Source organism: Mytilus californianus, unplaced genomic scaffold, assembly GCF_021869535.1.
Source record: "Mytilus californianus isolate M0D057914Y unplaced genomic scaffold, xbMytCali1.0.p SCAF_5, whole genome shotgun sequence".
NCBI lineage: Eukaryota > Metazoa > Mollusca > Bivalvia > Mytilida > Mytilidae > Mytilus > Mytilus californianus.
This window is the reverse complement of record NW_026262701.1, coordinates 39,775,767-39,919,945: the sequence shown is the minus strand read 5'-3', so window position 1 is coordinate 39,919,945 and position 144,179 is coordinate 39,775,767. Positions and strand designations below refer to the sequence as shown.

The following is a 144,179-nucleotide window of genomic DNA, read 5'->3' as shown; positions in this document are numbered from 1 at the left end:
AACATCCTGAGTAAGATAGTTATATTGCTATGCATGTAGATCTCAATGTATTAAAATATTGAATTTCCCTTAAAATACCTGTCACCACATTTACATGCATTATTATGACTGAGCAAAATACTCTTTCATTTTGCTCCTAAAAGCTGCAATGCATTTAAAACCCTTTAGCTTGAATATAAGTGCTTGAAACAATTACACATCCCTAATTATTATGAGCATGCCAATCACAATACCACCACCTTGGTCTCGAACGTTGGAACTCTTAAATTTCCCCTTACAAAAGAGTTCTGCTTGCATGCCAATAGACTAACAAGGGAATAACAAATATTGATGTGATTGTGGTCATCTAACGAAAGATTTTTAAGATTGCCTCCTAGAACAGGTCTTCAAAGGTAAAACGAGATGCATTTTGGATAACTGTGTGTTCAATAACTACTTGTCCACGGCAATGTGCTGACACAACTGGCATGTTTGCATCCCGATTTTTGACCTTTTATTTACAAATCGATTTATCTCACGTGCGTTTGAATCGATCGGAGAAATATATGCAATAGAAAAACGTCTGTGTGAAAAAAAATTTCAAGGAGAAACTAATTTTGGAGCGGCATGCGGACCAAAAATTTTCGGAAGCGGTAATTATTTTTTTTTTTATTGAAAATTCAATTTCTCCAAAATAGGAGCGGGAAAATCCAAAGAACTAGGAATCAAATTGGTGTGGCCTAATGCAATGTATTTTGTTTTCTAAACTTTTTAAATTCCTTTCTTTGAATTTTTAAATTACTTTTCCTTTACCTTGCGCTACTTTCGGTCGTGAATGAAAAAGAAAGTCATCGCTTTCCATTCTTTTTTAAGGTGTTCGTAATATTATAAGTTGTTCATTTAAGAAAGTTCACTTATGTGGAACAATGAATGCCAGAATTTTATAGGAAGCCATACTTTCGTCAATTTTCTAAGTTTTCCCACGTATTACATTAATTAACGCTATGAACAAAAAAAGTAGGAAATGTACAAGGCTATTAGTATTACAAATATATAAGTTTATATGATAAGCATAATACGTGGGAAAACTCGGAAAATTGACAAAGGTGTGTCTTACTATAAAATTCTTTCATTTATTGTCCCACATAAGTGACCATAACAACTAAAAACACAGAAAAAAACCCATTCAAAATGCATGAGTTAAAGGTAGACCTGTGTAATAAATCTTGAAAAGGAAAGCAAATTTGAAATCGGCAATTAAAAACGAATGGTCTGTATAAATAACAAGTAGCTATACTTCTTCAATTGATACTTAGAACTATCAACGTTAAACAGTTGATCGAATTTTGTATGGCTCATTACAAAAGAATAAGCAAACAAAAGCATACTAGTTTGTTCTTGGTATTACATATTATTCCAAGTAGCCAACTGTTAGTATTGATTATTTCCTTATTTCATGGTTTTCAAACGGAATGTGTTAAACGCGCCCTTCCTTGTCAATATTCTGTCAAGTGTATTAACGTTAGGGTACCCAAATTGCACCTATTTTGACAGTTTTTTCACTTACGTTTATTTATGATCCAGACGAAAGTTTCCATTTTGTGTTTATTTTAAAGATATATCCTTATTTACTATATGGTTCCACCAATTTGATTTTTAATCCATATTGAATCATAGAAAAATGGGTTTGAACAGACCTCCAAACGATCCATCATTCTGTAATGAGGAGTACCCAAATTGCATCCATGCTTAAATTCACATTGAATTTCTTAAAAATCGAATAACAGATGTGATGTTTTATTTCTTCTAAATATGTAGAACAATTTGACATTAGTCCATGCTTACTATTCATTTTTTAGAAATGGATGCTTTTAACATATGTTTTTGCTCATTTTTAAAAGATGACTTTTTGTACGTTTCTGTAGATTTTACTTTTTCAGTAAATACTTCATCTGTTGATATATAATGTGAACGTTTTGTGTATATTTAAATATATTTACCTATGTTGAAAGACGTGCATAATGTCAAATCATAAAAATACAAATTGTTTAGTCTCTAAATAAAACTTGTAAGATTTCCGCTGCTATTTTTGCTAATTAGGTGCAATTTGGGTACTCGGTGCAATTTGGGTACTGTGGCGTTAGACGTCATCGTGAATGGTCGCCATTGCCTATGTCGTTACGTGGACAATAACCAATCACAGAACGGTAAAGAAATTTGACACCAAAGTCGCAATGCAAGTTATCCATGAGAAGCCACTAACAAGCAAACACGAAGCTGTAGCTAAATGATAAACAATGCATGTGTATTATAGAAAATGCTTTAACAATTATTAACCGCAAGTTCCAAGATCTTTGTTTTCTGTCCGGAATGTTGTAAGCACGTTGTTTGTTGTAGATTTTCAATGAATGGATAAGTTTGAATTGCACGCTTTAAATATGTTTTATAAAGTAATGTATCACATCCACATTCCAATGGATTATCTCTCATGTCCACCAGTATAGGGACGGGTCTTTGTAGAAGTTGACTAACTATTGGAGGAACGTTCACAAAGAGATTGTTCCTTAAATTTACAAACAGTGGTTTGTGTCTTTTGCTTGTAGTTGTACTAGAACTAAAGTCTACATGATCAAGTTCATTGGCGGATAAATCTAAATTTTCCAAATTTGGAAAAGTTACTTCCCAATTTATCATTAAATCTGGAAACGATAAGAGACTGTTATTAGACATATTGAAATGTGTAAGTTTTGGAAACTCTGAATTCTCAAGCGGAAGAATAAAATATGTCATTCCATCAATACTGTTACTGATGTCAATTTTTTCAAGATCTTTATAATAACACTTTTTTGCTGATGGCTCCTTATTTGGTAGCAAAACATCTCCAGCGTCCATTATAACGCCTTTTGATTCCAAACCGGTGACATCTTTAGGTTCCAAAACAAGTTCATAACTGATATTTTGCATTACCAGAGAACCTAAAGTCTGTTGTCCACAATCGAAAGATTCCTTTGAAAAAATGCTAAGCGTATCAAAAACACTACTTTCTATTACACTATTTTCCAATTTCAATTTAACCATTCGATCCGGAATATCGGACATTGATGAATCGAACTCATGAAAACCATGCACGTGACAGCCATCTACCCAGAGTTCATTTATATTCCTTGATTTCATTGGCCATGGTAATCGTAACTGACCAACATCTCCGCATGTTATATTTAAAATAACAACAGCCGTACCAGAAAGACCAGACAGAAGTTTCCGAATGTCTTTGAAATCTAGAAAATTTACTACAGGAATGTTGCATTGAATAGCTTTGTCTCTATGGCTACAGAATCTATCCAAGCCCGGCAAATTTGAAAATACTGAAGCTGATGCTGCTTGCATTAAAATCATCAAATAAATATAGCCAAACATATTTTACACATTGACATCTACTTTTAAAAGTAAAGATCCGTCAGCATTTCTGGATTATATACTCTATATAATACAATATCCGACTGTGGAACTATTTTTACTTTACTTGAACATAAATAGATTGTAAACATTGTCTACACCAAGTAATAACTGTCTCAAGTAAATTAATTATATATTTGGTATTTCATGTGATGTATGTTTTGTGGTTATAATGTGACATTAAAACGTCGTGACTACATGTTTGTGTGGCCAATAAGATCCATTGTATATATGATATAAAAATTCATTTTTATACTTAAAATTGTTGCAATTATTATTGTTTCAATAGTTAAAATTGTTCATGAAATTAAACTTACGAACCCACTTATTCGTCGTATTTTATTTAATATTACATGTAGCTTTGAGAGTTTATATTTAAACGTTTAGACATGTATATTAAAGAAACAAGCAAACAAAAAAGAAAATGAGGTATAACTGCGAATGAGACGCTTATTTTTTTTTTTTTGACCAAATGACAAAGGTTTGAAAAATCGCAAGTCATCCTACGGCCTTCAACAATGAGCAAAACCCATACCGTATAGTTAGATATGAAAAGGCAGCGGGATGGCAAAATGTGACACAATTCAAAAAAGAACCAAGGACCTGATTTATACCACAATTAATGGCTGACAGCGACCAACGACACCCATTGGATTAAAAGCACAAAAAACAACTAACAAGCCCGCTTATGGTTAATATCGCAAAAAATAAAAAATACATGAAATCAATGTACCTTTCCGAAGTTTTAAACCAAGTGATTGTCTTCATTTATCTTAAATTATGGTTTTTATTAATCTATTTTACGAATTTGGTGTTGATATCAAAACTTGTCAACGCTTGCACAACCTTTGGACGCTTTAGATCTAGATATAAAGGAGACATTGTTTATTTTTAACCGGAATATATGTTTTGTTTTGTTTGATTTGGTTGGTTAATTCAAACATAATCAGCATCTCCCTTTTATTCATTTTATTAAGAAAATACAGATTCGTGTAAAAGTTTACAGGTTGGGGCTGTGAACAAGGCATTCCTTATTCGGCAGTGAAAGTGGTTTTTGAGGAATAATTTCACGCCATTTCCCTATTATCTGCATCAATTCCTATATCATTTCGTTATAACTTCCGTTTTAATTTTGTATACACGATGGATGGAGAGGAATTGCGGCCTTAAACAACGGATTGAGCTGTCATTTTTAGTTTCCTATTTGTTTATTAATTCTATCTTCTTTGTGTTAAGTAGTCTCCTCCTTTAACTGTATCCTTTTATGGAACATAAATGCCATTTTAACTGCTATTTCCATTAAAAAACTTCATTATATTTATTTAATAAATAGAACAAGAAGACATGCAAAAATCCTTACGGCTTTGGTATGAAAGAAAGAAATATTTTTTCAAAGAAAAATTAATATGAAATTCTGCAACAAATAAAAAAAGAACAACTGATTTTCGAATTAATAACGTATCATTTGGACATTCTTACTTTATTATGCTAATTTTGTAAATATATCAACCAATTGAAGCAAAACGTTTCCATACTTAAATGAAGTGTGAATTTATTGTTAATAAAGCGTTGTATTTTCTTGTGCAAATCAGGATTGGTCATAAAACCATCAATCAATACATTATTACAAATTATATGATTACTATAATTAGTGAATATATGATAGACTAATGGCGTTTTTATTATTTACTCTGGTTCAAATCGATCTGTACTGGTTCTGTATTCGCAAAGTGTTTTATCAACCATATAACTATTTTTGCAATCAACGTCTTGCACAGTTTTACCAAGACTTTCAGTTGCTATGTAATTTACCGACTTGTTTTCAAATTCTTTTTTATTTAATTTTCTTTGTCAGTTTCTACATGACATGTGACAGTGACATGATGTTAATAGCAGTTTAAGTCATAAACCATAAGTCTTACAAGGTATAAATTGTATTATGTACCAAAATGTCGTACTTACTGTTTTGTACACGATTCTAAAAAAAATATTTGATATATGTTTCTTGCTAGATTTAAGTCTGAACTTTTCAGTAACAGTGGCGGTTATGTTTAATGACAGTCTGTGTACTAATATTGATATTGTGTTTGCGAATGATAAATATTAAGTCATAAAAAAAATAATAGTTCTGTAACTCTTTCAAAAATATTTGGTTACTTTGTTTTGTTTCCTTTTTTTTTGCGTTTCTTATAATTGTTTTATTGCAGAAAGACGTGTTGCCATGTTTGATGGTGGATGCACATCTAATATGCAAAGTGAATAGTAAATGTATCACCCATTAAAGACTGTAATTGACCTCGTTTACTAGGATTGCATAAGTTTTAAACTAATTTTTGAAGGTAACAATATCTTATAGATAAATGTTCAGTGTCAACTTCACAAATATTACAGGATGGTCTTGGGTTATAGATTCTAGCTGCTGGTGTTTTATATCATTTTAGTTTACTGACAGTTCCCCTTTTCTTAAGAATTGATTGCTCCTTTTTGTTATTTTATTGGGGTGTAAAAGTGTTGACCGAAGCACATTTTGTATGAAGCGCGGAAGCGCTTCATTCTAGAAATGTGCGCACGATCAACACTTTTACAACCCTATAAAATTACTAAAAGAAGCATTCAATTCTTATAATTACATTTTTATGCTAGGATCATGAAAAATCGATTTCTATCATTTATTTCTTTAATTAACCTGTGCACTTTATTGTGATGGCACGTGCCATCATGAATGTTATATTACACTTCATTGGAATATGAAGGTTAATTTCAGTATGACGCGCAAGCGTTGTTATCCAATCAAAATAACGGATTCTTCTGAAACATACATGTAATTTAATTATTTGTATTTGCCCTGTTATGTTCATTTTGATCGTATGACTCTTGGGGTGGCTCGATATGTTTGTCAGGCTTACCCATTTTGCGATACTGATACGGGTGGGTACAGATGTGCCATTCGGGTTTTATAGCGTGGTTTTCGTTTTATACACCCTTGTATATATATTTTACTTTATTTGTACTTTATCGGGAATGTATGCATATGCCATTATTTTTTACTTTATACCTTCCTATCAACTACAAATTAATCTTTTTTTAGTCGTCTTTGTTATATTTATTAGTATGCTTGTTTAGATTGTTTATGTCAGATGTTTTGTTTATCTGTTGACTCACAATAATTGTGACGTTCCAATTATGTCTGTTTACGTTGCGCAAGCAACTTTGTCAATATAACGGAACTATTAATGTTTCACCCAGCTATAAAACCAGGTTTAACCCACCATTTTTGTCAAAACATGTCTGTTCCAAGTTAAAAATGTGGCAAGTGTTTTCCAGTCGTTTTGTTGGTTAATATAGAGGAACGTTTGGTTTTGTCAGGTTTTATGGATTCGCAACGTTTTGAATTTACCTTAAGTTCGATATTTGTTTAAAACATTATTTGTGTATATTATATTTACATGTGATAACATGAAATCCATGGCAAAAAGGTTGTTGCCATCACTACATTGAATCATAATTCTGTTATAAGGATCCTAATTTATAATGATCCTTTACATAATCAACGTTGTTTTATGCTATTTGTTTATCATTTATTATTATGTCGAATGGTGACTGTGATCAACAATCATAACTTTCAAAGAGAATCATTCATTAATTCATCTTTTATTGATATCACGTGTGTGATCTATTAAATATATAATAGCAAGTTTCGCTCAAAATGGTGCAGTAGTTTCCGGGGCCATTTCTTTAAGTTTACAGTCGAACAACGTATAGAAGTTAATGATTAATTGATCTTTCCAGCAAGGTCAGATAAAAATGTTCACAATGTCATTGACAATGCATTGAAGTCTTAGCTCTACCTTGGAGTGTATTTCGATTGGAAAGAAAAGATGGCAAAGTACAGGTTAATAAGTCACTCACAACAACAAAAACATCTGAAAAAAAGCTTACAAAAACGAATTCGTCTGATTAATACGAAAACCTATTAGGGTTTTTTCTCTAAGAGTGAAATCGTGACTTGATTAAAACAAATCCTAATGTGATTCTAATTAGAATAAAAGACAAATTCTTAGATTATCTTGTTAGAATATTATTGAATATAATTTACAAACTTGTTCCACAGTGATATATTTGTCAACAATACAATATTTCAAGTAAAAGAAAAATATACGAGGGAATCACATGACGATGTTCAGCACAACAAAAATACATGGTAAGTGTCAGTATTGAGTATCTATAATATTACAATCGATCAAATTCGTATGGAAGCAACTTAGACAAACCAGTACATAAGTTTAATCCATGAACAAGTTCGTTTTAGTTATTTCTCGACCATAAATGTGTTAAATCAGAACGTCTATTTAATGTTAATTTTCTCACGATAAGGTGATAACGTTTATGAAAGGAGACATGGGTATACGTCAAAAAGACAAACGATATACAAAATCAAAAGACATCTAGAGGTCAACAAAGGTCAACAAAGGTCAACGGATATAACACTTTACAAATTTGTTTTGTCCGTAGCGCTTTTCTAAATTTACCTCAAACCAAGCACTCTCGCCGACTCTAAATTTCCCTCATACCAAGCACTCTGTACCCTCCCCCCAATGAAAGAATGCATTAGTATTTGAATACACTAATAGCTATTTGTCTAAATGGGAAAAACAAACAATAGCATAGTCCATCTATGGTAAACTCTACATGACAGAGTTAAATTCTTACTTTCTTAATTTTATTAACGTTGAGTTGAGGTGTTTTATAAACCTGTACCGAAACCCTAGCTGTCTAATGAGATGGTGATAGTATTTACCCTTGGGGACGACTTGCAGTCCGCCAGCAGCGGTATCGACCGCGCCCTAGAGAAGGAAAATAACACTTTATAAATGTGAGAGTCAGAAACTTTAAATAACACTTTATAAATGTGGAAGTCAGAAACTTTATATAACACTTTATAAATGTGGGAGTCAGAAACTTTGAATAACACTTTATAAATGTGGGAGTCAGAATCTTTAAATAACACTATAAATGTGGGAGTCAGAAACTTTAAATAACACTATAAATGTGGGAGTCAGAAACTTTAAATAACACTTTATAAATGTGGGAGTCAGAAACTTTAAATAACACTTTATAAATGTGGGAGTCAGAAACTTTAAATAACACTTTATAAATGTGGGAGTCAGAAACTTTAAATAACACTATAAATGTGGGAGTCAGAAACTTTAAATAACACTATAAATGTTGGAGTCAGAAACTTTAAATAACACTTTATAAATGTGGGAGTCAGAAACTTTAAATAACACTTTATAAATGTGGGAGTCAGAAACTTTAAATAACACTTTATAAATGTGGGAGTCAGAAACTTTAAATAACATTTTATAAATGTGGGAGTCAGAAACTTTATTCTCTATTTACCTTCAACATGAACGATCAAACCCCCAAAAGGTAAAGCCAAGTATGTATAAGAATATGATTTCTCGAAGAGTTTTATGACAAAACGGGACCTAAATAGTCAAAATCATAATCATCTATATATCTAGCTCGAAATTGCTCAAAATATATAAAAAAAATGTGAATAAATTTAACAAAGACTACGGAGTAAAATAGTTCTGAAATCATTGCATTAAATTTATTTAATAACAAAGAATGTAACATGTGTGATTAAAGACAGTATCTCATGAGCGTCCTAACCTAAGAGAGAGTCATGAACATGTTGAGTGGTTAAACTGTTATTTTATTGTCGAGACTTTCGAGACGGTCAGTGGAATATAACAAAGTATAAAAGATACAAAATAGAAATTACAGCAGAAACGAATAACTTTAATAAATAAACTCGTCATAGATACCAGGATTTTAAAATTCATACGCCAGACGCGCGTTTCGACTACAAAAGACTCATCAGCGACGCTCGAAGAAAAATAGTTAAAAAAGGTCAAATAAGACACAAAGTTGAAGAGCATTGACGACCCATAATTCCGAAAGGTTTTGCCAATGTCAGCCAAGGTAATCTATTCCTGGGGTAACAAATCCTAAAGCTTAGTATTTCGAAAAATTCTAAGTTTTGTAAACAGTTCATTTATAATTATGAACATATCAATGATAATTCATGTCAACAAAGAAGTGCTGGCTACTGGGCAGGTGATCCCATCGGAGAGGAAACCTCCATCAGGAGTGGCATCAACCCAGTGGTAAAAAAAAGACAAGAAAATCAATCATACAAATAAAACAGTAATTATAGATTATACTTAACCAAAGAATTCTCGCATTACTGAAAGCAAACTCAAAATACATTTAAACTATCGTTTTTCAATATAACATCGGAGGCGATACTATTATATTTTTATATTTGAAATTTAAGCTCATTGGTGGACCTCTATGTAAATGAGGTCAAGCAGGCCTTGACATACATATAGTCTTAATGAAATGATATTGCGATTTATGATATCTTTCAATCGTTACATTCACAATTTCCGATTTACGAGGAAAAACATGTCATAAACTTTCTTTGGTGATGTTAATTTCAGTTACTGAATGTACGATGTACATAACATTATTAAAAATATACCTTTAATCACACATAGACACTTTTTACAAGTTGTCAGTTGTTATTTGATTAAAAAATAGAACTTATGGTGTCAGAACAGAAAAAAACATTCATCATCGTTATTTATACACAGAATACTTTTCAAACAACAAACGGTCGGGTTGTTGGCCATACATCGACACACTCGTTCTATGAAAGACACCAGTAATCCGTAATCGCTAGAAAATACTGAAATGAAACCTTATTTTCCAGTGACAGTCAAAAGAAATCGTTCACCTGATCATGATCCATCAACTTACCAGACCACGATGTTCTTTATGATTTTGCGCTGGGTATTCATGTAATTTTGCGACTCGGCATTTATCATCCACCAGTTTACTTTAATAAACTGGCCCCACCTACGATAGTAGAGGGGCATTATGTATTTCGGTCTGTGCGTCCGTTCGTTCGTCCGTCTGTCCCGCTTCAGGTTAAAGTTTTTGGTAAAGGTATTTTTTGATGCAGTTGAAGTCTAATCAACTTGAAACTTAGTACACGTGTTCTCTATGATATGATCTTTCTAATTTTAATGCCAAATTAGAGTTTTGACCCCAATTTCACGGTCCACTGAACATAGAAAATGATATTGCGAGTCGGGCATCCGTGTACTATGGACACGTTCTTGTTCTGATGGTATTAATTGCGCAAATAAAACGAATCAAATTGCGCCACATTTATCTGTATATGAGGAGTGAAGTCAATCATTAAGTACACATACATAAGTAAATATGAATAAATTGATAAAGTTGGAGCAATTGTATGATTATCTTATTGGCGCAAATAAAACCTATATAGTTTCCAAAATGAAGTTGCGCAGAAGCAGCATTGGCGCAAATGAATTTCAATTTTGGCGCAAATAGATATCGTATTCTGTGAATTTATCTGAGTACTTTAAACATTATAGCCGGTTTCCGAGGACAAACACTGATACGACAATTCCTATTATAAAATGAGTACACTTAATAACGTAATCATAATCGTAATATGAATTATACAAAGAAATGCACGTGAAATTAACTTACGAAAAAAACCTTGTTTTAATCAATTATACATTGGCACAAATAAATAGATTTGTTTATGTACATAAATTATGTACAAAATTACCGTAACTGTTTACAATCATTATGAACTGGTTCCCGAGGACACACCCTGATACGATAACAGTCTATAATCATAATAAAATATAATTATAATGTTGGCATTCTTAATATAAAAGGAACTATCGACGAATGCGTACATTGATACCAAAAATAACAAATAAAGTACAAAAGGATGTTTTGTTCAACGACGTATAGTCTGTCTAGTCATGATATCAAGAATACTAAAATAAACATTCAATGACCCCTTTTGTTTCACTATTTGTTTTATCATCATAATAATGTCCATGTAATAATGAATGTTAACTACAGTAATTTCTAATTAAAATATCATTCATAGACATATGGTGGTAACATCTTGGTAATTTAATTTCCAGCGGCAACTATGTCATGCACATAAAGGAAGAAATCAAATTAAAAATAAATACAATAGATAGGTTATGCAAGGTAGATAGACCTATATATAAGGCGAGAAATTTGGATTACCATTGGAATATGAGTGCATGTTGGATAGTTCAGAGCATTCCTCTTGCAACAGGCCACCTACAAACCCCTTGCAATGGCACTTTAATGTGCAGAAAGCATGGCGTCCCATTCCAACCGGTCACGGCGACGTATTTTTACGTCCCGCGCAGCCAAATAGATTCCACACAAGGTAGTTTTACTACCGGACGGAAATAGTTCAGGGATTACCATATTTCTCCCACAACATGTTCTGAAAACATGAAAAGTATATACTAATTACTTTTTGTATTTTATTCCATTAACCTCTATTAATAAGTAATTTAAAAAGAAGATGTGGTATGATTGCGAATGAGACAACTTTTCACCACAGACTAAATGACGTAGAATTTAACAGCTATAAGTCGCCGTACGGCCTTCAACAATAAGCAAATCCCATGCCGCATAGCAAGCTATAAAAGGCACCGACATGACACATGTAAAACAATTCAAACAAGAGATTTGTGTAAAAATACAATAAAGCAAATACAAAGATGTAGTACAGCAACATACGACAAACATTGAATTACAGGTTCCTTAGTTCGGACAGGTGCATACATAATGACGTGGGGTTTAACATGTTTGCGGGCGTCCAACTTTCCCTCCTGACCTGGGATAGTGGTGTAACAGCACAATATAACAAAAAAAAACCCCGTAAAAATCAGTTTAAAGGCTTGCCCCATCAGATCGAAAAAAGCACAGACAAAACCACTAATAAAAGGACGTAGGACAGGAGAATGTTACCAGAGGTATCTTTTCCTGTAGTTGCCAGAGCACTTTGTTCATATTTTCAAAATGAAGCACGGTATACCTTTTTATTCTATTTCTTCTGTAATATATTGAACTCAATTATTTTTGTGGTCAACGTTTCGATATTGACCAAGCTATGTTTTCACATTTTAACTAATTCTTTTCTGATACATTTCGTAAATTGTACAAACAACTAAGGTTAGATCTTTCTTATTTTAAATCTTTTGTATGTTACATAAAACTTCTACGGACTTGATCATCTTTTGCGGTACCATATGTTTTGGCTCTGATAGGATATGCAAATCAAACACAATAAACTAGTCTAAGAGTATAATTGCTTACATCCACTTCATTTTGAACTTTGGTGGATAGCTGTCTCATTGGCAATCATACCACATCTCCTTATTTTATAAAGATACGTTTTACATGATATTTTCATGTGGTAACAAAAAGTTCGAGACCGTAGAGATATTTTAAATTGAGAAACTATTTAGATAACATTCTCCATGTTTTGTAAATATCATATAATGGATGTTAATATTATTATGTCACTGGTGCATGGAATATTTATTATAATATAAGCTGTATTACTTTTGTTTATTATGATTAATAGTAACGTTGTCTATATATACCAAATTATACAAAATTTAATGATGAGTGGTATGATTACCAATGCGACATTTTCCCCCAAGGTCAAAGGACTATAGGTCACCATACGCGACCATTAACAATTAGCAAAATCCAAACCGTATAGTCAGCTATAAAAGGCCTCGATTTGACAAAATATGAAACAATTCAAACGAAAATTTCGTCTTGCTCTTTTAAAACATGGACATAGAATTAAAGATGATAGTCTTTAGTGACTCCCTGTACTTTCCTAGGTCTTTCCAAATGTATGCCATTTCCGCTAAATGAAGAGTTTTTACAGTAATATTTTGCTTTTCAGTTTTCCACCAAACACAAATTGTTTTTGTTGTTGTTTTTTTTTTTTTTTTTAGCTTTTTGTAAATCCTAATGCGAATGCTAATGTGTATGAACAGAATATCTACTGGGGCCACAACAATCAACTTTTCAGCAATAAAAAAATCGAGGGCAAATTATTCTTTGTCCAGATTTGTAACCCATTAATTGTTTTCTAGCCGTTTAATGCATAAAATTGAGAATGGAAATGGGGAATGTGTCAAAGAGACAACGACCCGACCATAGAGCAGACAACAGCCGAAGGCCACCAATGGGTCTTCAATGCAGCGAGAAACTCCCGCAACCGGAGGCGTCCTTCAGCTGGCCCCTAAACAAATATGTATACTAGTTCAGTGACAATGGACGTCATACTAAACTCCAAATTATACACAGGAAACTAAAATTAAAAATGATACAAGACTAACAAAGGCCAGAGGCTCCTGACTTGGGACAGGCGCAAAAATGCGGCGGGGTTAAACATGTTTTTTGAGATCTCAACCCTCCCCCTATACCTCTAGCCAATGTAGTAGAAACAAACGCACAACAGTACGCACAGTAAAACTCAGTATAAGAGAAGTCCGAGTCCGATGTCAGAATAGGAAACAAAAGAAAATAAAGAAAATGACAATAATACATAAATAACAACAGACTACTAGCAGTTACTGACATGCCAGCTCCAGACCTCAATTAAACTGATTGAAAGATTATGTCTTCATCATATGAATATCAGGCACAATCCCTCCTGTTAGGGGTTTAGTATTATACCGTCATAAAATATATGAGAAGAACATAACCCGTGTCATACCAACAACTGGTTTTAGAATAAATGTGTTCAATTCCGATGCAAAGACCCTATAAGTGAATCAATATTAAAGCCAAAATATGCAATCTTTAATGACCTGACAACAGTATCGTAACTATATCCCTTCTTAATAAGTCTGTTTAAAGGTTTTGTTAGCTTTTGAGGTGAATACTGACATTTTTGTGCTTTGTAAAGAATATTACCATAAAAGATTGGATTTGAAATACCCGAACGTATAAGATGTCTGCATGTTGAGTTATATTTACGAATGATGTCCTTGTACCGATGATAAAATTTAGTAAATGTTTTGACTAGTTTATGATATCGAAAACCCTGGTGTAATAATTTTTCAGTAATACATAAATTTCTCTCGCTAAAATCTAATACGTTGTTACATACACGAGCGAATCGTACAAGTTGAGATATATAAACACCATAAGATGGTGACAAGGGAACGTCACTATCTAAAAATGGATAATTAACGATAGGAAATGAAAAATCATCTCTTTTATCATACATTTTTGTATTAAGCTTCCCGTTAATGATATAGATATCAAGATCGAGGAAAGGACAGTGGTCATTGTTAGTATTAGCTTTATTTAAAGTAAGTTCAACAGGATAAATTTCTTTAGTATACATACTGAAGTCGTCATTATTGAGAGCCAATATATCATCCAAATATCTAAAAGGATTGTTTAAGTTTTGTATCAGGTGTTGTTTCGATTGGTCTTTGCTGATTTTAGTCATAAATTGTAACTCATAACAATACAAAAAAAGGTTCGCAATAAGTGGTGCACATGTTATCAAGTAAAAATTCAAGGGCAGATATAGTATCAAAGCATGTCCAATTGACATAGTTCTTTTGTTTGTTGCTACTAAAAAATGACCTAAAAGAGTTTGAACATATGTATTCGCATTCCGACTTTTTAAATGCCCATTTAATTAGGTGTGTGAATTTATTCTTAATAAGAATATGAGGCAAAGTGGTATATAGGGTAGAAAAATCAAAACTTTGAACAGATTCAAAATCACCAATATATGCATGTAATTTATCAAGTACTTCCAATGAGTTTTTGACACTCCAAAAGTAATTAATTCCACTATTTTCAAAGGCCTTATATGAACAATTTATTATCAGGTTTTTGATTGTACCAAGTGTACTAGTAAGTAGAATAGACAATTTAGTAGTGGAACAATGACTTGAAGACGAAATAAATCTATATTTGTAAGGTGATTTGTGTAGCTTCGGAAGCCAGTACATAGTTGGGACTTTCATCTTTATTTGACATCGTACATTCGTTACATAGTTACATACAGATTGTATCTTAAGCTATTGAAAACATTCTGGAAATTTATATCAAATATTAATCAGGAAATCCGTTTGAATGTCTTTCAATCATTACATATCTTTAGGTAGAGAGTAAGACAGTCTTAAAAAAAGATGACATATCAACAAAAAAGCAAAAAATGTTGTAAATAGGTAAAATTAGAATTGATTGCACTTATCTACTATTGTCTACCAAATAACCTTTCAAAACTGATTAAGGAAGTGTTTTCATACCTTTTATCATTGTTATGTAAACAAGGAAAACAAAACGTGAAAACCCAATGTTTTATTGATTGGGCTTAACTGTACTGGTTCATTATTATGTTTAAACAAATGTTCTGTATAGATATAATTTTTCGAACATGTATACACAGATCATATTGAAAATATTTGTAAAGACTATTTACGGTTATTTCCTAAAAGGAGAGGAGATATGAGAAAAACAGGCATCACGACATGCGAAAAAAAAAACACAAGGTCAAACAACAGTCCACAACACACAATCGGTCGTATGATGAAATTGTGGATTTTACAATTGAAACAAATGTGTGGTTATCTTTGACATAGATATTTCATAACTGTCAACTAAACCATGATGGCGTCCGTAAAACATCCGAGGAGATAACTTCGGCGTACTAATTAAGTGCCCTTGGTACAATCGCTTTCTTGTAAACAGCAACCCAACCAAGGAAACTCAAATTGAAACCCCCCGAGTCTTTGGACGTAAAGCTTATTCCTCATCCAACATTGTTAATTTGTAGATTTAATCCATCAAGATATGAATCTGACTTTACTGTATCTGTGTTCAAGTGATAGATGAGATCAGCACAATCATCACACATTGAATTATACAGAAAGAACTTCAGCAGTCTAGGTGAACATAAAGTTCAAGGATAATGCTAGCTTTCTTTCATCGTTCACGACAAGCTTTAATACGAAATCTGTGGGATCCGAATAAAAGACAAGTCGACAAAAAGAAGTGCAGCATTGGGGGTACATAATGATACCGACCGTCAACGATAGCAAATGTGTTGTTAATCACAAAATCAAAAATATAATGATGCCGGTTTCAGAGATTTATTTTCAATTATCAAATCAAAGATGGACTAAAATTTTCAATCTTCCTTCACATTTAGAAAGAGGAATAAATTGGAGAAATTTTTTTAGAGCATTTGACAGACCAAGCAATTTAATGGTGTTTCAAAGGACAATGTTAAAACAATGCATAGAAAAACAAATGAAAAGCTGGATATTACTTTTAATTTCATGGTTGTAGCATACAAATGTAATTAGAAGAACCGAATTCTTCTTTTTAATAATTATATAAGGTTATAAAAGCGTTGATCGTGCGCACATGTTTGATATGAAGCGCGTTTTTTTTTTATTCTTTTACAATGTTTTAGGTCCCTTTTGGTTATATAGCTCCTAACGCAACGAATGGAAGAAAATAAATGTCATAATACTGACTTGGTACAGGTATTTTCCAAAGTATATGGTGGGTTAAATCATGTAGTATAACTAGCTAAAATACTTCAGACACACGCACATAATTTCCATTCAAAGGGTTATTTTCGTTTGTATGTTTGGTGAACTTATATTTTTACAAACAAGATGGTATATCCATTGGAGGCAAGTGTCTTCCACGTCTATCTGACTTGTTCCTTTCTTTTCGAATGAGGCAGACTTTAATCCCGGGCTCTAAATTAGAAGTGAAAAAGCAAGCATTTTCGTTATTATTCTACTTCTGGTGTGGCTATAAAGATAAATCTAAATAATTCAAAGAAATAGTGACTACTAGTATCTGGATTGGCATGTGGAATTCAGGTCACACATTGTTTTGTTGTCAGTTTGTCGTTTTCAAAGACTGAGGACTGTAGTATCGTTGGTTCTCGTGTTACTGTGGAGTCTTCTTTCCATTTTTAACTTTTAATTTCTGATTTCTTTTTTTTTTTAATATGCTAACTCAAAACCATTACGAAATGAACGAAAAAGGATTTACAAAATGTATCTATGTAATTTGGTCTCTAATGGATAGTTGTCTCAATGTCTATCATACTAATTCTTTTTTTTTATTTTCATATAGATATATTTTTAATTTGTTATTAAAACTACACTTAGGTTTGTAATAAATCCATGGTTGAACCATGTTGTTGTTGCCAGGCAAATATCTAACGTTGGCCATGTGCGTATTGCTGTGTATTTGTTTATTCTACATTGGCTAGAGGTATAGGGGTAGGGTTGAGATCTCACAAAACATTTTTAACCCCGCCGCATTTTTGCGCCTGTCCCAAGTCATGAGCCTCTGGCCTTTGTAAGTCTTGTATGTTTTTTAATTTTAGGTCATTCATATGTTTTGCAGTTTAGCGTGACGTCCATTGAACAAGTACACATTGTTTAGGGGCCAGCTGAAGCCCACCCCCGGATGCTGGATTTTCTTGCTGTGTTGAAGACCCATTGGTGGCCTTCGGCTGTTTTCTGCTCTTTGGTCGGGTTGTAGTCTCTTTGACACATTCCCAATTTCAATTCTCAATTTTATTTGAAATTTAAACAATCATACAAGACTTATTATGCTAAGCAGTGTAATTTTAAGCGAGTTATTGTTAATTATTTACATTAAATTTTAATGAGGCTTTGAACGGTATTGAACTTGGTATATGAGATAAACACTTGTCTATTGTAGACAACCGTATAGCTTGCATTTCTTTCTGTAAATATTAAAAATACACCTGCTATGTGAATCATTTGATCTAACACTTCGTTATTATTCAAGAAAGGAGTGTTATTTGGTACTGTTTATCTCCATTTGTCTTGCCATTATGAAATAACGAATAAAGAGGAAATATGATCAAACAGTAAGATACTTGAAGTGATGGTGCATGTGCAATAAAAAATAGCCACAGTTGTGAGGCTCTTAAATGGTGGACATCAATAGTATATAGAACAGCCTGTTTTAAATTTGAAACCGTAGTTTTCCGCGATAAAATGTAATAGTGTACACTTCAACACTAACATTCCGACCAGTCACGTGCACAGTTCGCAGAAGATTGTTTTTTTTAATTTTAAGATACTAGACCGTTCCAATATCCAAAGTTTATTTTTCGTTAACATTGTGCGTTTAATTCGAAATTTAGTAATAAATAAAATCAGAATGATCTAGTTTTTTTTTATTGTTTACTATTCGTTTGGCCTCCAAATTATTATTTGTGTTAACCCAATAAGCATATCTTTACTGTATTGATGAGAACATCGATAGCCTTCAAAAAATGAAATCAATTTTTATATTTTATCTTTGAAAAGCATAATTATATTCAAAGTGTGGAAGACGAATCGTTTATGATACCTTCATACTATAAATTTGAACTAATATTTTTCTGACGTTATTGCATTGTATGTGCAGCACACAAAGCAATTGTATAAGGTCATCATACAGCCTGTGATAAACCATATCAGTTTGGCAAACAAATTTTAATAAAAAATTAAAAACAACACTTTATAAATTTCGTGCGTCCGAAGCGCATTTCTGGATTTACCTTCACAGAAACGATCAAAGCCGAATATTTGAATGTAGAATAAAGCTTTTTTCCTTGTAATGTTTTGAATTTTTTACTCCAATTCCACAAGATTTCATCAACTTACCGATATTGACAATGTAAATGAAGAAAATAAAAGAGAAAGTGACCATACATCTAGATCTATACACGTATAGTAGAAAACATCCATAGGTAATTGCTTACAATTATCAATGAACATTCCAAAACAAGCAAAAAAAACAAAAAAAAACTACAAAAAACGATACTATTATTAAATCAAAAGACAACTGTCTGTCCTACACTCTGTAATAAAATCATAATAAAATGTAGTTATAAAAACTATTGGACATAAATAGACATATTTAATAAATGGATGCATTGATCCCATTTTGGTTGAAAATAGATGGTCGACATCTAGTCCAGGAATAAATCTACGAAACGGTCTATGGGGTTTTGTCTATTTTGTGTAATGGAGAGGCCAGAAACACAGGGAAAAATGAAATAGAAGAAACTGAAATAATGAATTTCGGATTTTGGTTTTTGCTTCGCCTTGTCGTCTTATTTTCCCGGGGAAATAATGTCTTTTGGTTATCTCATAAAAAAAAATATTTAGAGAGAAGATACCAAGAAAGCTACCTAAAATCTTAAGTTCAATATAATCAGACGACAACAACATGACAAACAATAAAGCGATGAAGAGACAAACAACAATAATGAAACGTTACATAGAAAACTAAAGATTGAAAGCAACGAAATCCACCAAAAATTGGGGTGTTCTCAGGTGCTCTTAAAGGGTAAGCAGTTAGTGTTTTTCATTTATTTCAGATTTAAGGGTAAATCATTTTTATAGTTAAACATTGCAATCATTTTAACCAAAATCATTAAAATTAACAAAATTTTTAAAGCAGGTTAATGTTATATATTATCATATTGAAGACATACGCAATCTTAACCAATCCTATTTTTGAAAGTATTGTCCAGGCAGTATTTTCTGAAAAAATAACAGATTACAAAACAACAGTTGCTCTGGGAAAAACAAAATACTTGGAACATGGTGTTCTATCGTGTGCTGAACAGGCACTACAAAAGGCTTGAGCAAAACCAACTTCTTGAATAACCAAAAATACATCAGATGCATTTAAATTGCTAGCATATCCTGTTGTCCTAAATTGACAGCCGTCGTATGCAAAATATCATTCTCAATGATTACGGTTATTTTGATTTCAATTTTATTTATTGTGATATTATTCCTAATAGAATCAACAAATTAAACAACACACTATGTATATGTTATAATATCTATAAGGGCAGAATTTTGTTATGTAAATGATTGAAATGATGTTGGATTTATATGCAGAAATTCTAAAAATCTTTTATAGAGAGAAACAAATTATTGCAATACTGAAAATAGCTTTACATATGTGACCTACCTAATTAGACTTATCACCGCTTTTGTGCTTACACGAGCATCACGAAGGGTGCCTTATGTAGAGCAGGATCTACTTTCCCTTCCGGAACATCTTAGATCATATCCCGGTTTTTGGTGGGGTTAAAATTGTTCAGTCTTAAGTTTTCTTTGTTGTCTTTTGTATACTGTTGTTTGTCTTTTGGTCTTTTCCTTTTTTTACCGTGGCGATTATCAGTTTATTTTGGACTTGTGAGTTTGATTATCCCTATGGTATCTTTCATTTCTCTTTTTAAAAGTTTTTTGGCTGTTTACTTCACTCAGAATTATAATACACTGATTAAAAAACTGATTGTGATAGTAACTATTATGTTTGGAGTTTTTCCCTAGATAGTTGTATGGTGCATAGTACAATTCTAAAGGTATAGAAACGAAAAAAAAAAAACATTTAAATAATCAACCATTAAGCTTAAAAGATATTCTAAAATTTTTCAACTAGCATCAGAGCATTTAATAAAAAAATCTATACCGAAATACACTTTCACATATGGATTATGTTTAATAATCCTGTTGAATATTTGCAAATTATAATCATTGTCTAAATTATCAACCCTCGTAAAATTGAATGCTTATAATCAACATTTCCTTGACGAAGGATTGCTGCTGACAAGGAAAAGGTAAAATAACAAAATTACCAAATTCAAAGGAAAATTCAAAACGAAAATTCTTTTATCAAATGGCAAAATCAAAAGCTCAAACACATTAAACGAATGGAAAACAACTTTCATATTCCTGACTTGGTACAGGCATTTCCTTATATAGAAAATGGTGGATTAAACCTGGTTGTATAGCTAGCTAAACCTTTCACTTGTATGACAGTCGCATAGAATTCCATTATATTGACAACAATGTGTGAGCAAAACAAACAGACATAATAGGTAAAAATGTCACAAAATGGGGCTCAGCAGTCAACATTGTGTTATAATCTTAATCACTATAAAAACAGAAAACTTTTGCAAAAAAACAAAAACAAAAATGGCATATAAAATGACATTCTATAGACAAAGTACATGAGCAAAAATGAAAGACAAGGATACAAAAATGAAGGAAGCTTTTGCACCAAGAGTTTTTAATGGTCAAGTTAAGTCATGTCTTTCCAAGCTGAATGATCGCCATCATGATTTGATTGGCCGGTATAGAATATCTCTGCCACACATGTCCGGTGATATGTTCCAATTGTCGTAGCCAAAATCTCGTCCTCTTTCCCTCCGAGTGTGACATCACCGAAGAAAACTAATCTCCAATTTTTTTCACAAATCAACAATTCTTGGCCCCCAAGATCACTTCCGTTTTTTTTATCGAGTTATTGTAACTCAGTCATAGTTTTCTATGTAGGGCTTTATAGACTGTGTTTTCCTTTTTGACGCTTTAAAATTTAGCCATGTTTTGTCGGTTTTTTCTTTGACTTCTGATTTTTTTTATTGTTTCTTAGGTTTTTGCTGCCTCTTTTTTCACATGACAAAAATGGCAACCAAAAATATACACGTTCAATTGACCTTATATCATACTTTAAAACGTTTCCATAGGGTCCGTGACCACAATTAATGCATGTAGTATCTTTTTATTTAAATGCATTGTATAGCCCAAGCAAAAAAGGGGGTTTGGGGATAAGGTATATCCTTTGCCGTCCGTTCGTTTCTCTGCCTGTCTGACCATGTGCCATGTATGCGCAATTACTTTTAACGGGATAGACGGATATTGATAGTATTGCGGGTTGGGAGTAGCTTTTTTGTTAGCTACTTACAGTTCTAGTTATTTTACTATATTTCTCCTTACGTTTTATGAACTGGACATTGACTAGAGAATTGAAATAAGTTTAAAGATGTTATTTTATCATTTAGTAGCATGGAATGCATGACTAGCCAGGTGCAAAAGATTAATATTACCGGAATCTTTTTTGGTTTGTTCATACAGGTGTGTGTATTGATTTATTTGTGAAAATATCAGGTGCATTTTTCCAGAGAAAATAACTACACATTTGTCCTTTTTTTCTCGGCCCTATATTGTGACTCCACAAAATTAAGTTAAGGCAAAAGATACCAGAGGGACATTCAAACGCACAAGTCGAAAATAAACTGACCACGCCATGGCTAAAAAAAAAGACCTATAGACAAAACACAACATAGAAAACTAAAGACTGAGCAACACGAACACCACCAAAAACTGGGGGTGATCTCAGTATATAACTATTTGTAAATATTTATCACAGGCGTACTTCTTAAATATTCTGATTGACACCCATCATTTTATTACAATTTATTTGGTATTTCATGAAATGATGTCTTAAAAACCTTCGTTATATCAAATATAGATTGACGTTACTGATTGATATAAGTTTTTCGTTATAAATTGCAATAAAAAAGATACGGAAAGTGTTAATTTGACTAGAGTACATTGCTCAATCATATCAATAATAGAAAAGGACAATGGGTTGTCAATCCAATAAAATATAAACAGGTGTCGTTTGATCTTGTCTCTAATTGTCTTAATTGACAACAACAACAATTTAGGAAGTTGTTTCATATAAAATATCATATTTGCATGAACACGAAAAGCAAAACATAAAACCACAAGGCTGTTTTGTTCTTTTCTTATAAATTAGAATCTGTAAAAACATTATTACGTCAATCATTTCAAACAAACTGATCATTGTTAAACAACATTAAATGTGCATTGTGTATTTGATTTAGTTATTTCGAGGACATCACTGGTTTGTTGTTTCAAGTACACTTATACGGATATAATTTTTTATCATTTGAATTATATTTATGTTGTTCACTCGATCAGTCGGAGTTTCCTGGAGTGGAAACTGCAAATACGCCAGTGTGTTGTATTTGATGTGATTGAACTGATCTGTTCTAATAAAAAGTTTTAGGTTATGAATTGTTATATTGTACTACAATTCTATAAATTAAGGCAAAGTTATCTTAGACGGTGTTATTTGGTATTCTGTTCAGGGACATTTACCTTTCATGCTTCATAACATATACCCACACTGTTAGTCTTGTATGTTTTTAAATTTTAGTTCATTTATATGTTTTGGAGTTTAGGGTGACGTCCATTTTCACTGAACTAGTACACAATTTTATTTAGGGGCTAGCTGAGGACATTCTCAATTTTACTGTTGTTCTCAAACGTACATAATGAAGTTTATTCTGCAGAACCAAGTGCTCTCTCAATTTTGTCTTCTTTAAAAAAAAACCAACACTTTTTTAAACGTCATGAATCCGCAGCAACTTTATACATTTACCTTCATCAGGAATACTCCAAGCCAAATACTTGAAAGCCAAGAATGTATAAGAACCGAAATAGTTGAAGAGCTATATGACCAACATGGATCTACAAAAAATAGCCAAATCCATCTATGATCAACTTTGCCTGAGGGAGTTGAATTATTGTTGCCACTGTTGTAACACTGACTAGATTAGGAGTACTGTTTGGCCAGTTGGTAGTTACTGCCTAGGTATTATCATTTGATAAAAGCTACATTTTGATACCATTGTTAGGTAATAGAATAAGTAAGTTTTATAATTAACTCAACCAATGTTGGCCTTACTGGCTTCCAGAGCTTTATGTCTCGATTTAGGGTGATCATAAAGTAAGGAATATGAGCAATTGAATCGCTATCATATTATTCATTTATATCTATTATGATTGTTCATATAAATAATAACAAAAACGTAAGATACCTACATGTATTAAATGTGCACGACTCGTGTGTGGGTTTAACTTTATCACTTGTGCTCCATACCAACCGTAAGGAAACTAGTTATTTTTTCTCAAATGAAAACCTTCAAGAAAGCAAAATGTTTTACATGAAGGATTATAGTTTCTCGTGATAGAACGTAAATTACCCAAAGTCATTCATTCGAGGAAATCAAAAGAGATGCTGAAGATACCAACGGAATATTCAAACTCATATCGGATTTTCAAGTCGAAAACAAACTGACAACGACATGGCAGAACACGAAAACCGACGAAATGGCAAAAAAAAAAACAAGTCTCTAAAACACAACATAGAAAACTATAGATTGAGCAACAAGAGCCCCACAAAATACTGGGGTTAGTCTCATGTGCTACGGACGGATACGCAGATCCGGGTCCACATGTGACACCCATCGTTTGACTCCTACGGAATATGTTGATAAGTTATATTAGGTTAAAAAGCGCCTTAGTATTTGACTAACCCTAAGACATCACCAATTTCGTAAACCATCAGTCATGTCAATTTTCATAATCTTAAAATCAAACTTAGTAATTTTGGAATTGAAACAATGTTTTCAGGACAGAGTATCAAAAAAATGTTAGCGGTAGATACAGCGCATACATTAAAAATTTAAAAAAGCAAGAGCAACCTAATCTTTTATGCAATTCTAGGGTTGATCTCAGGCGCTCCGAAAGGGTAAGCAAATTCTGTTCCACAGGTGGTACCCGTCCTATTGCTCATGTAAGTACAAAACTAGTGACATTAGTCTTATTTGGTGATGTCACATAAGAGGAGGGTGTGGAATTGTTACGAAAATTGGAGCAAACATGAATGCGAAATAATGGAACGGAATTGTTTGATATTGTCTAACTTTAATTTGTAGAGAGAACTAATGCAATCTGTTGTTACATGTAAGCTAAAATGTTTCTTATTACATTACACAGAAGTGTCATATGAATCCGTAATTTTGATTGGTCGTGACATTCCCAAAGTTATATTTTATTTCCATATAAAATTTAGTCAAAGCGTTGTACATGCGCACATTTTAGTATGAATCAGTTCATACAAAATGTTCTTCGGTCAATGCCTTTACACCCAAAAAGAATTACAAAAAGGCATTCAATCTAAAAGAAAAATGTTTTTGGGTGTTTTCTTAAGTGAAACTAAATCACAAAATAAATGATTCAAGTTTATAGGGAAGGGTTGAGATCTCACAAAACATGTTTAACCCCGCCGCATTTTTGCGCCTGTCCCAAGTCAGGAGCCTCTGGCCTTTGATAGTCTTGTATGTTTTTTTAATTTTAGTTCATTTATATGCTTTGGAGTTTAGTGTGACGTCTATTTTCACTGAACTGGCACACAATTTTATTTAGGAGCCAGCTGAGGACCACCCCTGGGTGCGGGATTTTCTCGCTGCATTGAAGACCCATTGGTGGCCTTCGGCTGTTGTCTGCTCTTTGGTCGGGTTGTTGTCTCTTTGACATATTCCCCATTTCCATTCTCAATTTTACTTTATACAAGTATTCCATTTAAGAAGAATGTGAAATTAACCTTATTCTGTATACCTTTAATATAAGTCAAAACTTATCGAGAATAAAACACTGTTTTTGCAAAAAAAAAAACAAAAAACAAAAAACAAAAAACTTCACGACGAAGTATTAAAAATTTCTTAATATGGACTTCCTATTTCACAGACTGATTTTCTTTATATGACTTCAAATGGTTGACGTTAATATTATTAGATGATATTTTAGCGATCGGCACAGTTGAAAAGATTTTTGTTTCTTCTTTAAACAAACATCTACCAACAAAGTCGATCCACATACATTACCCCGTAATTAGTCAATTGTTAAAAAATTAAAAGGCAAGGAAATTTCAGTAAAGATACCATGCTTATCCTATAGTCTTTTACGCCAGACGCGCGTTATGTCTACAATTGACGGAACATGATGCTCCTCATCAATATTTACAATCTCTTTAAATTCCCTGTAAGGTAAAAGTACGTTTACTCATTTTTACCGTAATATTTTACAAGTAAATACGTAACGTATTTAAAAAAAAAAACATGCCCGTAAATGTAACAATTACGTATTTTAGTTCAAGAAACATATTAATCATATGAAGATATTTTCTATATTATAAAATACTAGATTAAGTACACATTATTTAACATTAGCAGCTTCATTATGCTCTCTCGACAATGCTATGACAAAAAACAAAATCATCAAAGAAACCAGGCTTATAATTGTTTACACCAGAGTCGCAGTTTGTCTGCAAAAGACTCATCAGTGACGTGCGAATCAAAAATGTTAAAAGGCCAAAATAAAATACGAAGTTGAAAAATCTTAAAAACTCAAACTTCCGGAAGATTTTGAAAAATACAGCTGAAGTATACGCGCATTTCTTCTACAAAAAACTCATCAGTGACGCTCGAATACAAAGGCCAAATAAAGTAAGAAGTTGAAAAGCATTGAGGCCCAAAATTCCGAACTTTTGCCTTATAAAGTTAAAGTAATCTATTTCTGGGGTAGAAAATCCTTAGTATTTCGAAAATTCTCTTTTGTTAACAGTTTAGTTTAAATTATGACTTCTTTATCATGTAATTCATGTCAAGGCAGCAATACTGACTACTGGGCTACCATCGGGAAGGAAACCTCCAATAAAAGTGGTACCGACCCATTGGTTGTAAATAAACGCATCGTATAAAAATGAAGTTAATATGACGTATTTTTTGTGCTTTAAAATTTTTTCAATGTATTTTAATTAAATTTTCTGGCATAAAATTTAATAAATTTTTAGTACACTTACAAAATTATTGTAACTCATTGCTGATATCTTCCGATAAGTACATGTCGAAAACCTTCAAATATATAATGACAAGAGAAATTATGACATATTATTTCTCGTATATAAGGGATAATGATTGAATCATGAAACGGCATGACAGTTATTACATTCCATGTAACGATAAAGCTTGAAGTACAAGTTAAGTTCATCGTTTTTCCAGGTGACTATTTTCCCCATTTGTATCACCGGCCTTGCAGTAAAATCATCGTCACTTGAATGATATTTAGAATATGTCCAGCTGTTAATTTAAGGAAATTGATCAACTTTTTCGTGCATTAGATTACAAACGGTTTATTATTTTCGTCATCAATCTCACTTTGATTTTTATAGTATTTTGAAATATATAGAATGCTTCTTACTTCGAGAATCTGCAAACGTCATATTAACCTAGTTTTCATACAATTATGATATGACCAGATAACATAGAATAGGAAAAGTGATCCATTAAATTCTGTGTAAATGGCGACACCAATGAATGAAAGTTTCGCTGTGTTCTGTATGACATTGCTCCTAATCCATTTTTGACTTAGCTGGTTTCATCATTATCATGACACCAAAATTTCACAAGAGGAACTTCTTATCTAACACGAAATGTAGTAATAAGTTTTCACTGGGTTTAATATGGTTTAATTCGCATAAATGAAGCAACTGAATAACTAACTGCGAATATTTAAACCAAGATAAGAATGAAAAATATAAATAGTGAAATTTTCTGAATTTTAAGACAAAAAAAAAGAATATAACAAGAGATCAATAAAATTTTTCGGTCAAAACCCGATAGAAAACACTATGCCAAAGAAAAAGACGTTAAGGCAATGCCAATACTAGTCCTTACAACACCAAACAAAAAATTAGTAATTGAGAAACACTATTCAAGACGTAACTGCTCAAAGAAAACCACCAAAACCGCATGAATAAAATCAGTTACTCTTAAAGTTGGTAAGAATGTAAGTGATACCTCATGATCCTTGCTATAAAATTGACGTACCTTGTATACAAAATGAAAAATAAATTTTAATCTAACTAGAACTTTTTATGTCTGAAATTTCCGATCATTATAAAAATAAGTAGATGTGCATGGTATGATAGCCAATAAATATTATAAAATTGTCTTGTCGGGGAAAAATCATTTACTCGAATCAATGTTTGTTAAAATGCTAATATATGGTTTTTTTTTGTGTGAACAGAAGGAACATTGTATTTTAAAAAAAAGAAAACTTTCATCAGTTATATCAGCGACCATTAATGTTTAAAACCAAAATTGTGGACTAACAGCAAAACCAAAACCGTCCAAAGAAACTTTCATTGAGGGAGTTGGAACCGTAGCTTTAAATTTACCACAACTACATACGTGTATGGACTGGATAATAAAAAAGATATAAAGGATCATTTGAAACTTGCAAATGTACTAACAAAAGCTCTGACTACTGGCCATGGGCCGAAGGAAACCTCGTGCGGTAAAACTACATCAGGAGCAGTACCAAGCCAGAATAGGGCTAATACAAATAAATAGAATTAATGACTTTCGTGTGCAAAACAGGTACTATTTTTAATAATGTTCATCCGGCACGCTCGGGACCAAAAGTTTTGAAAACAAAAACAATGGACTGTTGGAGAGCACCCACATCAAAAAGCTTCAACAGAACACCCAAATCCCGTCTAATGCAGTTTCACAACTATGATTCTCATTAATATTTTATAATGATTATAAAAATAAGGCGATGTGGTTTGATTGCCAATGACTCAACTATCCACCAGACTTCGGATGACGTGGTTTTAAGCAAATATAGGTCACGATCTGAGCAAAACAATGAGCAAAAACCTATAAGTTCGCTATAAAAGGTCACATTTGACAAAATGTGAACCACATTCAAACGAGAAAACGAACGGGCTAGTTTATTACAAAAGAATTTACGAAAAAGAAATATGACAAAAATAAACCTGCAAAAACTACTGAATTGCAAGCTCCTAATTTGGGACAGACACCTAAATAATGTTATTACATATTTGAGGAATTCATGACGTATTTTCCCTTAGCTGCTATAGTTTTGTGTTGATAATCAAATCTGTAAATGTTTCCTAATCTAAAGATCTTGTATTATAATGTAATATTAAGGGAAATTATTTATTAGCATTGCTACATGTACAACTTCAAGTACATGTGGGGCAAGTAAGACCAGACTTAATCCCTCATTTTCTACATAAGGAAATGCCTGTACCAAGTCAGGAATGTGGCAGTTGTTTCCCATTTGTTTGATGTGTTTGAGCTTTTGATTTTGCCATTTTATACAGGACTTTCCGTTTTGAATTTCCCTTAGAGTTCGGTATTTCTTGTTATTTTACCTTTTTCTCTTTGTGTACTTTACAGGGAGTTACACTTGCTTTGTAGCTAGCGTCGCTTTGATATTTCTGTTAGGTCAGAGTTCTTACATTTAGAATTGAAGACCTAACAGTAATTGAGATGAGGTTAGCAGTGAAGGCGCTGTTACTTCAATGATTGTATATTTCTCAATGTATACTGAAAGTGTTTTTTCGTGTATATTTCGCGAAAATACCCCCTTGCGACATTTGCAATAATTAAACGAAAATCGTCTATGACCAACATTACAACTTAAATACCCGTAGAACAATTGTACTTTATGATATAATCTCTTTTAACTGGTGTCCCTCGCTTGTGTCATGGCTAAAAATATTTAACAAAATTGTTTTGATTAAAGATTCAGAACTTGAAATTCCTAATCTTTGGAGGGTAGTTCCGATATTCAACATTATTTCGTGGTAAGAGGAAAAGTTAAGGCACACAATTGCTTATTCAAATATTCATATTGGGTTCATGTACATGTAAAGGAAATTAATTGAAATATAATTTGGGGTTCAAATATATTTACACCAAGATGTCATTAAATGAAATTGGATATTAAATAACATATGATTAAATGGCTGAAAGACCCCATCCTAAATTTTTGAAAACTATCATTCTGCATTAATATTATTTTGGTGTAAATTAAATACACCTATTCGTGCTAACGCCCTTAATGTGTATCTATTACTTATATAGAAGTGTTATCATTATAAGCAAAAAAGTTCAGATTTGTTCAATTTAACAAGAAAAAGACAAAGATAGTACAGCGATTCATATTGCCCTACAAAAGCAGTGATAAGATATCAATTTGATGACAGAAAAAAAGACGCAATTAAGAGCTCAAAGAGGATTCCAAATGAACTGTCACACAAACAAAAATATTCACATTAATGTTTGCTCAATATGGAAGCCGAGTAACAGGAGACTTGATTTGTACAAGTACAAAAAAAAATGTAAAATAACAAAAAAAACTCCAAGGAAAATTCAAAACGCAAAAGTTCCTTATCAAATTGCGAAATAAAAAGCTCAAGCACCTCAAAGGAATGGAAAACAACTGTCATATTCCTGACTTGGTACGGGCATTTCCTTATGTAGAAAATGGTGGATTAAACCTTGTTTTATAGCTAGCTAAACCTCTAACTTGTATGACATTCATATAGAATTTCATTAAATTGACAACAATGTGTGAGCACAACAAACAGACAAAATAGGTTAAAATGTCAAAAATGGGGGTACAACAATGAACATTGTGTTATAATCTTAATCACTATAAAAACAAATAACTATTTCAACAAAGAAAAACAAAAAGGCATATAGACATTCTATAGACAAAGTACATAAGAAAAAACGAAAGACAAGAATACAAAAATGACCATAGCACAATAACACAATGGCGAGATGTATAAATATTTAGCCATGCCAAAAGTATACACAAAAAATGGACTAAACAGTAAAGGTTAAAAATATACAAAGACAAACAAAAAGAACATTATAACACGTAGTTAGGATGATAAACAACGTCAGTTCCTAGAATCTATACTTCAAGACCATCGTGTATTATTTGTGAAGTTGATACGGAATATTTATCAACCAGGTCGTGATGTCTTCCGATGAACGTTTTTTAAAAAATGACGAGACGAATAAAGCAACAATTTATTGGCGAACTTATTATTTGTACAATAGTTGGCTAATTGCAGGAGAAGGCAAGTTATCTTAATAACTTTTTTATGCAGACGAAGGAAACCATTTATTTGTTTGGAAATTTATAATATCCTAACTCCTTTGGGAAACCCCCTGCATTACGATCTTTTGGCTGAATGACCATTGGTCAGTTTCTACACGATGCATCATATTACACATTCCTGCTGATCTACAGATCGATATTTTGTAATCAAGATTTTTATTTGGGATTTTATAAATTTTTATTTGGAATTTTATAAATTTTTATTCGTTATTTGGACTTTTACACAGTTAAAATGATTGGATATATTTGAGGATGGCTCTAGATTATTTTTATTCATGCATTCGTTCATGCATAAGTCATTTGAACTGATGAAATTATTGATGATGAGTAGGAGGATATATATGTACACGAACATTGACTTGGAATATATAAAATATATGGCAAACATTATAGGAACCTTATGTAGCAGTGTATTCCGCAACAAAAGCGTTTACGATTGTTAATATTTACACTTTCTTTAAACATCGCTTGTGTTTTAACTATAATCCATAACATTGCAGAAAATGTAGAATATAGGAATTTATACAAGCTTCATCGGAAGTTGTTTCGGATGTTCGTTCTCGTCGTACTATATATCGACATTTTACATGTACTTATGGTTTAGAAACTAGGACACAGCTTTATTTCACGTCTCACTCGAGCTTCAACAAACGACAACTAGGATTAATTTGGCGTAATATAGTGTGAGTTTTAGTGGCATGGGTGGAGGCAGTGGACAAACTGCAAAACAATGCAGCACGAGATTTAAATACCCATATTATTCAGTTTTAGCTCTCGATGATAATTTTGCAAATATGAGGCAAAGGATGTTTAAGGGAAACAAGGAGTCCAACGACCTGGTGGAGATACACATATGACAAATGAATATGCTTCTGTACAAGTAACAATCCAAACGGTGGCTTGCAAGTGGACCTTATCCCCTTTTTTCAAAATCCTGCATCTGCACTGGGAGTGAAAAGACCTGTGTGATGCAAGCTTAAAACCAGATACATTACCATGCTATAGTATTGATTTGATGTAAGTTTTTCAAAGGAATCATAATGTTGTAAATGTTGTTGTTTATATGGGTACACGACAACTGGTACCGTTGACAACTTGTACTCAACCAACCCGTACTTTTACCAACTCGTACTTCTTCAAACTCCTACTTTTACCAACTCCTACCCATGTTTGTAGTACAATATTACCGTAAAATTTGGGATGTGAAATACCGTTTTTATTAAGTTTTTACAGGTACAGCCAAATTTGCTAATCAAATCTTTGTATCCATTAGTAAATGTTTTTAGTAATTTATGGTAACGAAATCCCTGACTTGATAATTTACCAGTGATGCATTGATTACAATCGTTAAAATCTATGACATCACTACACACACGGGCATAACGAACGAGTTGGGATATATAAACACCGTATAATTGAGCCAAAGGAACATCGCCGTCTAAAAAGGAAAATTAACAATAGGGAATGGAAAATCGTCTCTTTTGTCGTAAATTTTTGGAGTTTCCCTTTAGAAATTGAAGTGTCTAAATCTAGAAAAGGACAACTACTGCTGTTTATGTTAGAATTATTTAAAGTTAGTTCCTTTGGGTAAATTTCGGTAGTATATTTAGAGAACTCTGGGTTATTTAATGAAAAAATATTATTAAGATAACGGTAGGTATTGTTGAATGTTTCAACCAAATGTAACAATGATGTGTCTTTACTGATTATGGCCATAAACTGTCATTCATAGCAATATAGGAATAAATCTACTATTAAAGGGGTGCAATTAGTGCCCCTAGGAGTACATACTACCTGTCGATACATTTTATCGCCGAAACGTACATATATGTCGGCCAGGAGAACATTTAAAGCTTCAATCATATCTTCAGATTTCGAGTAAGTGTATCTAGGATACTTTTCTTTTTTGTGTCAGAAAAAGGCCTTAAACGAGTTACAGCAAATAAATTTGCAATGAAAATTTTCAAAAGACCATTTAATGATGTTAAAGATTTTAAAATGTAGAATAATCATTTTGTTTCAACTAATATGCAAATTGAGGTTATATTGCAAAACGTTTGCATGACCAGAAAATGATACATGTAATAACAATAATAATGCAGGTTACAAATTAACCATGTCATGCATGTAATTGGTCAATAGAATTTAATGTTTGAGACACATTGTAAATAAACATGATAAGGACCTACAAAAATAGAGAAAGACACAATCATTCAGTTTACATGAATTCATATTAAAAAAAAAAAAAAAAAAAAAAAAAAACAAAACAAAACAAAACAAAAAATATATGTATGCTAACAAAAAATTATGATAATAATAATACTGCATATCGACAATATATATTGCAAAACAATATGAGGCAAGCATGACATGCATGATTAACATGTATGACAAACATATTGTATGAGCCAATATGATATCCTAATTTAAAATGCCCTTAAACATGTTCAAGGTATATCAAGACCATGTATTTGGTATATATCACAAGTTTAGTTCATATGCTTTTTTAAATATTTATCAGCCAGGTATTTAGAGTCAAACCATGTATTTGGCACAAATCATACTTGTCCACTTTATTCGAACTTTGGTGGATAGTTGTTGTCTTATTGGCAATCATACCACATCTCCTTATTTTTATATTGTACATACATGTACATATGCAGAACCTTTTTTACCATGCATAGATAAATTTATACCATGTATTTGGCAAAAAACTGTTAAAATAGATCATGTATATGGTCAAGAATAAGCTACAAAATAACCAGGTACAAGTATTTAGTCAATAGATTTTGAGGTTTAGATACATGAAGACATTTTATTTAAATTATGTATAGTATTCATTTATGGTCAATACATGTTACATATAGACCATGATTAAAATATATGCCACAAGTTCAATTCATAGGCAATTTCAAGTTGTTATCAAGCATATAGAGTCAAACCATGTATTTGACAAAGATCATACATACACATAAAGAATATTTGAAATATCAAAAGATCATAAATGGAATATTACATATAAAATAAACCATTTTGGGTCAAGAATAAATTACAAATAGACCATGTAATTGGTCAATAAAATTTGATGTTTAGATAAACATTGTATTAAGACTATGTACATGTATTTGGTCAGTGTATATGTTAATTATATTCCATGTATTTAGTAAATAGAATTTGAAATTCAGTAATGCATTGTATATAGACCATTTTTTGGACAATATCTATTGGTAATAGACTATATAATTGTTCAATTGATGTTATTAAAAGACCATGTATTTGGTCAATAGATATTACTTATAGACCATTTATTTGGCCAATAGATATTACTTATAGACCATTTATTTGATCAATAGATATTACTTTTAGACCATGTATTTTATGTAGTCCATGTATTTGTTCAATAAAATATATTTTTTAGATGTATACATTTTAGGTAGAACATGAACTTATTTGAAAGAATATGCATTGATTTTTAGAAATATACATTTTATATAGATTATGTATTTGTTCAATAAATGTTGGTAACATGCATTGTACCTTGTATTTGGATTCTACATGTTGGTAACAGACCATGTATTTGGTCATTAGATGTTTGAGACCATGTTTTTGGTAAATAGATGTTGGTAACAGACCTAATATTTGGTCATTACATGTTACTTATAGACCATGTATTTGGTCAATAGATGTTACTTATAGACCATGTATTTGTTCAATAGATGTTGGTAACAAACCATGTGTTTGGTCAATTCATATGGTACTTAGAGATCGTGTATTTGGCGATTAAAATTTGATATTTAGTTATACATTACAATATTTAAAGACCATGTTTTTGGTTAATATCTGTTATACCATGTATACCAGATAATTCTTCAGTAGATGTTATTTAATTTATTCCAATTGGAACTTATATTATGAAGGAAATTATGTTTCGTGACACCCCTACAGTTCACATTTTATATATTCTATAGCCACCCCCCTTTTTTTTAAAGTATGATGAACTTTACGAATTTATTTGGTCAATAGATATTACTTATAAACCATTGATTTGGTCAATAGAATATACTTTTTAGATATATACATTTTATGTAGACCAGATATTTTTGTTCAATAGATAATGATTTTTAGATACATTCATTTTATGTAGACCATGTTAAATGTCAATAGAATATGATTTGTAGATATATTCATTTTATGTAGACCTTTATTTGTTATATAATATATGTTTTTTTTAGATATATAAATTCTATGCAAACCATGTATTTAATTAATAGAAAATGATTTTAGATTATTAATTTTATGTACAACCTGTATTTGTTCAATAGAATAAGATTTTAAGATATATACATTTGCGTTTAACTACGTATTTGTTCGAAAGAATATGATTTTAGATATATACATTGTATGTAGACCATGTACATGTATTTGTTCAATAGATTTTACTTATAAATATATATTTGGACAATACGTTGGTAAAAGACCATGCATTTGTTCAGTACACGTTACTTATAAACCATGTATTTGGTCATTAGATGTTACATACAAACCATATATTTGGTCAATGAATGTTGGTAACATACCATGTACTTGGTCATTAGATGTTACTTATAGACCATGTATTTGGTCAATAAATGTTGGTAACAGATCATGTATTTGGTCATGAGATGTTACTTATAGATCATGTATTTGGTCAATAGATGTTGGTAACAGACCATGTATTTTGTCAATCGATGTTACTTATAAACCATATTTTTGGTCACTAAATTTTGGTCATAGACTATATATTTGGGCTATAAATGTTACTTATAGACCGTGTATTTGGTCAATAGATGTTAGTAATAGACCATGAAAATGGTCAGTAAATGTCAATAATGGATAATATATTTGTTCATTAGATGTTATTTATAGACCATGATGTATGTGGTCAATAGATGTTGGTAATATACCACGAATTTGGTCAATATATGTTACTTATATACCAGGTTTTTGGTCAATTGAATTTGATAATTAGATATACATTGTATATAGACCATGTTTTTGCCGGTTGATAAAAGTTATTAGAAGCATTCTTATTTTTCCAAAAAGGGTGTCTTTAATCATTAAAGTTTACTTTTTTATGCAAAAAAGATATGAATGGGTCATAGCAAAAGGCTATCATGATAATTTAATCAAACTTAACTGCTTGGGCTGTTAAGTCTTTATTACAAATGTATGCTTAATTTGATCTCTTACTAATACACTTGTTAATATTTCTTGCTCGTCAAATTTGTTTTATTTATATGAAAACAGCTTTTTGTTGAGGTTAATATTATTATAAAGTTGCTGTAAACATTGTTGACAAGACCTGTCTTTATGTTTATTTTGCAGTACTTGCTTGGGCTGGTATTGTATCACTACTTAGAACTTATCAAATATTATTTGTCACATTCAGTATTTCCACTGTTTGTTTGTTTTATTTATTTGAAAACAGCATATTATTGAAGGTTGATATAGTAACATAGCTGCTGTAAAAATTGTTGACAAGGCCATTATCTATATGTTTATTTTGCAGTACTAGGTTGGGCTAGTAATGTATCACTATTTAGGACTGTTCAAATATTATTTATCATATTCAGTATTTTCACTGTTTGTTTGGTTTATTTATTGAAAAGCAGCGTATTATTGAAGGTGAATATGTAATATAGCTGCTGTAAACAATGTTGATAAGGAAATTGTCTTAATGTTTACTCTGTCGTACTTGCATTGGCTGGTATTGTATCACTACTTAGAACTTTTTAAATATTATTCAACACATTCAGTATTTTCGCTGTTTGTTTGATTTATTTATTTGAACGCAGCTTTTTATTGAAGGTTAATTATGTAATAAAGTTGCTGTTTTATTGTTAACAACAACAATGCCGTAATGTGTATTTTGCACTACTTGCTTGGGCTGGTATTGTATCACTTCTTAGAACTGTTCAAATTTTATTTGTCACATTCAGTATTTTCATTGTTAGTTAAGACATATATTGAGCTTGCACTAATATAGCTAATATTGCAAGTTCGTACAATTTGTTTTAGCATAAATCTCTTTTGAACAGCAGTTATGACTGTGATTTACCATATGGATATGCATTAAACTCATGTTTTCTATTTTTTTTGCCAAGTGCTTGGCCTTTGTGAGGTAGGAAAGATTTATATCATTACATCCTTCCTGGTAGCTTAGTTGACCCCTTCCTAGGCCAAGCTATTGTATTCTGTACTATTGTTTTATCGTTTCATGATTTTCAATCATTATTATCATGTTGTACAAATGTATATGTACAATGTATATATTGTTTATTTTTATATGATAAAAATTTTACTCTGGATAAGTAAAAATTCGTAGTTTACCTTCTTGTTTCTCTTTTCATTTATGCATTGCCCAATAGCCAATAGAATGTAAAATACACGAGCTACTTGCTGACTCATACAAGTAAATGTTAAACCTCTGTTGGTTTGTTTGGGTTGTAAGAGGAAAACATAATAAGAAATATATCGAATTTCATATTCAGCCTACTTCATAACAAGAATATTTTTATAAACAAATTTACTTTATCAAAATATGCACACAAAAGAATTTCTATTATGAAGCTACACGTAAATAAAGAAAAGTAGTTTCTTTGCAGAAACCAAGCTGGCTGAGAAAATAAAAGTTTTAGCCAACAGTGATATTGAAGTCCAGCTTGTTTGACCGTATGAAACATAATAAAGTTATTTCTGCTTGAAATATTATTAATACGTGGTGATATGAGATTTTTAAATTGAAAGAAAAGACATATTTAAAAGATTGTGTCTGTAAAATACATCTGACGCCCTCGCCACATGTATGATCTATTTCATTACGTAGGACAAGTTGAACCCTTAAACTTCATAGCTCTACGTGAAGCCGGTATGCAATATCAAGTGGTTGAAAGGACAAGTACAACTATCTTATTAATTTCATACTTCAAGTTGTACAAATACAACTTAATATGCATTGATTTAATATAGACCGACCTTACCACATCCTACGTTTAATTTTCAAGCGTCATGCGAAATTGGAACTCAACGTCCCCTCATTCAATTAATAACCCAACATGTCAAAGTTGAACATGTATTGCATGTGTACTAGCCATTCTAATCAATTTAGTAAATGTAGAAGCTGAATAAAACCAATGCATTGTCTTGTTGTTGAACAATTCAAACACGTCAGCAAGTTTTCATACCTTTGAAACTTTTAATAATACAAAACAATATACCTTTAGCACGTTGAACTGCAGGTCTGTAATTAACCGTTCCCGTCTACGACCTCTCTTTCATTTGCAAATACTTTGGTAATAATAACACTCATATCGTAATTAATAATGATGTAAAATAATCGTTACGCAATTATGATGGTTGCAAAAATAAAATTATATTACATAATTAGTGACCTTAAAGTATCATCATGGCAAAAAGTATGATGTGTTGATTGCAAAGTGAATGTAATAAAAAAAACTGCACCTATTTCATAAAATTGAAAAATAGATATAAACTGGGGTAACGTAATAAAATTATGGGATACGAGCTTTTGTAATTTATAGGATGATACTCCAAGAATGTCAAGAATAAATAACGAAAATCATAACAAGCCACAGGTAGTTCACATTACTATTATAAATTTTAAATAACTTTTCAAAATTTATTAGTCTACAGGATTTCATACAACAAAAATATGTTCAACAATTTAGATTGATTAACGAAAGTATTGATTTTAAGAGTTCTTACCTACCATCATTATTTGCAAGTCATCGCCTGTGAAAATGTTGATTTAAGAGGGGAAATGGTTAATATCATTTGGTATTGCTAAGTGCGAATGTTCATTATAAAAATCCGAAATGCAGATCTTTTCTGCTTTCATCTACTCTTAGCCGTTTAACATGAGAAGGAAAAACAAATTATGTCTGTTAATGGTTCAAACTTGCATGGATTTCTATTTCAGGATTAAACAGAATTTCACAAATGTTATTTTAGTGTTCAACTTTGTCTATCAAAGAACGAAGTTATACAATTTAAATACCTTAACTCTTTGACAGATTTCTGTCCATGACCGACATGATTGTTTTGGCATTCAAGGGATTGTGTCAAAAAGTAAAATAACAAAAATACGGAACTCCAAGGAAAATTCAAAATGGAAAGTCTCTTATTAAATGACAAAACTGTCATATTCCTGACTTGGTACAGGCATTTGAAGGCAACATAAGCTTACTGATGTTCAAATTTCATAATCTGACAAAAAGATACAACACACGGTGAAAAAAAACCTGAAGGAATCGCATGAACTCCAGAAGGGTTGAAACGGGTGATCGACATGGTAAGTGGTAAGTGTCTTATTTGTGCCTACATCATCTACCATTCAAATCTGCATTAAGTCGAAATCTAACAATCGGCAATTGGACAGAATCAGTAAATTTACAGATCAGACTACTATAATGGTATCTAAGACTTGAAAAACATGTCGGTAGCGAGTTGAAACACAGTCATATCGTATCATTCAACCAACTCTTGATGTAGACATTAAAACGTATGCAGTGTTGATTTCAGTCGTTCTTCTTCATAACTTTGTTGGAGCAATATTTGTGTACCTCTGTTAACGATATCCGTATAGTTTGAAGGTGCACGATCGTAGCGTATTGATGGATCCGGAAATATATGTTAACGCCTAAATGGTCTCGGTGGCCGAGTGGTCCAAGTAGTCGAACTATTGTATCACTAGCCTGTCAACACTAAGGTTGTGAGTTCGAATCCCGCACGTGGAAGGTGAGCTCCGCTCAAATCCTAATTGACTAGGATTGTCAGTTTTCCTACCGAAGGTCGGTGGTTCTCTCCCGGGCACTCCGGCTTCCCCCAACAATAAAAATGACCGCCATGAAATAGTACAAATGTGCTAAAAGTGGCTTTCAACACCAATCAATCAATGTTAACACCAAACGATGGGCCATAGGGTATTTTAATGCTTGGCAATGGGAATAAGTTAAAATTTGGAAAATTGAAATCATCATGTTTGTCATGTATTCTAGTTTAAAGTCTATGTCAATATCAAGAACAAATCAAGATATGAAGCAGACCTTCTTGTTTCCGTAGTTTCCTTAATCTCAATAAACTTGAAAATGATTGTTGAAAGCCGTACGGTGGCCTAGCATTGCTTACGTCCACTTCATTTGAAATCTGGTGGATAGTTGTCTCATTTGCAATCAAACCACATCTCCTTATTCTTATAATGATATATGTGGCTTTTTTTTATACTAGTATATAAATCTAGATTATCAAATGTATCAGAACACAAAGACAAAAAGGATACAAGATCAGAATAAAAAATTTGAGCTACGTACAGCCTGAACTGACAACTTTTATATGAAGTAAACGGTCTCAGCAATAACTGTCAAATTCACTTTTTGGAAACATTATACATTTTTAATTTAAAACAATAATGGTTTCAGAATTAATGTTAAAATGTTATTAAGGTACTAAATGTGCTTGAAATAATAAAAAAAACTTGAGACTTAAAGATAACATATGAAACAATAAAACATTTCGCAGTTAAAATCTACGACTCATAAGTTAGTTAAAAGGATAAAAGTTGATAATGTATTTAATAACTTTCGAATTAAATAGTGATGGATTTCAAGCAGAGAACAATAGAATCGAAAGATTAGGAAACGCCTGTACAGAAGTGATTTCTCTAGGGATTGTAACAATCAAACATACAACAACGTTCTTGACAATTGATCAAGAACCACTAAATTAATACGGATTTGTTTATTAAAATTGCGTTATACAAAAAAAGTATAAAATAATGCAGTCTATTTTTAAATCAAGAAGTGATACATTCACAATCCAATCCGGAATTGCAAGTAAAAGGTGATGATAGTTAGTATTCCAAACAATAAAACTATTGATGTAAGGAGAAAATAAAAAAAAAAATAATTTCTAAAATCTATACATACACCACGACATCGCGATCGTTTTCATGATGCAAATATTAAGTATTGTCATATAATTATTCGATTAAGATCGTGAAGTTTTTGTGCAGTCTTGCATATGTCATATCACCAAATCGGCCGAGTGTTATTTTGATAGAAACTTCACACAGACCAGGATGATATGTTATTTTGCCCTTTTAAAAAGAACAAAGCTATTCAATTATATTTTCCAATTACATATAAAAAATTCTGCCAAATAAGCTTTTGTTTACTACTGGAAATTATGTATTCTGAATTGTGTAAATTTGTGTCTGTGATTGTCCTTGATTTATAAGGAATCCTTAAGATCTCTTCTGATGGACAAAATATGCCTGGAATAATTTTCAAGGGAATCATATTTTAGACTTCTCTCATATTGAATAACATCTTCTAGCATCAAACATATGTATATGTATACATGTAGTAGAACCTTCCCAGGGAAGAAGGTACTATATGAGATCTTTGTAATTTTAGCGGATAAGCTAAATGCAGTGATTAGTCAACTGAGACAAAACTCCGATTATACATGGAATATGCAATTTACAATAAATTCCAAATATCTCCAAAACATACGAAAATCATCGCAGTTTTGGGGCAGACAATTCCATTTTTAAAGTCTAGAAAGTAAAATGGTCGAAGAAAGATAATTCTTACTAAATATCTTGATCTGGCATTAAAGATAAAATAATGCATTACATTAGGGACAATACGTTTTATATGACCTCTATAACAAATATTGGTCATTTGTTTAGTTTACATGCTTCTTTTTACCTGTAACTGATTACAAGATACTTTTGTAAAATGAGATATGATGCTGATTTCAGTGTGCACGACAAGTATTTATCGTGAATATTTCAAGAAATTGGGAAGCCAATTTTATAATACGTTTATGATAAAACAAAAGGCCCTAAACATAATATAAACTCATCATAGATACCATGATTAAAATTATGTACGCCAGACGCGCGTTTCGTCTTCAAAAGACTCATCAGTAACGTGATATTAGCATATACGGTCTGAGATATTGCAACTTTAGTTTCAGTATTTTATGTAACCATATTGTGTGACAGTCGTGGCAACACCGAGGAGCTGCCGTTTTGACAAAAACTGTACAACCAACTGGAGTATTGACCTTATGGTGGTAAAATAAACGTACGACATCGAATGCAATGTTTAGGACACATATTTTTGTAATACCTTCATCCTGCACTTTTTGAAATAAGAACTCCCCATTTTATAGTCAATCAGAGGATCTCCGAATTTTGAGATTTTAGCACTATTGAAATATATATAAATAAAGCAATATAGCTTTGAGTTACTATCACTTGGTAAATACCCCTGCTGTAGATTGTCTTATTCCCAAGTTTGAGACGAGAAAAGGAAATGGTCAAAAACGACTCGTTAAGTCTGAACAACATTTTCCTCACAATTTGCGCTGTTTAGAAACCGAGAATGATATTTTCCAGGTTTTAACAGAGACTTTAATATTTGTATGAATCTTACCAAAATGCTATGCCTTTCGAATCAAAACTGTAGGAATGTACCACATCTCCATAAATATGATGATGAAACGACTCAAAACAAACAAATACCTAAGACTAAGCATGTTCAGTAATACAAATATGTTTGCTACACACATTTCAAACGCTCATTATCTACAACGCATTTGATTTTTTCTAAGATCACGTACTTGACATTTTTTTTGTTCCGAAATCCCTATTTTCACAATATTGTGTTTGTGTATCTCAATAACTACTCCTACAAAATATTGTAAATAAAATTGCTCATAGTAATTTCTTTCCATGCATGTAATCGAAAATACAGACACGTTATACTTATTTTCTAGATTTGGTTTTGCACTTGAGGAAGTTCGATGTTCAATACAAAAGTCCTGCAGAACAAAAGCTTTAATAAATATTTCCCTGGGTACTGAAATAATCCAACAAGTCGTCACTTGGCTGACATTTAATTAAGGAGCATGACTTATAAGTCTACTAAAGTGACAGTAAACCAATCTTGCAGTCGCTGGTTTTTATATCATTGAGACTTAAGGATGTATTCTTCTGAGGTTTCAGTCTCGTTGAAATCTCGTTTGGGAATTATTTCCAAAAACATGTGATACAAGTGGAAAATATCAATGAATATGAAAAATACTATAATCAAACTAAACTCTGTGAAAAAAATTGTGTACTTACAAGAAGTAGTTTTTGAGTAATAAAATTTTCAAATTCCATTACCAATCTGGTAAGTGTCATCAGCCAAACTGTTGAGAAAATAGGTTAGTACTAAGAAATGATTTTACCAAAAATATGTACATCCCATATCATTTTTTTCATTTCAAAATTGTTAGATATGTATTTTTTCAATCATTTATAACAAAGAAGTTGAAATAACATGCTTTTTGTTCTATAAAAAAGATAAAAATCCCAAATTTACAAAATTGACAGCATGGTCAATTTGACACGAAAAAGCAACAAAATTTTATAAAACTTTCTAATATTAACACCAACCTATAGTTTTTTTAGTTAAATTTATACAGATTGTTCCACTTCATCTTTAGTGAAAGTATGAAAAAGATGAAAAACGAGAAAATCATAAAAAATGGGTACTTTCAAATGGCTGTAGCAAAAAAAGAAGCGCATCACCATATTATTTTTTCTTCATCAGTTACCTTCTTGCAGTCATATAAACCCAAAAATCAGGGTAAGAAAAAAAGTTTAATTCTAGAAATGTTTGGCTCCTCAGAGGTGTACATCCTTAAGTAACGGAGAGGAAATTTGAGTCAATCTAAATTTATCATATGGTACCTCAATAACTAGCAGATGGTTGAATTTTTTTTGAATCAATATTTAATGATACTATATTAGGATATGTATTTGTCAATCAAGATAGTTCTGACTATAAAGATCATAAAACAGGTTGTACAAGACCAATATATTAAAAAATGGCATCAAGAAGTTCAAGTATCTCACCGTGATGTATGTTATTCAAGTTTTAAAGAAATTCTTAGTTTTGAAAATTATTTAATTAAGATGCTGGAAAACGCAAGAATCTGGATGACAACATTAAAAACATCTAACCTTAAAATTCCCATTGAAACTGGGCGTTGTCATATTATTCCTTCTGAGGACCGAAAATGTTATTTATGTGAAGAAAATATAGGAGACGAATTTCACTACCTTTATATATGTAAGTCTCCTCAACTGGTTAATATTAGAAAAAAAGTTGATTCAAGTAAATATATGAAGTAACCAAGTAAACAGAAGTTAGCAGTCATGTTATCTTATTGCTATGTTAAATTATATAGACAGGTGGCATCTTTTATTATAAACCTAAATAACTTATTGTGATATATGTTACAGTATATGGTTTTGTATAGTTTTTTATTAACTTTTTATTGTATCATAAATCATGTTTTTATTGTATATTTAAATCATGCTACACACATATGTGTTTTAGCGTTGCTTTAAAATAAAATCTAAAAATCTAAAAAAAAAAGAAGAAAAAAACATAAAATAACCAAAAGAACAAAAAAACAAACAAAAAACAAAAACAAAAAAAAAAAAAATACGAAAAAAAAAAATGTTCATCAATATCAGATTAATGACAACCTATTGTTCATAATCATGATCACGTAATTTCTATAATTTCTCGAAAGACATTTTTGACATGGAATATTTAGCTGTTTTTTGTTGTATGATTAATCAATGGAATAACCCAGATGTATCATATATAACAACATGTCGTAATAGTTACACTTATTTCCCTCGAGAAGCTATATGTTACAATTTAGATAAAGGACCTTTTAAATTAGAATACAATCCACAATATTCATTGTTAATTTTATATTAACATTGTTCTGAACAAATAAAGACGATAACAGTTAACAGAAGTATTTTAGACTCATAAAGCTGCATACTTCCATTACAATCGTTCTGTAGATGTCTTTGGAAAATACTTTGCTTTCGGCCTGACCACTGTTTGGATTGAATGCCACCTATTTATAGATTTCGTTTTATAGTCGACGAGGGAGTGCTAGGGAGACATTATCCATTTAGAACATAATTATTTATTTGTAATAAGAATATTGACAAAATTAGTGCATGATTGCAAACTTTACGCACACAACTAGAAATGTAACGAAATCAGTCTAATATAAACCTCGTTTTTTTTTATTTAAGATATTTTTTTCTCTCTTCAGCTGACTTATATTATCTTCTTTTTTTTTTATATGGTATGCATTTCCCTCCTTCATATAAACGAGAACTTTTTTGCAGTGGCCTTGATGATCAAACTAATTTCCTCCAGATGTCAACTAAAATATCCCATAAAATGAAAAATAAGGAATTCTGCCAAAAGTTATAGTCATGTTTTCACCAAATGGCATATTCGGGAAAACAAAGGAGAACATTTTTCTCGGCCACCGACCTAAAATACGCTTTTCATATCATTTTTTAAGGGGAGGGATCCGATTATCGTTCTTTCATAATAAATGTCTTCCTTGCAATTATCTTCTTGAATGAAATTTCATAATTGTCAAATAAAGGTGTTGCTTTTCTTCATTTAACAAGTAAGTCAATATCTTGTGGTTTATTTGTCGATATATTATGAATTTTACTGTTTTTGCTAGACGAATTTTTTAAAATACATTGGGTGATTTAATATTATCATTGAAATCTAATTGCATTTTCTCAATAAAATCTATAATCAGTTCATCAAGCACTGCATTAGTATATAAAATATCTCAAAAAGCATGATATAATTTAAAGCATTTTGATAATTATGTCTGAAAGCTTCTGAAATGTGTTTCTAAGATTGTCAGAAATGCCGGAACTAATTGAATAGCAGTTCATCATGGTGTATTGTCAAGCATAACAGCAATTTGTTCTAGCAATTGTTTCCTGTTACATTACTTATAATACCAGTAATAACGAGTACAATTGAATAAAATGGATAAATATTACTGTTCAAATTCAATCTTAAAATAAATTGAACGAATAAAATACCCAGCCCATTACAAATTAGGTTCAGAAAATTTGATTTAATAAAAACGGAAAATAATAATAAAAAACGACATGTACTAAAAAAAAAAAAAAACAAAACAAAACAAAACAAAACAAAACAAAACAAAACAAAACAGAACAATGATGTGTAGTATAATGTTAAAAATGTAGAACAATATGCTACAAGTTACGATTAAGAAAGGAAATATGTATGTTGCCCTATAAATGCCTCTTAAATGTTTGTGTTGTTGGGTCGTAGGGTTGCTGTCTCCTTTATGTATACCGGAATTTTATTTTTATTCATTGTGTAACAGGGTCAAATGTAATAGCAAATTATTTTTACTTAAATGAAAGATTAAACATAATGGTAAAGTATTTATAGTAGTAAAGTAATACAAAGTCAAATGTTAGCAAACTAATCATCAAGCGATGTGCAACTTATCCAAAATTGTCACAGAATTTTCAACACTCAAACAAAGAGATAGATCATACCATTATTAAGCTTATAACAGACAGTACCTTGCAGGTATTTATAGAAAGTCCCTGTGTAGTTAATGCAGGGGCGGGTCCAGGTAAGGGCGTACAAAAAAAAACTATCGTTATCTGCTTATATTGTAATGTATATGGCAATTTATCATATTCATTAATTAAACACATACTCTGATTTCTTTTTATACTGATTCCCCCATCCGATGGGTGACTTGGACACCTTTTTTAAACAACCAAAGCGGTAAGTAAATCTATACATGAAATGATTGTTTTGTGTGACACTTCCCCACTTCCCCAATGGCCATTCTACATCTACCCGGGGGATACTCGCTATATATATGATACCGGGTATGTTCCGACAAACGGGGTTGCATTTTCAGCTAAATTGTCTGAAATGGGTTATGTTTTTTTCGCCTTGCATTGGAAGGGGTCAGATTTGACTATCTAGAACGGGGTATTATAAATACAATGTTACACTATTGTTTCAGATAAGGGTGAATGTTTGGTACCATTAAAACGTTTAAACCCGCTGCAACTGTTTGCACCTGTCCTAAGTCAGGAATCTGATGTTCAGTAGTTGTCGTTTGTTGATGTGGTTCATAAGTGTTTCTCGTTTCTTATATAGATTAGACCGTTGGTTTTCCCGTTTCAATGGTTTTACACTAGTAATTTTTGGGGCCCTTTATAGCTTGCTGTTCGGTGTGAGCCAAGGCTCCGTGTTGAAGACCGTACTTTGACCTATAATGGTTTACTTTTATAAATTGTGACTTGGATGGAGAGTTGTCTCATTGGCACTCATACCACATCTTTTTATATCTACTAAATTGAAAACAACGTTCAAACCTATGATTGCGTTGGATAAAAACCGCAATTTTTATACGTGTGCATGCAAAACAAATTTCTTGGTAAAGGGGTCTAAATACAGCACAGACAACATTTTCCAAAAGACCAAAACAGTGAAAAGGTATATTTTAACAAAACGGGTATATATATATACAATGTATCAAAAGTTCAGAAAAAGCTATCGTTAAAGATTTATTTTTCATTTTTCATGCCCATTTCATATAACCTTTTAACTGAATTTACAACTTCTTCCAAAGATTTGATATCCACATGTTAATCAATACATAATTTGAATGATCCGAAGACAGACTATTTTCACAAATTTGTCTATCATGGAGTCTGTTATAATACTTCATAATTTGATGCTAAATTGTTGAAATCCAGGAGCTTCTGACCTTCCCCATGGACCCTATACCAGGGCAACCGGAATTACGTCTCCCGTTCATAAAATCCTGGCCTAGGACTATTGAAATGTAAAGTAACGCGTTATACCCTAGTATTGGTCTACTGCTGTTAAGATCCATCCAATCATTTTAATATACCATAGACAATTAATCGAGAGAATATAGCATAAAAAATATCAAACCCTGACACTTAAACTATAAAATATACATGCTCCAAGTCAGGAACCATTACATTACTGCATTTCACAATTATTTTATCTTTTCTAGCCAAAAACAGGTCCAAAAAAATGTTTGCCTCGCTCCGCTCGGCGACAGATTGTATTCTACGCCCCCTCTTTCAATTATCCTGGAAACGCCCCTGAGTTAATGGAACAGAAATGATTCCCCTTTATTAGCAGACTTGTTCCTGTACTGTAACAGTTATGAATCACATTTTATGACCAAACTCAGTAAAGACTCGTCTAAATTGCATTTAATTGATAAATTCACCAACACTTATCGTTATCTTGATGATATTTTTCGTTAAATAGTCAAGAATTTTCTAAAATTTACTGCCGAAATTTACCCAAAGGAACTTACTGTACCTTAAATAAATCAAATATAATCATGGTAGTAACTGTCCTTTCCTTGAATTATATATTTAAGTTTTACACGGAACACTCTACAATTTACAACAAAAGGGACGATTTTTCTTTTCCTATTGTTAATTTTCCTTTTTTTTGGATGGTGATGTTCCTTTGGCACCATCTTAAGGTGATTATGTTTCACAAATGGCTCGCTATGCGTGTATGTAATGTGTTGGATTTCAATAAACGTAATCATTGTATTACTGGTAAATTATTATGTTAGGGATTTCGTTATCACAAATTACTTAAAACCTTTAATAATTCTTCCATAGATACACAGATTTGGTTTGTAGGTTTGGCTGTACCTGTAGAAAGCTTATTTCGAACGGGATAGCACATCCTAATTTTTATAGAGATGTTTACCGAGACCGAAAATTTAGATACGATCCGGGTAAACTGATCGATCCTTTAAATAAACTTATTCAAAAGGTTACCAATTCAATACTGTAATTATATATTTAAATATTGTTTTATTGGTATAAATATTGATTTTGTTATCAGTATATTAAAACCAAACTAATATTTTTGTTATATACATATATACATATGCACATTCACGGTTCTTCAATCTGTCGATACCTGTATTTTGGCATTGCACAAGGTCATGTTTTTTCTCTGACTGTTAATGACGTCTTCACACTAAATCATTGAAATGTTGGCTGTGTGCTGATTACTATTTTAGTCTTGGATACACGATTTTATTATTAGTTGTTAGTGGATTTGAACTAGTTGTCAGAATTACGAGTACTCTCAGATATGTACTTAGTGTCTTTTTTTGTTGTAGGGATATATAACTACTCTGCCTTGTCCGGTCTGTGTTTTTGTTACTTGTTTTTCTGCTTTGTATCGATCTGATGAGTTAAGCCGTTTTCAACTTATTTTTATGGTTAGTTCATATGTTGTACTGTTACACCACTGTCCAAGGTTAGGAGAGGGGTGGGCGCCAACATGTTTAACCCCACCACATTCTGTATGTACCTGTCCCAAGTCGGGAGCCTGTAATTCAGTGGTTGTCGTTTGTTGCTGTATATCATATTTGTATTTCGTTCATTGTTTTTAAATTTTTTAAAATGGACCCTGAAATTGGGGTCAAAACTCTAATTTGGCATTAAAATTAGATCATAGGGAACATGTGTACTAAGTTTCAAGTTGATTGGACTTCAACTTCGTCAAAAACTACCATGACCAAAAACTTTAACCTGCAGTGGGACAGATGGACGAACGGACGGACGAACGAACGAACGAACGAACGAACGGACGCACAGACCGAAAAACATAATGCCCCTCTACTATCGTAGGTGGGGCATAAAAATATATAAGTAACTTTTATACCATCGGAGATCTAGGAAATTGAATATTCTGTAGAAAGAGTTACAATATATAGGATGTACGTGAATATATCGCAAAGAATATTAAGTCGATATAACCTCGTATCGACCACTTACAAAGGCTATAATTGTATAATATCGACCTAGAGAAGCATATTGACCTCGGGTTTCGTCCTCAGTCAATATGCTTCTCTTAGGTTGATATAACCTCGTATCGACCTCATACAAAGGTTATAATTGTATAGTATTCTATACGTTCGTTCGTCTATTTTTCGGATATTTAATCATCTCAGAAATTATAAACGCACCATGTATCTTTTTTTTCTATATTCATGTGCAGTTCATCATGCTCTAGTTGCATACAAAATTGAATAACATTCCATGAGATAGGGTCTACGCGTCACGTTTGCGCAGATGTGTCCTACGTATGCGCGAATTTGTCCTTTGTTTGAGGAAAGTTTTCGACGTTTGCATTACGTTTTCTCGAAATAGACCTGTTGAAAATTTACTTCGTTCGGACGAATTAAATAAAAATTCTAATAAAAAAAATAATTAAAAATTCGTCAACTGAAAAGGAAAAGTGATTTAAATACAACCAAGATTTGTGATTGCAAGTTCATCCAGCGGAGAGAGTTTAGGGAAGTTTTGCAGATGATTTAATGTCAAATTCTACTGAGAATGAAAGCTGCAAACTATTTGCGAACTACTTAGTTGAAAATTACGCCACCAGTGAGTATATAATACCGCCAAGAATGTGGACAAATGAAAGCACAAAACGTACCAACAATTGCCCAGAGTCTTTTCATGGCAAGGACAGATTTATACATTGTTCCTGTCAAGATAACATACTGTGTTTATTCCAGAATATGTTTTTTATACTTAGAAAGCTACTTTCCAGGAAAGACAAACAGTTACTGTATTCTATTCAAAACTGAACTGGTCAACATACACGTAGTGCTTTTAGATGTTTATATAAACGAAGATCGACTTCTCTTTGATTATATGAATTATCTATCAATATAATTGATTTAAACAAAACAAAAGCACAAATTTCAGGTTTTTCTCAGGATAAAAATACAGATAAAAAAAAACAACAGGTAAATTACAGGTAAATTACAGGTAAATTCGCGCAAAAGTCATACCATCTGTTCGCGCAAACGTATTACCTGTCAAAATTCAAATTCGCGCAAATGTAGGTCGCCGTATCACCCATTTACAAAGCTATTATCTTAAATGGTGTCGTTGAAAATCTTTCTTTAAGTTCTCTGATGTGAGACACAAAGTGCTAGAATTAAATTAGTTTCCTACTAATGCACACTAACAAATCGCAAATCAATAGTTATCTGTTGTTTTAATGAACAATATCTATTTGAATAGGAAAATGATTTCAAAACAAATTAAACTCTTTTGCAAGCTGCCCCGTATCAAAAAGAGGCTTGTTGATAGCAGGAAGTATAAGAGACAAATAATGTTTTTTTAAATTATTTATTGATCGGAATCAGACGACAATAATTAGTTTTAAAAACGCTACAGACGCCGCATATCCGTTTCATAAAGAATTATTGCGACATAATAAGAAATTACTAGCATTAGTGACAACTTAAAATGTAATTCTTGCTGACAGTTAAAACAGAACTTCACGACTTCCTTGTAAGAGATTTTATTGATGGAATATAAAGTATTATACAAAGGAGATTTTGAATGTTACTTTTTTCAAAGCTTGTTTCAAAGCGACACTTGAGATTACATAACTTTAAAAAATACACTAAAGCAAATCTGCAAAATTGAATCTATGACACATGTACGATATGTCAGTGAATGGTATTTATAGAAACTGACTGCAAAGTTCAATGCCAAAATGGCTGACAAGTTAAGTTTTGAATCAAAAGATCATTTGGTCTTTAAAAGAATATATATTCAATAGAAAACAAAACTGTAAGAAATTTGTACGTAAGGTTTATGAGGGAAAACAAAAGGTATACACATTCAAATACACAAGTGAAAAGAATCTGTGCATCATAAAATAAACCTCTTTAAGGTGGTACCAAACACCTTGACTAAAATTGATTTGGCTCGTTTAATTTTCATAAAATTTTGACAAAATATTTACTTTAACCCTTTGACAAAAATATAAAGAATTCAAAAAACTTGAACCACACACTTTATCGGGAAAATTTCATTGGATATATAGCAGTTTGACAAACACTAATTTTGATCATTGAGAAGCTCAATATTTCCTTAACAATATAACGTGATTAAAACGTTCATCTGATTTTTAAAGAGTTATCTCCCTGTAGTGTTATGTACCACCTTAAAGCTAACAAACCTAACGTTGAATAGTTTAATGCTTGAAAATCAACAATTAATTTGACAACTGTTGTTTAATTGTACATGACTTTTTTGTATAATGCAAGGAATACAAAATGCCCCTGAACTGTTATTCCAGCGATAATATGGCATAACAATGAAAATTTGCGAAAGGCTAACGTTTACAAAAAGGAATTTCCCACTTACCTACAATATTAAAAAAAAATGTGTTCAATTGTCCTGATTGCAAACATCTAAAATAATTAACAGATTAAACTTTGAAAAAATTGTCATCTATTGAGAAATGCAAAGTTCTTTTTTCCGCTAGTATAAATGTTAGCATATATAGAACACTTTTGATACAGTTTATCATCCTTAGTTTTTCAGGAGATTGTCGAGATTCACTTATAACGGAGAGATACAATTTTTGTAGATAGTTCTAATCCGCCATCTGGATATTACGCGCAATAATAATGATAGAAACATTAAAAATTATTTACGAAAAGCCCATCATAATAACTTGATTTGTATCACGTTAAAAGACAAACCATTATTTTAGAAATAGAAATACAACTAAACAGAAAAACGGAAGAACAGCACGCTATGGCACCAGTTCGTTCTGCTACACAGCTGCTAAAATATGAAATTACCTAGTACCTTAATGACTTAGAGATGAAAAATAATTGTCACCTGGAATTGTAGTTTATGCCAATGAATTCCTGCAGATAATTAATGTTTTAGTACTCTTTCTGCTTAACCTGCTTTAACTTTGTTAAAATACTGTTTTTTAATTAAGGAATGACTGTAACATTTTTTTCTGTCTATGACAAATAACATAAAAAATGTTGTGCACACTGAATAACCCGCGTAGCGAGTTATTTAAAAGTAAGCAACACATTTTTTTATGTTATTTCGAATAGACAGAAAAAATATTACAGTCATTCCTTATAATTCAATTCTAAATTCCATTTTTAAGGAGTAAATCTTGAAAAAAAAACATTGATGACGTCTCGGTCACATGACAAACTTATGTCTATGAGCTTATACACAAAAAACTTTCAGCCAATCAAAAGACGTGTTACATCCAAAATTAAATTATTGTAAGTTGGCACAATTGCAATGCGTCCTCAATATTGTCTATAAAAACCTATTTTGATCTGAACGAACAAGTTCAACATAATTATCCCCACAAGGAAGATAGAAAGTTTTTTTTTATTATTGCACTGATGTGACAGATATGTGTATGCCTAATTTCAACATCTAGAGCCTACATCTTGAAAACGGTTATTTGTATCATATCAAATTTATATATATTTAGCTTTAATCAATCATTAACAAAGAGCACAGAAAACCGAGACGGTAAATCAAACATTGACAAAATAAACAAAATTACTTTGAATGTGATTCTCAAACTGCTGTGTACTTAAATCATCATGATGTCTTTTATTATTGATGTCTCTCTGGACGTCTAGGAAAAAAAAACCCATATTAGTCATGAATTTATCAACAATTCACAAACAAAAATATTTGAATAGTAATCATACACGTACTTCAGTAGACATAATTGTCTCAACCCCCGTAAATCCTATTATGTATATGTAAGAGAATGATAATCCCTTTCTTCATGATTAAGTACGATCGTTAGCAAGTACTTATCATGAAGAAAGGGATTAATATTCTCTTACAACCTAAGAATATTGTAAAGTGCTCAAGGCTTAAATGATCTCTTGATTGGTTGTATTTAAGAATTAGTTTCATTGTCAGTGCAATGTTTGTAATTAATGCATGACTTCATTTATGGGTTCGTTTTAGTGATGTAAGGACTTTCTTATAATTTTGGAAAATATAAAAGATTGTGTTTTAGACAGTAGATGACACAACAGTACAATGAAATGGTAAGAAATGTTTCCTGATTGTGAGTATGAATGTAAATCATGTTATATTTTAGCGAGGAATTATATTTTTGTTTATTTCCAGTTCAAATCAATGAATTCAAAATTTGAGTTACAAATAAATTTTATTTTCCAGCCAATATTTTAGTCCAGTCCTTTACATCAAATACTACTTCATTATGTCAGGGAAATGTTCAAATACAATGCCTTTAAAATATATTCAAAAGTTAAACTAAATTCCTTTTTTTAAGAATTTTATCAGAATATTGGAAATTATTATTTTCACCAACCGCGGATCCAATAATCTGAGGTTTTGAAAGAGTAGGACTAAAGATTTAGGTTTTATTTAATTTTAAAACTTTTTTTCTATTTTTTTTTTGCATTGCATTGCATTGCTTTGATATTGTTTATTTTTATTTTAGTAATTTGAAGTTATTAATGTTCTCATAATAACGTTAACGATACCAATATTACTGCACCAGTAAAATTCATCTCATTTTGATTTTTTTTTGTTTGTTTTAAAATTCAACTTTTAGTCAGTCTTAATCACAAATTCTTTCAAGCCGATAAATGTGCTTCGGGGCATTTGTAACTCATTTATAGAAACTCTTTGTTTTGAACTGTAAGTAGGCGTAAACAATAGGATAATCCCTTACTAAGAACATGATTTCATTCATTCTTCACAATTAAGAAACACCAAATCCTACAATTTCATTGGTCGAGAGCACTTTGCTATATTCTAACGTTAAATATTCGCAAAACATTCTCTTCATTTAACATACTGAGTATGAATCATACAAAAGAACCGTTCATAGTACTTCAGTTATAGTATCTATTTTTACAATCCATATAATTTTGTTTTGCGTTTAACCGATTTTATATTGTACAAATTGCTAAAAGAAAGTAAAGCTCTTTCACAACAGTTCGTTGACTGACAACACAAATAATTATTTTAGATCACGCTCATTATTCCAATAGACAATACTGTCCATTTATATTTTCAAATAATAAACGATAGATTACAAAAGTGGATTTCCTGTGTTTAAAATGAAATGTTTTAAGGCATTATTTATGTACTGGGTTCACCCTAAGTTTGAGTTCAGTTCGTGTTGATCAATCTTTATCTCTTTTTTGTGCAATGTAAAAGTTTTTATTGGATATTGGTTTTCTTTTGTTTTTTCTCTCTCTTTTAGCCATGGTATTTTCCTTCCGAATAGGCATAACGGATAAGCGACGAGCGGACGCATTTATTAAATGTTCGGAAAAGGGAATGAATATAATAGCTGTCAATTTAATATTACTGGATCATTTGCAAATAGATTTACAGAAAATTGCATCTACAATTCACAATTATCATTTGATTTTCTTGCTTGAATTGTTAAACATTTTATCATGTCGTAGTCTGAAAGCTTGCCACGCGGTATGGGATTTGTCATTGTTGAAGGCTGTATTGTGCTAACTTATACGTCATTTGGTCTCTGTTGGATAGTTTTCTCATAGTCAATCATACTGCATCTTCATATTTTATAGCGATAGCATTGTCGTTCCTAATTCGAAAGTTCGCTCGTCTCTTAATTCACGTCTGCAATACGAAATTACTCTTTTATTGTTTCATATAAAAGAATGTCTCTGGAAACATGTTCACGTATTTCTGTACCTATGCAAAAGAAGAACGATATAAAGGACAAATACATTGAATAGTGCGGGTAAATACCCATTGAAACAACATTCATGTAATGACTTACACGTGGGTATACGGCGATATTTAGAGTACATGAAATAAATGTATCGAGAGGGGAGTAGAACCCGCTTTTCTGCTTTTTTCATATTATTTTCTGAATTAAGACCACCTTTTGACATCGCCATCGATTTGGCGTGGCGAGTTCAAAATGGAAAGTTAAAAAGCGACGTCATCTCGTTTGATCCATGCAATGGAAGCTGTCAATGAAGACTTGGAATTTCTAATACCGATTATTTTTTTTAAACGTCCGTATCAAAGTTTGCATGTGCTCAGTGTAACAGTTAATTACAGCTCAAAAGGATACATTATATAAGAAAAAAATATAAGGCGAAATATCTGTGACTTCCTTTATGCAATAGCGTAATGGTGAATTAAAGTATTTGACAAAATTCTCCATCTTTTAGAAAACTGTGTAGGATTAATCATTTATATAATTAACTGTTGTTTGCAAGTGGCAAACATTATTACATTATATTAATATAGAACTGATTGATATTTTAGTCTCAGATGCATGATTTTGTTATTACATGTAATTGTTATTGGCTTTGAACTAGCTGTCAGTAACTGCGAGTACTCTCAGATCTGTACTTTGTGTCCTGTTTGATGTGAGGGATGTATAAATACCCTGCCACGTCTGGTCTTTGATTTTGTTAGAAGTTTTTTCATTGATAGTCACATTGTTAAATTTTTTCACAAACTGTCTATACTCGAAGTGAAATTTGTTTACAAACTGTCTATACTTGAAGTGATAATATGTCATAGGGAAATACACTTTTATGTTGACCTCTAAATGTCTATAAATGTTGCTTTCCGCAGTGAAGATATTTTCTGGTTTAGATAAAAACAAATCTTTTCATGTATAAGGTTTTATTGTGTATATACATGTTTTTGTAAGCGATAGCAAAAGTTCAAATATTCTGTCAAAATTCTTATTTGACAAATGTGTCGTAAATCGTGACACACATGTCGTAAATTCTGTGATGGCATCACAACCTCTATCGCCTTCGTTCATACTCAGATATGTGTCTATAGTACATTTCAGCAGCTCTCCTTGACAGCATTTATTTATCCCTGTAAATATATAAACATACAAGTGATTTATCTAGAAGAAGGGAAGAATAAAGCAAAGGATATTCAAAGAACTCATAAGTCGAAGAGGTCAACAAAACACAACATAAAAAGTAAAGAAAGAGCAAACGTGGACCCCACCCAAAACCGTGAGTCATCTAAAGTGCTCCGGAATGGTAACAAGTTCCTGCTCCACCTGTTGCACCTGTCGTGTTGCTTAGGTAAGTACAAGTTTGGTGATAAGTCTCATTCGGTGATGCCATATTCGATGAAAACGGTTACGATAGTTGAAACATTGTCCATCGCCATCTATGAAACAGATATTCCATAACGGTCAATTAAGGAGATTATACTACTAGTAATTCTAATACAACCTCGTTTGATTAACCAACTCATGATGGCGTTCGAAAATATTTCGAAAGAATGTCTTCAACTTGACCACTTGGAACCCTTGGTACAATAGCTTCCTTGTAAGCAGCAACTAGGAAATCATGATAGGAAACGCGCAGGCTCTGGAATACCGTATCAACAGGGAAACATATACTCCATATGAAGGCGCTGCTGGAAGTTTTGCTACATTTAGATGGAGAAAACAATTCACTGAATGCATGTTAAGAATACTTTTTAAAATAAAGTATTACAATTGTCTTGTTTTATTAACCTGACACTTGAGGACCTTTTGGTAACCTCTAATTGTCTATGAGGGCTTTGCGTCGATGAGTCCCTGTTTGATTGGCATGTGACCCACATCTCTGTTTTACTCACATACATATATTTAGAGATGTTTAATCATATTAACTTTGTAGGCATCATTCATGGAAAACATTAATAAAGCCACTTTTCTCTCAAATTTGAAGATATAGTGTAGTGCTATTGTGGTATACAGTGGCGTTCCTACATTTGAAAATAAATAACGCAGGTTGTTTTCCTTTATAAGGACATTTACTTACAATGTCGTTTAATGATTATAGTACTATTTGTGAAAAATGCAAAATCGCAGCTCTTTAAGGATGTTCGCTCCTCTGTTTCAAAATAACAAGGTTTTTAAAAGACTGTTATAGATTGATAGAATATGAATAAGGGAACTTAAAAGTTAGAAAAAAATAATAGGTCTGTGTTCTAGTTTTTGAGATATAATCAATTGAAATTTGGCGGGAAATGGTTCTCTCTAGATTTTTCATACATTTAACACTGCCACCTTTTTCCTTTTAAAAACAGTGAAAAAATAACAAGGATTTTATAAAATTTTCAAAAATGACTTTTAAAACTTTATGCAATAAAATTATGAAAAGAAAAGTAGGGGTCAGTGGGCAAATTTTTATTGGCACTACATGGATAAAACTAGAGGATACCGAATATCTGAGAAGCGAACATCCTTAAGATCAGTTTTTGAATTATCAAATCATAAAAAGCAAAGACTCGTCTTATATTTTAGTTAACATTTTCATTTTATTATATTTTTGTTTTATAATTCTTTATTTTCATTTTATTATATTTGTAATCCAGGATGGCATGCTGTAATCAAAACTCTATGAAAGTTTATTGAAGTACATTTCCTGGTTGAGATGTGTTCATGATAATGGCATTATGTCATGATGATTATTTAAAAGTTTTGTAAAATGAAGGACTGAATAAGAGCCACGGTGAATTGACAACATTTATAGAAATTGCAAAGTTCTTGATTGTACAGTGTTTTGAGAAACAATAATGACTATTGAAAGCCTGACACAAATGAGTTGCTAAAGTTCAGACATCCAATTACTGTAACTTGCTTTGCGAAAATTATTGTTTGCTTGAGATATTTAAAATATATTTGAAAAATATTAAGAATGCTTAAATAAAACGATGAATGCTGAATATTTCTATATTACTCCATAGTTACAACCAGTCAAATACTTTTTTTCTTAGCTCACCTGGCCTAAATGACCATGTAAGCGATTGCCATCACTTGGCGTCCGTCGTCGTAAACTTTAAAATAAATTATCTATTCTGAAACTAGTTAGCTAAATGTTACCAAACTTAACGCGAATGTTCCTTAGAGAAATTTGTTTAAAATTCGTACCCAGGGATTCGATACATACATAAACATGGCTGTTGTTGCTAAAAATAGCACATAGTGTAAATTGCAGCCTTTTGCTTATATCCCCCCAAAAAAACAAAAAAAACAGCAGTAAGAGCAAAACTGACAAGGTAACAATGATCTGCAAGGTCAAGGTATATTTTCTATGGACTGTTATGTCAAGAAAAATCAGACAGCATAATAATAACTATGATAATATTATTGCCCCAAAAAATTCAATTCTTAGCAAATTTTACTGTTTTTGGCTCAAATGATAAGAAGGTCAAGTTCTATATCCTGGAAGTAAAAAAAAAAAAACCATCGGACATCCCATTTTAAGTAATTGTCCCTTAAATATATTTTTTTAGTAAATTTGACAGTTTTTTGTTATCATCGCATAGATAGAGAGAAACCATTACATTTAAAAAACTAGAACAATGAAACTAACATTCATGTATAAATCTTCATGGCCGAAATTATCAATTGACCCCGTGTATTATTTGATGTCTTTGAATGATGATTTTTACCTTTTTTGCATTTTTTTGCGGAAATTTTAGTATAGAGAACATTTTAGTAAATAAATGATATTTTTAGCAAAATAAGATCTCCAAATAAGTCTAAAGACTAATCGTTAATTTATCCTTTAGAGGAGTTATTACACTTGAAATTTGAATTTTATGCCAATTTTATGTTTTTAGAAAACTTTAATATATAGAGCGAATCAGGATCATAGGTACCTCTTGTTTATTTGTTAGTCTCCGTAACAAATCACTAGTACCATGCAGTGCAATAAATACTAGAGTAAATTCAACAAAGTTCGCACACTTCACTTGGAGTAACATATGTTAGTTTTCAGTAGCTGTTATTTACATATTTGTTTCTGATTCTAATGAATTTACCACAAGAAATTATAATTTTATACTTACAAAAAGTTTAAACTCATTACAAAATGTGTTGAGATCAAACCTCAATTGTAGTTGATCATTTATCCAAAAAAGAACTTTAAGATTGACATGCATTAAATAGTCGTTTCGAGTCGACTCGAGTCGACACATACTGCTACATGTAGCACAATTGTGCCTTATTTAGAAGAAATTCATCTCAAACTTTTTCTTACCTTTTGTCGAAATACTTTGAACCACACAATTCTTGTCATCTGCTATAGCCTTGAGTGTGTGACGTATACTGCATTCATGTGTGACACAATGAGGGCACATGCAATTGGAAACATCCTGAAACAAAATTCAAAATCAGTTGATTAGCATAAAACGTTCGGATATGCAATCACATTCATGCATATTTATAACTTGAAGTTAAACGTATTCAAAGTATTGATGAAGGAAAAACCTCGAACAGTAAGCATCAAACAACACTAAAATAAAATTGAGAATGGAAATGGGGAATGTGTCAAAGAGACAACAACCCGACCATAGAACAGACAACAGCAGAAGGTCACCAACAGGTCTTCAATGCAGCGAGAAATTCCCGCACCCGGAGGCGTCCTTCAGCTGGCCCCTAAACAAATATATATACTAGTTCAGTGATAATGAACGCCATACTAAACTCCAAATTGTACACAAGAAACTAAAATTAAAAATAATACAAGACTAACAAAGGCTAGAGGCTCCTGACTTGGGACAGGCGCAAAAATGCGGCGGGGTTAAACATGTTTATGAGATCTCAACCCTCCCCCTATACCTCTAGCCAATGTAGAAAAGTAAACGCATAACAATACGCACATTAAAATTCAGTTCAAGAGAAGTCCGAGTCTGATGTCAGAAGATGTAACCAAAGAAAATAAACAAAATGACAATAATACATAAATAACAACAGACTACTAGCAGTTAACTGACATGCCAGCTCCAGACTTCAATTAAACTGATTGAAAGATTATGTCTTCATCATATGAATATCAGGCACAATCCTTCCCGTTAGGGGTTTAGTATCATACCATCATAACATATATGAGAAGAACATAACCCGTGTCTAGTCTACCTTAAAATTGACAAGCGTCAAACCAATTAAACGAGCTATAAATCATTTAAGTCTGGACAATTTGTGAATCCAAACGAAGACTACAAAAAACCCTACCATCATAATCAGATTTTTTGAAGCCCAAACCAGTAGCGAAAAGACGGCCGCTGAACAGGCATATATACACATGTGGCGAGGATGAATTAGCTACTAATAATAATACCGTGTGTCGTATTTGTGATTGTATTTGTTTTCTTCAGAAATGCTTACAACAAACAAAATGAATCAAAAAAGAAACAACGGGAAGCCTATACTAGTTTTCTTGACACATAACAAATAGATTAAGTATCTTTTTTGTGTTTTTTTATTTTCACAAATACGGAAAACTGTCTTAATTAATTCATACATTTTTGTTCGTTCCTGGAGTTTGTTTTTATGTCCTGGTGGTCAATATTTAGTTTTCTTTGAAGTGTTTTGTAGGCTTGTTTTTGCCTTTTTGTCGTTTTCTATTTTGAACATCGTGTCATGTTTTTTTACTCCGACCAATTGATTTTGGTTGCCCCCTTTTGAATCATCTACATTTGTAATCTGTTCTTTCATTTTACATGAATAAACATAGATTCTATCAATTTTTGTTCATACTCTCTAACTATCTTCAGAAAAAACTGAAAAACAAAATTGTATTCTTCAGTTCTCTTGTTTAATTAGCGATATCTCACATCTCATACATCCCTGTGAACTTGCAAATAGATACTTAAGAGACAAGAATGTATACTCCATGTCTAGATCTTTTGCCTGAATGCTGATGGACAACTGAACAGTCGGATCTATGAAAAGTGCAATTATTTTATTTTTCCTGTTCTCAACCTTCCATTCTTATGTAGAAACATACCAAATTAAAGAACCTTAGTGAGCGCGCTCACATACCCCACGTCCCCACATTGTCACTGGAGAAATAAAATAACAGTAAGAAAAAAAATTGTATAAGAAAAAAAAATTGAATCATAATCTCCTGTCGATATGCACATCTACGTAGTATGTCCTTATTATCTACAAAGTTTCATGAAATTCTGTTGTGTGGTTTCAGAGGAGTTGCGATGACAAATTGTTGCAGTAGTATATTGAAGCAAATAAGTTCAAAGGGGCATAACTCCTAGAAGAAAAATTGAATCGTAATTTCCTGTCGATATGCACATCTGCATAGTATGTCCTTATTATCTAAAAAAGGTTTCATGAAATTCTGTTGTGTGGTTTCAGAGGAGTTGCGATGGCAAACTGTTGCAGTAGTATATTGAAGCAAATAAGTTCAAAGGGGCATAACTCCTAGAAAAAAAATTGAATCGTAATTTCCTGTCGATATGGCTATCTACATAGTATGTCCTTATTATCTAAAAATGTTTCATGAAATTCTGTTGTGTGGTTTCAGAGGAGTTGCGATGACAAACTGTTGCAGTAGTATAATGAAGCAAATAAAATCAAAGGGGCGTAACTCCTAGAAAAAAAATTGAATCGTAATTTCCTGTCGATATGCACATCTGCATAGTATGTCCTTATTATCTAAAAAGGTTTCATGAAACTCTGTTGTGTGGTTTCAGAGGAGTTGCGATGACAAACTGTTGCAGTAGTATATTGAAGCAAATAAGTTCAAAGGGCATAACTCCTAGAAAAAAAAATTGAATCGTAATTTCCTGTCGATATGCACATCTACATAGTATGTCCTTATTATCTAAAAATGTTTCATGAAATTCTGTTGTGTGGTTTCAGAGGAGTTGCGTAGACAAACTGTTGCAAAAAAGTTCAAAGGGGCGAAACTCCTAGAAAAAAAATTAAATCGTAATTTCCTGTCGATATGCACAAAAAAAGTCATCTGCATAGTATGTCCTTATTACCTAAAAAGGTTTCATGAAATTCTGTTGTCTGGTTTCAGAGGAGTTGCGATGAAAAACTGTTGCAGTAGTATATTGAAGCAAATAAGTTCAAAGGGGCGTAACTCCTAGAAAAAAATATTGAATCGTAATTTCATGTCGATATGCACATCTACGTAGTATGATTGTCCTTATTATCTGAAAAGGTTTCATGAAATTCTGTTGTGTGGTTTGAGAGGAGTTGCGATGACAAGAAAAAGGACTGACGGACTGACGGACAGACGGACGGACGGGTCAAAAACATTATACCCTCCGCAACTCGTTGCGTGGGGTATAATTATTCTGTCTTCGGCGTTTAGATGTCTCAGTTTATAAGATATGACTGAGCTTATTATCAAGCTATTTTGATTTATTTGACAGGTATACACTTAACTCAAACCCGACTCCAGGAAGGATATGAGTTAGAACGATTGCAATAGGTAATTCATAAGTTGTTTTATGTCCGCCATTATACACGGTTAATTGTTACAGTAAATCAAAATCATTTCAATATCTTAATAAAATGTCAAAGAAATAAATTGCAATTGATGAGTTCGAAATGGCCATATGACAGGTTTTGAATAATGAACTGACCCACAATCTTATAAAAAAAAACACTTATTCTAAGCAGGAACAAATAAGCAATAAGCATAAGTTTTCAACTGATAGATATAATACGAAAATACAAGGCGTGTGAGTTTCATAAACGTAAGGTCAAAACACACCTCTCACCAGGATCAGTATAGAGGAAACTTTTAAGTCAATTAGCTTTAAATGATTGATTGATTGTTTCTTGATTTACACCATTCGGCAAGTATTGAAGAAACCCGTAATAGGACTGTTTTTCATCTTCTTGTCAAGCAGTCATTTTTATATTCTCTTTATGGGAGAAGAACTAACAATCATGTTCGTATAGTCACATTTTGTCTATTAGAGAAATTTCACCAATAGCGTAATGATCATCAAAGACCTTATCTGTCAACAGCTTGCTATTACTATGCCCGAACACGCTTTCAAAGTCTCACTGCTATCTTTAGGATTAGTGATCCGTCAGCAGTGTATCAATCATCAGCACCGTGTCGTATTAAGACTTGATCCATCAGTGGATTGACAGGAAGTGATTAGCTATAATGGAATAGATATCCTTTAGCTAGATGAAGTAATACATATAGATGAAGGAATCTTTTTATTTCTATGCGTCTTTATCTACATTTTGCAGGACTGATTTCCCACGGGGAAGTATTAAATCACAATACAAAATAGTCTAAATTTCATTTACATCAAGAATAAAAATATACTGTTTGATTATCCAAATTGTTATAGTTCAAAATGTCAATACTTATTTGATATGGCTTTTAAGAAGTTAACACTATATAGGAGGGTCTGGATGGGGGTCCTTCATTTCTGTATTCTTTATTTTTTTAGGCCATTTTACTCTATTCTTTATACTTTTTGCCCATTATTCCCTATTCTTTATATTTTAGCACCTTAGTATTCTTTATTCTTTATTTTTTTTGTCCATTTTTCTCAATTCTTTATATTTTTTGCCCATTATTCTCTGTTCTGTAAACCCCCATCCACACCCTCATATAGTATTTTTTTACCACCAAAGTGTTTGTTGCTTGACTGGTTACAACTTAAATGTATCAATTTAAAGACATCTTTGGCTCAAATATTAGCTCTGAGCTTTCTTAAAGAATGCAATTTTATAAAAGTTCATCTGACTCAGCATGTTCGTCTCCAATTAACTATTTTAATACTTGCCGATGTAGTGTTTATTAGCGGGGGCGTCATAAGCCTACTTATCGCTGCTCTGATACTGCTCTGGCACTAACTTGATTTATAACATACATGTATTTAACATTTCTATTTTAAAGATTTTTTTCCTATCGTTACTGATGCACAGATCCCTCAGGCGCGGTTGACTACAGACTGTTTCAAATCTTCGAACTTATAGTTTTTCACTGCATATTAACTATACCGATTAACTTTCTTCTTTTTTAATTTGACGTTTCCGCATAATGTCTCTGAACATTCCGGATAAAAAGTTAACCCCCAAAAAGTACAACGACTGCTACAAATTTAAAATGATTATATTTTATAAATCTCGGTTAAGAAATAATTTATGATTTTATTTAAAAGTTTTTTAAATATTGATTTTTCAATACTTTCATATCTAAGAAATTACTAATGTTGGCTTGCTTTTTGACTTTAATATATAGCTGCAGGCTATAAAATGTACCGATCATACCTTTATTTCATAAAACAACAATGCAGCAAAAGCAAATGTGTAAGAGGGTAAATTGTTAATGTCATAAGTAAGAGTTCGTCCACTATGAGAAATGGCTACATTGTACTTTTACAAAAAGATTTTACTAAAATGTGTCAAGGTAGACCAATTTGGTACAAGCTAAAATGATAGCATTTGTACATGTATAATAAAAAAATATGTAGTTTATATTGTACTAATGTTAAAAATATAATTAACAGTAAACGTTGTGCATTTGCCATCCAGGTTAACATAATACTTCATCTCACCTTTATCTATATAAGTCAGAAAAAGTGACTTACCTACCTCGAAAGACAAAATATACCGTTTCATGGTTTCAAATTTAGAAATTATTTAACTCCAGTGCTTTATCAGTCTCAATAAATCTCGAAGTCATGTATATTGCATATCATACATCACGTGACAGCTACATGTATGTGAACTGGATTTATGAAATAAAATGAAATTTTTGATCACTACGGGAAACAATGAAATAATATATATGGTTTGCTACTGACCTACTACGGATCCATAGAGGGTAATCAGTATCGAACCGTAAAACGAAGTTATCGCACAGGACAAGACTGTTCATTATATGTAATACTGAAGTGCAAATGTATACATATATACCTGGAAACTTTCGCAGTCGTCACTGTCTTCTCGGATTGTAGATTTCAGAAATCTAATGCTGCATTTAAGTGAGGTATAATTATCACAACTTCGTTTTTCTGAAAGGGTAAAGAACATTAACAAGCAACATGTAATTTTTATTTAAAGCCGAGGACAATTCCCCCTGTATTTGGTTTAATCACTGACTGAGTTAAATTCAGAAAGTTGCCAAAATCTACTTGCATATAAATATTGAAGAGGCCTTATTTCAAAGACCTATGATAGATAGATTTACAGTTGAAGATATTTGTCTCACCTATTTCAATTTATTCTTGTGACGTTACCGAATGAGAAAAATAATAATATTGAAAAGGTATACTTACAATTTAAAAAAAAAAATACGAAGAACTAAACTTAGCCAAGATCCCTAAAATTGCAAATACTATCTTTAGGCATATTTAATTTGGTGTTTTATTCAGACAAAATGATTCATGGATCCTTCTGAATTTAGATTTAAACTAACATACATATACAAGTACCATTCATATAGATCCCATACTGCATCTATCACAACAATTACTTTTTATTAAATCAAATGTTTTTTCTCAATGTATGCACATGCAATTATTTGCACCTGTCTTAAGTCAGGAATCTGATGTTCAGTAGTTGTCGTTTGTTGATGTGGTTCATAAGTGTTTCTCATTTCCCGTTTTTATATAGATTAGACCGTTGGTTTTCCCGTTTGAATGGTTTTACACTAGTAATTGTTGGGGCCCTTTATAGCTTGCTGTGCGGTGTGAGCCAAGGCTCCGTGTTGAAGACCGTACTTTGACCTATAATGGTTTACTTTTATAAACTGTGACTTGGATGGAGAGTTGTCTCATTGGCACTCATACCAAATCTTCTTATATCCATATATGTAACAAAAAAAAAAAAAAACAAAAAAAAAAAAAGTTATATTAACTTTCTACCAAATACTGGATGTGAGTTAGAAGTGGTACTAGTACGCATACGGATTTGTAATTTCACTTTTAATACCTCGATATATATTGGGAACAAGTATCGCTACAAATGTAGCTATATTTTAACGGACTTTGTCATCCCACCTTCATATGAGATTATTTTCTTCAGCTACCTTTAACAACAAGTTTTGAAGGGTATTCAATCAGTTTTCCATAGAAGACTTAATATGTGTCCAAGCCTAGCACTAACACACATTTTCGTGTTCAGTGTACAATGAAATCTTGGTCAAAATCTTAATTTAGCATGTGCATTAAAAACTTATTAATAATGTACATGTATACAAGTTTCATGTTGACGTGATCACAGAACTAACTTAAACAAAATGTTTAACCTACATTAACCAAACAAATATTAACCTAGTATCACATGTCCCTGTTCAGTGAAAATTGAGTTAAACCCCTAATTTGTAGCATATATACTAAACAGTTGACTACATAATGATGATAAGTGTACTAAGTTTCATTTTATGCGACCACAAACTCCCCTAGACAAAAACTTTATCACCACTTTAATATGAAACGTGACGGACGGACGGACGGACTAACGGACATAATATGCCTTGCATTTTCGTCGGCGGGGTATAAAATCACTATGAACTTTTTGCAACTAACTGGTGTGACAAGTTTCTTATTAGTGTAAACGTTAACATTTCATAATTACTTTTTACTCTAATTAATTATAAGAGATTTACACCTCTGCAATGTATTAAGAAACTAAGACAAATTTGTACTCTAATAAATCTATAATCTTATAGTTATCCCCCTTGCGATGGATGAGTTGAATAAGTAGATGATAGGGATGAAAAGTAAAGAATTTAAGAAGCTATGTACTTGTCACTATTTCTAATCATTACAGTAGAATAGTAAAGGTTAGTCTGAAAAGGCATTACTGGTATCAACTAGTAATTTTAATCCCTATTATGAAAATGAGTTTCTATTTATCAATAAGAGTTATGTGAAGTTATGTGTAAATTACTCACCAGTAGACACTAGAGATTCATTATGTAGAGTCGTTCCTTTTGAAGAAATTTTCTTTAAACTATCATACACGTCTTTTTTCAGGACAAAATTTTTATACGATCTGGAAGTAAAATAGCATGAATAAAGATAATGCATGTAAATGCAAATACACATTACATTTGTCCAAAATCAATTCTTATATAGCTGTCTTTGTTTGATTATTGCATTTATTTATTTAGTCATTCATTCATTCATTCATTTCTTTATTTATTTTTATGATCATTTCTGAACACTTTCCTGACGAGTATGGCCATGAAATAAAGATTCTTAGTAAAAGTTTAAACTTCTGGGAGCATTCTGAAAGAATATTAAAATTGTTATTTCCTTTCGATTCAAAAGGCTTCCCCTCTTAACTATATTGATAGCCTTAAAATCAATAACAAACTCTTAAAGATTCCAAATTTTATTAGTTCCCAAGAACTTGGCAATTTTCTTGCGAAACATAAATCCTATTAAAAGCGCTCGAAAATTAAATGTTTCCATGCTAGCTTAGATTTATTAAGACATAAATATTCTAATGTGAGTGCTATAATCTTTATTGCATGCTCTTCACTTCATACTTTAATTTCATATCTCACTTCGTCCAAGGATTCTTTTTAAGGTATGATTAATTTTGTTTCAATAAATAATGTGTTATGTAAAATCAAATTAGAACTTGCGAAAATATAATTTATTACTCTATAAAAGAACGGGTAATGAAGGACGCTGATAGCTCAAACATCTAAATTAACATAATTAAAAAAATAGAGTTCCTATGCATGTGATAAGTACTGTCATTTTTTTACGGATCTTTCTTATGTTCATTGATCGAGATGCAAACAATTTACAAAAAATACAAATACATATATATATATATCTAGAGGTGGTCTGCGTACCTGTTTTCAACAACGGACAGGTACCTTTCTAATTTATCAAGTTTTCTGGAAAAAAAGCAGTGAAAACATCTAATAATTTTTTTTTGTGTTATTGAAACTTTGCCTCATTTTGGGTTAAAATTGGAACCCACGAAAATTAATCAATCCACAGTATAAGACAATAACACCGTTTTTATTATTTTGAGCGTAAACTTTTTCATGAGACGGGTACAAATACAATGTTTGGCGTTTGTCAGCTTTACACATTATTTCTAGTTCCCTTCGTTTTCGCAAACATATGACATTATTAATAAGAAACCTTTGGAAAATCCCTTTAAAATTGTTTTCAATAATCATAATAGACTATTTCAATATTACGGTAATGAATTTAGAGAGACACGTTGAGATAGACTTTTTCAATATTACCTACTCCTGACTGATTATATAATTTTTCGACAACATACAAACTCTGTGGTAGGACGTTCTGGTACTCGGCAAAGAAAGAGCAACTAAAAGAAGTAAAATCAATCTTACAATCAGTGCAATTCTTCTTCTTCTTTAAGTTTCTAGCGATCATTCATTAAATGAAGATTATTTCGCCGGGCGTCGACTTTTAAATTTGATTTATAATTTACAAGATAACAAGAAAAAAGAAACAAAATCAAAAATAAAAAATAAAAATAATATGTACATTTGAAAAATAACATTTAGATAAAACTATATACATTTGATATATGGTTTCTTTTGGTTCTACTTACTTGACCGAGAACCATAATGTCCTATGATAGAAAAGGTAACCTGTCGAAACATTATATACTCAAGTGTCAAAATTCGGTAATATGATAATATTTTATCAACTTTGTCAGTTCATAAAAATGTTAAGTACTCTACAACTTGGATAGAAACTCAGCTCATGCAGTCAAAAGACATTAGATTCATGTAACGAAACCATTGCAATATATCACAAAACCAATTTGTAGAAATAATCTGTTTGGAAACGATTGCTGATATTACGTCTACATTGTTGCTTTATAGTAGATTGATAAAAAGAATAATTTATGATTTATTCAGTCTTAATTAGGAAATAACACAAAATTGTTTGACAACTGTAATGTTCATGTCCCAAAAATATCATTTACTAAAGTAACTAAAATAGTATTAATATAAAATCATGCTCATACATAATTACGGGAAAAAAGATAACATGTTTTTTGCTTAAACAGGATATTATACAATGTATCATGAATATTTGAGTAGACAAATTAAGCATTTAAGGATATACACCTCTGAGGAGCCAAAAATATCTAGAATTAAACTTTTTCCTTAACCTGATTTTTGGGTTTATATGACTGTAAAAAATAATTGGTGAAGAAAAAGTCATATGGTGGTGCACTTCTTTTTTTGCTACAGCCATTTGAAAGTACCGAATTTTGATGATTTTCCTATTTTTCATCAATTTTTACCCATGTTTGGGCTATCATCATGAAAAAAATCACAGTTTCACATTTAAACTTTTTTCATTCTTTCACTAAAGATGAAGTGGACCAATCTGAATAAATTTAATTTAAAAAAAACTATGGGTAGGTGTTAATATAAGAAAGTTTTATAAAATTTTGTTGCTTTTTCGTGTCAAATTTACCATGTTCTCAATTTTGTAAATTATGGATTTTTCTCTTTTTCTTTAGAACAAAAACCATACTATTTCAACTTCTTTGTTATAAATGATTGAAAAAATACATATCTAGGAAATTTGAAAAGAAAAAAAATTATATGTGATGTACATGTATCTTGTAAAATCATTTCTTGTACCCCTCACCCATTTACTCAACATTTTGGCTAATGAGACTGACTTGATTGGTTATAAAATTTGAAAATTTTAATAATCAAAAACTACTTATTGTAAAAAAATACACAATTTTTTTCACAGAGTTAAGTTTGATTATAATATTTTTTAAAATCATTGATATTTTCCACTTGTATCACAAGTTTTAGAAATAATTCCAGAACGATATTTCAACGACACTGAAACGTCAGAAGAATACATCATTAACTGCAGTAACTAGTATATTTTATTAAATATTCTATGCTACCAATAAAGTCAACAAAATAGCCTAAGTATATATTTTCTTTTTGTTTTCTGAGTGACTTTTTTGTTACATGCATAGTCTGCTGTTTCTTTTTCTTCGTTTTACTAATTACAAACATTGCATTGGGTTTAACTTCTTTTACATGTTCCGGTATTCTCACATATTGGTATAATATCACATTTTACTTGGCGTTGTAGAGAGATTAAGTGTACAAAAAAGGAAAGGGCAAATTTCTCCATTGTTTCACTCATATGGTCAAAATGTAAAAGTTGTCACATCATACTGGGATTACGATATTTAAGAGTGTATCATTTACAAAGACCCCTTTTCAACAGTTTTACAAATTTCCGTAAATTCTAATTGTAGATCATTTCATGTTGTTGTTGAATGCATTTTGAATCAGAATTTCGAATAGTAATGTTTTATAAAATTTTGCTTCAAAGAATATCCTATACCAAAATGAATTGATTTGCACTCGAAAGACAACATGAAGCTTTACTGCCAAATAATTATAAAAGATTCTTATTGAAAATTAGAGAGAAAAAACCAAGGGGGCAAGGTGTACATTACATAGTTATGAAAATATATAAGTAAAAGAATAAACAGGGAGGTAAGCTTTTGTCAATAAGAAGCATACCCATCGAGAAAAACATAGACTAAATGTCAACATACATCCTATACAATATTTCTAGTTCTAAATCGTCAAGCGTCTAAAATAGTAAATAGATTGGAACAGAAACTATCAGAAATATCCCACCAACAGCATGTTATCCAAATGACACAAAAAAATTAATAAAAGATATACAACCACATTGACAAGCTCCTTGCTTTGGTTAGGCATATGGATATGTAGTTTTAAATTAGTTTATTTTTTTTTTATCTAGATCTTTCCCCTGCCCTTATTCTTTTTTTCAGCGATCAGAGGATTAATAAAAGATATTTAATTTAGAAGAACATAAAAGTAACATCAGTGTAAAAGAGAGGCGAAAGATACCAAAGGGACATTCAAACTCGTAAGTCGAAAATAAACTGACAACGCCATGGCGAAAAAGAAAAAAAACCCAAACAGACAAACAGTACACAAAACGAAACATAGAAAACTAAAGACTGAGCAACACGAACCCCACTAAAAACTGGGGCTGATCTCAAGTGCTCCAGAAGGGTAAGCAGATCCTTACTCCACATGTGGCACCCGTTGTGTTGCTCATGATATTACAAACCCGGAAATAAGTCTAATTAGTTAGGTCATATTCGGGGAAAAAGGAACGGGATTGTAGTTACGACATTAAGAACATATCCGCTTTCATCTGTGAAACGGATATTCCAAAACGGTCAACCAACTCGTGATGGCGTCCGTAAAATTTACGAAGGGATGATTTCAACTTCACCACTTGGAACTCTTGGTTCAAAAGCTTCCTTGTGAGCAGCAACCTCCTATCAAGGAAATCATGATAGGAAATACAAGCCCTCGAATATCGTATCAACAGGGAGATATATACTCCTTATGCAGGCGCTGCTGGAATGTTGCTTCATAGAAATGGAAAGTTCACAATTGGGAAGCTGAATTCATCTCTTTTGTCGTAAAGTTTTGTTTTCAACCGACCCTCGTTGTCAATTTGAAGATGTTAGTCTAGATATGAGGCAGACGTAACTGTATATGTTGTACACTTTATTTCAAGTTCGATGGGAAAGATGTGTTCAACATAGTCACCAAATTTTGAATTATTTAGTGAGAAAACATCATCTTTATAGCGGAAAGTAAAGTTAAAGTATACTGCTACCTTCTTTTCTTTTTCCCTAAGAAGTTCCTGTATGAAGTCAGCCTCATATGAATGACGGAACAAGTCGACAAGAAGAGGGGCACAGTTATTTTCCATGGGAATGCCGATTGTTTGTTGAAAAACACTTCCTCCAAACGCAACAAATTTGTTGTCAGTCAAGAAATCAAGCATCTTGATAATATAAGTTTCAGAGAATGTTTTCTTTGAATCAGAGTGATTTTTTACAAAGTAGGATTTATCCTTCCCTAAGACAAGATACTTGCATCTACGTTGGCCATTCTTTTTTATGAAACAAAGCAGGACCAACTCTTTCAATTTGTCTTTTAGTTTCGAATAGGGAATACTTGTGTAAAGTGTAGAAAAGTCAAATGTTTTAATACTATTGTAAGATGAAAGAGTCTTAGATTGTATGTACTCTAAAAGTTCTTTGTAATTTTTCAGTATCTACATATGATTCACGCCACCTCTGGAATAGCTAGTTTCACAAGAACTTTGAAGCCTGACTTTGATTGCTGACATTGCCTGGCATAATCCTCGACTGAATCCATCAGTATTTTGAAGTTGTGTTTCCAATTGATGGATTTAGGCTCATGATATTTCGGGCCTTTGGATAACACATTTTGCAGAGAAGTGTTATTGACAATGTTTAAGTCACCAGTAATAACGTGGCCAGCCGGATTATATATGAATGGGGAACAAGCACAGGTACCGGTGCAATCAGGAGATTTAGACTTAAAGTCGTCAATATTGAGATCCTGCAACACGTGTTTGTAATTGATACGTTTAGTTGCAATTGGTTTGGTATAGGTATAAGAAATGATAGGTACAGACTGATCTTAAAAAATGAAAACGACACGTTATAAATTTCATGCGTCCGAAGCGCTTTTCTGGATTTACCTTCTTAAAATAGTGAGGTATTTTAGAGTCAATTGATTTATTATGAAGGACATTGCCCAAGTTGATGGCATCAAGAGTTTTGTTGGCAAAGGATAGTTTTAGAAGGATCTTTTCTGCTTTTTATCCTTTCCAAAACGAACTGGTTTGAAAAGTCTGTGACTTACAATATCCGAAATGATAGTTGTAAGTTTGTATTGGTTTGAATGAGGGTTTGTAACAGTGGTTTCCAAACATAAGTTGTACAAAGAATGAAGTTTTAAAAGGAGTAGTGAATAAAACTTCATGCGAATGTAGAAAAGCACTTGACTATAAGATAACGGCATCACCGTATAAAAGATAGGATACACTAAACAGTAAGAAATGAAATTAGTATGATGTTTCAAGGCATTCTCGCAATTATGGAAAATCAGTTTGAAAGTACTCTAACTGCTTATGTGAAACCATAGTCTCACAATCATGCATCAGTGGCTGTATTACATAGAAAGATTTTATAAAACAACTTTATAGCTAGTACAGAAAGACACATTATATACTGTACATAATATTAATACAGTAAAACAAAATAAAGAAGCCTTTCGTCTTTTCCCTATAAAATAGCGAATTATAAAAATCCTAAATTCCAATCACATTCATTGTATTTTATGACTATAAATCAACAAGTGTTTGAAGCCCCTCCCCCCCCCTCCCCCCAAAAAAAAAATAATCACAAATTTAAAGGAAAACTTCTTAACCTCTTATTTTTTGTAACAATATTACCGTGATAAATACAATGTATATGTACCGCTTTTTATATAAAACAGCTTCCATTTGCAGTTGATTATTTCCATATGATTCCGGATTTAATACGTAAAGAATGAGACATCTTCTAACCAATAACTTTTAGAGAATGATTTCATAATTGTTGTCTGTAAGATTTTATTAGATTTATTACTTTACATAGAATACGTTGTATGGTTGGAGAAAAGTATAAAAATATATAAAATGTTACAAGAACTTTTGATTGAAGAATTTAAAAACGGAAGATCAGAACGCAACCAGTCATCCTACATCATGCGAATATTTACGGGAAAAAGTTAAAATCACTTTATCAATTTGTGTGTGTCGAGACAAGATCGTGTCTTCTTGTTCATTACCCCTACTGGTGCCAGGTCGAATATTATCTTCTGTTATAAAGCACTTTTACAACAATCCTTCTAACTTCCTTGCTGATTAAATCAAGAGGCTGTATATTATAGAATGTAATTGAAAACTAGTGTAGTGTACATATTGGATAAATGTGGATGTCGTAAAATAATAGAATCACTACAATGGCCTGGAAAGACTCAATTATGGTTAAGGGTTGATGCAGATTACAATTAAATTGCGAATTAAATTAGGAGATGACATATCGGAGAGGCATTAACACTTCACAGATAACAGAAATAATAATGATGACTTGAACTATATAATTCCTTATAGTAACAAGTGATGATTATATCATTTAAAATCGTGAAAAATACATCAGCATATTTCTTCCGATATCTAGGTTCTGGTAAAATATCACTGGTTATATGAAGTAATGATAAATGGAGAGATGTTATTGTAAAATAGAACACCTAATTTGATCGTGAGTACAACGCTTCAAAACGTATCTCAACGTATGCATGTAATTATATACAGGATGATCTCTCATTTCGTTTGTAAGATATTTTATTTAATTTAGAAGATATCTTATAAAGTTAACAAGATATCTTTAAGAATAAATATATAAAGTATCTTATACAGTTTATAAGATATTTTTTTTCAAAATTAACAAAACATCTTTTTAACTAAATAAGATAATTTTATGACCTAAATAAGATATCTAATAAACTGAATAAGATATTTTTACTTTATAAGATATCTTATATATTAAATGAGATATTTTAAAACAAATTGAGATATCTTATCAACTGAATAAGATATCTTATAAACCAACAGATATATCTCTTAAAATTATAGATATATATCTTCAACTAATAGAGATATCAGATATATTAAATAAGATATCTTATAATTTTAGTAAGATATCGGATAAATCAATTATATAAGATATATTGTATAGCTTATTAAATATCTTATATTTAATAAAAGTAAATAAATAACATAATACTTTTAAAGATATCCTACAAACTATGCAACATATCTCATAAAGTATTATCTTAAAACAAACTAAGATATCTTATAAACTGTATAAGACATCTAGAGGTCAAAATACAGCCCTTTATAGCTTGCTGTTCGGTGTGAGCCAAGGCTCCGTGTTGAAGACCGTACTTTGACCTATAATGGTTTACTTTTATAAATTTTGACTTGGATTGAGAGTTGTCTCATTGGCACTCATACCACATCTTCCTATATCTATTCGACAAGAGACAGGTGTGTTGACAATATGTGAAGCTCAAAATCATCCCCAGTCTAAAATACTGAGAATAAATTTACCACAGACTATCAATTTGAAAGAACAGTTACTTTAAACAATACGAAACTCATTAAATGACAAAAACATGAAACGACATAAACATAAGCCAGGTATAAACTAGTTGTTGAGATCTTAGCACTCCGTTTTTTATTTTAATCAGTAGACCAACACATTTTAAAGTTTCTTAAAAGAAGATACAATACAAAATAAGTACAATAATATCTTTTAACAATATACTAAGGACTTATTAACATGCGTGCTTAGCGGAGAAGCGGCAAATACCAAAAAGTCATAGATACTTGGGGACAGGACAATTTTTTTTAGCCATCCCCCTTTTTTCCAAAATCCGTTATTTTTTGTTTTCTATCAATTCCAATTATTTTTCGCGTTTTTCTGTATTATATGCACATAAACATACTAGAAATAACTTGTATTTGATATTTACTATCAATTCCAAGTTTACTATCCACAGCGGTCAATGCTATATTATATAGAGAGAAGGTATATCATTTCGTACCTTATCACCTATTTTCCTACGTAATATCTAGGAGGAATCCCAAGTCTAACTCACAAAATATTTAATTTCCTTTGAGTCAGTGGGCATAATTCGTTTCCGCTATCATTTCTCTTTTAAAGCGGTTGGTACTTTTGTTCGTCGTGTCGTCGTATTTTTATTCCTAAATGACGGTAGTATTGTATGGGCAACAAATCTACTTTCGCGCCAAATCCGGTTCCCTAAAACAAAGATTCAAAAGTTGCATTTGTCATATTGACAGGTAACGCTTTGTTGATGGTTCGTATTCGGTGAAGTCACATTTGAAGAAAAAATGGTGTGGTAGTGGATACGACACGTGAAATACATATATACCACACCTTTGATAACGCAAAAACATACCTCTGTAAGATAAACTTTGCAATATTCTTTTGTGTTTCATTTAAGTTCTGGTGGTGAGATATAGGCAGTGGGGGACTATGCGAAGGATGAGATTGTTGTAGCTGTTGATGTCTTCTATAGGTAGGATCTGCAGACGGTGGGCGTAAACCAATCAGGGACTCGGTCTTTTTAAACAGAAAAATAGCACAAATTGTGTACAGGTACATCTACAACAAATAAAGGGATACAATATTTAAAAGCTTTAAGTCTTTCTCGTTATCTTTTGATATTCGTTTTGTGAATATTTCTTTACTTACAAAACGACGACTTAATATTGAACATTTATCAATTTTGCAATCCTTTCAAAAACAATTTTTCATTCACGAGCTGCTTGCAATCTTTCGCGAATATTACGAAAACGATTTTGAACTCACGTTGTTTGAAAGCATTTGCAAATATTGAAGAAAACGATTGTTCACTCTCAATATGTCTGGAGATACGCAGGAAGTCAGAATAAAACATGTGAAATAAGATTGTAAGGATGATTGAACACAGGATGTGTTTTTTTTTAAATTGAATTATAAAAATTCATCAGACATACGAGGTATTTTTTAATTTTTTATCATAAACAAATAATTATTTCACTTCAAAAGAAGCATGACAGGTAAATTAAAACAAAATAGATCAAAGTTCACACCACAAGTTCATATTTGTACTTGATCCTTTAATTTTTTTTAGCGATTCGTAATACACTTGTATCAGAATACAAAACATAAGGGTTCAAAATTCAAAACTTAAAGGTTTTGGTTAGTTATATCATCAGAAATTTGAACGCTTGCGAGATGAATATCCCGAAACATTTCGTTTTCGATGGATCATTGTCGAAGAAAATGTATGCCAAGAAACGTTACTTCAAAACTATTTTATCATCTTTTGGACTACTTATTAATAATTGCACCTACAAAATAATTTTGTTATGAAGGAATAGACAAAAGACTTGTTTAATAAAAAAATTATTTATATAGCACGTGTAAACCAATATTGGAATTTTATATTCAAAATTGTATTCAATGCTTGATTGTTCCAAATTTGTTTAGATTTCTGTGAAGTTTTAATTGGTGTTTTTGTCTTTGATTCTTTCATTTCTACCGAAACGACAGAAAAGTTTAGTTGATACAGGCCTCTTCCAATCGTAATTGCTTTGTCTGCGTGCTATACATCTTTAATTGTGGTGGCTCCTTAGATAACACAATATAATGAGCAATCACACTTTGGTTTCCCTGTTATATTAATGTTTAATATGTTACGAAGGAAAGTAATTTGAATTCTAGCGATTTCACGTTGACATTTTTATCTTCGACTGTTCATTGCTTTATCCACATACTTTATATATTCGGTGTCGAATTTTTATAAAAAGATATAAATTATATTATAGTACAACAACAATGAAATGTACAAACATGAGCAAAATATTCAGTCGCCTTTTGCTTTGTACAGAGACGTTTGTACCCAAAATCTGATTGTATTCATAAAAACATAATTGCGGCATTATTTGACACGGTTAAGGATGTATGCAAACTATTTTCCACGTAATTCAAGTACAAAAAAAAACCGTGACTACATCTGATATACTGATATAATTAAGTAATAAGATTACTTGCCATGCCAGAATTTAATCTGATCAAATTATATATGTGCATTAATTGCAATCCTTCAAGTTGGTTTAAAACAAGATACCGTCAAAATTACAATATAAAAACGTAAAGGTCAATATTCCTCTAATATCCAGGTAAATGTCATTCTCAAAAACATCAGCACGCAAACCTGTTTCGGGACGTTTAAAAACACGATGGCCACCATGAAAAAGTCATTTTGTATAATTTGTTAACTCTACGGGATAATTAGTAAACTCAAACTATGTCAGAAAACCTTAATACATAAAAGAGAGGACAACCGTGATGACAAGGCATATGGCTATGTATCAGAGGAAAACCGATGACAAGACATATGGCTATGGATCAGAGTAAAACCGTTAATGACAAGGCATATGGTTATGGATCGAAGTAAAAACCTTGATAACAAGGCAAATGCTATGTATCAGATTAAAACCGTTGATGACAAGGCATATGGCTATGTATCGGAGTAAAACCGTTTATGACATGCCAATTGGCTATGTATCGGAGTAAAACGTTAACGACAAGGCATATGGCTATGTTTCGGAGTAAAACCGTTAATGGTAAGGCATATGGCTATGGATCAGAGTAAAACTTTTGATGACAAGGCATATGGCTATGTATGGCACGCCTGAACCACTTTTATTAATTAATCTTAGATTATCTCAGATAAACTAGGATTTTCTCAGATAATCCCGGTTTATCTCAGATAAACTAAGATTATCTCAGCTTAATTCAAATTCGAGAAAATCCTAGTTTATTTCAGAAAATACAGAAAATTCATTATCTGGAGAAAATCCCGATTTATCTCAAAATATTAAGAAAATCTAGGTTTTTCTGATCGATTTTCAGATAATCCTAATTTATCTCCAGATAATTAAATTTTTCAATTTCAGATAATGAATTATCTCATTTCTCGAGAAAATCTAGGTTTATCTCGGATTCTAAATATACAAAAGAACAATGTAACGAGTGTTTTAATTGGACGACACTGAATCCGGCGTTTAACGTTTTACTTTCTCTTTGAAACCATGATGGTGACGAATTCACTTCCTATTATTGGGTGAACGGGGATGTGCCAAAATATGGGTCATAATTTTGCGAGATTTTATATTAAAATTAGCGTCCTTTTCAGAGGAGGGGCGACATTCAGCATACGGCACGCAATTTTTACTGATCGATCGCTGTTATTGTGTCATTTATCACTACTCGTGGTGTGAACATCACCGTTATTGACACCTGGACAAGCGAAATTTGTTGAATCAATTATTACAGAAGGGCTGATTATATACAATATACATATACTTTGTACATAAGTAATAAACAAATTTGGTAGCTATTTCTTGTACCCAAACTGACTGTTTATTACCGACGGCTAATTTCGACATCGATAATCATTGAATTCTCATATTTTAATTCATTCAGTCGGTTTTAATTTTTTAATCGTGACAAAGTTTTGTAAAATATTTAATTTTAACTATTGCGTTATTTCGTCATTTGTCAGTAAACAAAATAAATAGCACTAGAAAGAAGGCAACTAAGTAATCCAATACACAAATGCACGATTCAATTATGGAAAAAAACAATTATTTCATCATGGTTATTCATTAAACATAATTTTCATTTTGTTTTCAAAATGATTAAATACATAAGAGTTTATATGCCACGAAACTTAAAGCGCCAGTTATTAATTGTAGGATATAAACAATAAATGTACATTGTCTGAATACAAAATGTGTGTGTACTCGCTAACACGGGTGTCATTCGGTTTATCGAGAGAAATGATCGTGAAAGAATATCTAACGGAGGTCAAGTATTGCGAGACGATCGTGAAAGCTCTGGTACCGGATCGTGAAAGAAATTTAATCGAGAAGACATATGAAAAGTCATTAAATAATCTAATTTAATTAATTACACGGACAAATTTACAACAAAATAAAACTGTCTGTCAAAATGGTCGAACATTATGATCAGTATGTGAGAAAATCCAGTTCTAAAAGTACATAGTTTTTACAAAACAACAAAAGGCATATTGCTCCTCGACATTTCAGTGACATCAAAAATGTAAACAAACATGATTTTTTCACAAATTCCAATAAAATAAACTATTTTTCTTCGAAAAAGGGCATTCTATTTGAATGCATCAAATGGTTCTCATAGTTATTTTGTATAAACATAATCTGAAACTTGGTAAAAAAGAAATATTTACACAAAATTGATATTTCGGATCGTGAAAGATCACGTACTGGTTTATGAAGATCGTGAAAAGGATCGTAAAAGATCTAATGCTACGAAGACGTTCATATTATTCTTCAATTATATGATAATTAATATTTGTTATTGGTATTAAAAAAAACTAGATTGGCATGACTGACCCGGGTCTCTTTTGCTGGTGAATAGGGCTATAATCGTGCAATGCCATTGGATCTAATATCTTATAATACCACACAGACTTGGTAAATTGTATCAATACCAGTCCATTTGTCCGTCCTTCATAAGTATTGTTTTTTTATACATTAAGATGTTTTATTTTGTATTTATAACTTTGAATTCTCACCTTTATGCCCATTATATTTATAAAGCTTGCATACCTGTATGCTATAGGGCCACGGTATTTGGTGTATGGTGTACATGTCTGTCTGCATGTTTCATATATGACGTCAATTGTATTTGATATATTGAATGATAGTAAGATGTCTGTGTCTGACTGTCGGTCAGGCTTCATATACTTTCGACCTCATGTTCCAAATTAATTGGCCAAACATAACTTTTACATTTGTCAGTTTCTAAGGTACTGTAAGCATCGGAACACCTATATTTGGTGTACGGGATTTTTGTAGATATCTGTATGTCATGGTTCATCTGACCTTGACCTCTTTTTATGAATCATTGACAATTTTAAGAGTATGTGACACTTCTAGTAAAACCCTTAATATTACAGAAGTTCAACAAATATACTATCATAAGTAAAGCAGACGAGACATTTCAGCATTTGCGCTCTGGTATTCTTTATTCTGTAATATATAGTTGTCTCATTGGAAATCAATCCACATCTGCTACGTTGTATACAAAGATACATATAACAAAATGTTGGTTATCGTTCAATCTCAAATTTTTCATGAAAGATGCTGTATTTGCTATAAGTTTTTGGTTGATGGTTAACTTTTTGGTTTGAACGTTGCATACCCATATTATTGGCTAAATAATGGCGGTCTGCCTGATTTGTACTAGTCCGATTCTCAGAGCTGAATTTTTCACACTGATTTAGACACGTTTTAAGTTAAAAAATTTTAACTTTAGAGGTAAAGTGTTGAATTTAAAAAACAAATGATAGCTTTCATGTTCGTTCTTATCAAAAAAGTTACTGGCTTCAACCAGTTGCAGGTATATCAAATGGTATAAGAAATATTGATTTCTGATTATTAAGTCTGGTCACGCATTATCTTTCACGATCAAAATAATGCGTTGCCTGATCTATCACGATCAAGTTTGATGAAAAATCAACAAAATTCAAGGTTTTCATAAACAAATGAACGATTTTAAGGGAAGAGAATACTTTTATTTTACTGTACTTTCGGACACAACAAAGATTAAATTTCAAATATATCATGATATATTGAAATATGACCATTATAGGTACAAAAAACGTGTTTTTTAATTAATCCCATAGACATGCATTGTGCCTTTTGTGTTTTTTCATAAAGTACTGCATATTTTCTTTATCTTATTGCACAGTAATGTTGAGGAAGTTGAATCATTTTGACAGACATATTTTTTTGTTCGGATTTGTTCCGCATTTTGAAAATTCAGCGATTTTTTCACACATTCTGAAGTAGAATTTACATTTAATTACATTCACGATCCGGTACCAGAGATTCCACGATCGTCTCGCAATACTTGACCACCGTAAAATATTCTTTCACTATCATTTCTCTCGATAAACCGAATGACACCCGTGGCTAAGAAACAGGAGAAAACCTCTTCGTTCTGTTTCTAAATCTTGAACCAACACGTTTTATTCTTACAGGTAAATGTAATTACAGGTGACAAGATTGTCAAAGCTTTACCTGTTATAGTGCTAATATATAACAACTTCCCCCAATAAATGTTCACATAACAGGAAAAAAGTAATAAAAGTTTGTTTAAGACTGTTCAAAACAATATTTTAATTCATGCACGAAAAAGAAATTTTGAAAGATTTATATTCTTATGGTTTCTGTTCAATCTTTTTCTCAAATATTTTATTCTAATAATATCTTTTGACTCGAAAACTAGCATATATTTAAGGAAGGACTTATCTTTTTAGACAACCAGTTGGATTTTTGTCGAGCCTGCGACTTTTGTCGCAGAAAGCTCGACATAGGGGGCCGTTAGCTAACTTCTTAAAAGCTTTATATTTTAGAAGGTGGAAGACTTGGATGCTTCAAACTTTGTATATAGATGCCTCATGTAACGAAGTTTCCGTCTGTCACATGTCCATTGTCCTTTACCTCATTTTCATGGTTCAGTGACAACTTGAAAAAAAAGTTAAGATTTTTTGTAATGATAATTTCTCTCTTATTATGAGTAACATGATAACTATGTTTTGTATTTGCGTACCTTGCAAGGTCCTCATGTCCGTCAGACAGTTTTCACTTGACCTCGACCTCATTTCATGGATCAGTGAACAAGGTTAAGTTTTGGTGGTCAAGTCTATATCTCAGATACTATAAGCAATAGGACAAGTATATTCGGTATATGGAAGGACTGTAAGGTGTACATGTCCAACTGGTAGGTGTCATGTGACCTTGACCTCATTTTCATGGTTCAGTGGTTATAGATAAGCTTTTGTGTTTTGGTCTGTTTTTCTTATACTGTATGCAAGATGTCTACTATATTTGGTGTATGGAATAATTGTAAGGTGTACATGTCTAGCTTGCAGGTGTCATCTAACCTTGGCCTCATTTTCATGGTTCAGTTGTCAAAATTAAGTTTCTGAGTTTTGTTTTTTTTTCTCATACTTTTTCTTTATTCTCAATAAACTATATACATGTACATAGGTATAGAGAAGACATTTATGTACAATATTTACAATAAGACAGAACAAACAGAACTATTGCTCAGACAATATATGAAGTACATTTTAGCCAGGAGCACATATACCTGTGTTGATAATCTTTATAAATTTACAAAGTTTAAATCAGTTCTGATTTGTGTTTTGAAGACATAATCTGCTTGTATTTAACAGTATTTGCATTTTTAAAATAATAATGTGACATACAATGTTTCCTGTTTTCTTCAAAGTATATGCATTCTAATATGTAATGAAATTCATCACCAATGTTATTTTTATTACATAGAAGACACAATCTATTACTTCTAACTATATTATTCCATCTACCCTGTTCAATAGGGAGCTTGTGATTTGTGGTCCTAAATCTACAAAAATCAATAGACAGTTTGTTCCCAAGAATTTCAAAATAATCTTCTTTTCCAAAAAAATCTTTAAACAGTTTATAATTAAGTGCTTTTGGTGAGTTTTAAAGCAAAGAATGCTAGACTTGTACAAACTGATCTTTAAGTCTGACCTTGATGAATGAAACTAACCATTTACAATTCATAAAAGATTGCGTTTCCCACACATTGGGGATACCACAGTATCATCAGCATACAGAATAATAAAAAGTTTTAAAAATATGTCAAGTTTTTCTTCAAGCTCTGTTGAGACTGATTTTAGGCCCTCTATATTACAGGTTTGGAAAAATGAATCAAGATCATTCAAAAATAGAGAAAAAAGAAAAGGCGATATATTTTCGCCTTGTCTAACCCCGTTATTACATGGGGAAAAATCAGACACGGAATTGTTATATAAAATACATACATGACTTAGTACCTTGATACATATTTACAATAACATTATACATACATCCATTCATATTATTCAAAAGCATTGCGTCTCGCCAAATCGTGTCAAACGCTTTTTCAAAGTCGACGAATGCACAAAATAATGTTTTCTTTTTTAATTTTACTAATACTATATGCAATAAGTCTGTTTTTTGGAATTTATCAGCAATAGGTCAACTATATTTAGTGTATTGAATGATAGTATTTAAAACATGACATTTTCAAAATTTCGGTGTTAAAAAATATAGTCTTTAAATAAACTTTATCAAATACAATAATATTTATTTAATAAACATTTACACAAGCGACGACCAAAGACATCGTTCATCGTTTGTTGATGTAAAAAAGGGAGAAATAGAAACCATTTTGTCAAATTTTTTATTAGAAGGTATAAAGTTCAGAGAGTTTTTCATAAATATATTCTTCACGGCCATATATTTCACGGAATGATGATAAAACTTTTATTACAATTACATATCGAGGTTATCTAGACAGGTATATTATCTGTTTCATCAAACAGCCCAACGAAACATATACCCAAAAGACAGCTGTGCAGTCCTTTTTTCATTGCACCTTTTTTTTTTATTGCACCATGTGCACTTTTTGTTCCTCACAGCAAATTAAGATTCACAAAGTAAGAACATTTCTGTAGATTCTTTGTTTTTGTCCAAAATGAAATTTGATAAAGCAAAGCATATATTGACATTTCTGAAATACAGATTTAAAAAAATACTATTTCCTTACAAAACAGTGATTATAAGGTCCTTTGTGCTCTTATAAACTCCTTTGTGGTCCTTTCTGCTACATTGTGTTCAAAGTAGGTCCTTTCTGCTACATTGTGCTCAAAGTAGGTCCTTTGTGGTGTTTACGAGACCAAAAAAAAACATGCTGTCATAGTGTATTGGAATGTCGAAAAATAAGTCTCAGAAAAAAATCACTGTGTGAGATTCTTTCATGAATTTGGTTTATAATTTTTAAATGTATAAATGATTTGTCCATTTTAGAGGTCAATGCCTAACTCTATCTCTACCTCTATTATCATGGCCGACAGCCGGTAATAGTAATAATGGTCGTTGTGACAAACCAGACACCTTCTACCTTAATGCTTCAAAACGTTTACTGGTCTAGTGCTAAGGGTAATTTTGGATACCATGCATACCTCTACTTCTGGTAACCATAACCCACACGGGAAATCAATAGGATATTCATCGAGTACCATCTATGACTATAGGACATTCAACAAGTACCTGCTATAGCTTTGGGACATTCACCAAGGAACTGCTATAAGTATAGGACATTCAACAAGTTCCTAGTATAACAATAGGAATTCAACACGTACCTGTTATATACTACTATATAGAACATTCAACAAGTACCTACTATACCAATAGGATATTCAACAAGTACCTGCTTTAGATATAGGACATTCAACATGTATTTGCCATCACTATAAGACATCCAACAAGTTCCTACTATAACTATTACTACTCTGTATATCTATCACCACTCTGTATATCTATCACTACTCTGTATATCTATCACCACTCTGTATATCTATTTCAACTATATCTATCTCTCGTTTGTACATCTATCAATACTCTGTATATATAACGCAACTCTGTTAATCTACCACCACTCTGTTTATATATCACCACTCTGTATACCTATCAACTTTGTATATCTATCCTCACTTTGTATATATATACCACCACTCTGTATATCTGTCCCAAACCTGTATATCTACCAACATACTGTATATCTATCACCACTCTGTATATCTATCACCACTTTGTATATCTATCACCACTCTGTATATCTATCACCACTCTGTATATCTATCACCACTCTGCATATCTATCTTCACTCTGTATATCTATCACCACTTTGTATATCTATCACGACTCTGTATATCTACCACCACTCTGTATATCTATCAACACTCTGTATATCTACTACCACTCTGTATATCTATCACCTTTCTATATATCTATCACCACTCTGTATATCTACCACCACTCTGCATATCTATCTCCACTCTGTATATCTATCATCACTTTGTATATCTATCACCACTCTGTATATCTACCATCCCTCTTTATATCTACCACTACTCTGTATATCTACCACCACTCTGCATATCTCTCACCACGTTATATATCTCCACTCTGTATATCTATCACCACTCTGTATATCTATCACTACTCTGTATATCTATCACCCTTCTGTATATCTACCACCACTCTGCATATCTACCACCACTCTGTATATCTATCACAACTTTATAAATCTGACTATCACCACTTTGTTTATCTATCACCACTCTGTATATTTACCACCACTCTGTATATCTACCACCACTCTGTATATCTACCACCACTCTGTATATCTATCATCATTTTGTATATCTACCACTACTCTGCATATCTATCACCACTCTGTATATCTATCACTACTCTGTATATATATCACCACTCTGTATATCTTTCAACACTCTGTATATCTACCACCACTCTGCATATCTATCACCAATTTATATATCTATCACCATTTTGTATATCTATCACCACTCTGTATATCTACCACCACTCTGTATATCTATCACCACTCTATATATCTACCACTACTCTGCATATCTATCACCACTCTGTATATCTATCACTACTCTGTATATATATATCACCACTCTGTATATCTTTCAACACTCTGTATATCTACCACCACTCTGCATATCTATCACCAATTTATATATCTATCACCATTTTGTATATCTATCACTTCTCTGTATATCTACCACCACTCTGTATATCTACCCCCACTCTGTATATCTATCGCCACTCTGTATATTTATCACCACTCTGTATATCTATCACCACTCTGCATATCTATCTCCACTCTGTATATCTATCACCACTGTGTATATATATCACAACTCTGTATATCTATCCCCATCCTGTATATCTACCACCACCCTGTATATATATCTCCACTCTGTATATCTATCACCACTGTGTATATATATCACAACTCTGTATATCTATCCCCATCCTGTATATCTACCACCACCCTGTATATATATCACCACTCTGTATATCTATCACCTTTCTGTATATCTATCACCACTTCGTTTATATATCACCATTCTGTATATCTATCACCACTATGTATATCTATCACCACTCTGTATATCTATCACCACTCTGTATATCTATCACCACTCAGTATATCTATCACTACTCTGTATATATATCACCACTCTGTATATCTATCACCAATCTGTATTTTTTTCCATCACTCTGTATATCTACCACCACTCTGTATATCTATTTCCACAATATCTATCTCTCGTTTGTATATCTATCAATACTCTATATATATCGCCACTCTGTTAATCTACCATTACTGTGTATATCTATCACCACTCTGTATATCTATCACCACTTTGTATATCTATCACCACTCTGTATATCTACTATCCCTCTTTATATCTACCACCACTCTGTATATCTACAACCACTCTGTATATCTATCACCACTCTGTATACCTATCACTACTCTGTATATCTATCACCACTCTGTATATCTTCCACCACTCTGTATATCTACCACCACTCTGTATACCTATCAACTCTGTATATCTACCACCACTCTGTATATCTATTTCCACAATATCTATCTCTCGTTTGTATATCTATCAATACTCTATATATATCGCCACTCTGTTAATCTACCATTACTGTGTATACCTATCACTACTCTGTATATCTATCACCACTTTGTATATCTATCACCACTCTGTATATCTACTATCCCTCTTTATATCTACCACCACTCTGTATATCTACAACCACTCTGTATATCTATCACCACTCTGTATACCTATCACTACTCTGTATATCTATCACCACTCTGTTAATCTACCACCACTCTGTTTATATATCACCACTCTGTATACCTATCAACTTTGTATATCTATCCTCACTTTGTATATATATACCACCACTCTGTATATCTGTCCCAAACCTGTATATCTACCAACATACTGTATATCTATCACCACTCTGTATATCTATCACCACTTTGTATATCTATCACCACTCTGTATATCTATCACCACTCTGTATATCTATCACCACTCTGCATATCTATCTTCACTCTGTATATCTATCACCACTTTGTATATCTATCACGACTCTGTATATCTACCACCACTCTGTATATCTATCAACACTCTGTATATCTACTACCACTCTGTATATCTATCACCTTTCTATATATCTATCACCACTCTGTATATCTACCACCACTCTGCATATCTATCTCCACTCTGTATATCTATCATCACTTTGTATATCTATCACCACTCTGTATATCTACCATCCCTCTTTATATCTACCACTACTCTGTATATCTACCACCACTCTGCATATCTCTCACCACGTTATATATCTCCACTCTGTATATCTATCACCACTCTGTATATCTATCACTACTCTGTATATCTATCACCCTTCTGTATATCTACCACCACTCTGCATATCTACCACCACTCTGTATATCTATCACAACTTTATATATCTGACTATCACCACTTTGTTTATCTATCACCACTCTGTATATTTACCACCACTCTGTATATCTACCACCACTCTGTATATCTACCACCACTCTGTATATCTATCATCATTTTGTATATCTACCACTACTCTGCATATCTATCACCACTCTGTATATCTATCACTACTCTGTATATATATCACCACTCTGTATATCTTTCAACACTCTGTATATCTACCACCACTCTGCATATCTATCACCAATTTATATATCTATCACCATTTTGTATATCTATCACCACTCTGTATATCTACCACCACTCTGTATATCTATCATCACTCTATATATCTACCACTACTCTGCATATCTATCACCACTCTGTATATCTATCACTACTCTGTATATATATATCACCACTCTGTATATCTTTCAACACTCTGTATATCTACCACCACTCTGCATATCTATCACCAATTTATATATCTATCACCATTTTGTATATCTATCACTACTCTGTATATCTACCACCACTCTGTATATCTACCCCCACTCTGTATATCTATCGCCACTCTGTATATTTATCACCACTCTGTATATCTATCACCACTCTGCATATCTATCTCCACTCTGTATATCTATCACCACTGTGTATATATATCACAACTCTGTATATCTATCCCCATCCTGTATATCTACCACCACCCTGTATATATATCTCCACTCTGTATATCTATCACCACTGTGTATATATATCACAACTCTGTATATCTATCCCCATCCTGTATATCTACCACCACCCTGTATATATATCACCACTCTGTATATCTATCACCTTTCTGTATATCTATCACCACTTCGTTTATATATCACCATTCTGTATATCTATCACCACTATGTATATATATCACCACTATGTATATCTATCACCACTCATTATATCTACCACCACTCTGCATATCTATCACCAATTTATATATCTATCACCATTTTGTATATCTATCACCACTCTGTATATCTACCACCACTCTGTATATCTACCCCCACTCTGTATATCTATCACCACTCTGTATATCTATCACCACTCAGTATATCTATCACTACTCTGTATATATATCACCACTCTGTATATCTATCACCACTCTGTATATCTATCACCACTCCGCATATCTATCACCAATCTGTATTTTTTTCCATCACTCTGTATATCTACCACCACTCTGTATATCTATTTCCACAATATCTATCTCTCGTTTGTATATCTATCAATACTCTATATATATCGCCACTCTGTTAATCTACCATTACTGTGTATATCTATCACCACTCTGTATATCTATCACCACTTTGTATATCTATCACCACTCTGTATATCTACTATCCCTCTTTATATCTACCACCACTCTGTATATCTACAACCACTCTGTATATCTATCACCACTCTGTATACCTATCACTACTCTGTATATCTATCACCACTCTGTATATCTTCCACCACTCTGTATATCTACCACCACTCTGCATATCTATCACAACTTTATATATCTATCACCACTTTGTTTATCTATCACCACTCTGTATATCTACCACCACTCTGTATATCTATCACCACTCTATATATCTACCACTACTCTGCATATCTATCACCACTCTGTATATCTATCACTACTCTGTATATATATCACCACTCTGTATATCTTTGCACACTCTGTATATCTACCATCACTTTGCATATATATCACCAATTTATATATCTATCACCATTTTGTATATTTATCACCACTCTGTATATCTACCAACACTCTGTAAATCTAACCCCACTCTGTATATCTATCACCACTCTGTATATTTGTCACCACTCTGTATATCTATCACCACTCTGCATATCTACCTCCACTCTGTATATCTTTTACCACTGTGTATATATATATCACAACTCTGTGTATCTATCCCCATCCTGTATATCTACCACCACCCTGTATATATATATCACCACTCTGTATATCTATCACCTTTCTGTATATCTATCACCACTTCGTTTATATATCACCATTCTGTATATCTATCACCACTTTGTATAGATATCACCACTCTGTATATCTATCACTACTCTGTATATATATCACCACTCTGTATATCTTTGCACACTCTGTATATCTACCACCACTTTGCATATATATCACCAATTTATATATCTATCACCATTTTGTATATTTATCACCACTCTGTATATCTACCAACACTCTGTAAATCTAACCCCACTCTGTATATCTATCACCACTCTGTATATTTGTCACCACTCTGTATATCTATCACCACTCTGCATATCTACCTCCACTCTGTATATCTTTTACCACTGTGTATATATATATCACAACTCTGTGTATCTATCCCCATCCTGTATATCTACCACCACCCTGTATATATATATATCACCACTCTGTATATCTATCACCTTTCTGTATATCTATCACCACTTCGTTTATATATCACCATTCTGTATATCTATCACCACTTTGTATAGATATCACCACTCTGTATATCTACCACCTTTCTGCATATCTATCTCCAATATGTATATCTATCACCACTCTGTATATCTATCACCACTCTGTATATATACCACCACTCTTTATATCTATCAACACTCTGTATATCTACTACCACTCTGTATATCTTTCACCGTTCTGTATATCTATCACCACTTCGTTTATATATCACCATTCTGTACATCTACCACCACTCTGTATGATCTATCAAAGTTTACTGACTTTGAACATGTTGAACTAGGTTATAAAATGCTAGTACTATCAGATCGTTCTTTTGTGTCCTATTTATTGGTATACTTTTTTTTTGTCTGTATTGTGTTGATCTGGCCACCGTTTCACAAAGCCTTCTTAACTTACGATCACCGTATCATTTTACGATCCGTTTACGTGTGGTTCTACGTTCCCGTTACGTGTGTTTCACAAAGGCATCGTAAAGGACTACTAAGTTGATCGCAAGTTACGCACTGTGTATCATCGTAAGTGTATCGTAAAACGGAACTCTAGCTGTAAACAGGAGGTGTGAATCGTAGTTTATTTACATCGGAATATGGCACACTCTTCTTTCACAGATCGATGAGTCGAGCATGCCGATGAGAGCGGATGTGAAAATGTTTGCAGAGAGAATCCTTCAACATCATTGAAATTGTTTTGCCAAATTGGTTTCATGGATAAATATTGTTATCCTTACATCTTATATTTTATGTTTTGGATTATATTTTTTTGTTGAGGAAAGTTTCTGCAGATATTTTCAGGTTTGTTTGAGACATGTGGTCAGATGGAATCCATAAGAAGTTTCCATGTGGGAAACTATCAGACCAATCTATTTGATGTCTGAGAGTTTTAGCTGTTGTTCCCCTAATGGATCGGTAGTTTCTTTCCGAGATGCTTTATTGTAGGATTTTCGGCTTTCCTCTACCAGGAATCCAGCTGGGCATTTAGCGGTATCGGTTTGGAATCCAAGTATGTCCTTTCCGGTTTCTCGTTCGTTGCCTTGACATTTGTGCGGCATCCGGGGTGACCTTATCCTTTATTTTGTATATAATTGTTTCTTTATTTTGATTTTTTTATATTTGTGAGGACGAGCGAATCAGGTGAGTGGGTGTGTTCGTATGTTTTTCATTTGTAGACGAAACACAAGCCTTGTATCTTTGATGGGTTACTTCCTTTGATATTCAATAATACTTTTTTTCTTTGTATCGGAAATTTGAAATAATATATAGGAGAGTGACGAGACGTGTTTATATCTGATCAAAGAATTAAACGAATTTTTTAACAATTATTTGATAATATCTAAAGTTATTATAGTACTGCAATTTTAGAGGAGATATGATTGATTGATTGCTGTTTTATGAACGTACAGTGGCAAATATTTCATGCAGATTTATGAGCAAGAGAAGAATTTTCAAACAAGAAATAAGAAGTTGCATACGTTGTCGTTGAAAAGAATTAAAAGAAAGTCCAATAAAAATAAACAAAACCAGTGTATATAATGTGCGAATCCTGAAATACCATTTTCACTGTATCCGTTATGAATTTCTAATGTAGAATGATAAATAAACAGACGACAAATTCATGATTTTTGAATAGAATAAGAAATAAGATATAATGTGTACTGTTTTTATAAGTTCATGATATAGGTATGAGATGCGGACGGGTTTTCATCGCGCCTACAGCCATCCAGGTGTAAAATTGATACACAAATAGATAAATATTAAGAATAGTTCACGAACAGAGCGTGCAAGAGATTTAAAAGCAGCAGTTAAGTTTCATTTGCAGAAAAATGTACCTTTTAACATAATTATTAATGTTGTATAAGTTAAAACAGGTTTTGTTATTCAGCTTGTTGATATTGAATTAAATTCCACTATGCTGTTTTCATTATGCGATTCATGTTTACTGTCGAATAATGATACTAGACTTTAATTTTCACTGTAGGGGCGATTCATTTCTATTGTACATGCGATGCATTTTCACGGAAGGAAATTAATTAATTTTTATCATATAACGTCTTAATTCAGCCGACTCTCTAACAAAATTTATGAAGTCAGCAGGATTGATTATATGTGACCCGCCACGACATTTCCAGGCTTATGGAGGTAGAACATCATTGTGAGAAAAACGCTGTTAACTATATGTGACTAGCCACTTCCAAGCTTATGAGGGTACATTGTCTAAACTTTGCTTTTTGTATATTTATCTAGAACATTCTGAAGCAAAAAAAACTCTGTCATGTTATTATGAACTATTTTTTGTAATAACAATGAAACGAGTCATTTCGAATACCGACATGATAATGAGACTGTTCGATGAAGAATTTTTCATTAACGAAGACACTAATTTATAAAATACAAAATTATTGTATTCTATTGGCGCTTAGTAATCTTCAACAGCGTATTTGAATAAAAATTTCAAACGAATTAAATTTACAACATTACAAACAGTTCTTGGCTCTATTTTAGAAAATGTAATTTAAACTTGTTAAAATGAAGTTAGTATAAAATTTGTCAAAGAAAGCTTTTAAAATTCTTTTTTTTCAATTTGTCTTTTAACTTAGATTTATGATGCATGTCTCTATACATAGTATGCGACGCGTTGCAGTTTATAAGTAGTTGTTCTCATATATGCATTTGATACAGTGCAATTATTATGGATATATTTTAGACTCCATTTATGAAAATCTATAGATCAGAGAATTTTGATTTTTTGTATCAATTCAAAATGTAGATTCAAATATTTATATGTCGTTGATACAGACAAAAAGATCTTATCATGTCAAAATCATGATACAACAGGAAATTTTCATATGCACGGCCTGAACACAAGAATTTACAGAATAAGCATATTTCTTACTGAATAGAGAAAAATGGCCAAAAGAATTACAGAATACAGAAATGTAAACCCCCCCCCCCCTAATCCAGACCCTCATATATCATTGTGACGGATAGTTTTGTTTGTTCTATTTAACTGTTTTTATTTTCGAAAAGAATATTTGTACAAGGTGTTGTTAATAAATGTAACGGACAATAAAAAATTTATATACCATGCCCTCTCAGCCGACGTCGTAATTTCATTTTTAATGAAAGAAAGTATTTAAAAGCTTCTCTCCCTGTGCAATATGATTTATTAACCTCATTAGGCAGAGCATTTTTTATGACTACTTGCATAATTGTTTAATCGTATTAAATTCTGTATCAAATTTATATTAATAATAAAAGTTTCAGATCTTTAATATTGAAAACGGGTTAAAATTATTTACTTGCATTAATATTGATATAAAAACATCCAGTGCGTTTTTTTTTTGGTGTTTTTTGTAGATCTAAGAAAAAAGCAACTCTGTTACACTAAAACAATTGACTAATTAAAATTGTCACATGGTGTCTTCTTATGTCGTGATCTGTAATTTATATATTCGCCATCCGTAATTATTATCTAAAATGTTTATTTGGCATGCCATACTCGATAGAAGTGCGGACGTGAAAGAAAGCACTCTTCACAAAAACGTGAACGGAGATTATATTTCGATGATTTCGTCATTTATAGCCCCCACCCCCCTCCCACCCCCCATTTATAAAATATAATACGCGAATCTGAAGATCAGGAAAAACGCTTCCATTAGACCAGTTTTTATTGAAAAATTAACAAAGGCTAAAAGTATAGAAAATTTTGATAGCCTCAATGAAAATGAAAAAATGATAAATATTCTTTGCCCATCAACACAAAAACAGGTAGAAAGCATAGGTTCCTTTATTAAAAAGTCATTGGCACTAAGGATAGGGGACTCATAATTGAATTTTGAACTATTTTCATAAGTTTGTTTTAAATTAATATGATTATACATGCTTTTTTCTTGTCATTAAGTTAATGTTGTTTTTGTCACAAATCGTATAAGTTGGTTTATATGGCAATAAAAGTTTGATTGATTGTATTAAAATTGAATGTTGACACCGATGTCGATCTGTTGGATGTAGAATTTATTTTCAAAAAAGGTGTTTGTTTAGGATATACCATTCCACGGAGATTACATGCTTAACAAATTTCTGCAGTTTTCAACTTTGTTTAGTTTTCAAGATTGATATGATTTGGAATAAATGACGATTTAACAAAATTATTTATGGTACCTTATAAACAAAATTATTTATGGTAACCTTATAATCAAATTTAACTCATATCACACTCTATGTTGTGCTAAATATTTATTCTTGCTTGGTCTTCTATCCGTTAACGGGAATTACAGGTTTACGAAGAAAACATTATGACGGCCGGTACGATCACTATCGTTGTGCAATATGTAGATAATAAAGAAATATAAAAATCTCAGATATAAGTATAACAAGCTACGGGTATATAACTCGAAGTCGTTAGTTTTGCTTTGTTACGGTGGGACAAATCAGCGTCATAAAATGGGCGCTTTACCGGAGAACCAGTGAGTAGTGCAAAGCTAAAAAAACCTGCGTTTCAGGAGTAAGTGCATGGGACCTATTTGTATCATGTTTTATATCTGGTTCTATTGCCAATGTTATTTAATTGATACTGTGTCTATCCAGTCTGTATCTGGATATAATATCCATTTCATTTTCAAAATGATCAAACGAAGAAAGTGTGGTTCTAATATTGAAGATTCTTCTTCGTCTTCTAACATTTGCGGCATCTTGATCGAGAATAAAGCCATCTTAGATATGGTTTAATTCATATTCGCGGACAAACTACGATCGAGATACGACTGGGTATAGCTGTAGTAAGTTACGCCAGGATTTACGTATTATTTACGCTCATCTTAACTTACGACGGCTTTGTGAAACGGCTGTAAAACCTACGATTTATTTACGATGAACGTACGATGACACGTAGACTTACAAAGGCTTTGTGAAACGGTACCCTGGACCTTTTTCAACAAATTTTTACTTTAAGTTCTGACTTCGGTCTTATCCCATGTGTACAGTTTCAGTTTAAGGTATGGTTTGGCACTAGACCTTTTTTTAGCCCCTTCCAAATATGCATGTGCCTTCCTCCGTCATGACATATTGTGTCATTGAGTCTTTTGTTCCTGTATTTCATTTTGTTTTTGTTGTAAATATAAATCAGGCTGTATGTTTGCATATTTACTTTTTTTTTACACTCGTTGTTTTGGAAATTAAAAAGAAGATGTGGTATGATTGCCAATGAGACAACTCTCCACAAGAGACCATATGACACAGAAATTGACAACAATAGAAGACGTTACTAAGTTGAAAAACTTGTGTCTAATCCATTTGTCATTTTTGAACAATAAAATATGTTTAAACTAACAACTATAGGTCACCGTACGGCCTTCAAAGCTAGAATACAGTGTTTCTGTTTACTGAAGTTACTCTTAGACTAGTAGCTCTGTACTGTTTTCTTGATGTTGGAGGTCCATAATATTTTTTTGACGGTGTTGTCCATGTACCATTTTGTAGATCGTACTTCTTGGGCATATGTTTTATAGCGACACGCAACTAGAACTTTGGCTATTTTTCAGTTTAAGTTGTTGTCAGCTAGCAATTTATCTATTCTTTTTTCGGGCTGATTACAGATGTTGTTCAATAGTCCAAGTACTCGGATATGTAGTTGGGCTTCTACTGGTAGTATTCCGTTTAGGATGTTGATAGTAACATCTGCTACATAAGTTGGTAATGAGAGTATAAGCTTATTAGTAGCTTTTTCTGGAAGTTTTCGATTAATTCTGGTGAACTTGTTTTTGGTAGTTTTAACTCTTATCCATAGAGAAGTACTGGAGATACGTAACACGAATGACCGAATGACACTTGGAATGACCGTATGACACATGAAATTTTAATCTTAGTTTAAACAGTATTCATTAATGAAAAATTTTACAAGAATAAAGTATTAAAATATTACATGAAGTTTTTAGTCTAAGCACACATATGTGAATTTTAAACATTGATTTATAAATAATAGTACATTAAAAGTGTATGTTATAACTAAAACATGATTTATTTAAGCAGGCAAGTTCATAAAATGTTAATATAATTTCGTGGATACATCTGTTCCTGATTGCATATATACGATCGCTCAATGTGTTCAAGTTGGACTACCAAAGTGGGGCCCTCATTTGTAAAATATATTATAACTCACTGACACTCCATGAATTGAAATGTATTTCATTTAACAGTCAACAAAAATTATTTTAAGTAATAATTTTGCGGTACCTTTTAAAACCGCTCAGGGCCTCCTGAGTGCACTCAGGACATGTAATAGATATTTTAGTGGGCGTTGAGGGTATGCGTCTGATAAATTATTTATTTTTTTATCTTAATATTTTTGTTTGAATAAAATTAATTGAATATTTCAGAAGTTATTGAAGTGTTTATTAACACGCGCCGTTATTTGGAATATGTCATGCATGACCGATGATCATATTCGATACCAATTATCATGTTTATTAGGTCTATACAAATACTTAATTAGGTCGTCTGATCTTTAGTAATAAGGGAAGGTAATCAACACATACTAGTTAACCAAGCAAGAAAGGTTTTCTTAGAACAAAAATAAAGATAAAAGTTGCAAAAAATGTTAAATAAACGTTTCGTTTTGTTTGTAATAATAATAAAGCCATTTGAGAATTTTAAGAAATCCATTCAGTTTATTTAATTTGAAAACGTTAACAAATATAGATCTAATTCATTGCAAAGTGTGGCGTCCTTCAGGGATCAAAACCCCGTTTTAACAGCGTTTGTTTAAAGGTTAATTATGCATTGGCCACGTGTCGTTAAAAAAACAAACTGATTAACAATATAATAGAGTTGTAAGGTAATAAATATTTCAGGTATTGGGCATTTGTCATTATCATGATTAGATTATCTAATTGACAACAAACACTTTATACAGCTTACCAAGTAAGGACTAAAATGTAACACTTTGCAATAAATGGATGATAAATTCCTGCACCATATTTTACTCTTTTAATAGGGAAAATTAGGGAAAGAAAAACGGCGCGTGATATTTTTTTTTTAAAGATTATAACTTTCTAAAAGAAAACTCATTAGAACTTCGAAATGGTGTATTTCAACTTTGCTTAACTTATTTCAACATTTTAGTTATTTGTCCTAGTTAATTGTGCGGATGCCAGATTTATGTAACATATTTCACTATCTTCATAAAGACAAATACGGATATAACATTCAAATTCTCTTAAAAAAAACCTCCCAAGACAAACTTCTAAACCTCTGATCTTCATTATTATCGATACACTTGTCATACATGTACATCCTGAATAAATCAATTGTTATTTTTATCAAATTTGGAAATTTAAAACTTCTAAAACGTTTCCCGTAAGAGCGTAATCTTTCATTCTTCTCTATCTGTATAGATGCACCATTGTATCTATATCTTATCCCTTATGACCATGAAATTTTCCTCCAATGTGTCGTGGCTTTCTATTGGCTACTTTTTTTCAGTTAATCGATTTTCTCAAAATTCTCAGATAATCCCGGATTATCTCAGAATTTTCATATAATCCCGGATTTTCTCCAGTTAATTATTTATCTAATTTTGTGAGGAATATAATGAATTATCTCAAATATGCATTAAGCTGAGAAAATCCCGGTTTATCTTAAAATTCTGAGATAAACCGGGATTATCTGAAAAAAATCGAGATAATCCCGGTTTATCTGAGCTTAATGTAAAATAGTGAGATAATGCTAGTTTATCTGAGATAATCCTAGTTTATCTGAGATAATCTAGGATTATCTATAAAAGTGGTTCAGGCGTGCCATAGCTATGTATCGGAGTAAAACCGTTGATGACAAGGCATACGGCTATGTATCGGAGTAAAACCGTTGATGACAAGGCATTAGGCTTTGTATCGGAGTTGAAGTATTTCTTTATCGGATCCAAGATTTCCCCTTTTTAAACTTTTATCAGTGAACTATCAAAAGGTACATACAATAATATGCAATACAAATCAATAAACAGTAAAAACACTTTTAAAATAATCTGACACAGATTTTCCATGATCATCAACTATACTGAAAAAGTGTGTCAATATTGTAGTGTTCGAAGAGATCGCTTCAACCTTCCCACAATGAACCTTTATAGTTGCATCCTTTCTGTGTAAGCTACAATCATCTAACAAGGAAATTAAGTATCAAACACTTGCTCTTGAATATTATATCAAATTGTAGATAAATATTCATGAAAGAAGTTCCTTGAATTTTGCTAAGTACAAATTGCAAGTTCACTGCGCGAAAGGACCAGCGTCAAATTGTGATTTTTTTATTTGTCAAGTTAAGTAAATTGTATCTTTAAATAGCCTGATTAATACTTGTAATCCATGAAGTTCTACAACCCCTTAAGCCAATATTAGTATACTAATTACAGATTAGAAAATACATACAAAATGAAGAGAAAGAGATAGCACAACACAAGTTAAATCTTACGAGATACGAATTTCGATTTGAATGAGACAGAACACGACCATTCTGAACCGCAGAACAAAACATATTTTAATAGAAAATCATTTTGGGTCCGTTTTTATGACTTTCAAATACAAGAAAAAAAAATCTATTTTATCTATGGCGTGGATGAAAATCTTAATTTTTCCAAATAAAATTTTTAAAAACAAGTTAAAGAATTTTTGTGTGTTGTTTATTTACTTCCATGAAGTTAAGACATAACACTTCTATCAAAGATCCTTTTGGTTTCTCTTAGGGTTAAGTTCAAATCATTCTCGACTCTTTATGAAACTTTTAGTGGTAATAATCTAAGGGATAGTGGCTCTATGCCTTTTATGAAATCATCTCATTTGTTTTATGTATGTTCTGAACCGACCCTCAATTTCTAATTGTAAATGTGTTTTCATGAAAATTTTGTTATCACATCATATAGAGTATCAAATCCTGAAGAATATGTTTATTTATGTGTGTCATAGAAATGACGAATTTGAAAAAAAGGCTTCTTAGTAAATGTATACATAAAGTACACAGCATTTTAGATTCTATTGTTTGGATTTTGTCGAAAAATTATTTCCAAACTTTCAACAATTATTCTAATGTAACAGTATCAGCGCGTTCGGGTCACTTGTCTAGTCTTCCCGCTGAAATTAGTGAATTTACTATAATAAATAAGTTTATCTACAGACGTCAACCGGAAGATCTGGGTTTTTTTTTCCTTTTTACGGTACTCTAAGTTTCTTAAAGCTTTATTTGTAAAGAAGAACCTCAAATAGATCGATATGAACTGCTTTAAAAATCAGAGAACACACTTATAATGAATAATTGTTGTTAAATTTTCTTTTGAATATTCTTTAATTTGCCTATTGGAAAAAATAGCCATATGAGACACAACTTCTCTATTTAATATGATTGGTTTATTATTACGAAGCTTTTTTCAGAGGTTTTACTACATGTAGTAGAAAGTACGCGATGCTAATCACCAAAGTATTTCGACGTATGTTAATATTTAGTTGGAAGAGAGAATACGATATAAAAATTGTTACATACTATACTTCGTATACACGCTAAGGTCATCGCATGCGTCAAAGTTGCATTTTAAAATACTTAAAATAGTAAAATGCTACAATTATTTTTTTTCTAATACAGAAAGAAATATTGGCGAAGGTTAGTGTGATAGTAATTCGATGTAAATGTGCCTGTCCCAAGTAAGGAACCTGTAATTCAGTGGTTGTCGTTTGTTGCTGTATATTACATTTGTTTTTCGTTCATTTTTTTGTACATAAATCAGGCTGTTAGTTTTTTCGTTTGAATTGGTGTACATTTGTCATTTCGGGGCCTTTTATAGCTGACGTTTCGGTATTGGTTTTGTTCACTGTTGAAGGCCTTACAATGACCTATAGTTGTTAACTTCTATGTCATTTGGTCTCTGGTGGAGGGTCGTATCATTGGCAATCATACCCCATCTTCTTATTTTTATATCATAGTGCTTTTGAACGTTGCCTTTTTGTATTTATTACTTTATACATTTGTGTAACACATATACATCTGTGTTCCGTTTAAGAGAAAGTTGACTGGCAACTCTCCCCTTTTCTGAGTACTGACTAATAGGACATGTAAAATATCCTAACGGTTCGCGTTTTAATGCACTCGGATAATAAATGACAAAAAAATGTCTACAATTAACCTTTCCTGGTAGTCTATCTTGAAAATTGAAAATACTATTGCTTCACATTGTAATTTAAATCACGACTTCATGATCATCTACATTTGGGATCAGTTTGAACTTCTCATCAAAACTGCCAACACAATCTGTCAAAAAACTGTTCTGAACTGTCCAAAAAGGTGTAAAAATGTGGAAGGATAGAACTGTCAGAATATGTTCTGGGGTAGAAAAAAGAGAGGCAAAATATACCAAAGGGACATTCAAACTCATTAGTGGAAAACAAAACCTGACAATTTCTTCGCAAAAAACGAAAAACCATCAAAAGACAAACAACAGTATACAAAACATAACATAGAAAACAAAGACTGAGCAACATGAACCCCACCAAAACCGGCTGTGATCCCAGGTGCTCCGGAAGGGTGAGCAGATACTACACCACATGCGACAACCGTAGTGTTGCTCAAGTAAGTACAAACTCGAAGATAAGCTTACTTCGTTGATGTCACATTCGAGGAAAAAGCCGGGATTGTGGTTACGAAAACTGGAACATATCCGTGGTCATCTGTGAAACATATATTCTGAGTTCCATAACGGTCATTCACCTCGTAATAGCGTCCGTAAAATTTTTGATGGGATGATTTCAACTTCACCAATTGGAACCCGAGGTTTAAAAGCTTCCTTGTAAGGTCAAGGATAAGGGAGAATTAAATTACTATGCCATTCATATGCAGATTTGTTTATTTATTGATACAGCGAAACACTGAATCGTAATACAGATGATATATCAAATGACGAAACATTTGTGCAATTATTTTAAAATAACGAGTTAGCCTATCGATATGCATGGTTGTAATAAACCTGCATCAATAATTCATGGTGTCTCCTACTACTCGAAATACCTTTATGTAGTCTACCGGGTAATTTTGTACACTTTTATTAAGTATACGCGTTTCATGGGAAAATATGCAGTTTTTTTTGTTTTGAAATCAGTCTATCTAATTGTTGTATGTCATGTAGGTAAGTCTCCATTAGCTGGCGGCTCATTTAGTTAATAAGGAACAGTAACAGTTACTGTAGTTCACCTATGTTCAAATCTCATACATTTTGAACAAGAAATTATTCAATCCAAGTTATTATAAACAACTTAAGAAATCGAAGGAACTCCAAAGTAAACGAGACCAGTCGCGTCGACCGGCGTTTCCTGTAAAGCGTGTATTTCTGTGATAGTTTTATAAGTTCTGCATTGCATCTAGTTCTATAACATATGACTTCGTATTTTGTTTTCGCTTTTTCTATGTTTTAGGCGGATATTATAATTTTCTGTTTTATTGAAATTCGGGATTAGCCATCAATACAAAAAGCAAATATAAACGTTCAATAGAAAACATGAACCTGAGTTCTTATTCATAAGACTATATTGCATTTAAAAAAATTAATGATTCATGAAGCGATTAAAATTATATATGGAAGCACACATTAATTGGAATGTCTATAATAATCAAAATGCACTGTGCAGATATAATGAAATAAATAAATAAATTTAACCTAAAAAAATTAAGCCGTTAAAATATATCATTGAATTTTTACCAAATGCATTTAATCAAACTAAGATTTTGTGAACAACTTAACAGGCCAAGTACAACATATATTTTGTTTATTGAAGTATGCTCTTTGCATGGAAAGCATTTTATGCTTTTAAAAACTTTCTACTTACCTCATAAAAATGTTTTAACTGACTGACAAAAATATTAATATTTCACTGCTGTGTAAGTCCAGTCCAATTGTATTGCGTGAAAGTTCAGTTTTGTATTTTTCGATGTACTATTTTACTTTATAATCATCCTTTCATCCAAACGTTTCAAGTAAAACGGAGGAACTTAATCAGTTCTGTCACCACTACGTTTTAATCCTCGTTTTAGTCCACGAAAGTTATTGTCAGTGTTAATAGTTTGCTGTTGGCTGTCAAGCAGAGTCACGTTCTGTGAGTGGATTATTCTTATACGATCTGTTACCGGATATTACTAGCAATTAATCAAAGGCCTCGGCAATAGTTCATCCCAATATAAGCTGTGGGACAGAATGATCAATATGTTGTATTTCTTTAACATTACATGACAAGAAGTATTTCAGTGGTATATCTACTTAAGGATACTTCATCTGTATTTAACTAGAATTAAAACGTGTTTGACAACATATTAGAAATCGAATTTTTTATGAAGTAAGTTTTTATTCAATCTCTCCTTGATATCATTGAGAGCAATGAATTGAATCATTCTGCTTCCATTCGAATTGAAAACAACTTTCTAATTAAACTAGACCATAATTGCCAACTAGGTATGATTTCGAAAAAGCTGACAAAAGCAATCAACGATTCATGCAGGTATTACTAAAAGTAAATAAAAAATACAAAAGAAAATGTTCTTGGAATCTTTATAGATTTAAAGACATTTTAGCATAAAAAAAGGAGTAGAAGTATTACAGCTCATTGTTTTCTTTTTGGTCGAATAAAAATATGAAGGCTGGGTGAAATGGATCAAAATACGTGAACAAGGTACAACAAGTTGAAAGTAATTACACTAGGCATAATTATGGCATCTAATTAAATGACGCCATAACATACATGTGTATGTATTTATTAAAATGACAAAAGAAGTTTTATTACAGTTTTTCATGTGCTTTTGTGTGGAGGACACATCCAGTATTTGATATTCAACCAGTTGTTTTTATAAACGTATTATACCTTCTTAGACGAAAATTATGTCGTTTTCGTGGATTTCAAATCGTGTTATTCAATAAGAAAGATACAATTAAGGTACAAGAACAAAACTGAGGGAATCGCATACACTTTGAAAGAAGCGTGACTGCGTGCATCGCCACGCGAATCCCCATTAAGTCAAAATGGCAAAAGCTGAAAAAGAAAACGATCGGTTAACTTCCAGAGTAGACGACTATTCTAGTATCTAATGACCTAAGACTGCGTAAGTTGTTGCCAGTGAGTTGAGGCAGAGACATATCGTATCGGTCAACCAATTCGTGATGCTAACCGTAAATCTTTTTTTGTGTCGATTTCAGTAGTTCTTCCTCATTACTCCAATGGAGCGGTTTTCGTGTAAGGAGCGCACCCCTATTATTGACGTCCGTATGATGTGAACAACGCATTGTTTTAGTAGTGTGAACGCAATACGATTAGGTAATGAGTATATATGTTACAGCTGAGATTGTGTGTCGTTCCAGGATTTAACATTGAGATGCTCATAAACACAAGGAGATGTGATATGATTGTCAATGAGACAACTATCCACCAAAGTTCAAACGGAGTGGAGCACTTATGGGAACCCAAAACCCGTACTGTACTGTCTGATATAAAAGGCATCAACACGACAATATGTGAAACAATTCATTCGAATAAACCAACGGAAGAACAATAAACGAAAACAAAATATAACAGACAGCAACATAGGATAACCACTGAATGCAGGCGATTGACTTGCGATAGGCACGTAAGTAATGTGGCCTTACGAAACATGTTTGGAAGCGCTCACATGACCCCCACCCCCACCCCACCCCGAATTAACCTGGGACAATAACAGTAACTCATAAGATCATATGGCTCGTCTCATCATATCTGAAAATAGCACAAATACAACATAAAGACAAAAGACACTAATATCAGTTACTGGGAGCTGGTTTAAAGTCGATAACAACTAATAAGTAGATACAACATGTATTTTTATTTCGTAATATAATCATTTTGATAACGTTGATTCAAACGTATTCCGGTTAAGGCTATTTATTCCAGTATTAAATCTGCATCTAACCGTACGATACTTTATAGTAACTGAAGATTACTTTTTTCTTTTTTTGTAAACAGACTATGTGTAACGAGGGAACACTGTTGACGGAATAATCGTTTTGACACAATTTGTGTCTAATCACAACGGAGTTACTATAATAACACTATATTGAATGCCTTCAAATTTCAACGTGTTTTTGGAATGTTTATCAATTATAGTCTACTGGTATTTTTACGTTTTGCCAGACTAGTGCTAAGTCAACTTATCCTTTACCGGACTACAACATTAATTTACATCAACAATATTTATCATATTAACATTTATTTAACACATTGTGAAATTGTATTTATATTTGGAATTTTTAGTTTTTCATCGCACATTGTTAGATTCATATAGAGAATATCTATCAGTCGCTTGGTGTGTATGGACACAATCGTCGGTAACACATACTGGATCGCGCCAGTACATGGTTATTAGCATTGCACAACAGATAGTATTTTTAAAACATCGATTATTTGATGAACCATAATTACACCAAACTCATGAAGTACAAATAGATGTTATCGATCGAAAGGTGTGACACTCTTATAATTTCTATTTTGTTGTATTTATTATTTAAAACAGTGTGCACCTCAGGATTTTCCTAACCTAGAACAAGAAACTTAGTATCTACGTTTCGTATCAACCTCGCAAATAATACAAGATAGTCTTGACGTATAGATTTTAGGTACTGACGTTGTTTATCATCTTAATTGCTTGTTATAGTGTTCTTTTATTTGTCTTTGTAAATTATTAACCTTTACTGTTTAGTCCATTTGTGGTAATATCCTTTTGGCGTGGCTTGGTACTTTTACATCCCGCAATTGTATTATCGTTCTATGGTCATGTTAAGCTCACCTGGTTCAATTGGCGAAGTGAGCTTTTCTCATCACTTGGCGTCCGGTGTCAGTCGTCCGTCGTCGTCGTCGTCGTCGTCGTTCGGTAACTTTTACAAAAATTACTGGGCCAAATTTAACCAAACTTTGCCACAATCAGCAATAGGGTATCTAGTTTAATAAATGTGTCCGATGACCCCGCTTGCCAACCAACATAGCCGACATGGCTAAAAATAGAACATAGGGGTAAAATGCAGTTTTTAGCTTATATCTCTGAAACGAAAGCATTTATAGCGAATCTGACATGAGGTAAAATCTTTATCAGGTTGAAATCTATCCACACTGAAATTTTCAGACGAATCAGACAACCCGTTGTTGGGTTGCTGCCCCTGAATTAGTAATTTTAGGGACATTTTGCAGTTTTTGGTTATTATCTTAAATATTATTGTAGATAGAGATAAACTGTAAACAGCATTAATGTTCAGCATAGTACGATCTACAAATAAGTAAAAATACCAAAATTGTCAATTGACCCCTTAAGGAGTTTTTCTCTTTATAAGCATCTTTTGACAATTTTTCGTACATTTTTGTATTTTTTTTACAAAACTCTTCTCCACTGAATCTACTGGGCCAAAAAGAATTAAACTTAGCCACAATTTTTAAAAGGGTATCTTGATTGAAAAATGTATCCGATGACCCTGTCATCCTACCAACAAGGCCGCCATTGCTAAACATAGAACATAGGGGTTTACTATAGAATTCTATGGGAAAATTGTAAAAAAAAACAATTTCAAATGGTCACAACTTGAAAACTAATTTAAATAATGATATGGGGTCTTCAGTAACTATTGTAAGGCTACAATTGGATGACCTGCTTTTAATTTAACTACTAGGCCAAATTAAACCAAACGTGGCCTCAATCATTATAAGGGTATCTAATACTATTTATTATGATTTTAACCTTATTTTACATGATTTCCAAAACAATAGTAGATATAGGTGTGCCACACAGGCTCTTGAGAGCCTCTAGTTCTTGTATTCTTGTTTTCATTTTTGCTTATGTGCTTTGTCTATATGCCATTTTGTTTTTCTTTGTTGACATATTTGTTTGTCTTTGTAGTGATTAAGATTTTAACACAATGTTGACTGCTGTACTGCTGTTGAGGACACATTAGTAATTCCTTTGAATTTCTTAAAATACACATCTGAATTCCGATCCTTTTGGAGATCATGCGATTCCCTCAGTTAGTGTGTGTTGCTTTGATTCGTCTCTTCTTTATCGATGTACGAGATGTGAACATCGGTTAACTACTGTCGTCTTACACCCAACATCATGACAGTCGTTACAAAGCTGCTTGTCAATTTCAACTTTATTTTGAATTAGGATTAAACAATCTGATTATGTAGTAGCCCTTTTGTTGTTTATACAACATTGTCATTTATTTATGACAATGTCATTCGATGTGTTTGAGCATCACCGCTCTTCAACACTTTGTACATTGGATGATTGACAACCGTATTTTGAACGTCATATCGGGACACTTTACATAGATTCAAAATAAATCTATTAAATCAAAAATAGTTTTCAGTAGAAAATCCAAATAAACTACTTTTTCCATTCCATTTCAAAACAAGCAATTCATTTTTAAAGACATTTAGTCAAACATTTTATTTTTTAAAAATGCATCCTCTTCCAAAAAAGGAAAAAAAATCAATGCATAAGAAAGAAAATTTCAGCATGATATATTTAGTACCGATGTTTCAAATACTAATCAACTGTGAAGGATATTCTGGAGTCGTAAATTTTACGAGATCCATTGATTTCATTTCAATATGAAAATAGAGGTGTATGAATGTAAGATTACATTGTACTTGCTTGAAAATATTGGGTATAAAGGGGAAGATCTCTTTTGCAATAAAAGTCAGTAAAAACGTGCCTCTCTTAGTCAATTGAAATTTATACATTTTCGCTACGTGCGTGAATATACTTTTGTAAAAGAGGCAATACATTTCACAAACTAGACTTAATTGTTAGTCCTTACTAAAAACCCACGATATCTTTTATGAACAAAAATGTGATAGATAAAAAAAAAAACGTTTTCGTCGGATATTCTTCAGTGCAAAAAGACTTGAAAGATGCGGACAATTTCCCCTATATTGTTTTTTAACTTGCAAGCTAAATATCTATAAGTTTTGCATCGCTAACCAAATTTAATTAGTTTGAATCCGAAAGACGTTACATTATAAACCTTCTTTATCATGGTGAATTTGTAATAAAGAAAGTCTGTGGTGTAATTGAGAACACACAAAAGTATGTTTGATTCGCATTATTTATGTACCTGTCCCAAATCAGGAGATTGTAATTTAGTGGTTGCCGTTCGTTGCTGTGTATCTTATTTGTTACTCGTTTGTTGTTTTGTGCATAATTCAGGCTTTTGTTTTCTCGTTTGGAATGCTTTACATTATGTTATGATTGGCCTTTAATGTCTGCTTATTGCGGTATGGGTTTTGCTTATTGATGAAGGCCGTAAGTTGACTTATATTTGCAATAACATCTAAGTTTTGTTATCGGATATTTTTACTTAGAATGATAACGATATGAACCTACGAAGTCTTATAGTATAGGACTAGGGTTGGTGTGAAATTTTTCTATAAAACTATAAAATATAATAATTGAGCTTGAATCAAGTTGAAATGACAGCAAAAATTCTACATAAATAATATTTTTATTCAAATGATACATACATTGTACCTCGAACCATTAAATCGTCATTTCTCTGTAGACCCTGCATTGTTTAAGTCGGTGCGACTTTATCCACCAGGAACATAGGTACACAAAACAAAACTTCGGGTACACGAGGAGACCTTCTTGCTTTAAGACGGTTCACATTTTCTTTATTGTGAGCTAGAGCTAGTTTCGACCTTGGCGTCTTATTTTCAAAATTTATTCGTTGATGAATTTATCACTACAAAGTACTTTCAAAATCTTCGTTCCCGTGAAAACTTAAGAGTTCAAATTTCATTAAGGTCTCTTCTTTGGAACTGTCTGACGGGCTTCAAAGTCGATAGGATAAGAGGACAATGTATTCAGGTTAATTTAATTTCTGTGGTACAATGGGTAAATGTCTGGTTAAAATATATCTTATCTTTGATGTGCCGCATTAGCATTCTTATGAAGTAAGACAGTCCGTGCGTGACCCATGACATACGATGTTTTATGCATTTCATTGGCTATTGTCTAGCAAAATCCAGACTATACCTATATCAATTAACGTGTCTAAAGACGAATTTGTGTAAAATATTTTTGTTTGATTTTAATCACTTAAAATTTAAATAAACTGAACTCTTGAACAGATCTTTTCTGGACGTCGGGTTGGGCCTATATTTTTGTGTGACGTCGGATTGGGCCTATATTTTTGTGTGAATTTGGGATTTACACTTATTGGGACTCGGGAATCAATGATTAGTTTTTCGGGATACGGCATAAAATACTTTATTTACCCCTCTCTAACTCTCTTCAGCAGGCAATGTTGATGAATAAAAGGAAATGTCGTTTAGTTTTTTCTAAAGGGTTATATAAAGAAATAAGATTAGCAAAAATTGCTCACATGCAATTCGATTTCAAGTATAGATTCTAGGTACTGACGTTGTTTATCATCTTAATTACGTGTTATAGTGTTCTTTTATTTGTCTTTGTAAATTATTAACCTTTACTGTTAAGTCCATTTGTGGTAATATCCTTTTGGCGTGGCTCGGTACTTATACATCCCGCCATTGTGTTATTGTTCTATGGTCATTTTTTGTATTCCTGTCTTTCAATTTTGCTTATGTGCTTTGTCTATATACCATTTTGTTTTTCTTTGTTGACATATTTGTTTGTTTTTATAGTGATTAAAATTATAACACAATGTTGACTGCTGTACCCCTATTTTTGACATTTTTACCAAATATTATGACTGTTTGTTTTGTTCATACTTTGTTGTCAATATAATTGAATTTTATGCGACTGTCATACAAATGAGAGGTATAGCTAGCTTTAAAACCAATTTTAACCTAGCATTTTCTACATATTAAGGAAATGCCTGTACCAAGTCAGGAATGCGACAGTTGTTTTCCATTCGTTTGATGTGTTTGAGCTTTTGATTTTGCCATTTGATAAGGGACTTTCTGTTTTGAATTTTCCTTGGAGTTCGGTATTTTTGTTATTTTACTTTTTATTAAAACCATATGTTTGGCTAAAAATGATCTTAATGTTATTCCTTCTTAACTATTTCCTACTTTGAAATTGGCATGGCTTAAATACTAGTATTCACGATATCGAAGCATTGTCTGTAAACTAGATCATGGTAAAAAAAAATCCCTGATATAATTCTTTTTTTCCAGCTTTTAGCTCGGGTCGGTATTAACAAAAAATATTCATGTTGTCTTTAACACAGTTTTGGAATGATGTTATTTAGAAGGTTCGCATGCAAAGGCGGACAAAGAGAATATATTGGCTTTTAACGGGGATTTTAGACACAGAATATTTAGAAAAAAACTAAACGACATTTCCTTTTATTCATCAAGATTATCGATTTTGAAATTGGTGAAATTCTAAGGCTTTTAATATTCCATTGTGACAGTCATTTCTTATAATGTTTTAATGAATTGATTTATGTTTGAATAATAGGTCCACATGTGTTCGTGTCACTTTTTCGAATTCGTATGACTTTTCCAATTCTCTTTCACTATTCTCAAGGGTTATATCAAGAAATGAGATTAGCAAAAAATGCGAACATGCAATTCGATTTCAAAACATATGAAAATGTCATTAGAAACATGGAACTGTTAGTTTTAGAAATTTAGTGCATTCGTTTCAACGTTTGTTGGATCTTGTAACATTCAATTCAAATTCATTTTAACAATTAAAGACTTGGGGGGGGGGGGGGGTAAAAGTTAAAAGTGTTTGAAATGCGTAGTTTTAAAAAAGTACAAAATTGAAATGATCAAAAGCGTATATATCAAACAAAATTGGCAGACATGATTTGTATTTCGTGAACAACCTTTAGCAATGACTCCTCTAGAACAAAACTTTTGTCAATAAGATATTAAGAACGATTCTAAGGATTTAAAAAAAAAACGATAAGACAAAAAAAAAATAGAAAAAGAAGACAAAAAAACCTCCACCTGCATTGAAAAATCAGTCGTTCTTCTTCATAAAACCTTGATATTACGAAAAAGTCCGGATAAATGTTTGTGTTTCAGAATGACGTTGTGACGAACAATGATAACACTACATGTTCCGGCGACTAAGCCATGTTAGTGGCGGGAGTAAAAATTACCAAAGTCGCATAAAGACTGACAATGGTACATGAATTCATTGTACGATCTTTGAAAAACCTAGCAATGTCCGGTTAGCATTAGCAAATTTCTTCGGGAGTTTAATTGTTGAAGGCCGTTCTGTTACTTATTGTTGCTTACATCCACATCATTTGGGGTCTGGTGGATAGTTGTCTCATTGGCAATCATACCATATTATTTTTAAATTGAATCTTAATGTTTGCTTACCTTATTAGATTCAAAATGCACCCAAGGAACATGTTCTTTTTATGACAATCATAATCATTCTTACTTATAAAATGTGTCATGTTATGAATACGAACGGATAACATTTTTAATTCATAAATTCTACGTTCACCATCATTAATTTATGGATAATTAGAATAATGTCTCAAATCCCTATATAGACATGTTACCCTGTCCTAGATTTGAACAAGGTCTTTTGTGTCATTAATACCGACTCTAGTAGTCTAAAAAACTACTGGATATAATTAACTCTGTTGATATAACCTGTTCGATATGTGTTTGAAATTTTTTAACTTTTAAGTTGTTCGTTTTTCTGATTTTAGTGTATAATTTTTCATGTTCGATTTAAAAAATAGACCAGGGCATGATAAAAGGATTTCGATTCAAATAGGAAAAAAATATAGAATTTTAGTTCTTTTACGCAGATTAGTAAGCCTCTTTTAAAGGCGCGCACCCATTTGGATTTCAAACATTCTAGAAAACCAACTGTTTCACGACTATAAAATGAATTGAAAAATGAAAATCTTTTTTCAGTATTAATTTATTTAATTTCCTACGTCCATGTTGATCTCTGGCGTTGTACAAAATACAATTGATGTTGCAGTTCTAACAGTATCAGACGTCACGCACGTGCATGTTTTGAATTAGAACATAGTTTAGTTTACAATGCAAATGAAGAGCGTCATGTTAGAATTATGCAGATGTTATGTTAACGTCAAACAAATAGTAAAAAAAAAAATAATGACAAAATAGGTCAGCTCTTTATATTAATTATATCACAGATTTTACTCCTGGAAGTTGACACATGCACATATACACCTTTAAAACACAAATGCAAGCCTTAGGGAACCCAATATTCCAACAAACGAAGAAAAGGGAGGCAACTTAACTTTCTTATACAGTAACTTTATAAGTGCTGTCTCAATGATATATACCCCCAATTCAATTTATTCATACATTGGGGAGATAGTTCTTGAAAGTTTCATTTGACCCCTACGAAAGTAAAAAGCTATCGCTAAATCAAATTCCGGTATCTTAACACATCGTGTTAAATAATCACCTTAATTTTACAGCCGTGCAAACCTTGCGTGAATATTTTCGTGTAACGGAAGTGTTTTTATAATTACCGCGGAATTTTGACCAAATCAATTTACGTTGCCGTTGATGAAAATTGTTTTTGAATAGAAAGATGATGAAAATGTCGTTCGCTATTTACAAAACTGTAATAGAAATTGGCAAAACTGTGGCTTCAAACCGTTACTCTGTATTTCTTCAATTATGGATAGACGGAACAATTATGGAAATCACTGACTATTTACATAATTGTCTGAAGCGCTATATCCTAATTTAATTACATCTGTAAAATACATTAAGTCACAGAAAGCTCCTTGTGGTTGATATGATGGCAAATCTATTCATTATGTTTCTCTTAACGATACATCTCCATTTATTACTTAAACTTAATATTAGTTTAGGGAGGTTTTGCATCACATGGGACGCTTAATATTTTCCAAAGCAGACATTTTGATTGCATGGTTGCATAAAATGACTTCCGGTGCTTGATTAAGTATGTAATTGGATTAAACATGAACTCTATTTTAAAACGAGATGTTTATAAAGTGAAATAACAAAACAGCGCACGGACTTGTTTATTTATGTAATTTTGATAGAAGGAACTTGACAATATAATACAACATTATAATTGCTGAGATTCTGTTTTTCCCATTTATCGTCCTTTCTTATAACGTTACAATTGTGACATGTGTAAGTAGTAAAATTTTGGGTTTTGCTGATTTTTGTCCTTTTTTGTTTTGATAATAACAACAGTTCATAAAGTAACGAATTACGAAATATTACTAATAATTTAAAAAAAAATGAACAATACTAAACCTATCTGTTCAATCATAATTAAGATATAGTCTTTGTTCACATGTTGCTACCTTGAAAGCGCACCGAGGACACCGGATTATTATTTGAATCAGATTGACATTTTATTGTAATCAATCATGAAAATTTACAACGATATTCCAGAATATTTTGTTTTAAAAAATATAGATAAAATTAAAGAAATTACCTAGATAAATAAATGAAAAAATAAACAAACAAACATGATTAACTAATAAATAAAAATAAACAAGACTAGTGAAATAAGTTAAATGCATTAAAATGATAAATAAATAAACTGGACAACTACATGTATAAATCAAAGCTAGAACTGTTCTGCAGATACATGTATAACTGTCAGAATAAGTTCCAGTGTAGAACTTGTAGAGTAAAACTGTCAAAATCTGTTCTAGAATAAAAGAAATGTTCAAAACTGTTCTAGGGTAAAACTGTCAAAATCTATTCTATGATAAAAGAACTTCCAAAACTGTTCTATGTTCAAACTGTCCTAAAGTGTTCTAAGTAGTGTTCTAAGTCAGGAATCTGATGTACAGTAGTTGTCGTCTGTTTATGTAGTTCATACGTGTTTCTCGTTTCTCGTTTTTATATAGATTAGACCGTTGGTTTTCCCGTTTGAATGGTTTTACACTAGTAATTTTTGGGGCCCTTTATGACTTGCTGTTCGGTGTGAGCCAATGTTCCGTGTTGAAGGCCGTACCTTGACCTATAATGGTTTATTTTTATAAATTGTTACTTGGATGGAGAGTTGTCTCATTGGCACTCATACCACATCTTCCTATATCTAGGTTAGAACTGCCAAATTTAAGAAATAATAGTTTACCCGATGTACAAATCCCAATAACTGTTCTAGGGTAGAAAAGCGTCTGTCAGAAACTTTCCTAAAGGTGTCAGGAGAACTTTTCTAGAGACAATTCTTGACAGAATTTAAACGAAAGGTTACAACTGATCCCTTCTGTATTAACAAAATCGTTTGTCAACCAAAAAAAATAAAATAAATGTCACTTTAACTTGCTCTCCTTGACTTTTTATACATATACAGATGTACATAAATGACTTTCAAATTTAGGTTTTTGGGCGTTCCTGGTGAGGATAAAATTAGAACGACCCTCGGACGCACCAAATTTATACACTTGAAATGATACAAATTACTACTAAACTCGATTCTAAAATTGATGGAATAACAAATTGCGTAACTTAAAAACTTTATAAATCTGGAACAATCGTTAAGGAAGGACCATCAGAACGGAAAGGAATGGACATAAAAAAATTAAAAAATGTTAATAAATCTCTGTTATTGAAGAACGCGATAGTGATTCGGTATCTTTCGTTTTGGTTCAGATTTTTCGTTGCACTTAAACATCCTCCAATTTCATCATCCATAATTACCGAATGACACAAGCTTGAAATTTCATTAAAACGATAGCACTGCATCATTACAAAACTCCGTTCTTTTATTGTTTTATGTTTTGATTTTTCTTTGATTTTTTTCTATATAATGGAGAAATAATTCTTGCTCGAACACAAGTTATAACTGTCATAATGTCCTGGGAATATTTATGTGTTTATTTTAATTAAAAACGTTTATGATGTTGTAATTATTTTTTCCGATGAAGATTTTTTTTTATCGCTGTGAATGACTATAAAGAAATATCATAAACATATCAACACCATGATGATTTTAGTTTTCTCAAACTGAAATAACTGGAAATTAAAGGTCCAGCTTCGAAAAGAAAATTCTATAAAACCTTGCATATCTTCGTAATTTTGAATATCATTATTTTGCCTAAAAGAAAGTTGCATAAAAATGTATGCATTTTCCAATACATTCACCGTCAATTTTTCATTTGATTTAGCATGAATAATGTTGTTTTTGATATTTTATTGTAGTGTAAAAGCGTTATCCGAGGCACATTTAAGAGATAACTGTATTGTATTTGAAGCTTTGCGGACGTCCATCGGTAGTTTTACTGTCGCAAATTGAGTTTACCTGGCGACGCGTAGCAAAGCTTCAAATACAATACAGTTATCTCTATTCTAATGCAAAATAAATACATAATTCAATTTCAATCATTATATATTTCAGTGTAAAATTTCTTTAAAGAAAAATCTGCGAAATGATGTTATTTTCTATGGCCCCTAAACTAGGTGACGTCATAGGTATGCTTCCGGCGTCAAACGTGAACACCGGGCGTTTTCTGGCTTCTTGTCCGCTTCAAAATGTAATAAATTTTGATATAAAGTAAATTTCTAGGTGCAAAATGTGAGATTTTTTTTTGCTTATTATTGTAGAAAGTACATGTCAATACATTCTGGAATTCAAAATGTCGGCTTTCTTAGTTACAGACAAGAAGATAGAGAATTTTACTCTTACTGTCATCCAATCAGAACCATCGATACAAAATAATTGCATTAGAATTTGTATTCTGCGCTTCATACAAAAATGCGCACGTTCAACGATTTTACAACCCTATAAAATTACAAAATGAAGTATTTAATTCGTATAGTTACATTATTATGCTACATTGTACAACCATGAAATTATAACTTTAATCACACTTTTCGTTTGTTTTTTCCTAGAGTGGGGCGCACATATTCGCCGGGGACACAATTTCGCCGTTTTATGATTTTGAGGTGTAGAAACTTCAAAGGATTGCTGAAATGGAAGAAATCTGCCGGTAAATTATATTTTTATAACAAATATGATTATTTTTTAAACTTAGAAAAAAATTTTCGGCACTTACCGCAATGGACCGGAAAACGGACAACGATTTTCGGCCAATTTCCTGAATGAAAAAAAAAAGATTTCAAGGAAGTATTTCTTAGTAATTCTTTGACTGATTGCCCTAAATTTCAGTTCTTTACACCTTTGAAATGTCTGCTATTCATCTATAATGAAATTGATTTGATAAATATTGTTTAAAGCTGCAGTTATTTGGTTTTAAATAGATGTGTAAAAACGGCGAATATGTGTCCCCCAATGACAAAACATCAGGAAATTTCAAATAGCCTTTAATCTAACTTTTCAGATGAATTTTTTCAGAGAAACATGTTTTCAAGCTAAGAATATTTTGCTTTTGATGTTATCGTCATATAGAAATATCAGTATACTTCAAAAACTTAAAGGTCTGAACATATATAAACTGCAGAAAACATGGAAAATTATGGCGAAAATGAGCACCCCACTCTATGGAATGTTTTACCGCAAACTCCGAAACAGTGGTGACATCATGCTACGCTTCTTTTTTTGTAGAGAAAGGGAAGTATGACCCGAACGATAACGCTGTATGGAGTTTGGTTTTACCGTTGTCTTGGAGGGCACATTTTTGCAGTCATTGATGTTGTATTTTTGGGAAAAATAAATCTCTCTGTCAAACAAAATTACGGAATTGTATGTAACTAATATGTAAATGTCACAAACAGAAATTCATTTTGTACCTATATAAAATTATATACGATGCAACACGAGTATCATCGTGGTCACCTTTCGATATGCAAGGTTTACGTGAACACATGTAGTACATTAGGGAAACGTTAACTATTTAAAATGCGGTCCTGGGAACATAGACGGAGAAAATATATCTTTGAATTAAGAATGCAGTGGTTTAAAGTGCATTCCTATTCTCATTTTACATTTGTTTGTTTTTATAGTGATTAAGATGATAACACAATGTTGACTGCTGTACCCCTATTTTTGACATGTTTACCTATTCGCTATTGTTGTCTGTTTGTTTTGTTCACGCATCGTTGTCAATATAATGGAATTTGATGCGACTGTCATACAAGTGAGAGGTTTAGCTAGCTATAAAACCATGTTCAATCCACCATTTTCTACATAAGAAAATGCCTGTACCAAGTCAGGAATATGACAGTTGTTATCCATTCGTTTGATGTGTTTGAGCTTTTGATTTTGCCATTTGATTAGGGTCTTTCCTTTTTGAATTTTCCTCAGAGTTCAGTATTTTTGTAATTTTACTTTTTTCTCATGTATGTACGATAAATTCTATCCACAAGAAGCTTCATTTCGGGAGTGGAAAGAACGATTTTATTTCACCAAAAAATAACCCTGCATGTGATTTTTAATCTCAACTGAATAAAGTACACGAGTTTCACTTTTTGAAAAGTGTAAATTATTCGTTATATTTTACTGATTTAAATTTGATATTCCCAATGTGCATTTGGAAGATTTATTTCTCAAATGACATCAGTTGTTCTCCAAACCAAATATTAATATCAAAAGTTGAATAGCAGTAAATCCTACCTTTTACCAAAAAGGACAACAAAATTACCTTGTAAGGAAAACACGTTCCGCTTAGGGATAACCTTATAGTTTAAAACAATTTCACATATTTTAGTTATAATAAAATTCAATGAGGGAAAATTGGAAAATTTCCACCCAGTATAAATCCTAGCTTATGACTACATACAATCCATGAATAATGCTTTATCTGCTACTATAAAATAAATGTAAGGGAAAAAACACAAGTACTTTTAAAAAATGAAAAAAATGTGTTTTTTGTTACTTCCATCGTTTGTTTGCTGTCTCGTTGATATACATTCTCATGCAGTAGCTTTCTCGCCCAGAGTGTTGGAGGTCGGATATATTCCAAAACTAACATTCATATCATCTAAATTGTATTGTGGAATTTAGTTTTGATCACTTTGATAAATTTTGAGCTACAAAAGGCATTGCTACATGTACATGTCACATGCAGTTGGCACTGATAGAAAATAACCTTAAGGGCATACGATACAGTTACAGGGGAGATAATGACGTTGCTAACGTAAATTGTTATTTTCGCGACGTCAAACTGTGACTTATCGGGAAAAGATGCAGTTTTCGACTGATTTTTATCATTCAAACTGATGTAACTTGAAAACGAGTTCATGGACCCCTCTTTTTTAAAGTGACATTTGGTTTGATTACGTATGAAGATTATGTATACCAATTTTCATGAATTATAAGTCAATAGTACAATTTTTTTAAATTTGATAAATATACAGCAAAAAATGACGTTATTTTTCTACATGATGCCCTTAAAGTTCACCAAAGGCCAGATTAAGTTGAAGCGAATTTGGCACGTTTTACATAGCCATAATAAGTAACAGGAATTAAAGTATCACGTTGCTTTCATACTGAGTAATTTTAGACTCTAATATTGATTCTGTTATTTAAGTGATAGCTTTAATAATAGGATGACGTTTAATACTTAAATAGCCATTCAATGTGTTACTGGTTAATCGAATGAGGGAATAAGTCAGCGTTAAAAGTGATACTAATTGAAAATTAAAAAAAAAAAAATTTCTCCAGTCTTTTAATAATAATATTAGAAATTTGTTAACATTACTATCAATCCTGCTTTAAAACTAAACAGTTACTATATTAAAGAATAAACACGGAATGGTTTTTTTTCTTCAAATTTTTACTTGGTGAAATTTACGATATGGTAAGAGATCTACACAAGTCATATGCATGTATGTCTTGAGAATATCGTTACCCCTAAAATACTCCATGAAGACTAAGTATCGTTTGCGCTCGACAATTATAGGTAGTTACTAAAAAAAAAAAGAAAAAAAAGACAGGTGTTTATACAATGTGTTCAGCTTTAAATCGCCCGAATTTAAATCAGAAATGAAACAAATATAACAGAAACTATTCATGACCTGCCATCAACATCACATTTCTGCAAATGACAAAAACATATTTAGATGTGACTAAAGACACCATTTATAGTAATATTTACTGACTTGGAGGTGTCACAAGAACAATACATATATACATACATGTATATTACGGGTATATTCTAGCTTAAATCTCACCCAACTAATCTCGATTATAGACTAAAATGAACTTAAAAGAAAATACCCTTAGCTATTCCTTTTCTCAGATTACTTGAACTTAAAGTTATATTGCACGTAATATCTGCATTGAAATGTCGTATTTAAATCAGCATGTCATAAAATATTTTTCTAAGCACTTTGGGACCAACGTTCGAACCAATATGACACATAATCTTTTACGTATATAAGATTATTTTCTAAAATTAATATTTCTGTCAAGTTTGATAATGAATATGACTTGTATTTCAAACAAATTGAATGAACTTTATGGTATTATTTCCGCTTATTTGCTGAAAATTAAATATTGAAAATGGTTTAATTCCAATTAAGTTATCTCTTCTCTTGAGATTCCCTTTAAAAGTAAAATTAATTTACATCAGGTTTCAGAACGATAGTGCTGAACGTTTCTTCAATGTTTCACATTATAATTTAAAACATAGTTTGACTGACAGAGATAAGAGTCAACAGCAAACCATAGTCGACTCTTTTTAGGTCCTTTCAGGGATTATCTAATTCTCCATCATTCACATTTATCTATTTCTGACACCACAAAAGTTCAATAATGCACCGTTTGTTGATTTAGTTTGTGGAAATTTTTGTGAAAAGTGCCATTTTGAAAAGTGTGTTTTTTTTCTGTGCATGAACTGATCTTGTGTCCTGAATGGATACCCCATAACCTTTGTTTTTTCTATCATAGCTACTTTATTTCTTTTAGGTATTAGTAACTCGATAAATAATCAGAAAACATTAGTTCACTTTTAAGTGGTATGTGTTACTTCTATGTTGTATTTTGTGATATTTATTTTTTTCAATTTCTATATGTTATGGTCTAGTCAATTCTTTGTTATGATTTTTTTTTTCAAACTTTTCACGTTGATAATAAAAAGGGTAATACAATGTTTTGATTTTGTTTAAATTTGTTAATATCTTAGGGATAGACAAGAGACGAGTTTTAATAGGAGCGACCCCTCTTAAGTACCTGACCTTATTATATGCTTTATACATGATAAATAAATGAATACTAAAAGCAAATAGAAGTGACTTGCTTCTGTTTTTTAAAGTCCTTTCAATCTAATCATAACTTCACAAAAGAAACCTATATACATTCGTATTTGAATTTTAGCCTTTAACTTAGAGAGCGTTGTGAACTTTTTGTTCCATTTATGAATATTGCGGAACATTGATTTTAATATGTAAAACATATTGAAGTCATATCCTAACCATTTCTAAAAAGGACAACAAAAGTATTGAGGAGGAGACATAAATCCGATTTGGATGACTAGAGGGACATTCAGAAATCATTTTAATTTTCAATTTTGATCAGAGATAATCCAAACAAAATAATGAAACGTGAGCATCACAAATTATTTTCACGACACAAAAGCAAACTATAGTTGTTAACTTCTATGTCATTTGGTCTCTGGTGGAGATCTGTCTCACTGGCAATCATACCACATTTTCTTATTTTTATAATTAATTTCATCTGGTAGTTCGAGATCGAAAAGCAACACACAAAACAACAAATCTCCGCATTTAGTATAAAAAAAGGTGTTGTATTTCAGTAAAGAACACGTTGATTGTAAACACGTAGTAGTACATCTAGCATTGTTACTCATTTATTGGATTGTTCAAAAACCTAGGTAAAAAAAATCGTCGTACGTAGATAAACAATTATAATTGAGAGGACATTAGTATGCTAATTTATGCTTATCCATATAAGGTAGTGTTCCCGACCTGATAAAATTTTCCTGGATTTGCCCCGTGTACATACATTATCAGTTAAGTAATAGAATTTAATATAAATATGTAAAAATGTATGCATTATTTGTATCCTCTATGCGGTGAGGAAAAATATGAAGTTGACTCATAAAATAAAAACATGTGATTGTCCGAAATAAGTGCAAAGGTCTTTGCTGACAGGCTAATTGAAACCGACGTAAGAAGCCGTCACGTCAAAGATAACAATTAAGAAAAAAGATTCGTCAATCTTGGAAAATTAATAGCTTATATGAAAAGAAGAAAATGCTTCAAGGAAGCCTAATGCGTGTCGTTTTCCAATTAATATACGATAAAGAAACTACTAGTATTCTGTATTACATACAAAGGTTTAAGATGATTGAAGGACAAGTAAACCTGTTACGCTTCTAGAGAAGACCTCTAAAATACTTAATATCGTATTGAAGAGGATATTATTTCTTTCTTCAAGTTGCAATGTTCTTGAAACAAATAAACCAATATCGTCCTTTCTTGTTTTATACTTTTCTATGTTAGTGGTACATGTATACATTGCGGCATACTTTCAGTTGCGATTGATATGATTGCATGTTGTTTGCTGAACGTGCTATTGAGTTACAAAGTGTAGTGTCTATTAAAGGTTACCACTGTATATACAAGTACATGTAATACTGGAAAACCATGAAAGATTTATTTTTACTTGAAGACAGTTGTTTTTGTGTTAGGATGTTCGCTACTCTATTTCAAATTAACAAGCTTTTCATAAGACTGTTATACATTGATAGTATATGCATAACATAACTAACCCCCACCCCCAAATAAATAAATAAATGTAAGGTCAATGTTCTTGTTTATGAGGTATAAGCCGGATTGAAAATTTGGCAGGAAATGATTCTAGATTTTTCATATATTTATATTAACATTGGAACCTTTTCCTTTTAAAAATTATGAAAAAATAACAAACATTTTATAAGATTTTCAAAAATGTCTCTTTTAACTGTGTTGTGTTTTGTGTACTGTTGTTTGTCTTTTTCTTTTTTAGCCATGGCGTTGTCAGTTTATTTCCGACTTATGAGTTTGAATGTCCCTTCGGTATCTTTCGCCTCTCTTTAACTGTATGTACTAAAATTATGTAAAAAAAGTAAGGGTTAGTGGGCAAACATTTTAATGGCACCACATAGATAAAACCATATGTTTCCGAATATCTGGCAAAAATTCAAAAACAAGAGAAGGGAACATCCTTAAGTCTCATTTTAGCATTGTGATTAAAAATTGAAATTAAAGACCATATTTCCGTATTGGTATTATTGAATTACATTTTGTTAATTCATAACTTCACTCAAAATACATTATGAAAAGATTTTCAGTATTCTATTCGAATTTTTTTGTTTAGTAACGATTTCATCCACTTCTAATGACGATACAACTTGTAAACCTTACTTCTTAAAGAAAAACACAAATGCTGAGGCAAATCACCGTAAGCGTTAGATACAATATATTCATTAACATTACTGAATTGTCATTACTGACTTGTCTTAATTTTGGTTGCGATAACGACTGTGTCATTATATTAAAGTTATCATATAGTACCAGTTAATATGAGCTAGTTTATACATGTAGGCGAGAAATCCACAAAATGAACGTCCTTGCTGAACTTTAATGGTAAAGAATAAAACCAATTTGATGTTCCATGGAGACAACTGTGGCATACTTATTATTATTATTAAGTTTCTGTACTATCATTCGTTGCTGTTACAAATGTATCACAACTTCAGTTTCCAGTGCTTTTGAACAGGAATTATATTTCTTTGATATTGAATGATTGATTTGTGTTTGCTGAGCGACATTGATATTAAACAACTGGTTGATGCTTGTGGGACGACTTTGATAATGATACATCAGAAACCTTCAGTTGACTTAAAGTTCACATCTAGCTGAGGGTTATCAGCTCAGTACATGATTGATCGCTGTTTGCAATATTTTATGCATGTTCAGGACGAGAAGAAATAAACAACAAATATAAAAGGTAGGTCCTATAGTAGGGGTATCCGGAATGAATGTCGGGAAGTTGGACTGCCACTAGATAATGAGCTTAAATTGGATTCATACAGAAGTTTAGCATTGCAATAGGTTACCTACAGACCCCTCAAAGAATTACTGCAATGGTTCTTAACGTGCAGAGAGCGCGGCACTCTCTCTTTGCGAGGCATCGGATTTATCGTTCCCGTTCTGACCGGACGTTGCTGCGTATTTATAAACCCCGCAAGCCACACTGACGCCCTAAGGGTTCCTCTGTCAGTCGGAAGTAGACCAAAAGTTACTATGATTCTATTCCCCAGTCACCGATCAGTACATATACATACAGATTATATTGCAGTTTTTTGGTTTCTTTATAATGTTTTAAAATTAAATTTCGCCAGTTTTTGATATTTATTTGAATTCGAATATTTGCTTTAGAGCACTACTATAAAAACAAAAAGAACAGTGCGCCAGAATAAATTTTAAATCATTGTTTACTAGTGAATCTATGCTTTAACAAATAACACCAAAAGAAAATCGACGAATTATAGTAATTTTGTTCGTTATGTTTATCAGCTTAGCAGTGGGTGTCCACATAATAACAGTAATTACTATTGCCACAGTTGCTATGTAATAGATGTCTAACGGAAATAGAAGTGTATATAGAACTTTTTGTCAGTTAAAATAACGTCAGTACGAACAGGTCAAAGTTAAGTGACGCAAATAGCGCTGTTTACTTATAAAAATGGATTCACAATATTTGTCTTATTCAATAGAAAGAGACTTAATCCGTTGCAGTTGTACTGATTTAAGAGTTTACATTGGGTTTTAAAGTTGCTTTTAGTAGCTACCAGTACTCTTAAATCGGTAATCTGTTTTTGTCTTCTTTTTTTCTTTTTAAGTACCGATATGATGAGCTGGCCTCTTTCCGACTGATTGTGGCAGTTTTTCTGAATGTTGTGATGCAAATGTGTCAGGTTAGGGGAGGGTTGGTCGTTATCGAAAATGATAATCTCGCCAGTACCCGTGCCAAGATTAACTATCCATCAAGAATGAAGGAAACAGAGTTATGTTCTTATTCAATACTTCAAACGAACATAAATAATGTGTAAAGAAAACTCAATACCGTTATTTAGTTATCAGCTCGCCACGACAGCACAGACGCTTATTTTATTACAAATAAAACACAAATGTCGAGTTTGCTGGTATCGACCGATGCCATCACATTTTAACACAATCTAAAATTAAAATAGAAAGGTTTTCTATAAGTTGAAGAAAAAAATCTTTACAGAATACAAATCATATGTACTATTTACTAGAAACACATGTACTTTCTTCTGAAGTAAAGGGTGGGTGGGTGGTAAACGATACTGTACTGTCGGAAAGGAGACTGAACCTCGAATGACAATTATGGACTACCTATACTATAATTAAGCGCTTTAATTCTAGCATGAAATTATCATGATTAATATTACATAAACAGGTTATAACTAATTTAGTTACTTATTGTTTATCCAATAAAATTATACGTAAACATGATTTAATTTAAACACACGTGCTTTAAATAAACCAATACGCGTGTTCCCGAGTAACATTTATAAATACATTGGCTTTGTAATGATGTATAATGCTAAATTGAAAATTGAAATATCTAGGAAGCTAATACCAAATGAACGCCCTTCCAGAAATAACAAAGCATTCGGTGCCGACTGAGGTTTAGAATTGTGATGACCTCATTCTGAACGGGGGTAAAACCCATGCCACAGAGGGTCATTCGTTTTGCTTTTTGGGATGTATAAATACGCAGCTACATTAGGTTGGAATGTTATACCAATTCATCGTGTAGGAAGATAGCCACGGTCTCTGCATGTTAAAACAAATCTTTGAAATAAATCTTCGAGGGGCCGTGGATTGCCTGTTGCAAGGCAAAATGTCTGTTCCTATCCAAACTACCCTCTGGTATCAGTCGCAGTACAAAGGTGTAGAAATGATCAGGCCTTATCAGCCCCCTTAAACAAAATAATTAATTAGTCAATCAGTTTCTTTATTGATATGATAAATGAATAGGATAAAATAATCTGGACACTACAGAATAGACATGTCATTTGAGATGTCACTACATGACTGTGTGGTGTCATTAAGATGTTGAAATTGACAAACTTGACGAAAAGTTACCATTTTACACATACTTTATTCTTTTTAAAATCTTGTAAAAAACTTCGTGTAGCACAATCTTTGGAAAATATCTGATTGCCTAGAATGGGTTAATAGAATGGAGAATTATGGGCCAAGATTAACAATAAATGTACAAGAAAAAAATAAAAAAATAAGCATAATTTGGTGCTAAATTAAATATAATACATCCGAAATATTTTACTGAAATATTTTTTATATTTTTTTTTATCTTCGAATTCAAGGGGCCAAAAAAGAGGCCTTATCATATCTCCACCTTTAACATTCGTCATCCCAGTCGACATACTTTGTGGAGCAGGATCTGCTTACCCTTCCGGAGCACCTGAGATCACCCCCAGTTTTTGGTGGGGTTCGTGTTGCTTAGTCTTTAGTTTTCTATGTTGTGTCATCTGTACTATTATTTGTGTGTTTGTCTTTTTATTTTTGGCCATGGCGTTGTCAGTTTGTTTTCGATCTATGAGTTTGACTTTCCCTTTGGTATCTTTCGTCCCTCTTTTACAGAATTAACCTTTTAACATTTGTTTTGATTGTTCTTGTCCTGAATATGCATGAATTATTTGCCACTGTACGTTAGACAAACAACTATTAAATTCAAGCAATCTCTAGTTCTTCGTGCTTGAAAATAGTTCTGACTAGTTGATTTGGTGGTTGGGTGTGGGTTTTCACCCGATCTATGTTATATATAATATTGGAATATTCTACTTTAATTCATTCGAGAAACATATTGTACTACTTAACCCGATTACTTAGTTATTAAATGGTATTTATATTTTTTAGATTGCTGAATTATAAAATGTGCAAGAAAATCAATGCTCAGCTGTTTGGAATATTTAATTTTGAAAATTAAATATTTCGGAAGAATGAATATCGTAACTAACGGGTAAATGTGGTGAAATATAAATTTTCTGGGAAATTTCAAATTATTTCTCTTTTCTTCCTTAAGGTAGTATGGGTGTCTTTCGCCATCTTGGATTGTAAAATAGCAGAGCACGTAAGGTCCAGATTTTCAATCAAGTCAGCAAAATTTGATGAGGAATGTAATTAACTAATGTGAATTTTCACTTAACAGAACAAATTTATAAGATTTTAACTTATAATTATTAATATTTTTACAAACGTAGATTATTTTTGCTTGATTTTCAATGTTTTTGAATTGGCGTATTAAGGGAAGGTAACTCTGAAATAGTAAATTTTCTAAAGGAATCTACATGAAATTTTGCTATTTTATGTTTTAGCAGGAAAAAACGTACGGTGACCCTATCTTTTCTTTTGATATTCTGAAAGCATTTTCTAAAAGCTATCTTCGCGTATTTTATTTTACATTTTCTATCATTCAGTTTAGCTTCTATTCACATAATGATGTTTTTTCCTGTATAATTCATACACAATGTGTCATTTTTTCAAAACCTGTAGCTTGAGAAAAAGCTCGGTGAGTTATCAATTTTATTATATTTTTGAACATATCACAATATATACTACGTTTTGGCAAAGTATGAACAAATTCTATCATTTTTAATTTATACTGCCATACCACCCTAACAATTACCATTAAAAATAATTTATGGTTTGATTTTTTATGAAGAATATATATAGAATGTATTGATTTTTATTTGAAACAGCTTCCGGATGTGTGCCAATATTTATTTTATTTCTCTCGGGTTTTTTTTTATCATCGTCATGCAAAAACCTCTTACATTACCGCAAGCTTACGTGCAGTTTATTTTCAAAACAGTTTTCTTATTCTTATATGAAGTTCCAATTCTCCGCGAGCTACGTCAAGATAAGAAGACCTTTTCCTGGACTGGACCAATCGCAATGAATACAAATGAAATATTGAATATGAGATCTTTTAAACATTTTTTTCTTGTAATGATCGAATAAAGCCTTGATTTTTTATTTTAAACGGTCAGCTTTTAAATTATCTCTACGAAGTAAAATGCATTTAAACGTAATGCTTTTAAATTAGCTCTACGAAGCAAAATGCATTTAACGTAACTTATTTTAAAGATTAATTCATACATTTTGTTCTTGTTTCGAGGCATACATGAAGGCACTGTAATTTGTTGCCACGTTGTTTTACAAAGAACCTTTTTGGAAATCATATTTCCGCATTAATTGAAGCAAATTCTGCATGCATTTTGTACAAAAAAACTGTCTCATCAGGAAGCATCATTGTTGCTGAGGGCAGTTCTTGATTCTGTGTGGTCATTTTTTAAAAACTACAAACCATAAACTTTTCAAAGATTGTTCATGTTGTGGGAATTATGATCAAGTAACTCGTTGAAGTATTTTTCGTTTTGTACCGATTGTATAGCTTACATCTGTGTTTATGGAAAGAAATATACAATTTCTTCTTCTCTGAAATCACTTGTCTAAACTAACATTAATTCATCAGGAATAATGTGTTAAGTAATTATTGTAGAATACCAACAATATAAAAATAAGGAAATGTGGTATGATTGCCAATGAGACAACTATCCACTTAAGTTCAAATAAAGTGGATGTAAGCAATTATAGGCAACCGTACGGCCTTCAACAATGAAAAAAATCCATACCGTATAGTCGGCTATAAAACGGTCCGACATGATAAAAATGAAACAATTTAATTGAGAAAACTAACAGCCTAATTTATAACAACACAATTTAGTAAAAACAAATATGACAGACATGAACCAACGACAACCACTGAACTACAGGCTCCTGACCTGGAACAGGTACATAAAGAATGTGGCGGGGTTAAACATGTTTGTGAGCGCTCAGACTTCCCATAACCTGGGACAGTGGTGTAACAACACAACATAAGAACAAACTATAAAAATAATTGAAACAGACTTAACTCATCAGATCGATATAACTCAGATATACATCTGTAAACTGTGATTCACAACAGTGATTCACAACAGTACAATCTGAAGATAAACTTTTCCACTGTCCTAGGTTCATATTATCGAAAAAATATACCACAAGACTAACAATCCTCAACTTGCAACGTCTCTCCGTAGACAAAAAGAAGACTACTGGATTCGACAATTTGGAACTGCGACACCATATGGTTGCAATGACAAAATTGATGGTATAGGTATTCTATCTAGTCCTTCCTGTAGCTCGGTGAATGTGATGAATATTTTCAACTCTACTCCTCGACGTAGACGCAGTCATGGTCATCGTCATTATACATCACCTACTTTGCATGATGTCTCTATTAATAACTTGCTGCCATTTATACAAAAACCGTTAGGTATTCATCACATTCGCACGAAACTGTATTCATTACCACTTTCAAAACTTCATTCTCTGTTCAATTTATGTTTGGAAACCACTGTTACAAACCCTCATTCAAACCAATACAAACTTACAGCTATCATTTCGGATATTGCAAGTCACAGACTTTTCAAACCAGTTCGCATTGGAAAAGATGAAAAAGAGAAAAGATCTTTTCTTAAACTTTCCTTTGCCAACAAAGGTCTCGATGGCGTCAACTTAGGCAATATCCTTCATCATAAATTAGTTCAGTCGAAAATACCTCCTTATTTTAAAGATCAGTCTGTACCAATAATTTCTTATACCTATACCAAACCAATTGCAACTAAAATTTTCAATATCAAACACGTTTTGCAGGATCTCAACATTGACGACTTCAAGTCTAGACCTCCTGATTGCAACTGTGCTAGTTCCCAATTCACATATAATCCGGTTGGCTACGTTATTACCGGAGACCTCAACATTGTCAATAACACTTCCCTGCGAAATTTGTTATCCAAAGGTCCGAAATATCGTGAGCCTAAATCCATCAATTGGAAATACAACTTCAAAATACTGATGGATTCAGTCGAGGATTATGCCAGGCAATGGGCTAAACGCGAGAAAGAAGACGTAGATACTCTTTCCGAATGGATTAAGGCTGTGAGGTCGTTGATACAAATCCGAATTAAGAAACTAAATGGGCCTGTCAATACCCACGCTACGTCAATTTTTAAAGACCCAAATGTTGCAAAACACTTGTCCTACCTCCATGACAAATATGTTGTTGTCCCCGCAGATAAAGCCCCAAACAACATCGTTTTTGTGTGTAAATATCATTACATAAACTGCTTGATAAATGAATTAGGTATTGACAATTCACTTGGAAATTCAACATAAACCCTCACGACACTTACGAAAGAGGAAATCCTGGATAATCATAGGTCTGTTCTATGTTCCTTTTGAATTTCAACCAAAGATGAAGAACTTGATCTTCCATCACTGTATTGGATACCTAAACTACATAAGTGTCCTTACAAACAACGGTATATTGCTGGGTCTTCCAAGTGCTCCACGAAACCTCTTTCTAAATTATTAACATCTATTTTATCAGCAATCAAAGCCGGGCTCCAAAGTTATTGTGAAACTGCCTATTCTAGAGGTGGCGTGAATCAGATATGTGGCTACTAAAAAATTCCAAAGATCTTTTAGAGTACATACATGTATAATCTAAGACTCTCTCATCTTGCAATAGTATTAAAACATTTGACTTTTCTACACTTTACAGAAGTATTCCCCATTCCAAACTAAAAGACACATTGAAAGAGTTGGTATTACTTTGTTTCATTAAAAAGAATGGCGAACGTAGATACAAGTATCTTGTCCTGGGGAGGGATAAATCCTACTTTGTAAAGAATCACTCTGATTCAAACAAAAAATTCTCTGAAACTGACATTATCAAGATGCTTGATTTCTTGATTGACAACATATGTGTTACGTTTGGAGGACGTGTTTTTCAACAAACTGTCAGAATTCCAATGGGAACCAATTGTGCCCCTCTTATTGCCGACTTGTTTCTTTATTATTACGAGGCTGACTTCATACAGGAACTTCTTAGGGAGAAAGATAAGAAGTTAGCAATATCCTTTAACTTTACGTTCCGATATATAGATGATGTTCTCTCACTAAATAATACAAACTTTATCAACATAGAAATTGACAATGAGGGTCGATTGAAAACAAAACTTTACGACAAAAGAGATGATTTCAGCTTCCCAATTGTGAACTTTTCATTTCTATGTAGCAACATTCCAGCAGCGCCTGCATACGGAGCATACATCTCCCAATTGATACGATATTCCCGGGCTTGTATTTCCTATCATGATTTCCTTGATAGAGGATTGCTGCTCACAAGGAAGCTATTAAACCAAGAGTTCCAAATGGTGAAGTTGAAATCATCCCTTCGTAAATTTTACGGACGCCATCACGAGTTGGTTGACCGTTATGGAATAACCGTTTCACAGATGATATCGGATATGTTCCTTATTTCGTAACTACAATACTATTCCCTTTTCACGAATGTGACCTACCGAATTAGACTATTTACCGGATTTGTAATAACATAAGCAACACGACGGGTGCCACATGTGGAGCAGGATCTGCTTACCCTTCCGGAGCACCTGAGATCACCCCCAGTTTTTGGTGGGGTTCGTGTCGCTTAGTCTTTAGTTTTCTATGTTGTGTCATCTGTACTATTATTTGTCTGTTTTTCTTTTTATTTTTGGCCATGGCGTTGTCAGTTTGTTTTCGATCTATGAGTTTGACTGTCCCTCTTGTATCTTTCGTCCCTCTTTTAAGGGGAAGGTTTAGTGCTCACAAACATGTTTAACCCCGCCACATTCTTTATGTGCCTGTCCCAAGTCAGGAGCCTGTAGTTCAGTGGTTGTCGTTGGTTCATGTCTGTAATATTTGTTTTTCGTTAATTGTTTTGTTATAAATTAGGCCGTTAGTTTTCTCAATTGAATTGTTTCATATTTTTCATGTCGGGGCCTTTTATAGCCGACTATACGGTATGGGTTTTTCTCATTGTTGAATGCCGTACGGTTGCCTATAAATGCTTACATCCACTTCATTTGAACTTTGGTGGATAGTTGTCTCATTGGCAATCATTATACCTCATCTCCTTATTTTTATATTTATTGCCGAAACGTACATGTTTAACATGTTTAATCCCGCCACATTCTTCATGTGCCTGTCCCAATTCAGGAGCCTGTAGTTTAGTGGTTGTCGTTAGTTCATGTCTGTCATATTTGTTTTTCGTTAATTGTTTTGTTATAAATTAGGCCGTTAGTTTTCTCAATTGAATTGTTTCTTATTTTTCATGTCGGGGCCTTTAACAGCCGACTATACAGTATGGGTTTTCCTCATTGTTGAAGACCGTACGGTTGCCTTTAATTGCTTACATCCACTTTGTTTGAACTGTGGTGGATAGTTTTCTCATTGGCAATCATACCACATCTCCTTATTTTTATATAAATGTTGTCAAGGAGGAAATGTATAAATTTAATCAACGCATCACACCTCCAGTAAGTATATCTAGCATATTTACCTTTCTCGTTTGAGAAAAAGGCTTTATATGAGTTGCAGCAAATAAATTTGTAATCAGATTTATCGAACGACTATTTTATTAGATAGGGAAACGTGTGTTTGATAAGATTGTGTGGAAGTGTAGTGTACAGAGTGGAAAAGTCAAAACTGTCAACCGAATCAAAAGGACCAATAAAAGCACGTAATTTATATAAAACATCCAAAGAAATTTTACACTCCAAAAATTGTTAATTCTACTATTTTCATATATTTTATTACAAATTAAAATGATCAGTTCTTTGAAAGCAGTAAAGGAACTCGTTAAAAGCACCGAAAGTCTTCTAGTAGAATACTTACTAGAGGTCGAGATGAAACGATATTTTACGGGTTTTTTGTGTAGTTTAGGTAACCAATACATAGTGGGGACCTTCAAATGTTCAGAAGAGGCCTTGAGCTGAGCAGTGGTTGTGACATGGTTATTTACTATATGACTCTCTGTGGTTCGTAGGGCCTTGAACGTAGATGAATGTATAATTTTATTCTTAAGGACTTCCGTGTAGTATTTACGTCATACCACCAGCACATTGTTGGCTGCTTTGTCGGCCGATACGAACACAAAACACTTTGCGAGTACTTGAATTTTGTTTTAAATCCTTGAAATGGACGTATTACTTATTCATAGTTATTCATTTATTTATTTCTAAATTATTTTTGAAATGTGATATGCGAATATCAACAATATTCAGAAATTTATTCAAATAGGAATCAAGTGACTTTTTGTCAGATTTCTTCCGTTTACAACATTTTATACAATAGGATGAAAGAGCATCTTTAATAACCTGACGACACTCTTCCCAATTTATTTTCGACGGTAGACGATAATTTTGTCCTTTTTCAGAAAGTTCATAACCTCTCGGTCTTGAATGATGTTGACGTCCCCAGTAATAACATGGCCATAGAGATCATATCTAAACTTTGATGTTTCACAATCTCATGTCGAAGGAGCATTATTTTTTATACTGAGGTCTGATGTACTGACGTTTAATTAAAAATTAGACTTCTACTTGTTTTTATACGAATAAGAAATTATAGGTGGCTCTATGTTATCAAAATATGGAGGTATAAAGTTTTGAACGGTAGATTCATGAAAAATACTAGACAAATTAATAAAACCAATACCTCTATTAATGTATTTAATTTTTATGAAATACTTTTTATGATCTTCAGGTTTGTCAATTTGAGGAAACAGTCTATGGTGACAAAAAGCTGTAATGATACGTGTACACTCATATTTTGGACTGAAGAACGATACTGTATCACACTTGTTATAAATATTATATAATTGACTAATTGGTATTTGACCCAGTTTGCATAATGATTAATGTCTACCATTGTTTTTAAATATAGATAAAAAATCATCAAGTGTAAAATTAGAACGATGTTTATTTCGTTGATTGCGGTTAACGCGATTGCAATGAGACCTATGATTGCGTTATCTTTTATCAACAATAGTCATATCAATAGTCTGAGGAAGTTTCAGATGTGTTCCCTTGGCCCATAATAGTGTCATGTAGACCTAGGGGTTATGCTGTATGATTGTCCTGGTTGTTTCTGGACGGTTTGAAGTGGTTGGAATTTTACAAATTTAATATTGTGTTTGTGTTTTTCGAAATGTTGGTAAATTAAACTTTTGAATTTCTTAGGTCTGCGGAAGCGGTATATATGTTCTTGTGTTCGTTTGAAAAATTAACGTCCGGTTAGCCCTACATATTGAATACTACATTTCGGTTTTGTTCATGTTACAAGATATATGAGGCTTTGGGTTTTTCAAGTTATGTCATATGAAAAAGAGAGAGTAAAGTTCTTCTCAGTAGTCAGTACTTCGTTACTGAAATGATTTATAACAAACATTTCTAAAATTGTCCGTTTATAAATTTTGAAATTATAAAGAAACTAAAGTTTCAACACCCTAAGGCAAAGTTGACCTTAGATGTATTTGGTTACTTTATTAGGTCCTTTTTGGTTATATAGCTCTCTCCAACTATTTCAATTTCTATATATCCTTGGCTTTCAAATATTCGGCTTTGAGCGTTACTGATGAAGGTAAATCCAGAAAAGCGCTTCCAACGCATAAAGTTTATAACGTGTTAATACAAGATCTATAATTGCTGAAATTCACGTCATTTGAACTCTGGCGGAAAGTTGTTTCATTGGTCATTGGCAATCAAACCACATCTCCCAATTTTGATATGCTAAACCAGATTCAAGTTTAAAGCTGAATGAAAAAAATGAAAACACGTAAACTATTTCATGCGTCCGAAGTTCTTTCCTAAAAATATTTGAAAGCCAAGGATGTATACGAACCGAAACAGTTGATGAGCTATATGACAAAAAAAATAAAATAACCCCACCCAAATCCATCTAAGGTCAACATTGCATAAGGTATAGGAACCTTAGTTTCTTTATAAAATGACGAAATGAAGAACAAACACTTTAAACATTATTCATTTAATATCTTATGCTAACCAATATTTCACACAATTCATTGATATAACATTTGAAAACAGTGACAGTTTTAAACGATTCTCAAATAAAGCAGACATAAATCAGACCGTTATTATTTTTCATTTGAATTGTTTCACATTTAGTCATGCGGCGTCCTTTTCATAGCTTCTTTTACGGTATCAGTTATGCTCACTATTGCTCATATTATTAGGTTTTTTAGGTAGTTTTGCTTAGTCGTTAGTTTTCTACGTAATTAATATATTGTTCAACTTGTGTAGACTGTCGTTTTCCGTTTTTGCAACGGTGTTTGTCGGTTTCTCTTTGAGTTTTGAATTTCGATTGTCCCATGAATGAATTTTCCGCCTATTGTTTTCAAGGAAACGAAATTCAGTCAGCAAGAGCATTAAACATCATATTAATATAAACTGACGACGCCCGATCTATTAAAAATCCAGGTTTTCAGATTGGTTGATTAATTGTTGTCGTTTGCCTAACGTCCAGTTACCAATATTACTGTTTGCATATTTAGAAAGCGAACACATTAAAAATTAATTTAATATACAGGCTTTGCAAAGTATGCTCCAACGGGATTAAATGCATGGTCTTTTTTACTTTTTTTATTCGAGCGTTACTAATAGATCTTTTGTGGCCGTTACTCTCGTCTGGCGTTCACCTGGTATATATGATGAGTTTATTTACAACCACACCAACTGGTCGATGCCACCGCTGGAGAGGTTTCCTCTCCTAGGGTAACACCAGTAAAAATGTTAGCACTTCTGTGTTGACATGACTTATTATTCATATTGTCACAATTTTAAATTAACTGTTTACAAAACTTTTATTTTTCGAGACACTAAGGATTGTCTACCCCAAGAATAGATAACTTTATAGCTATATTTGGCAATACCTTTTTGAATTTTGGAATTTTGGGTCCATAATGCTCTTCAACGTTGTACTTTATTTGGCCGCTTTCACTTTTTATTAAAAAAAAATTTTATTCGAGCGTCACTGGTGAGTCTTTTGTAGACCAAAAGCGCGTCAGTGAGTTTTACGTTCAAAACATTAAAACAATCATTTTAATTTTCGTTATTGTCGTAGGCCAACAAATTGTTCCGAATATGTTACTTAATAAACAGATAACCTTTTCAGAGAAGTGTATTACTTCAAGAGTACTTTGAATTCATTGACAAATTAGAAACTGTTGAATGCATCCAATATCTTGTCACCATAAACATAGATATTAGTATCTTCTTATCATCATGCGTGCAAACTTTAGATAATGATGTTGCGTTCCTCTTGCATTTTTAGACCAGGATACAGCGGTCCATTCATCTGATAATCCTTTTTTGTAGATACCGTTTAGATTTGATTGATGACAAGTTTTATACCACCATCCACCCTTGGCCTTTTTTGCACAGTCACGTTTATCGTAATCATTATCTTGGTCCATTGTCGAGAACTTACAGCCATTATGATACGTCAGACGATCATCTGTCAAAGAAAAAATAGGTTATAGTAATTTCAGGCGCAAAATAAAGCTCTTCCTACCTAATTGTACTTTACATTAGTCGTTGTAATGATTAAATTTAAAACAATTTGGTTGGTCCTCAGTAAAACAAGAATATAGTTACGGTACTTTAGACTCCATTACAAATTAGAGTCCAATTTTCAATTAGGTAACGCAATCAATATAATAGTGTAGGACGAAATGATTTCTTACATTTGTATATTAAAAGGGTTAAGGACTTTCAGCATGTTTTCAATAACTGCTAGCATTCTTTGATATGGTATGATATTGATAATTTCTTATCTGTCTGTACTTGTGTTTTTGTTATTTATTGTATTGCGTTTAGCGTTTAGCCTGTCAAAAGTAAGGTTGTGAGTTCGAACCCCGCTCGTGGCAAGTGCGTTTGACTCCGATCTTAATTGACCAGGATTGCTAGTTTTCCTGCCGAAGGTCTGTGGTTCTCTCCGGCTTCCTCCACCTATACAAACTGGATGCCACGATATAGCTAAGAGTGCTGAAAGTGGCGTTTAACACCAACAATCAAATTTTTTACTGAAATTTTTATACATGTTCTTTTATTTTCGTTTTGTTAGTCCGTTGATCAAGATTACATAGGGATAGGGTTTAGGAAATTCAAAAATAATTTAACCCCTTTACATATTCACAAGTACATGTGCCTGTTCAAAGCGAGAAGTCTATGGTCTTGTGGCATATCTTATATATGTTTTTTTTTGTTTTTTTGGTTAATTTACTGTTGGTAGTTTCTGTTTAATTGATTCACAACTTTGCCCTCAAAATGTCTTTTTGATATTTGTGTCGTGCAGTTGCTGTCTCGTCAACGTACATGTACAATATATATCCCATATTTTTTTTTTCTCATAATCCATATTATACTTACGATTGCACCCTACATTTGCCATAGTAAGAGTTAAAATCGTTTATCTGGACATTTTTGGGGTAAACATTTTCCCACGAAATTTACCTTGCGTCAACATTTCACTTTTTATTTCAATATAAATGTATTGTACAGGGCCGTGAGACGCAAACATAACACAAGGGTGATATTAGCCATATTAAGTTTTCGGTTTTTGTTGTAGTATAGCCGTTGGTTTTTTTTCTTCCATTTAATTGTTTCACAATTTGTCACCCCGACGTTTTATGATAGTTATCATTATATTGGCGTTGCTCATTGATGAAGGGCGTACTGTGACCAGTCATATATTTGTCTTTGTGGTCTTATTTTATAATTGTCTCATTGGCAATCCCATATTTTTGTTTAAAAAGAAAACATTTAACTGCCCCCTTCTAAGCCGATAACTGCGAACAAAACCCGACGATCAAGTAACTAAAGATACTGTAAATATCTCCATTGTAAGCAAACTTTATTTCAGGAGAATTGGGTTTACCTATAATTTTCAATTGGACTAAATTTCAGTAATTGTGAGTACCCTAAGATAGGTTAGTTTGTGTACTTTGGTTTTTGGGAGGTATCTAATTTAATGCTTTTTTATCGATCTGATGGGTCAAGCCTATTCCAACAGATTTTTAGTTTGTTATCTTGATTTGTCTCCATCTAATCGATTGAAGAGATTTGAACATCAGTAAACTACTGTCCCCTTAAATTATACCCCTATCCACCCTTTGAGTGTTTTGCACAGCCATTGTGACCTATCAGTTAATAACCTGTTATAGAAAAATAGGAAGGCTGTTGTTCTGTTTTTACGTAAACTGTACTTCCTACATTGACGGTCCTTTGAGTGATATGTCTGGTCACCAGTAAAAAAAAAAATCAGTAAAAAAGGCGTATCATTAGAGTACTTGCGATTCCTTTAAAAATGCTATACGAGAATATCACGATAAGTTTCGAAACATCACTTTATGGTAGACTGTAATTGCAATAATAAAACATAATGATTGTGATCCTCTTAGTTAAACTATACTATTAAATCATCAGATTTTATTTGTTCCTCATACATGTTATATATAAGCAAATGCTATTTATATTATCCTCTGTCTTTTAAGAATAACAAATCATGACTATACGATTTACTGATTGATTGATTGATTGCTTTGTGTAGTTTGCTTTACGTTCAGTTGCAAACATTTCACGTGTTTTCAAGACGAAAGCAAATTACAAATATTACAACTATAAATAGGCTTTGAAAAGTGGGTTAATGTAGTTCGCTTCACGTTCAGTTGCAAATATTTCACGCATTTTCAAGACGAAAGCAAATTACAAATATTTCAACTATAAATAGGTTTCCCAAAGTGGTTTGACAGGGCTATTTAGACTTTCAGTGCACAAGGATACAATTTCCCCAACAAGTTTTATAACGTGCAGACAGCCTGGAAATCTTCCAACGTCAGGCATCGGATTTAACAAATTTTGATTCGGGCGTGGATTTCACATGTATTTATACAGTCTGTGCAGTCAAACAGATGCTCCTCTTAAACGTGAGTTTTATTGCCGAATTGGAGAAGTGTAGGTCACCATATATTTCTCTACCCTGAGCAATCATTTTGACTCCCCTAACTTAAATTCGCACTGAAATCTATCAAATCATTCCTATATGTTAAGAATTTCTGCCTTAAATATAGATGTTGACGGTTCTAAATGTATTTTCAGGGCGATGCATTGGAGCCAGTAAAGCAGATATTTTAGCTAGTTTAGTCGATAGAGGCGAACACAAGTATTCCAGCACATTACATATTTTTTACTGAAATGCATTATGAAAGAAATGTCCAGTGAGCTTTGAAAATGAAACGTATATCTATATATATTATACTTTTTCCCCCGTTAATAAATTAAATATTTGTTTTAGAAATAAGGTTTCCACTCCATCAGTCAAGGTTGACCTTATATGAACGGAGCTTTCTTTTAATGTTGTTTTAGTTGTATAGATCATTACGTTTTTTTTTTAAATATTTATACATTACCTGGCTTACAAATGTTTAGGTCTAAAGTCTGCCCAGGTGAAGGTTAATCCAGAAAAGGAGCTTAGGACGCATGAAATTCATAAAGTGTTATTTTCATTATGTAATAGGTAAACAAGAGCTATTTTCTGCTATAAGTTATGCTTAATTGTTGAAAACTAATCCTTGTTCGTGAGAACGACGACTCGTCCTACATCGAATTTATGTTTACGGCGAGAAAAAAAAAATAGGGGAGCATTAAGTAGTGCCCAATAAACAATGTCCTGACGTTATTACTATCGGTGCTTTATTATACTGTAAATCCTTAATTTGTATTGAAACTTCCTTAATCATATTTCATAAAACAATATTCAAATATTATACGAGTTTAAATAATTCATCAGTATGTTTTATATTTCCTTAACGTTGCCGAACATGTTTCTTGAGCGCGGTCAAATGGTTTATAAGTCCGGGGAAACTATTGTATTAATTTCTATGAAAACTTCTACTCCGAACGTTATTATGTTTACTTGTACCCTGGATATCTGAAGAAAACAAAATTATGCAAACTGTATTTTGTCTTGGGTGGTATTTCATTGTTCAAAGGACAGGAATAAATGAACGTGTTGGGTTAATGCCAATTTGGAAGTAAAATCGTAAACGGATTGGTAATATTAATTCTACAATATGGCACGTTATAGCCAGTACAAATAAGTGTAATAATATTCACGGTACCAATTTTATAACAACATTATAATTGCTATAATTTCAATTTCCTTATAAAACAGATCGAATACATCGATGAGAAAAAAATTAAAGAAAATTTAGGCTACATTTCAAAGAGAGATACCCAAGTATAAAGAATTTCCCAATTAAACATGTACATATGAAAGTAGTTATAACCATATGCCCATATATCGGAAAATTGAACTTACAATGTAACAGTATCCATAGTAATTTATGATATGTTGAAATACTATACCTGCTGTGCCACTGTAACCACTTACAGTCAGTTCATATTTTGATGATTCGTTTTCTACTTTGAAAGTCTTGTAGATAGCGTACCATGTTCCTCCTTCCCAGTCACTTAAATCCACTCGTAATTCATACCGGCCACTAGAAGTTAACTTGTGAATATTGTCGTTTCCTTAATTAAACAAAAGAAAGATGAAAATTAGGCAAGGACTACCCGATCAGAAAAAATCGTCGTGTGAATCTTATAGTGTTATATGTCCACTTCGATAAAAATGGAGATAGCTACACATTTGATATCCAAGTGCAATGTTCTATCTCCCTATACAATTATAATACGAGATTTCCACACTATACGAGCTTTTGTCAGAAGTACACTGTTCTATTTCCAAACTCCCATTGAATTATAATAGCTGATTCATCTTGTTAGTTTAGAGACAAATATTTTTATAGTGTTTTATCTCCTCTATTTTTCATGTATTTTTGCCGTAAAAAAATTGTTATCAAAATATCTAAGTAGTTCTATGTACCATTAAAACGTTTAAACCCGCTGCAATTATTTGCACCTGTACTAAGTCAGGAATCTGATGTTCAGTAGTTGTCGGTTGTTGATGTGGTGTATAAGTGTTTCTCGTTTCTCGTTTTTTATATAGATTATAGACCGTTGGTTTTCCCGTTTGAATGGTTTTACACTAGTGATTTTGGGGACCCTTAAGAGCTTGCTGTTCGGTGTGAGCCAAGGCTCCGTGTTGAAGACCGTACTTTGACCTATAATGATTTCTTTTATAAATTTTGACTTGGATGGATAGTTGTCTCATTGGCACTCATACCACATCTTCTTATATCTATTAAATTGTTTGCACGGTTTGAACTCAATCTATGAGCAATTCTTAGCAAAACTAGCAGTTCAGAATTGGGGATATTGAACAGCTAAAAACGCAATGGTCTATCTCCAATAGAAATAGAAGGATAAATGTTTAAAACAACATTGTTTGTGGTGAAGTGTTCTATCTCCAGAAAAGGGGATGCTTTATGTATCTAAGTTGATTGCCTATTAAAAGGATATCAAACAAAGAGTCTCTCTTCATGTAGGTTAAGTTTATTCCTATATAACTTTTTATGTGTCAGTCAAATATGTATGATATTGCGCTTCTACACTTCATATTCAATTTCCAAACAGTTAGAAAAATGAGAAGTACATCATTTATAAGATTCACACGACGAAATATATACACGGAATTAATCAAAAATATTAAGCGCTGACATAAATTGTAAATTCCCGTGGAACAGTAAGAATTGCTACTTTGTATCTTTTTTCTTGCCTTCCTCCCCTGGCCTTCTTAGACATGTATTTATATAGTCTTTCAAGATCCTCTGAAGAAAGGACATCTAACTTATTTTAATATTATTCTATTAAATCTTAGTAAGTTTCCATTTCGTCTCAATTATATAAAATCTAAGATAAAGTATTATATCAGACTGCCAATATATTTTGTATAAAGCAATTGCCCAATTGTTATCCTGTATCGACACTTCTAACCCTTTGCCCTTAGCTGGGCTCTCTTTTAGAAAATAAACACTTTGTGTCGTACTATGAAATTAGCGAGGTTTTGTTTTATTATAAAATATAAGTGCTTGCCATATCTTCTATCACCTGTCTTTTGTTAAAGACCGTATGTTGCTTACTAGAAATGTTTGTGTTTGTGTTAGTCTGTGGATTGCTGTCTCTTTGACATATACCCATATCTCCTTTATTCATGTGAAACGGTTGATATAATATTTAAATATATTCAGAGATTTGGGACGGGTAAATGATGTCTCCCTAGATCAGATAAGTGTCTGCAAAAACTATATGACATACATCCATGATAATTGATTTTTTTTCTATAGTATTATTAGTAAACTGTCTGCACTAATAGTGTTTGTTATGTACTAGTTCCTAATATTCTAAAACCAAGCAATTTAATCACACCTTGTTTACAATGATTATTCTTTTATAACACAAATATTCCAAATTCATATTTATAAAAAAAATTGTAAAACTATATTTTGTAAGTGAACGTGTTTCAGGGTGTACTTGCATGTAAATGAATTTTTACAAAAATATAAACAAAAAATCGAAAACGCAGAAAACTTACTGGTTTAGATTTAAGTACGTTGTCTTGTGAAGAATTGAGTCGACTGCCACATCTCAATCTTATTAGAATATCTTCTTAGATTGCCATTCACAGTGCTGCCGATAGCGTGGTGAATAGCAAAGTAAGTTATCACTTTAACAAGATTGGCACCTGCACCATTGTAAACGGCAAGCTCATATGTTATTTCAATGAGATTGGCCATAACTATTTATAAAAAAATACCACACACACCAGTGCGACACATGAAAAAAAAAACTATGCTTTGACAATGAAAACCTTCTAAAACGAAGGTAAATAAAGAGATTCAGTGCAATTACTTTGATAACAAATTTATAGATACGGACCATATGAGTATTTGGACCAAACGCATATGATCCTGACCATATGAGTATATACTCCTTTGGTTATTAACGCACCGGACCATATGGGTACTAGTATTAAGATTTTACGAATAAATTTTGTAGTCCGTTCTCCGAACCTAAATCGGCACAAGTTATTTACTGCAATTCTTTATCTTTAACATACTGTCTAAATCTTCGTGTATCTGTTATCTTGCATTCGCTAGAGTCAATTTAAAAGCGCCTTTATCCTGTGGACATGTTTCGTACGCAAGTGAAACCATCTGCGTTAGAGGAATGGACTTTTTCCTCCTTTCACCGGTGTTAATATAAAAATAAGAAGATGTGGTATAATTGCCAATGAGGCAACTCTCCACAAGAGACCACATGACACAGAAATTAACAACTATAGGTCACCGTACGGCCTTCAACAATGAGTAAAACCCGTACCGCATAGTCAGCTATAAAAGGCCCCGAAATGACAAATGTAAAACAATTCAAACGCAAAAACTAACGGCCTGATTTATTATACAAAATTATGAACGAAAAACAAATGTGATATACAGCAACAAACGATAACCACTGAATTACAGGCTCCTGACTTGGGACAGACACATACAGAATGTGGCGAGGTTAAAGAAGTTAGCGGGCGCCCAATCCTCCCCTAACCTGGGACAGTGGTGTAACAGTACAACATATGAACAAACTATACAAATCAGTTGAAAAGGGCATAACTGATCAGATCGATCAAAGCACAAAAACAAGTAACAAAAACACAGAGTGGACATGGCAGGGTACTTATACATGTATATCCCCACAACAAAAAGACACTAAGTACAGATCTGAGAGTACTCGCATTTATGACAGCTAGTTCAAAGCCAATAACAACTTAAACAATCATGCATCTTAGACTAAAATATCAATCACATTAACAGTCCGAGAAAAACATGACCTTGTGCAATGCCAAAATACAGATATCGACAGATTGTAGAGTCATGAATGTGCATATGTATATAAAATGATATTTAGTTTGATTTTAATTTACTGATAACAAAATCAATATTAATACCAATATAAACTATATTAAGATTATTTTACTTTCTTATTTTATTCTAATTTCTACTAACTTTCACTTGGTTGATGTTTTATTGCTCCAATTCATACGATCTTACAATAACGGCAGTTTATACGTGCTGCCCTTCTATTCTTATATTCCACATTAGAATAGGAGCATGTCATTGAACACATTAAATAACTAAAGATTATTTGAAGTATTCAAGAAATCTTAATTTTACTAAATACAAATTAAACACCAAAATAAATAACAAATGAGATACAAAAAAGGGGGGTGCTATACCCAACGTGCCTAAGAGTTAAACATTGACTTCTTGTTTAATGTTTCATTTAGATATTTTTTCCAGTTATATTCCAAAATTGTGTTTCGTAAGGAAAAATAAAAAATGACCATGTAAAACGTTTTTATTATAATGTTTACTTGTGAGTAAATTTCATATTACATGTATTTAATAAACGATGACATAATGATTGCTATTTGATTAAATAAGTCACAATTTCATTGAAGGAACTCTTAATTTATGACACCTTAAAGGGCCATACTTAATTAAGGTTTATCGTAATTAATACCCGGACCATACACGTATGGTCGGACCATATGTGTCTATACACATATGGTCATAACCCTACGCGTATGGTGAAAATACTCATATGGTCCGGAACATATAAATGATATAAAAATTCTTAAAAAAATATGAAATACAAAAAAACATAAAATGATAGCGATGAAAATATTGTTCCATATTGCACATACTGATGACGAATCTAGACAACTTCATTTAGTTTTATTAGTTATTCATTCATGAGGAGTTACTAGAGAAAGATGCATACTCTCTCTTTAGTCCTTGCAATTCACTTGCTAGCTATACTACGATTCCAATGTTTAAGTAGTTTAAAACCACTAATAATTGTCAAAAGAAAAAAAAGATAAAGAAGAAATGAAATTTCCATAATTAAAACATTAAAAGAATAACACAAATATTTGAAAGATATTACCTAACCAAAAACTGCCATTCAGACTTCCAAATCCATTTTTATAGTCTGACCAAGTTCTATAAAAATCAGTAAAGTCATCTTGTCGTCTTTGTATTACCTGAAAAAGAGAACTAAAATGCTAAATCAATACCCTTAAAATACAATACATTTCACAT

At 32.2% G+C, this 144,179-nt stretch overlaps 2 protein-coding genes across 2 annotated transcripts in view; both read right to left on the bottom strand.

The window, feature by feature from the left end:
* Positions 1-56,578: 56,578 nt before the first annotated feature.
* LOC127701971 (uncharacterized) lies at positions 56,579-103,342 on the bottom strand. The gene is made up of 6 exons (XM_052205944.1): positions 103,046-103,342; positions 76,602-76,807; positions 67,611-67,711; positions 65,630-65,727; positions 59,970-60,084; positions 56,579-56,796 (listed from the first exon to the last, which is right to left on the bottom strand). Exons 2-6 carry the CDS (start codon positions 76,805-76,807, stop codon positions 56,579-56,581), a joined length of 738 nt encoding a protein of 245 aa, XP_052061904.1. The 5' UTR covers positions 103,046-103,342.
* Positions 103,343-135,099: 31,757 nt separating this feature from the next.
* The window catches only part of LOC127701468 (ficolin-1-like), a 16,175-nt gene continuing 7,095 nt past the window's right edge, over positions 135,100-144,179 (bottom strand). Inside the window, exons 2-4 of the mRNA XM_052205334.1 lie at positions 144,025-144,121; positions 139,489-139,653; positions 135,100-135,577 (exon numbers count right to left, since the gene is read on the bottom strand). Coding sequence (XP_052061294.1) covers positions 135,327-135,577; positions 139,489-139,653; positions 144,025-144,121 — 513 coding nt within the window. The 3' untranslated portion in view covers positions 135,100-135,326. The remainder of the gene's footprint in view (positions 135,578-139,488; positions 139,654-144,024; positions 144,122-144,179) is intronic.

Excerpts from the sequence above, each read along its gene's own strand:
- LOC127701971 (XM_052205944.1), bottom strand. The coding sequence starts at position 76,807 with ATGTACCTGTACACAATTTGTGCTATTTTTCTGTTTAAAAAGACCGAG. Across the intron at positions 65,728-67,610 it reads TGAATCTCTAGTGTCTACTG|AAAAACGAAGTTGTGATAAT; the intron begins GTGAGTAATTTA and ends TTACCCTTTCAG. Across the intron at positions 60,085-65,629 it reads ACGACTGCGAAAGTTTCCAG|GATGTTTCCAATTGCATGTG; the intron begins GTATATATGTAT and ends ATTTTGTTTCAG.